The 144,179-nt window shown below is 45.5% G+C and overlaps 1 protein-coding gene across 6 annotated transcripts; it reads right to left on the reverse strand.

Moving 5' to 3' along the window:
- Nucleotides 1–3,291: 3,291 nt before the first annotated feature.
- Nucleotides 3,292–67,775, reverse strand: LOC140724442 (NACHT, LRR and PYD domains-containing protein 12-like). Of its 6 annotated transcripts, XM_073038890.1 has the most exons (18): nucleotides 67,691–67,775; nucleotides 60,225–60,318; nucleotides 51,079–51,239; nucleotides 49,830–49,895; nucleotides 45,381–45,548; nucleotides 41,965–42,061; nucleotides 37,196–37,555; nucleotides 36,455–36,621; nucleotides 32,970–33,141; nucleotides 32,797–32,862; nucleotides 24,998–26,735; nucleotides 13,612–13,698; nucleotides 8,770–8,940; nucleotides 5,175–5,345; nucleotides 4,849–5,019; nucleotides 4,523–4,693; nucleotides 4,200–4,367; nucleotides 3,292–4,034 (listed from the first exon to the last, which is right to left on the reverse strand). In XM_073038890.1, exons 6-18 carry the CDS (start codon nucleotides 41,972–41,974, stop codon nucleotides 3,947–3,949), a joined length of 3,540 nt encoding a protein of 1,179 aa, XP_072894991.1. In that variant the 5' UTR covers nucleotides 41,975–42,061; nucleotides 45,381–45,548; nucleotides 49,830–49,895; nucleotides 51,079–51,239; nucleotides 60,225–60,318; nucleotides 67,691–67,775; the 3' UTR covers nucleotides 3,292–3,946. The 6 variants fall into 6 exon arrangements, with proteins under 6 accessions (XP_072894991.1, XP_072894994.1, XP_072894993.1 ...); XM_073038893.1 differs by lacking the exon at nucleotides 49,830–49,895 and having other exon boundaries at nucleotides 45,381–45,544; XM_073038892.1 differs by lacking the exon at nucleotides 49,830–49,895.
- Nucleotides 67,776–144,179: the final 76,404 nt, after the last annotated feature.

Below are 144,179 nucleotides of genomic sequence, written 5' to 3' on the forward strand. Positions count from 1 at the left end.
ATCACTGTTGAGGTGAGTTTAACGGGTGTCATTCGTTCATTAGCATAGCTAACGCTATTTAAACTAGCTGGCTGGCCGCTAAGGAGCTACTCTATTGCAGACATCCCACCTCTCCCCGGAGTTCTTGGAGTCTCCCGCAAATTGATGGTGCTACCTCCCTGAAATGAGATTTTGCAGGGTGAGATTAATTCAATTCAACGTGTCCTTCACTCCTTCTCTGCCGCTCACTTTAACCAAGGCGTCGCTCCCTCCTTGGTCCCGTTTCAACCCGGCCGAACGAGGTTTCCTTCAGTCACCACATCTCTCCCTTTTCCTCAACAAAATTAACGATGGTGACGGCCGTTTTCAATCGCCGTCTCAACCCCTCCCTTCCCGGCGCTCACTTTAACCAAGGTATCACAAATCCTAAACTGTCCCGTCAGACAGTTTAAGCAAGTAGCGGCCATTTTATGTCAGAGTAATAGATCATTTTACATCGACCCCGTCTCTCTTCTCTATGTGCCACTGACTGCATTTCGGCCACTTTACCCGGTGCGTCTCTCCCTCTCTGTTGTCTGCCCATCTCTCTCTCCATGCCGACCATTGTAACAAAGGAATCAGGGATTATTTCAGATCGGGCCGCCTCTCCCTCTGATTTGTCATCTCCTGGCGTCCATTTTCTCTCAGTGCATCCCTTCCTTCCTCCCTGGAAACCATTTTCAAAGCGCGCGTCACCCCTTCCCTTTTGACAATGTTATATTGGCGCGATACACTCTCCCTGGTATTAATTCTATATTCTGGTTTTAATCCAGAATCCAATAGTTAATCAGCACATAACCTTCCCCGCCCCCGGTGATAATTTTCAGTCAGTACACAAGCCTCACTCTGTCGGCCATTATTACTCAGCCCATCACTTTCTCCCTGGAGACAATTTTCAGTCAACCTTTCACTCCCTCCCTTGTGACCATTCCAAATCCTTCTGTCGTTCCCTCCCTCGTCACCATTTTCAATCCGGAGCCCCTCGCAGGACAGACACTCTCGACCACCCTCCACTCGATTGCGCAGACTGTTTATCACAAATAATAAATATATCGCAAACAATAGAGACCGATCCGACATCCTCATCTCCGGATCCTGTGCGTCATCACTCCGAGTGTCGTGGAGAGAGGAGGATACAGACACCAGGAAACGTGTGCGGTAATATTCCCGGTGTCGATACAGAGACCCGACACCGTGCGCGGTAAAACTCTCGGTGTGGAGACAGAGATCGGGAACCGTGCCTGGCAAAATTCCCAGTTTGGAATATGGAGACCGGGAACTGTGCCTTGTATAATTTCCTGTGTGCTATGTGGACACCGGGAACCGGGCGCAATGAATCACCCGGCGTGGAGACACGGAAACCATAAACCTCTCTCACATCTTCAGGAAGGCGTGTCGAAGGTCCTTCCATCCGATCGTATCCACCGTCTCCGCCAGGAGATGAGCATCTTCAGTGTTACAAAGCTGACAACATCCACACCACCCTCGACTGTCCGTGTGACTAATAAACCCAACGGCGTTCTCATCAAATTTCGTAAACCCCGCTCCGAGTTCTGTCAAATACAGAATTCAGGCGTCCCCGCCAATTGCCAGCATCCCACTCCTGTCGGAAATGAACTGAAAGAGGTCCCAATGGGAGGCAGATGGTGGGAAGGGACAGATCCCACTGGGTGATCGGACGACAGGAGTGAATAGGAAGCGGTGAAGACGGTGGGGGTAAATGAGAAGGGGCGGGCCCACTGGGAGGCAAATAGTGGGAGTGAATGGGAAGGGGAGGTCCCACTGGAAGTTTGGAAGATGCAAGCGAATGGGTAGAGGTGTCTTTCGTTAGGAATGTGGATGGGTGGAGTGAATGGAAAGGGGTGGTGTCCACTGGAAGCTTGGACGATGCAAGCGAATGGGTCAGAGTGCGTCCCGTTAGGAATGCGGATAGTTGGACTGAATGGGAAGGGGCGGGGTCCACTGGGAGTGCGGATGGTGGGAATGAATGGGAAAGAATGACATTTGATTGGGATCACGGTCCGTGTGAGTGGGCGGGAAGCGACGGCGTCCTGTGGCGAGTGCGGACCTTGGGAGAGGGACGGAAATGGGTGGAGTTCCACTTTGCAAAATTATCCTCAACTTTGATTTCATCCTGGGCTACTTCTGGACCTAGAAGTCAAATGTGATTGTTAACCGCTATGGTTATGATTCCCGTCTGTACTCCCCTGCCCGTTTGTGCCCCCTCCCACCCTCTCCTGGTCTGTGTGTGTGTGTGTGTGTGTGTGTGTGTGTGTGTGTGTGTGTGTGTGTGTGTGTGTGTGTGTGTGTGTGTGTGTGTGCGTGCGTGCGTGCGTGCGTGCGTGTGGTTCCCTGTGCCACAGTTCCAAGATGAACACAATGAGAGTCTCCTCTGTAATCTGTTTCAACTCTAGAACTGCAGACCTTTTTGTTCCCGTGTCTGACCCCAGAAGAGTGTGATGGGACGGTGTGGAGGGAGATTCACTCTGTGTCTGACCCCGGGAGTGTGTGATGGGACGGTGTGGAGGGAGAATCTCTCTGTGTCTGAACCCGGGAGTGTGTGATGGGACAGTGTGGAGGGAGATACACTATGTGTCTGACCCCGGGATTGTGTGATGGGACAGTGTGGGGGGAGAATCACTCTGTCTCTGACCCCGGGATTCTGTGATGGTACGGTGTTGAGGGAGCTTCACTCTGTGTCTGACCCCGGGAGTGTGTGATGGGACGGTGTGGAGGGAGAATCTCTCTGTGTCTGACCCCGGGAGTGTGTGATGGGACAGTGTGGAGGTAGATACACTATGTGTCTGACCCCGGGAGTGTGTGATGGGACGGTGTTGAGGGAGCTTCACTCTGTGTCTGACCCCGGGAGTGTGTGATGGGACAGTGTGGGGGGAGAATCACTCTGGCTCTAACCCAGGGTGGGGTGATGGGTCGGTGTTGAGGGAGCTTCACTCTGTGTCTGACCCTGGAAGTCTGTGATGGAATGATGTGGCTCAACGCCGGTATGCCTTCCCCCATCCCTATCGTACTCAGGACCCAAGTGAAATCACGTCTGACATTGCAGTGGATTTTAACTGTCTGCGGGGACAATCAGCCACGATGGGGGTAGGGTGGATATGCGATCCTGGGCACCCAGACACTGAGACGCTGCTGCACCAGTGTGAGGAGCTCAGAACAATTATTGCAGTTCACCGGGGGCGGGGGGCGGGGGGACAGCAGTAACTCCAGGACACTGTTTCTCCTTTCATGAGACTCAAGTCCGACACCAAGACGGAAAGTTACAGCGGTTTATTGATTTCATCATGACAAATGTAAATTAAACAACGAGTGAGCTGCTGACGTGCGGGAATAAATAAGCTGCTCCCGACTCACTCACAGGTCACACACAATTAACTGACCGGCGACAACGAGTGACCGGTTGAATAATCAGTCCCGTTTCAGACCGTCACTCTGCATCGGGGAACCGATGATTATAAAATCACACTTCAGGGCCGTGTCCGAGATCGCTGCAGATCCAGGGTCACTGCCGAGGGATTTGTCCATTTAACATCATTATATCGGCCAGGCTGCCGAATGCACCGTCCTCAGCAAAGGGAGCAAAATGATTCTCTCCCGGGATAATCCCACCTCGGCACACCGGTGTCCCAGACTGAGCCCCGGACCCCGGGCTCTTCCTGTCTGGATAATTCCCAGGGGTGTCACGTGGGAGTCTCTAACACGCACATCCTGCGGAAGCTGCCCCGCCGGACAACAGGCGGAAATACGTCACTGCGGGACCGCTCCCAGCGACGCAGAGCGCGAGAGACCCGAGCCGGTTCGGTTAAAACCGTTGGGAATCACCCCCGGCGCGCGACCATTAAAGGTAAGGGCGGGAAATCGGCCAAAATGTCCCCATCCCGAGGGCGGGGATTTTCACACATTCAGATGTTCACACGGTCACTGTCAGTCCGGGTCTGGGTTCCTGCAGAGATCTCAGTTCCTTCTTCCCGGTCTCACTGAACCGATTCCCCACCAGCCTGAAACAGATGGGAGAACAAAGATGAAATAAACAGATTACACAACACTGTCAGTAACAGGGGACCGGTGTTAATGTTTCAACAACACTCACAGACAAATTATCACCAGAAAACACGCGGATCCGCTGATATTTTATCTCATTGAACATTAATACAAACACTCACCAGATCCACTCCAGACTCGGGAAGTTCAGTATGAGGCGGCGGAGAGCGGGGACAGATCGGTCTTTCAGCGAGTTTGATCCCAGGTTCAGCACCGTCAGCGATGGGTTTGTACTGAGAGCGGAGACGAGATCCTCGACACCAGAATCTGTGAGACCGACATCACTCAGCCTGGAGATGAGAGAGAATGAGGGTGAAGGACACAGAGAGACAGGAGACGGTACAAATCCCCAGTGTTTATCAGTAACACAATTACTGATCACATTAATGTTCAATGTCAGACACCCAGTGACTGTAAACACAATCTCCCACAGTCTGATACTTACTGAAGTTTCTGTATTTTACACTCCGGGTTCCTCAGAGCCGCAAACACCTGTTTCACTCCTGAATCTCCCAGTTCATTCAAACTCAGGTCCAGCTCGGTCAGTGATGGTTTTGTACTGAGAGCGGAGACGAGATCCTCAGCACCAGAATCTGTGAGACCGACACCCCTCAGCCTGGAGATGAGAGAGAGTGAGGGTGAAGGACACAGAGAGACAGGAGATGGTACAGATCCCCAGTGTTTATCAGTAACACAATTACTGATCACATTAATGTTCAGTGTCAGACACCCAGTGACTGTAAACACAATCTCCCACAGTCTGGTACTTACCCCAGTTTCTGTATTTTACACTCCGGGTTCCTCAGAGCCGCAGACACCAGTTTCACTCCTGAATCTCCCAGTTTATTATCACTCAGGTTCAGCTCTGTCAGTGATGGGTTTGTACTGAGAGCGGAGACGAGATCCTTGGCACCAGAATCTGTGAGATCGACATCCCTCAGCCTGGAGATGAGAGAGAGTGAGGGTGAAGGACACAGAGAGACAGGAGACGGTACAAATCCCCAGTGTTTATCAGTAACACAATTACTGATCACAATAATGTTCAGTGTCAGACACCCACTGACTGTAAACACAATCTCCCACAGTCTGGTACTTACCACAGTTTCTGTATTTTACACTCCGGGTTCCTCAGAGCCGCAGACACCAGTTTCACTCCTGAATCTCCCAGTTCATTATCACTCAGGTTCAGCTCCGTCAGTGATGGTTTTGTACTGAGAGCGGAGACGAGATCCTCGGCACCAGAATCTTTGAGATCGACATCCCTCAGCCTGGAGATGAGAGAGAGTGAGGGTGAAGGACACAGAGAGACAGGAGACGGTACAAATCCCCAGTGTTTATCAGTAACACAATTACTGATTTTTTTTCTTCAGCACGACTGTGCAAGTCGGCCAGTGGGAACAGCAAGAAGAGTTTAAAAGGAAGACAGATTTACAGAGCGAGCGTCAGAGGAGCAGGAGACAGAGTAGGAAGGCTTTGGCTCAACGGGGCTTCGGCGATAAAGGGTCGAGGCGAGGGAGGTTATCTGTTTACAATACAGACAGAGAGTATGTGTGTGAGGCTGGGTTTCTGTGCTCGGTGTCAGATGTGGGAGATCCTGGAGACTCCCAGCCTCCTGGACGGCAACATCTGCACCAGGTGTGTCGAGCTGCAGCTCCTTAGGGACCGAGTTAGGGAACTGGAGATGCAGCTCGATGACCTTCGTCTGGTCAGGGAGAGCGAGGAGGTGATAGAAAGGAGTTACAGGCAGGTGGTCACACCAGGGCTACGGGAGACTGAAGATGTGATTCACAGTCAGGAGAGGGAAGGGCAACAAGCAGGCACTAGTGAATACCCCTGTGGCTGTACCCCTTGACAATAGGTACTCCTGTTCAAGTACTGCCGGGGTGGGGTGGCGGCCTAAGGCGGGGGCGTGGGGGGAAGCAACAGTTGCCGTGCCTCTGACGCAGAGTCTGGCCCTGTGGTCCAGAAGGGCAGGGAATAGATGGCAGTAGAGATACGGGAATTTGTGGTTAGTGGGTCAGACAGGCGAATCTTTGGACGCAGGAATGAAACACGTGAATAATGGTAGTTTGTCTCCCAGGTGCCAGGGTCTGGGGTTTTCTGATCGCGTCCAAGATATCCTGCAGTAGGAGTGCGAATAGCCAGAGGTCGTGGTACATATTGGTACAAATGACATAGGTAGGAAAAGGGAAGAGGTCCTGAAAACAGGCTACAGGGCGTTAGGATGTAAGTTGAGAAACAGGAACGCACAGGTAGTAATCTCGGGATTACTGCCTGTGCAACAAGACAGTGAGAATAAGATTAGGATGAGGTGGAGGATAAACGTGTGGCTGAGAGATTGGAACAGGAGGGAGCGATTCAGATTTCTGGATCATTGGGACCTCTTTTGGAGCAGGTGTGACCTGCACAAAAAGAACAGGTTGCACTTGAATCCCAGGGGGACCAATATCCTGGCAGGAAGGTTTGCTAAGGCTGTTGCAGAGAGTTTAAATAGAATTGCTGGGGGTGGGAAATGAACTGATGTGACGGAGGAGAGGAAGGTTGGCTCAGAAATAGAGAACATTTGGAGAGAATGCGAAAAGGAGGATAGGCAGGAGATAGAGAAGGGACACATTCAGTCCGATGGTTTGAGATGTGTCTATTTTAATGCAAGGAGTATGATGAATAAAGCGGATGAGCTTCGAGTGTGGATCAGCTCTTGGAGCTATGATGTTGTGGTCATTAGAGAGACTTGGATGGCTCAGGGGCAGGAATGGCTACTTCAAGTGCTGGGTTTTAGATGTTTCAGAAAGGACAGGGAAGGAGGCAAAAGAGGTGGGGGCGTGGCACAGTTGATCAGAGATAGTGTCACGGCTGCAGAAAAGGAAGAAGTCATGGAGGGGTTGTCTACGGCGTCTCTGTGGGTGGAAGTTAGGAACAGGAAAGGGTCAATAACTCTACTGGGTGTTTTGTATAGACCACCCAACAGTAACAGGGACATCGAGGAGCAGATAGGGAGACAGATTCTGGAAAGGAGTAACAACAACAGGGTTGTTGAGGTGTGAGATTTTAACTTCCCAAATATTGATTGGCATCTCCCTTGAGTGAGGGGTTTTGACGGGGTGGAGTTTGTTAGGTGTGTTCAGGAAGGTTTCTTGACACAATATGTAGATAAGCCTACAAGAGGGGAGGCTGTACTTGATCTGCTATTTGGAAATGAACCTGGCCTGGTGTCAGTTCTCTCAGTGAGACAGCATTTTGGAGATAGTGATCACAATTCTATCTCTTTTACCATAGCATTAGAGAGGGATAGGAACAGGCAAGTTAGAGGAAGGGGAACTATGACGCTATCAGGCTGCAACTTGTAAGCATAAATTGGAAACAGATGTTCTCAGGGAAACGTACCGAAGAAATGTAGAAAATGTTCAAGGGATACTTCCATGGGGTTCTGAGTAGGTACGTTGCAATGAGACATGGAAAGGATGGTAGGGTACAAGATCCGTGGTGCACAAGGCCGTTGTAAATCTAGTTAAGAAGAAAAGAAGAGCTTACGAAAGGTTCAAAAAATGAGGTAATGATATGAATCTGGAAGATTATAAGGCTGGCAGGAAGGAGCTTAAGAATGAAATCAGGAGAGCTAGAAGGGGCCATGAGAAGGCCTTGACGGACAGGATTAAGGAAAACCCCCAAGGCATTCTACAAGTATGTGAAGGGCAAGAGGATAAGATCTGAGAGGATAGGACCAAACATGTGTGACAATGGAAAAGTGCGTATAGAACCGGAGGAAATAGAGGAAGTATTTAATGAATCATTCACTTCAGTATTCACGACGGAAAAGGATCTTGGCGATTGTAGGGATGACTTGCAGTGGACTGCAAAGCTTGAGAATGTAGATATTAAGAAAGAGGATATGCTGGAGCTTTTGGAAAGCATCAAGTTGGAAAAGTCACCGGGAGATGGCGGGATGTACCCCAGGCTACTGTGGGAAGTGCGGGAGGAGATTGCTGAGACTCTGGAAATGATCTTTGTATCATCACTGAGGATGGGAGAGGTTCCTGAGGATTGTTGGGTTGCGGATGTTGTTCCCTTATTCAAGAAAGGGAGTAGGGATAGCCTAGGATATTACAGCCTAGAGAGTCTTACTTCAGTGGTTGGTAAGTTGATGGAGAAGATCCTGAGAGGTAGGATTTATGAACATCTGGAGAGGCAAAATATGACTAGGAATAGTCAGCATGGCTTTGTCAAAGGCAGATCGGGCCTTACGAGCCTGAAGGGCCAATATTGTGCTCTATATTTTCTATATTTCTTTGTTTCTACTGATCACAGTAATATTCAGTGTCAGACACCCAGTGACTGAAAGCACAATCTCGTACAGTCTGGTATTTATTCCAGTTTCTGTATTTCACACTCCGCATTTCTCAGAGCCGCAGACACCCGTTTAACTCCTGAATCTCCCAGTTTATTCTCACCCATGTTCAGATGGGTCAGTGATGGGTTTGTACTGAGAGCGGAGACGAGATTCTCGGCACCAGAATCTGTGAGTCCAACACCCCACAGCCTGGAGATGAGAGAGGGTGAGGGTGAAGGACACAGAGAGACAGGAGATGGTACAAATCCCCAGTGTTTATCAGTAACACAATTACTGATCACATTAATGTTCAGTGTCAGACACCCAGTGACTGTAAGCACAATTTCCCACAGTCTGGTACTTACCACAGTTTCTGTATTTTACACTCCGGGTTCCTCAGAGCCGCAGACAGCAGTTTCACTCCTGAATCTCTCAGTTTATTATCACTCAGGTCCAGCTCCGTCAGTGATGGGTTTGTACTAAGAGCGGAGACGAGATCCTCGACACCAGAATCTTTGAGACCGACATTGACCAACCTGGAGATGAGAGAGAGTGAGGGTGAAGGACACAGAGAGACAGGAGACGGTACAAATCCCCAGTGTTTATCAGTAACACCATTAGTGATTTTTTTCTTCAGCACGACTGCGCAAGTCGGCCAGTGAGAACAGCGAGAAGAGTTTAAAAGGAAGACAGATTTACAGAGCGAGCGTCAGGGGAGCGGGAGACAGAGTAGGAAGGCTTTGGCACAACGGGGCTTCGGTGATAAAGGGTCGAGGCGAGGTAGGTTATCTGTTTACGATACAGACAGAGAGTATGTGTGTGAGGCTGGTCTTCTGTGCTCGGTGTCAGATGTTTGAGATCCTGGAGACTCCCAGCCGCCTGGACGGCAAAATCTGCACCCGGTGTGTCGAGCTGCTGCTCCTTAGGGACCGAGTTAGGGAACTGGAGCTGCAGCTCGATGACCTTCGTCTGGTCAGGGAGAGCGAGGAGGTGATAGAGAGGAGTTACAGGCAGGTGGTCACACCGGGGCCAAGGGAGACTGAAGAAGTGGGTCACAGTCAGGAGAGGGAAGGGCAAGAAGCAGGTACTAGAGAGTAACCCTGTGGCTGTACCCCTCGACAATAAGTACTCCTGTTTGATTACCGCCGGAGGGGGCTGGCCTACGGGGTTGGGGAGCATCAGTGTCAATGCCTCTGGCACAGAATCTGGCCCTGTGGCTCAGGAGGGCAGGGAAAGGAAGAGGAAGGCAGCAGAGATAGGGGACTCTATAGTTTTGGGGTCAGACATACGATTCTGTGGACACAGGAAAGAAACCCGGATGGTAGTTTGCCACTCAGGTGCCAGGGTCCAGGATTTTCTGATCACGCCCAAGATATCCTGCAGTGGGAGGGAGAACAGCCAGAGGTATTGGTACATATTGGTACCAGTGACATAGGTAGGAAAAGGGAAGAGGTCCTGAAAACAGAGTACAGGGTGTTAGGAAGTAATTTGAGAAGCAGGACCTCAAAGGTAGTGATCTCGGGATTACTGCCTGTCCCACGTGACAGTGAGAATAAGATTAGGATGAGGTGGAGGATAAACGTGTGACTGAGGGATTGGAGCTGGAGGCAGGGATTCAGGTTTCTGGATCATTGGGACCTCTTTTGGAGCAGGTGTGACCTGTGCAAAAATGACGGGTTGCACTTGAATCCCAAGGGGACCAATATCCTGACAGGAAGGTTTGCTAAGGCTCCTGGGGAGAGTTTAAACTAGATTTGCCGGGGGGAGGGAACCAAATTGATGTGACGGAGGAGAGGGAGGTTGGTTCACAAGTAGAGAGAATTTGGAGACAGTGTGTAAGGGAGGATACGCAGGTGATAGAGAAGGAGGCACTCAGTCCGATGGTTTGAGAAGTGTCTATTTTAATGCAAGGAGTATGATGAATAAAACGGATGAGCTTAGAGCGTGGATCAGCTCTCGGAGATATGATGTGGTGGCCATTACAGAGACTAGGATGGTGCAGGGGCAGGAATGGTTACTTCGAGTGTCAGGATTTAATTGTTTCAGAAAGGACAGGGAGGGAGGCAAAAGAGGTGGGGACCTGGCACTGTTGATCAGAGATAGTGTCACGGCTACAGAAAAGGAGGACGTCATGGAGGGGTTGTCTACGGCGTCTCTGTGGGTGGAAGTTAGGAACAGGAAGGGGTCAATAACTCTACTGGGTGTTTTGTGTAGACCACCCAACAGTAACAGGGACATCGAGGAGCAGATAGGGAGACAGATTCTGGAAAAGAGTAACAATAACAGGGTTGTTGAAGTGTGAGATTTTAATTTCCTAAATGTTGATTGGCATCTCCCTAGAGTGAGGGGTTTAGATGGGGTGGAGTTTGTTACGTGTGTTCAGGAAGGTTTCTTGACGCAATATGTAGATAAGCCTACAAGAGGAGAGGCTGTACTTGATCTGGTATTGGGAAATGAACCTGGCCAGGTGTCAGATCTCTCAGTGGGAGAGCATTTTGGAGACAGTGATCACAATTCTATCTCTTTTACCATAGCATTAGAGAGGGATAAGAACAGGCAAGTTAGGGAAACATTTAATTGGAGTAAGGGGAACTATGAGGCTATCAGGCTGGAAGTTGTAGCATAAATTGGAAACAGATGTCCTGACGGAAACATACCGAAGAAATGTAGAACATGTTCAGGGGATATTTGCGTGGGGTTCTGAGTAGGTACGTTCCAATGAGACACGGAAAGGATGGTAGGGTACAAGATCCGTGGTGTACAAAGGCCGTTGTAAATCCGGTCAAGAAGGAAAGAAGAGCTTATGAAAGGTTCATAAAACTAGGTAATGATATGAATCTGGAAGATTATAAGGCTAGCAGGAAGGAGCTTAAAAATGAAATCAGGAGAGCTAGAACGGGCCATGAGAAGGCCTTGCTGGGCAGGATTAAGGAAAACCCCAAAGCATTCTGCAAGTATGTGAAGAGCAAGAGGATAAGATGTGAGAGAACGGGACCAAACAAGTGTGACAATGGAAAAGTGTGTATGGAACCAGAGGAAATAGCGGAGGTATTTAATAAAGCATTTGCTTCGGTATTCATAACGGAAAAGGATCTTGGCAATTGTAGGGATGAATTGCAGTGGACTGAAAAGCTTGAGAATGTAGATATTAAGAAAGAGGATGTGGTGGAGCTTTTGGAAAGCATCAAGTTGGATAAGTCACCGGAACATGACGGGCTGTACTGCAGGCTACTGTTGGAAGAAAGGGAGGAGACTGCTGAGCCTCTGGCGATGATCTTTGCATCATAAATGAGGACGTGAGAGGTTCCGGAGGATTGTAGGATTGCGAATGTTGTTCACTTATTCAAGAAAGGGAGTAGGGATAGCCCAGGAAATTATAGGCTAGTGAGTCTTACTTCAGTGATTGGTAAGTTGATGGAGAAGATCCTGTGAGGTAGGATTTATGAACATCTGGAGAGGCAAAATATAATTAGGAATAGTCAGCATGGCTTTGTCAAAGGCAGGTTGTGCCTTACGAGCCTGAACGATTTTTTTGAGGATGTGACTAAACACATTGATGAAGGTAGAGCAGTAGAGCAGTAGATGTAGTGTATATTGATTTCAGCAAGGCATTTGATAAGGTACCCCATGCAAGGCTTATTGAGAAAGTAAGGAGGCATGGGATCCAAGGGGACATTGCATTGTGGATCCAGAACTGGCTTGCCCACAGAAGACAATGAGTGGTTGTAGATGGGTGATATTCTGCATGGAGGTCGGTGACCAGTGGAGTGCCTCAGGGATCTATTCTGGGACCCTTACTCTTTGTGATTTTTATAAATGAACTGGATGAGGAAGTGGAGGGTAGTGTTAGTAAATTTGCTGATGACACAAAGGTTGGGGGTGTTGAGGATAGTGTGGAGGGCTGTCAGAGGTTACAATGGGACATTGATAGGATGCAAAACTGTGCTGAGAAGTGGCAAATGGAGTTCAACCCAAATAAGTGTGAAGTGGTTCATTTTGGTAGGTCAAATATGCTGGTAGAATATAGTACTAATGGTAAGACTTGGCAGTGTGGAGGATCAGAGGGATCTTGGGGTCCGAGTACACAGGACACTCAAAGCTGCTATGCAGGTTGACTCTGTAGTTAAGAAGGCGTACGGTGTATTGGCCTTCATCAGTCATGGGACTGAGTTTAAGAGTCGAGAGGTAATGTTTAAGAGTTGAGAGGTTATGAAGGGGATAGATCGAGTTGACGTGGATAGGCTTTTTCCATTGAGAGTAGGGGAGATTCAAACAAGAGGACATGATTTGAGAGTTACGGGGCAAAAGTTTAAGGGGAACACGAGGGGGAATTTCTTTACTCAGAGAGTGGTGGCTGTGTGGAATGAGCTTCCAGTAGAAGTGGTAGAGGCAGGTTCGGTATTGTCATTTAAAGTAAAATTGCATAGGAATATGGACAGGAAAGGAATGGGGGGTTATATGCTGAGTGCCGGTCACTGGGACTAGGTGAGAGTGAGCGTTCGGCATGGACGAGAAGGGCCGAGATGGCCTGTTTCCGTGCTAAAATTGTTATATGGTTATATGTTGCAGCTATATAGGACCCTGGTCAGACCCCACTTGGTGTGCTGTGCTCAATTCTGGTCGCCTCACTATAGGAAGGACATGGAAACGATAGAAAGTTTGCAGAGGAGATTTACAAGGATTTTGCCTGCATTGGGGAGCATGCCTTATGAGAATAGGTTGAGTGAACTCGGCCTTTTCTCCTTGGAGTGACGGAGGATGAGAGGTGATTTGATAGAGGTGTACAAGATAATGAGAGGCATTGATCATGTGAATAGTCAGAAGCTTTTCCCCAGGGCTGAAACTATTAGCACGAGAGGGCATAGTTTTAAGGTGCTTGGAAGTAAGTACAGAGGAGATGTCAGGGGTAAGTTTTTTTACACAGAGAGTGGTGAGTGCGTGGAATGGGCTGCTGGCGGCGATGGTGGAGGCGGAAACGATCGGGTCTTTTAACCCCAGGATGGCTACATGGAGCTTAGATATATAGAGGGCTTTGGGTAAAATCGAGGTAATTCTAAGGTAGTGACTGTTCGGCACAGCATTGTGGGCCGAAGGGCCTGTATTTTTCTGTAGGTTTTCTATGTTTCTTTGTTTCTACTGATCACATTAATGTTCAGTGTCAGACACCCAGCGACTGTAAACACAATCTCCCACAGTCTGGTACTTACCACATTGTCTGTATTTTACACTCCGGGTTCCTCAGAGCCGCAGACACCAGTTTCACTCCTGAATCTCCCAGTTCATTATTACTCAGTCTAAACACAAACAGACAGATTGATGAACAAAGTGATTCAAACCGTGGGTCTGGGGGAATTTCTCTCACTCGGATATTCCAGGAAACATTAAACTCTTCAGTAAATCACTGATTGGAGTTCCCATCACTCTTATTGCCCTCCCTGCCCAGCTCCACCGTATTCACCGAATGTCAGTAATTTAGTCTGTCGGTGTGACCCTGTATACTCCACATATTCTGTCCCATTCCCCGATGGAGAGGAAAGTGTTCCTGACCGAAATGCCGAAATGTCAATGGGACACAGTGAAATGGACCCACCCGAGCTAAAGGGATGGGGAAGAGAGATCCCACACGAACTAAAGGGATGGGGAAGAGAGATACCACAGGAGGAAGGGAGATGGGGAAGGGATATCCCACAGGAGGAAGGGGGATAGGGAAGAGAGATCCCAAAGGAAGAAGGGAGATGGGAGAGAGCGATACCACAGGAGGAAGGGGGATGGGGAAGTGAGATCCCACAGGATGAAGTGCAATCGGGTAAAGAGATGCTAGGGCAGGAAAGTGGATGTAAAGATATATCTAATAGCGGGAACGTAATGGGCAAGAGAGATCCCACAAGGAGGATTTGGAAGAGAGATCCCACAGGAGGATGTGGGATGAGTAGGAGAGATACCTCATGAGTAATGGGGATGGGAAAGAGAGATCCCACAGGAGGAAGGGGGATGGGGAAGAGAGATCCCACAAGAGGATGGGGAATGGGGAAGAGAGATGTACAGGAGGAAGGGAAATGGGGAAGCAACATCCAATAGGAAGTGGAGGGATGGAAACAGAGCCCCCACGGGGGTCAGGTGGATGGGGAAGAGAGATCCCACAGTAGGAAATGGGATAGGGAGGAGATATCCCACAGGAAGAAAGGGGTGGGGAGTTTAAATCCCACAGGGGAAAGGGGGATGGGGAAGAGATCCAACAGATGGAAGTGGGATGGGAACAGAGGCCACAGAGTGTGAAAGGGGATGCGAAAGAGAGATCCCACAGGAGCATGGGGGGTGGAGAAGAGAGATCCCACGGCAGGAAGGGGGATGGGGATGAGAGATCCCACAGGAGGAAGCTGGATGGGGATGAGAGGTCCCATAGGAGGAAGGGTGATGGGGAAGAGAAATCCCACGGCAGGAAGGGGGATGGGGATGAGAGATCCCACAGGAGGAAGGTGAATGCTGAGGAGAGATCCAACAGTTGGAAGGAAGGGGGAGAGGGAACAAAGAGGCCAGAGGATGAAAGGGGGATTGGAAAGCGAGATCTCACAGGTGGATTGCTACCCGTGCCACGTGCTAGTGAGGCTAGAAATAGGAAGATAATGCAGCTAAATACGTGGCTGAGGGGATGGTGCATGAGCGAGGGGTTCATGTTTCTGGACAATTGTGCTTTCTTCCAGGGGAGGTGAGACCAGTTCGATTTGGGTAGTTTGCACCTGAACTGGAGGGGGACTAACATCCTTGCCGGTAGGTTAGCAAGTTCTGCTCCGGGGGTTTTAAACTAGATTGCAGGGGGAGGGGGCAGAGTGTTAGAACAGATAGTGAAGTGGAGGAGGATAAGGATCATGCGAGCACTGCTTGTATAGACAGATATCTAAGGTTTTTACGTGATAGAAATGTTCTCAGGTGCATCTATTTCCATACGAGGAATATTGTAGGTAAGGCAGATGAGTTTAGGGTTTGGATTGACACATGATGATTTCGACATTATAGCTATCATTAAGACTTGATTTTCAGGAGGGGCAGGACTGGCAGCTTCATGTTCCGGGTTTCCATTGTTTCAGACGTGATAGGGGGTAGGGATAAAAGGGGGAGGAGTGGCATTACCAGTCAGGGAGAATATCACAGCTGTCCGTAGACAGGACAGCCCGGAGGGTTCGTCTACAGAGGCCATATGGGTGGAGCTGAGGACGGGAAAAGTGTGACCACATAATAGGGTTGTATTATATACCGTCCAATAGGCAGAAAGAATTGGAGGAGCAAATCTGTAGAGAGGAAGCACAGCAATGTAAGAAACAGAAAATTGTAATCGTAGAGGATTTTAAATTTCCACATATTGACGGGGACACCCACTCTGAGAAAGGGTTAGATGGCGTGGAGTTTGTCAAATGTGTTCAGGAAAGTTTTCTAAATCAATATATTGAGGTACCAACGAGAGAGGGTGCAGTACCTGATCTCCTATTAGGGAACCAGACAGGTCAGGTGACAGAAGTATGTGTTGGTGAACATTTTGGGTCCAGTGACCATAATGTCATTAGTTTCAAGATAATTATGGATAAGGATAGGACTGGTCCACCAGTTAAGGTTCTGAATTGGAGAAGGGCCAATTTTGTGGAAATGAGAAAGGATCTGGGAAGAGTGGATTGGGATAAGATGTTTTCTGGCAAGGATGTGTTCAGTAAGTGGAACGCCTTCAAGGGTGAAATTTTGAGAGTGCAGAGTTTGCATGTTCCTGCCAGGATTAAAGGCAAAGTTAACAGGCATAGGGAACCTTGGTTTTCAAGGGATATTGGCGATCTGGTTAAGAAGGTGTTTAGCAGGTATAGGCAACAAGGAACAAATGAGGTACTTGAAGAGTATAGAAAATGTAAGGGAATAATAAAGAAGGAAATCAGGAAGGCAAAAAGAAGACATGAGGTTGCTTTGGCAGAAAATGTGAAGGTAAACCCGAAGGGTTTCTACAAATATATTAAGAGTAAAAGGAAAGTAAAGGACAAAATTGGCCACCTAGAAGATCAGAGTGGTCGTCTATGTGTGGAGCCTCACGAGATGGGGGAGATCTTAAACAGTTTTTTTGCGTCAGTGTTTACTCAGGAAACTGGCATAGCGGATATGGAATTAAGGGAAACAGACAGTGTCATGGAACATATAGAGATTAAAGAGGAGGAGCTGCTTCCTCCCTTACAGTGAATAAAGGTAGATAAATCACCGAGCCTGACATGATATTTCCTCGGACCTTGAGAGAGACTAGTGTAGAAATTGCAGGGGCCCTGGCAGAAATATTTAAAATGTCCTCAGCCACGGGTGCGGTGCCGGAGGATTGGAGGGTAGTTCATGTAGTTCCGTTGTTTGAAAAAGGCTCCTAAAGTACACCAGGTAATTACAGGCCAGTGAGCCTGACGTCAGTAGTAGGTAAATTATCAGAAGGTGTTCTGAGAGATCGGATATACAAGGATTTGGACAGCCAAGGGCTGATTAAAGATAGTCAGCATGGCTTTGTATGTGGTAGATTGTGTTTAATGAATCCTGTAGTGTTTTTCGAGGAGGTTACCAAGAATGCATATGAAGGAAAGGCTGTGGATGTTGTCTACATGAACTTTAGTAAGGCCTTTGACAAGGTCCCACGTAATAAGTTAGTTCAAAAGGTTCAGACACTAGGTATCCATGGAGAGGTTGTTAACTGGATTCGAAATTGACTGAGTCGGAGAAGACAGAGAGTGGTATTGGATGATTGCTTCTCAGACTGGAGGCCTGTGAATAGTGGTGGGACTCAGGGATCTGTGCTGGGACCATTGTTGTTTGTTGTCTATATCAATGATCTAGATAATATTGTGATAAATTGGATCAGCAGGTTTGCTGATGACACTACGGTGGAGGCATTGTGGACAGCGAGGAAAGCTTTCAGAGGGATCTGGACCAATTGGAAAAATGGGCCAGAATATGGCAGATGGAATTTATGACGTATGACATATAACCATATAACAATTACAGCACGGAAACAGGCCATCTCGGTCTTTCTAGTCTGTGCCGAATGCTTACTCTCACCTACTCCCACCTACCTGCACTCAGCCCATAACCCCCCATTCCATTCCTTTCCTGTCCATATACCTATCCAATTTTTTAAAAATGACAAAATCGAATCCGCCTCTACCACTTCTACTGGAAGATCGTTCCACACAGCTACCACTCTCTGAGTAAAGGAGTTCTCCCTTGTGTTAACCCTAAACTTTTGCCCTTTCACTCTCAACTCATTCCCTCTTGTTCGAATCTCCCCTACTCTGAATGGAAAAAAAGACTATCCACGTCAACTCCATCTATCCCCCTCATAATTGTAAATACCTCTATCAAGTCCCCCCTCAACCTTCTACGCTCCAAAGAATAAAGACCTAACTTGTTCATTAGGTGCTGAAACCCAGGTAACATTCCAGTAAATCTCCTCTGTACTCTCTCTATTTTGTTGACATCTTTCCTATAATTCGGTGACCAGAACTGTACACAATACTCCAAATTTGGCCTTAACAATGCCTTGTACAATTTTAACATTACATCCTAACTCCTATACTCAATGCTCTGATTTATCAAGGCCAGCATACCAAAAGCTTTCTTCAGCACCCTATCCACATGAGATTCCACCTTCAGGGAACTATGCACCATTATTCCTTTATCACTCTGTTCTTCTGCATTCCTCAGTACCCTACCATTTACCATATATGTCCTTTTTGGATTATTCCTACCAAAATGTATCACCTCACACATATCAACATTAAACTCCATCTGCCATCTTTCAGTCCACTCTTCTAACTGGCCTAAATTTTTGAACAACAAGCTTTGAAAACCTTCATTATCCAAAACGTCACCTATCTTAGTATTATCTGCATACTTACTAATCCAATTTACCATTCCATCATCCAGATCATTAATATATATGACAAACAACATTGGACCCAGTACAGATCCCTGAGGCACACCACTAGTCACCACTTTAATGCAGACATGTGTGTGCTGCTGCATTTTGGAAGGACCAATCAAGGTAGGACATACACAGTAAATGGTAGGGCACTGAGGAGTGCGGAGAAACAAAGGGATCTGGGAGTTCAGATGCATAAGTCCCTGAAAGCGGCGTCACAGGTAGACAGGGTTGTAAAGAAGGCTTTTGGCATCCTGGCATTCATAAATCAAAGTACTGAGTATAGGAGTTGGAATATTACGGTGAGATTGTATAGGACATTGGTGAGGTTAAATCTGGAGTATTGTGTGCAGTTCTGGTCACTGAACTATAGGAAGGATATCAGTAAATTTGAAACATTGCAGAGAAGATTTACTAGGATGTTGCTGGGTCTTCAGGAGTTGAGTTACAGGGAAAGATTGAACAGGTTAGGACTTTATTTCTTGGAGCGCAGAAGAATGCGGAGAGATTTCAAAGAGGTTTACAAAACTCTGAGGGGTATAGACAGGGTAAATGCGAATAGGCTCTTTCTGCATACATTAGGAGAGATAAATTACAGGAGGACTTGGCTTCAGGGTGAAAGGGGAAATGTTTAGGGGGAAATTCTTCACTCAGATGCTGGTGAGAGTGTGGAACGAGCTGCCATCTGATGTAGAAAATGCGGACTCACTCTTAAGCTTTAAGAGTAAACTGGATAGATGCATGGATGGGAGAGGTCTGGAGAGTTATGGACGGGGTACAGGTCAATGGGACAAGCGGAATAAAGTTTCGGCACAGAGCAGAAGGGCCGAATGGCTTGTTTTCTGTGCGCTGGTGTTTTATGATTTTATGATTCTATGAAGGGGTGTGGGGAGGAGATTTCACTCAGGCGGGAAGATGGGGAAGGGATATCCCACAGGAGGATGTGGGAAGGGGAAGAGAGATCCCACAGGACGAAAGGGGAGGGGGAAAAGCGATCCCACCGGAGGAAGGGGGATGGGGAAGAGAGACCCCATAGGAGGAAGGGGGATGGGGAAGAGAGATCCCACAGGAGGAAGGGGGATGTGGAACAGAGATACCACAGAAGGAAGGGGGATGGGGAATAGAGATCCCATAGGAGGAAGGGGGATGGGGAAGAGAGATCCCACAGGAGGAAGGGGGATGTGGAACAGAGATCCCACAGAAGGAAGGGGGATGGGGAATAGATATCCCATAGGACGATGGGGCATGGGGACGAGAGATGAGACAGGAGGAAGTGGGTGGGGAAGCGAGATCATACAGGAGGTTGGGGGATGAGTAGGAGAGATCCCATAGGAGGAAGAGGGATGGGGAAAATAAATGCCACAGGAGGAAGTGGGATGGGGAAGTGTGATCCCACCGGAGGAAGGGGGATGGGGAAGAGAGATCCCACTGGAGGATGGGGAATGGGGAAGAGAGATCCCACAGGAGGATGGGGAATGGGGAAGAGAGATGTACAGGAGGAAGGGAAATGGGGAAACAAGATCCCATAGGAAGTGGAGGGATGGAAACAGAGCCCCCACAGGGTTCAGGAGGATGGGGAAGAGAGATCCCACAGTAGGAAATGGGATAGGGAAGAGAGATCCCACAGGAAGAAAGGGGTGGGGAGTTTAAATCCCACAGGTGCAAGGGGAATGGGGAAGAGAGATCCCACAGGAAGAAGGGGTGGGGAGATTAAATGCCACAGGATGAAGTGGGATGCGGAAGAGAGATCCAACAGCAGGAAGTTGATGGGGAAGTGAGATCCCACAGATGGAAGTGGGATGGGAACAGAGGCCCCAGAGGGTGAATGGAGATGCGGAAGAGAGATCTCACAGGAGCATGGGGGGTGGAGAAGGGAGATTCCACTGTAGGAATGGGGATGGGGAAGAGAGATACCACAGGAGGAAGGGGTATGGGGAAGAGAGATCCCACAGGAGGAAGGGGGATCGGAGTGAGAGATCCCACAGGAGGAAGGGGTATGGTGAAGAGAGATCCCACGGCAGGAAGGGGGACGGGGATGAGAGATCCCATAGGATGATGGGGCATGGGGATGAGAGATGAGACAGGAGGAAGTGGGTGGGGAAGCGAGATCATACAGGAGGTTGGGGGATGAGTAGGAGAGAAGGTGGATGCTGAGGAGAGATCCAACAGTTGGAAGGAAGGGAGTGTGAGAACAGAGAGCCCAGAGGATGAAAGGGGGATGGGGAAGGGAGATCTCACAGGTGGCTTGCTACCCATGCCACGTGCTAGTGAGGCTAGAAATAGGAAGATAATGCAGCTAAATACGTGGCTGAGGGGATGGTGCATGAGGGAGGGGTTCATGTTTCTGGTCAATTGGGCTTTCTTCCAGGGGAGGTGGGACCAGTTCGAATTTCACAGTTTGCACCTGAACTGGAGAGGGACTAACATCCTTGCCGGTAGGTTAGCAAGTTCTGCTCCGGGGGTTTTAAACTAGATTGCAGGGGGAGGGGAACCAGAGTGTTAGAGCAGATAGTGAGGTGGAGGAGGATAAGGGTCATACGAGGACTGCTTGAATAGACAGATATCAAAGGATTGTACGTGATAGAAATGTTCTCAGGTGCATCTATTTCCATGCAAGGAGTATTGTAGGTAAGGCAGATGAGTTTACGGCGTGGATTGGCACATGATGATATCGACATTATAGCTATCAGTAAGACTTGGTTGCAGTAGGGGTAGGACTGGCAGCTTCATGTTCCGCGTTTCCATTGTTTCAGACGTGATAGGGGGTAGGGATGAAAGGGGGAGGAGTGGCATTACCAGTCAGGGTGAATATCACAGCTGTGCGTAGACGGGACAGCCCGGAGGGCTCGTCTACAGAGGCCATATGGGTGGAGCTGAGGAACGGGAAAAGTGCGACCACACGAATAGGGTTGTATTATAGTCCGTCCAATAGGCAGAGAGAATTGGAGGAGCAAATCTGTAGAGAGGTAGCAGACCGATGTAAGAAACAGAAAGTTGTAATAGTAGGGGATTTTAACTTTCCACATATTGACGGGGACTCCAACTCTGAGAAAGGGTTAGATGGCGTAGACTTTGTCAAATGTGTTCAGGAAAGTTTTCTAAATCAATATATTGAGGTACCAACGAGAGAGGGTGCAGTACCTGATCTCCTATTAGGGAACCAGACAGGTCAGGTGACAGAAGTATGTGTAGGTGAACATTTTGGGTCCAGTGACCATAATGTCATTAGTTTCAAGATAATTATGGATAAGGATAGGACTGGTCCACCAGTTAAGGTTCTGAATCGGAGAAGGGCCAATTTTGTTGAAATGAGAAAGGATCTGGGAAGAGTGGATTGGGATAAGTTGTTTTCTGGCAAGGATGTGTTCAGTAAGTGGAACGCCTTCAAGGGTGAAATTTTGAGAGTGCAGAGTTTGCATGTTCCTGCCAGGATTAAAGGCAAAGTTAACAGGCATAGGGAACCTTGGTTTTCAAGGGATATTGCTGATCTGGTTAAGTAGGTGTTTAGCAGGTATAGGCAACAGGGAAGAAATGAGATACTTAAAAAGTATAGCAAATGTAAGGGAATACTAAAGAAGGAAATCAGGAAGGCAAAGAGAAGACATGAGGTTGTTTTGGCAGACCATGTGAAGGTACACCCGAAGGGTTTCTACAAGTATATTGAGAGTAAAAGGATAGTAAAGGACAAAATTGATCCCCGAGAAGATCAGAGTGGTCGTCTATGTGTGGAGCCTCACGAGATGGGGGAGATCTTAAACAGTTTTTTTGCGTCAGTGTTTACTCAGGAAACTGGCATAGCGGATATGGAATTAAGGGAAACAAACAGTGTCATGGAACATATAGAGATTATAGAGGAGAAGCTGCTTTCTGCCTTACAGCAAATAAAGGTAGATATATTCCCCCGGGCCTGACATGATATTTCCTTGGACCTTGAGAGAGACTAGTGTAGAAATTGCAGGGGCCCTGGCAGAAATATTTAAAATGCCGGAGGATTGGAGGGTAGCTCATGTTGTTCCGTTGTTTGAAAAAGGCTCCAAAAGTACACCAGGTAATTATAGGCCAGTAAGCCTGACATCAGTAGTAGGTAAATTATCGGAAGGTGTTCTGAGAGATCGGATATACAAGGATTTGGACAGCCAAGGGCTGATTAAAAATAGTCAGCATGGCTTTGTGTGTGGTAGATCATGTTTAATGAATCTTGTAGTGTTTTCCGAGGGGGTTACCAAGAATGCATATGAAGGAAAGGCTGTGGATGTTGTCTACATGGACTTTTGTAAGGGCTTTGACAAGGTCCCACATAAGAGGTTAGTTCTAAAGGTCCAGACACTAGGTATCCATGGAGAGGTTGTAAACTGGATTCGAATTGGCTGTGTGGGAGAAGACAGAGAGTTGTGGTGGATGATTGCTTCTCAGACTGGAGGCCTGTGAGTAGTGGTGTGTCTCAGGGATCTGTTCTGGGACCATTGTTGTTTGTTGTCTGTATCAATGATCTAGATGATAATGTGATAAATTGGATCAGCAGGTTTGCTGATGACACTAAGATAGAGGCGTTGTGGACAGCGAGGAGGGCTTTCAAAGCTTGCAGAGGAATCTGGACCAACTGGAAGAATGGGCCAGAAAATGGCAGATGGAATTTAATGCAGACAAGTGTGAAGTGTTCCGTTTTGGAGGACAAATCAAGGTCCGACATACACAATAAACAGTAGAGCACTGAGGAGTGTGGAGGAACAAAGGGATCTGGGGGTTTAGATACGTAAGTCCCTGAAAGTGGCGTCACAGGTAGACAGGGTTGTAAAGAAGGCTTTTGGCATCCTGGCATTCATAAATCAAAGTTGAGTTTAGGATTTGGAATATTATGGTAAGGTTGTAAAAGACATTGGTGAAGCCAAATATGGAGCATTGTGTGCAGTTTTGGTCACTGAACTATAGGAAGGATATCAGTAAGGTTGAAAAAGTGCAGAGAAGATTTACTAGGATGTTGCCGTGTCTTCAGGAGTTGAGTTACAGGGAAAGATTGAACAGGTTAGGACTTTATTCCTTGGAACGCAGAAGAATGGGGGGAGATTTCAAAGAGGTTTACAAAACTCTGAGGGGTATAGACAGGGTAAATGCGAATAGGCTCTTTCCACATAGATTAGGAGAAATAAATTACAGGAGGACTTGGCTTCAGGGTGAAAGGGGAAAGGTTTAGCGGGAAATTCTTCACTGAGAGAGTGGTGAGAGTGTGGAACGAGCTGCCATCTGATGTGAAAAATGTGGACTCACTCTTAAGCTTTAAGAATAAATTGGATAGATACATGGACGGGAGAGGACTGGAGGGTTATGGACTGGGTGCAGGTCATTGGGACTAGCAGAATAAGGTTTTGGTACAGACTAGAAGGACCGAATGGCTTGTTTTCTGTGCTGTAGTGTTCTATGATTTTATGATTCTATGGGGAGGAGAGTTCCCACAGGCGAAAGGGGGATGGGGATGGGCAAGAGAGAACCCACAGGAGGAAGGGGGATGGGGAAGAGAGCACCCACAGGAGGAAGGAATCCCACAGGAAGAAGGGGATTGGGATGGGAGATCCCACAGGAGGAAGCGGGATGGGGAAGCGAGATCCCACAGGAGGAAGGGGGATGGGGGAAGAGAGATCCCACAGGAGGAAGGGAAATGGGGAAGAGGGAACCCACAGGAGGAAGGTATCCCACAGGAAGAAGGGGATGGGGAAGGGAGATCCCACAGGTGGCATGGGAGTGTGGAAGAGAAATCCCACAGCAGGATGAGGCATGGGGAAAACAGATCCCACAGGAGCAAGGGGGAACGGGTTGAGAGATCGGCCAGGAGGAGGAGGGATGTGGAAGAGAGTTCCCACAGGAGGATGTGGAATTGGGATGAGAAATCTCACAGGAGGAAGGGGGTTGGCGAAGAGCAATCTCACAGGATGAAAGGGAGATGGTGAAGAGAGATCTCACAGGAGGGGGGGGGGGTGTGTGGAAAAGACATCTCACAGGAGGATGAGGAAAGAGTAGTAGAGATCCCACAGGAGGAATGGGGATGGGGGCGAGATTCCAAAGAATGGAAGGGGGATTGGGATGAGAGGTCCAACAGGAGGATCCCAAGGGTAAACGATAATCCTACAAGACGAGAGGATGCAGAAATTTTTTGTACGTGTGTGTTGGGTCTGAACAGAGGCCCAGAGGAAATGCGCACTTGCTCTCTGTGTATCTGGAAGTGAGCAAAGTCACACACGGGGAAGGGCAGTGGGAGGACAATCTCTCAATGGTATTTCTTTCCTTCTCACTGGTACCGTCTGCTGACGGTCTCTTGTCCCTCACCGGGAAGGGGTTGTGAATCTCTGACCCACCTGCTGCAGTCAGTGTCGGTAACAGTGAGAAGAAACATTGTCAATGGACCTGTCACAGGCAGCGAGAAACACGGTCATTCCTGTGATTTACTACCATTAAACCAATGGCCGTTGTTCACTGATCTGATGAAGTTTCCAACATCCCTTCACAAGAAAGCACAGAACCCTCCCGTCCTTGGGGAATTACTGACTGATCCCCTGGGCATTTGTCACAATTCTTCACAATCTGATTTACTACAAATTTACCGAAATTCCTTTATATTGAAACAACACAATGGAACAGTTTCACAGTTCAGAGTGAGAGAAAAATCACGTTACCCCAACTTCTGACACTTGTGCAGCACGGGTCCCAGCCGCTGGATTCCTTCACACTGAATGTGGCAGTTCCCCAGGTCGAGGTGTTTTATTGTATCACAGAGTCCGATGACATGAGACAGGACCGCACAGTCAATCGGAGTCATTGTCATTCCACTGAATGAAAGTATTTCCACAGATCCCAGTGCGGCCTGAGCCAGTCCAGGATTCTGAGACTCAAACAGGTAGTGCAATGTGTTCAGGAGGCTCCTTTTATCAGCTTCACTCTCTGTGTTTCCACTCTGGCGTTTAACCTCCTCCTTCACCCAGTCAATCACCCGGCAGGTTGTTTCATGAGGGAATCGACCCAGAAGCTCCTCCAGGCCCCGAGCTGTCATTGGGGAGGAGAGACCAGCAACAAAACGGAGAAATACCTCAAATCGCCCATCTGCCGTGTTGTGGGCTTTAGTGAGGAATTTCAGGATATCCCCAGGGTGTGGATTCAGGAATTGTGCGACTGCAGCTACAAACTCTTGGATGGTGAGGTGTGGGAATGTGTACACCACACTCTGGGCAGAATCCTCTCTCTCCAAAAGCTCCATCAGGAACCCGGACAGGAACTGGGAAGGCTGCAGATTGTAGTTGATCAAATCTCCATCTTTAAACACAATCTTCTTCTCGAACACTCCTCTGAAGGCCATCTGACCAACCCTGAGTAACACATCACGGGGGTTCTCAATCTCACGGCCGTGGTTTTTCAGGATGTTGTAAATATAGTAGCAGTACAGTTGAGTGATGGTCTTGGGAACTCGCTGTGGGTCCCTGACTCTTTGTGTGAAGAAGGGGCCCAGTGTCAGAGCGAGGATCCAGCAGTAGGAGGGGTTGTAGCTCATGGTGTACAGGATTTTGTTCTCCTTCACATAATTGAAAACAGCTTCCGCCACCTTCTGATCTTCAAAATGTCTGATGAAATATTCCTTCCGTTCCTCACCAACAAATCCCAGGATTTCCACCCAGACACTGATTTCTGCCTTTTCCAATAAATGTAACGCAGTGGGGCGGGTGGTCACCAGCACTGAACACCCTGGGAGCAGCTTGCCCTGGATTAAACTGTACACAACGTCAGACACCTTGCACTTGAATTCAGGATCTTTGCATGTGTACTGAGGTTCTGTGTCTCCCCGACTGTCAGCAAAATCAATTTCGTCATTGAATTCGTCCAAACCATCGAATATAAACAACAATCCCTCTGGGTTCTTCCAGACCTCTCTCAGGATATTCCCAAAGTAAGGATATTGATGCAGAATCAGTTCCTTCAGGTTTATTCTGCAGTTAATGGAGTTTAAATCCCGGAATTTGAAGCTGAAGACAAACTGGAACTGTTGGTATATTTTCCCCGTGGCCCAGTCATAAACAATCTTTTGTACCATTGTTGTTTTCCCGATCCCCGGGACTCCGGCCACTGCTGCTGAATTCCTAGATTTGGATTTACTCTGGGAAAAGCAGCTCTGGAACAACTGCTCAGTCTGGATTTTTTCCAGCTCTCGGCGGAGATGTTTCCCTCTCCACTCCTCGTGGTCTCTGCCTCTTGCCAGCAGCTCATGTTCCACCAGTCTCCGATCTCGAACAGTAGAAATGACCGTGAGCTCAGCGTATCGATCAACCAGCTGGAAAACCTTCTCCTTCTCCCTCATCAGGATCGTGTTCACTCTCAGTGTTTCAGTTTGTGCCCGCAGAGTCTCCTTGTGTTTCTGTTGAACATCTTCCATGGGAACAGAGAACATGGTCACCAAGTTAAATTGCTCAACTGACAAAGAACTTTATAATTGCATTTCAACATTCAGTGTTTGAGATTACATGAATTAATTCAATGTTTCCATGGATACTAAGACAGAAAGTAAAAATGTGTTCACAGACACCAGAATTGACAGCGATAGATGTCCCAGAAAATGTCCAATACTCATATCCTGTTATTAATTAATTTTGAAGAGAATTTTCCCGATATCCAATTGCAATCCTGACTGCACTTCCGTTAGGACAACATATGAGTATATTTGAAGCATTGTTTCCATCATTAGCAGACGATGAACACAAAGGAACTGCAGAGACCGATACAGCTTGGCACCAGAAGTGTCACAGGAGTTGCCAGACTGCGTTGAATGCAACCTAAGACGGCCTTAGGGGCTCCAGCTGCAGTAGAAGTGGTAGAGGCAGGTTCGGTATACTCATGTAAAGCAAAATTGGATAGGTATATGGACAGGAGAGGAATGGAGGCTTATGGGCTGAGTGCAGGTCAGTGGGACTAGGTGAGAGTAACCGTTCGGCACGGACTAGAAGGGCCGAGATGGCCTGTTTCCGTGCTGTAATTGTTATATGGTTATACTTTTCCCACTGGGTTTACTCCCAAAGTAACAGCGTGAGATCACTGTTTTCCTTCTTCTGGATGAGCTGCCAGTCACGAACGATGAGCCCCATCTGCCCTAAGCGACTGGTTGTCAGGTGGCAGTAAACCGCATTTGCCCTTTCTCCTATCGGAAAAAATGCCTCTGCCAAGCATAGTAGCTAATTCACACGTGAAGGCCAGGAGCTGGACCTGATTGTCAGAGGCTGTTTGAGTCGCACGCCACTGGGAGCATTTAATAGGTCGTGGGAGTGTTTCCCCACTACCACCCCTGGGTATAACAATCTTAAGCAACCAAGCAGCTCTGTGTTATTGACAACAATAACTTGGCAAATTGGGTTATTATAGTCACATGTACCAAGGTACAATGAAAACTCTTATGCACGCGATCCAAATAGGTCATTACATCACATCGGTGCAATAAGGTCCTACAAGGAAAAACGGAACAGAATAGTGCAGGGAAACAGTGTTTCAGTTGCTGAGAAAATACAGTGCAGACAGACTATAAGGTACAAGGCCAAAGGATCATTGGCAGGTCAGATTTTTTTTTAGTTTTTGAACTATTCTCCTAAACTGTAGAATTCAACACTTAAAAAATGGTACAGTACTGCACAAAATTCTGAGGCAGATATATATAACTAGGGAGACCAAGACTTCTGCAAGTACTGTGTAAGGGATGTAGACTCCCTTAGTCACTTTTAAGCACCGGCGTAAAACTTTTTTTTTTAAAGAATTTGAACCTTGCTTGTAATTGAAATTATTTTGTCTTTTAATTTCTAGTTTGAACTTTATCCCATTGTAATGCAGTTTGAACGACATCATCCCGATGAAAAGTGCTTTATAAATAACTTATTTTTAAATTTTTTCTAACCCAAACTGGCAAATCCTGAGGTACGGGCATATCCAAGCACACTCATTTTAAATTGATAGCGAATTTCAGAATACTCTCGTGGCGTATACTATTGTGGCGTTCGGAAGATTTACATGAACATTGCTGTGTGGAGCTAATTCTTTATTACTATCGTGTAGTGCTTTTTGGATTATACCAGTTGTCGATATTATTATCGGGACGATGTGTATCGTGTTCATGTTCCACAGTCTTTCAATTTCCTCTTTTAATTCAGCATATTTCTAAAGTTTTTTATTAATTGATATCTGTAATTTATGTGTGTTTGGAATGGCAATATCTATTTAAAAAGTTGTTTTTGCAAGTTTGTCCGGTACAATTATAGCCGGACAGTTATTATGAATTTTCCTATCTCTAATAATGCATCGGTTACGGTAGATTTGTCGGACTCCAACTCTAAATGTGGAGCAGACTTGTATTTATAGTGAGGGATGGTGTTTTTTGTCAGTTGTAGTTTGAGCAAGATGTTGGTGAAAGTTGTCTACCACTTGATTGTCAGTGCTCAGATTGAGTAAAACTACTGCAGGATCCTGTAATGTGTTCAATTGTTTCTGGCTTCTCTTGTGATTTTCATTTATCATCTTGAACCTGTTGGCCTTTATTCCTTATTCTTGATAACTAGATCTGTTAACCACCTGGTCCTGTATGTTCCCTTCTGTTTCTGGGAAGAGATCTCCAACTCTGAGCCAGGCAGTCAACGCTTCCTTGTCGACATCTAATGCGCTCAGATCGTGGGGATGTCTTCCGTGGGGAGTCAGACTCTTCCACTCTTCCAAGGTTAACGTTCTTCTATTATGATCGTTTCTTCATTTTTATGGGTTATGCTTTCATTTATGGGTTATGCGTTCAGTGATGTGTACTCCTTATCAGAATTGCATATGCTTGTACGGAGTGCTGAGTCCTGCTTGCGTTGATAAAAATATATCATTAGAGCTAATTGTGGATTTCAGAAAGGGTAAGATGAGGGAACAGAACACACCAATCCTCACAGAGGGATCTGAAATGGAGAGTGTGGGCAATTTCAAATTCTTGGCTGTCAATATCTTCGAGTATCTGACCTGGACACAAAATATGGATGCAGCCACAAAGAAACTACTACACTGGCTAGATTTCATCAGGAGTTTCCAACATCACTCGTATGTTTCTACAGGTGTAACTTGGAGAGCATTGTAACTGGCTGCATCACCATCTGCTTCATGGGGACATCTGTACAGGATCGGAGTAAAGCGCACACTCAACGGTTCAGAAACTTCTCCTCTGCCATCTAGTTTCTGAATGGACAAACAACCCATCGATAGTGACTCACTAATCTCTTTTTTATTTCTATTTCTGCACATTTACGGAATCACACAGACGTGCATAGCTATACTGTATATGCTTTCTTTGGAAATTAGTTCCATTATTTGAATTAATCGTTTTAGCTCCACTGATGCAAGAGCAAATAATTTCCAATCATCCCTGTATAGTTGTGTCAAGGTATAATTCTTTTTTTTTCTGATTTGATACCTGATTTTTGTCTTTTTCAGGAAATTAAAGAGTGGGTTTAACGCCAGATAAAGCCATAGTGAGCTTAATGTGTCACTCTGGAAAATGTCTCCATTTATTTTGTTAACAGTGATTGTTCCGTTGTTCTTGTTAATAGGGCGTTTATTGTACTTCATTAAATGTTGTAGAAATTTCACAAGTATTGGATGCATCTTATATAATATTGAAACCTCTTAACCATGTGAGACAGAATCAAATCGTTTTTGATAGACAATATAACACTGAGAGATTTCTACACTCCCCAGTGCTCGATAGATACATAATCTATTATCAGTTGCTCCTTAAATCTGTTCATACACGGAGTGTATTCTTTCTGCTCTTCTGTAAGTATATTGTGGTTATCTAAGTGAGTAGTTATTAGTTACGATCTGCACAATGTTACAATTATATATATAAAATTGTCTTCGTTTTAATAAGAGCCAATAATAACATAGAAGGTAATCATTTAGTAGTCTTATAAATGCAGAATTAAAGCTGTCCTTGAGGCTGGTGGTACATACCTTCAGCCTTTTATATCTTCTGTCCCTTGCGAATATGAAAGAGAGCCTGTTTGAGCTGCTTTGGGGTACAGCAGCAAGGCTTTGGGCGGGGTTAGCGTCTTGCCAACTTGATGGAGTTCTTCCAGGAGGTGACAAAGGTGATGGATGAAATTACACATGGAGATCTTTTACTTGGATATCAGTCGGGTGTTTGACAAGGTCCCACATGGAATCCTTATGCAGAAAATTAACATGCTTGAGTACTGTGTGAATTGTCCTGGCTGGAGGTGACCCACACTGGGAGAAATTTATTTCACTGGTTGGTGGTGAATCCGTGAAATTATTGTCATAGACAGCTGAAGACGACAAGTCACTGGGTATATTTAAAATGCAGGTCGATAGGTTCTTGATTTGGAAAAGCATCAGCTTTTACTGGGAGAAGGCAGAATAATGGGTTTGAGAGGATTTGCGGAGCAAATTCACTGAGCCGATTGGCTTAATTTTACTCCTGGATCATATGGTTTTAGGGTGCATCTGGAGTATTGTATTCACTTCTGATTTCCAGCTTTTTGAAGGATTGGAGAGGGTGCAGAACAGGTTCATCAGGGTGTTCCCTGGATTCGGTGACAAGGAAGGGTTTGATAAACTTGGTTTGTTTACTCTGCAGTTAGAATAGAGATCTGACTGATGTGTACAAGTTTGATAGATAAGAGTTTGGATCAACAGCCTGCATTTTGTATGTTTGGCAGGTGGTGACTAGTGGGGTGCCACGGGGCTCGGTATTGGGACCACAGCTGTTTACGATTTACATCAACGATTTAGATGAAGGCATTGAGAATAACATCAGCAAGTTTGCTGATGGTACTAAGCTGGGTGGCAGTGTGACATGTGATGAGGATGTTAGGAGAATTCAGGGTGACTTGGATAGGCTGAGTGAGTGGGCAGATACTTGGCAGATGACGTTTAATGTGAATAAGTGTGAGGTTATCCACTTTGGGAGTAAGAACAGGAAGGCAGATTATTATCTGAATGGTGTAAAGTTAAGTGAGGGAAAAATACAAAGAGATCTAGGAGTACTTGTTCATCAGTCACTGAAGGTGAATGAGCAAGTGCAGCAGGCAGTGAAGAAGGCTAATTGAATGTTGGCCTTTATTACAAAGGGAATTGAGTACAAGAGCAAGGAAATCCTTTTACATTTGTACAGGGCCCTGGTGAGACCACACCTGGAGTATTGTGTACAGTTTTGGTCTCCAGGGTTAAGGAAGGACATCCTGGCAGTAGAGGAAGTGCAGCGTAGATTCACGAGGTTAATTCCTGGGATGTCTGGACTGTCTTACGCAGAGAGGTTAGAGAGACTGGGATCGTACACGCTGGAATTGAGGAGATTGAGAGGGGATCTGATTGAAACATATAAGATTATTAAGGGATTGGACAAGATAGAGGCAGGAAATATGTTCCAGATGCTGGGAGAGTCCAGTACCAGAGGGCATGGTTTGAGAACAAGGGGTAGGTCATTTAGGACAGAGTTAAGGAAAAACTTCTTCTCCCAGAGAGTTGTGGGAGTCTGGAATGCACTGCCTCGGAAGGTAGTGGAGGCCAACTCTCTGGATGCTTTCAAGAAGGAGCTAGATAGGTATCTTATGGATACGGGAATCAAGGGATATGGGGACAAGGCAGGAACCGGGTATTGATAGTAGATGATCAGCCATGATCTCAGAATGGCGGTGCAGGCTCGAACGGCCGAATGGTCTACTTCTGCCCCTATTGTCTATTGTTATTTTTTTTTTAAATAAGACTGATGTCTAATACCAGAGGGCATTTGGTTAAGGTGAGATGGCGTAAATTTACAGCAATTGTGGTAAGTTTCTTCACAGAGTTGTGGGTGCATGGAAGTTACTGTCCAGGTCATGTCGGTGGCAAATATGTTATAGATGCTGCTAGATACACATGAATGTGCAGGAATTGCAAGGATATGGTCAATTATATAAGAAAGGATTTCAAAGTATCCAAAGTATTTTTTTTTCTTTCCCAGATGACCGCTGGAAAATGATGTTGTAGTTGCAGTAACAGGCGAAAAGGAAATGCCAGACAAACTCTGTGGAAGTCACTAGCAGAATTACAAAAGGTAAAGATCATCAGCTAACAGAATTGCGTGTTGTGCTATTACAAAGGAAAAGGGGCTTGGAATATGAAACGTCTGAAGATAAAAATGTCACCAGGACTGGGTCATATAGTGTATCAGGAGCCTGACTCGGGTGTGTGGGAATTCCCAGAGTGTGAGGACCTGGAGTGAAGACTTCAGCAGTACCAACAGCTGGATTAAGACAAAAATACAATGTAGCATATTCAGGCTGCAAAGAGAGATTCTCTGAATTGTAACCTGAATCCAGAGATTGGCGAATGCTTAATGGCGAATTTTGATTCTGAGGTTTTGCCAAGTCACAGACTAACATTTCAGATTTGATTTTGAACTGTGCATTTCATCACTCACCTATCAGTTGAGTGGGTAACTCAGATAACCCTTTTCCGATGTTCATGTATTCCTGTGGATCAGGACCTGTGTAAACATAAAACAAAATCCATGGAAACAGAGCTAAAAAAATTAAAATAATTTAAATGTTTATTTCAATGTGCCTTTGTGTTCAGTGCGTGGTTTTAACATACCGTGTTCCTGTATTTCCCTCAGTATTCTGTCCAACTTCGGTAACTCAGTCCTCCACATCAGAAAGGATTCCCACATCGCCCTCCGGGCCCGGGAGCCTTTGCCCATCACCAAACTGAGGAAGAGTCTGGAACTCTCTGTCCGGTTTCCTTTCTCTGTCAGTTCAGTGACTTTCTATAAAAGGAAACAATGAATTTATTGTGGAGCAGACAGACAGACATGGAGAATGTGCAGGAAAATATCTGTTCATGGTCTCGGTAGCTTCAGAACAGATGCAGTCACTGGGCTGCTGCCTCATCCTCTCTGGGTTCAGTCATTAACAGAGAAACAGTAACTGAAGGAAATTCTAAATCAATATTGTGTAAGAATAAGGATTTATTGTCACCCTAGAGTATATTAAACTTAATTAACTTATTTGTCCATCAATGTGCAACATTACATCAAAAAGATGTGACAACAAGAACGGAAGAGAGGGGAGAGTGAGAGAGCAAAAATGGATGGCAGGCATCGTTGAAAGAAGATCAGATTTGAGTGCTTATCCCCAAGGATAAATAGTTAATGGAAAGGATAGGCGGGTAGGTGAAAGGGTTTGGTTGACTCCGTTCTCATAGAAAGATAAATGTCCTTATAAAGAGGTGGTAGCTGAATGGACGATTTAGATGTTAAGAAACTGCATAGGAAAAATTACCCTGATGGAACAGTAACCAGGATGTGGGCTACAAATTCCAGTGGGAGAGAGAAGAGGCATGTAAAGAGCTCAGTGTTAAAATAGTCATGGGGAATTTCAATACGCAGGGAGCTTTGGAAAATCAGGTCAGTGCTGAATCCCAAGTGAGGGAATTTATAGAATGTCTATGAGATGGCTTTTGAGATGGCCCACTCTAGGAAAGGCGGATCTGGATTCGGTGTTGTGTATTGCACCAGATTTGATTGGGGAGCTTCAGCTAAATAAACCCGTAAGAGGCAATGATCATAAAATAGCAGAACCCACACTACAGTTTGAGAGGGAGAAGGTTTAAGTTAGATGTATCCGTATTACAGTGGAATAAAGGAATTACACGAGAAAGGAGCTGGAAAAATAAATTTGAAGAGGACATTAGCAGAGGCAACAGCAAAGCAGGAATAGATGAGGATTCTGGGAGTGATTCGGAAGGCGCAGATAGAGCTAGGTAATCCCAAAGATGAAAAATTATACCAGAGGGAGGATGATCAACTGTGACTGATGAGGAAGTCAATGCCAGCACAAACGCAAAGGAGAGGACACAGAATATAGAAAAATATATATAGGAAAGCGTTTACTAAACAGCCGAAAGCAACTAAAAAGCCGTAAGTAGAGAAAATATGAAATATGAAGTAGGTTAGCTACTAATGTAAAATAGCTCACCAAAAGGTTTGTCTGATATATATGCTCTTTTCAGACAACCCATTGATTTCTGGGGTCATAAGACATCAGTGGTAGTTCATGTCTAACCAATTTTAAAGTATTTCCAGGGAGTTACGGGAAAGTTGATGAATCGAAGGAAATGGGTGTTGTCGAAGGAATGCACGACATTTGACAAGGTACAGCACAGGAGGGTGGGCAAGAAAGTTCAGTTGCTCAGCATACAAGTTAAAGTGGTAAATTGGATTTGACATTGGATTTTTGGAAGAAGACAGAGAGGTTATAGACTGTTGAATCTCTGACTGGGAGTTTGTAATTCCTGCTGTGCCACAGGGATCGGTGCTGGGTCCGTTGTTGTTTGTCATCTATATCAACGACCTGGATGAAAATGTGGTCAATTGGAGCAGCAAATTTGCAGATGACACCAAGAGTGGGGACGTGTAGTGGAGAGAGAGGAAGACGACCAAAGCTTGCAGTGGTGTCTAAACCAGCTGAGAAATGGGCTGAAAAATGACCGATGCAATTTAATGCAGACAAGTGCGAGGTATTGCACTTTGGAAGGACTAAGCAGGGTCAACCTTATACAGTGACCGGTAGGGCACTGAGGATTGTGGTAGAACAAAGTGAACTTTGAATACAGGTCCATAATTCATTAAAAGTGGCAGCAAATGTAGATACACACACAAAATGCTGGTGGAACGCAGCAGGCCAGGCAGCATCTATAAGGAGAAGCGCTGTCGACGTTTTGGGCCGAGACCCTTCGTCAGGACTAACTGAAAGGAAAGATAGTAAGAGATTTGAAAGTAGGAGGGGGAGTGAAAACGTGAAATGATAGGAGAAGACCGGAGGGTGTGGGGTGAAGCTGAGAGCCGGAAAGGTGATTGGCGAAAGGGATACAGAGCTGAAGAAGGGAAAGGATCATCGGACGGGAGGCCTAGGGAGAAAGAAAGGAGGAAGGAAGCACCAGATCGAGATGTAGAACATGCAGTATGATGAGCAGAAAGAGAGAAAGAAAAGAAGGGGGGGAAACTAAATCTATCAGAGATGGGGTAAGAAGAGGAGGAGGGGCATTAACGGAAGTTAGAGAAGTCAATGTTCATACCATCAAGTTGGACTCATATATAAGGTGTTTTTCCTCCAAACTGAGTTTGGATTCATTTTGGCAGTAGAAGAGGACATGGATAGACATATGAGAATGGGAATGGGACATGAAATGTGTAGCCACTGGGAGATACTGCTTTCTCTGGCGGACCGAGCGTAGACGTTCAGTGGAACGGTGTCCCAGTCTGCGTCGGGTCTCACCAATATATAAAAGGCCACACCGGGAGCACCGGACGCAGTATACCACACCAGCCGACTCACAGGTGAAGTGTCGCCTCACCTGGAAGGACTGTCTGTGGCCCTGAATGATGGTGAGGGAGGAAGTGTAAGGGGAGGTGTAGCACTTGTTCCGTTTACAAGGATAAGTCCTAGGAGGGAGATCGGTGGGAAGGGATGGGGGGGGGGGACGAGTGGACAAGGAAGTCGTGCAGGGAGCGATCCCTGCGAAAAGCAGAAAGGGGGGGGAGGGAAAGATGTGCTTGTTAGTTGGATCCCGTTGGAGGTGGCAGAAGTTACTTTCCCTCCCCCCTGTAAGCGAGCCCCTGGCCCGCCCAGGAGGCTAGCTCTAAGAACCCAAGACTCTAGCCTCGAGCTAACCAAGCCGCCAAGCACTCCTAGACAACCCAAGAATCTAGCCTCGAGCTATCCAAGCCTCCAAGCACTCCATCCCTAGACAACCCCAGACTCTAGCCTCGAGCTATCCAAGCCTCCAAGCACTCTAAGACTCTAGCCTCGAGCTACCCAAGCCTCCAAGTACTCCAAGCCTCCAAGTACTCCAAGAACTCACGTACCCAAGAACTCCAGGAACCCAAGTATCCAAGATTCCCAAGAACCCAGGACTGTAGCCTCATTCTACCCAAGCCTCCAGGATCTCCACGAACTCCAAGATCTCCACGAACGTCACGAACTGCGGCCTGTCTCGTCCCTTAGCTTTGTTCCACCCTGTTCCTAGTACTTTGTGTCAACATTTGGGTCCTGTCTTAACGCTCCCCTTATGACACTTACCTCATTATCTTCTCTACTGAAATGTCCCTCCTTTGTCAACATCCAACCAAGTCTTTCAACCTTTTCTTCAATCGCTTGTTTGAGTCTGTCCCTGTAGAACTTTGTCAGTTGGTACAGTTGATACTCGCCCCCCTCTGCCAGGAGGTCAGAGAGTGTAAACTCTGGCTCTGTGAATATAAAAAGAGAATGTCGTCACAAACTCAAATATCGCTTGTCTCCACCGCTCTCACCCAGATCAATAAACCAGTCATGTCTTGAATCTCAGTGTTCACCTGCTTTCAGCTGGAAACAGTATTTTGCCCTAATCTCCAAAATTGGCCTTAAAACCGACACATCAATGCGCTGGGCATTACGTTACCAGAAGGACCACATTCACTAGAAACCTGCCTCACCCACCGTCCCATCCACTTACAGATTTCAGGTTAAGATGGGTAATAAATGTTGGGACTGTCAATGACAGTTGCTTCCCAGAGATATTCTCTCCATCCTGGCGAATACATTTCCCATAACTCATATCCTGGAAATACTCTCTTATTCGTTTAGCTGCATTTCCTCCGATACACATCCTGGAAATCATCAGAGCAGGTAATACAGTTCCTGTAGTAGGGTAACGGGTGCCCACTACACCACATGCAATACACTCACACATTTCCCCTCTCTGACCAACCATCCAACAAAGAAACACATTTACCCGCCTTCCTACCTCATTCTGTGAACAAATCATCCTCACATTTCACTCACCCGCTCCTTGTTGGGGACTTGATAATTCCGTGTTCAATGAGCTTCCGAGCTGACAGGCAGTCGCCTCACTTGTGCTGGTTCCAGGGACCTGATCAGTGTCTCTGACGTCACTGTCTCTGGGCTGACAGGCACTCACTTCACTTGTGCTGGTTCCACGGTCCTGCTCAGTGTCTCTGACGTCACTGTCTCTGGGCTGAATTTGCTCCACTTCCGCTGTGGCCGGACTACATTCCATTGGGACATTGCTCTCAATCCGACCCTGCTTTGGTACCTTGCTTCCCGTGTCCCGGTCATCTTCCCTCGATGATCCGCCTGGTAAAAGCCTTTTGAGTATTTTCTGTACCCGATTTAATTTCCCACCTTAAGTAAATGATGAATAGCAGGTTTATAGTGATTTAGACTCGAACAAGGATTCACAATGGGTGTCTGCAATGGAGCCGAGACTCCGGTTTACCAGATATGGAGTGGGACTTTGCTGGTGAACGTGAACCACACCTCCTGCCAGGTGACCATCCCGATAAGCCAGTGTCTGGACACATCCAGTCCCAGAAAAAGAACTGGATATACACAGCAATACTGATCACCGACTACGCATTAGTTGAACAGACTGATAACCAGCGGTTATTAATGGAACGGCATCAGGTGATATCGGGAATTATAACTGGGATTATCTTCTACAGACAAAAATCTCTATGGATCAGAAACTGTCCAGTCACCTGTGTCACTCACAGACAAGCCATTGGATTACTCATGGTCCGATCCTCCAGATCACATGCTCTCCATTTGCTTTGTCACACACTGTCTTGTCCCCTGGGTCACAGGCTGACCATTGCCTTGATACAAACAATGTCCAGTCCCCAGGGTTACAGACTGATCATAACCTTGAAGCCCATGATGCCTAGTCCCCTGGCTCCCATCCCGTCTCCTGGACGATGATTGTCAGGTAACAACTGTACAAGTCATTGGCAAAGGGAGAGACTTGCGTGCATTTCTGGCAGCTAAACTTAGTCTCGCTTTTGCAGTTGCTAATCTATAGGATGGATGTGATTCAGACGGAAAGAGTGTCGGGGAGATTGACAAGTACGTTACTGGATGGGGCTGTTTGGTTTTTGTGTTAAATGGTTTGGCTGGGACAGTTTGCCCTGGATCATGGGAGCTTGAATGGTAACCTTACACATTTAATGAAAAAATATAAAAATGCATGATTTAAAATGAATGGCAGTGATGTAAATAAATGATACTCGGAATTTTGTTAAAAGATTATGACATTTTTTATGTGATGATTGACGCCAAATATGTTTTCTGTATAAGTAAGAGGGGAAGGCATAATAAGCTGTAGCTCCAGCTGACACCCTTTTGGTCAGTTTTAAAGAATATCTACATTTTCTTGTTTTTTTATTATTTAATTTTGTCTTATCAATCATCTTTGAAAATGATGTTTTTGTTATGTTTTTACTGACCGAAATAAAATGTCATTCATTTATTCATTCAAAAGGGGCATTTTTTCATGTAGTGATTGATGGGTATAAATTACATGAAGCAACAGGAGGCTGTAACACAAATAAAATTACAAAGTTGAGAAGTTGTGCGAGGAAAAAGGATCGAAGAAGTCTGCAAGGGAAATTTGGGAAAAGCTGCTGGGAAATCGGGCAAGCTCAGAGACAGTTAGAACAGTATGAATTCGTCCAGGCTGTAACCTCTCTTTCATTCCACCTGGAATCACAGAGTTGAGCGCAATCACAATGCCTACAGGAGACAGAGACAGTTGGTCACTGGTTATACCGGGTCTCCCATCAGAGATACTGGGAATTTAAATTCAGGTAGCAGGTCATCTCAAGAGGGAAATATTGAGAACTCACGTTCACCTTTTGGCCACAGACCGGACATGGATTGGGGGATGAAAAAAAAGAATCAGGTTTATTATCACCGGCATGTGACGTGAAATTTGTTAACTTAGCAGCAGTTCAATGCAACACATAATCTAGCAGAGAAAAATAATAAATAATAATAATAATAATAATAATAATAATAATAATAATAATAATAATAATAATAATAATAATAGAAAACAAACAAGTAAACCAATTACGTATATTGAATAGATTTTTTAAAGCGTGCAAAAACAGACAGACTGTATATTAAAAATGTGAGGTAGTGTCCAAAGATTGGATGTCCATTTAGGGATCAGATGACAGAGGGGACGAATTTGTTCCTGAATCGCTGAGTGTGTACCTTCAGGCTTCTGTACCTACTTTCTGATGGTAACAGTGAGAAGAGGGCACGCCCTGGGTGCTGGGGGTCCTTAATAATGGACGCTAACTTTCTGAGACACTGCTCCCTGAAGATGTCCTGGGTACTTTGTCGGCTACTGCCCAAGATGGAGCTGACTAGATTTACAACCTTCTGCAGCTTCTCTCGGTCCTGTGCAGTTACCCCTCTATACCAGACAGTGATGCACCGAAGCAGACCACAAGATAATCCAAAATGAAGTGTCTCCTGATCCTCAGCCATTTCGAAGGCTGGCAATATTCTCGGCTCGGCTACAGAAAACAGAGTTCGGAAAATTCTCCTCATCAACTTTGCGCATCAAGGGGGGAGTTGATAGCTGCCCTGCCAAAACGTCAAATGTTGTATTATCAAACAATCTCTGAAATCCCGGAAAAGCTCCAATCACCTGTGTCTGAATTTTATAAATGGAAGTTGGAGATGTCTTTCACCTCTAAACAGGCCCTGATGTGCAACAAACCCTGGACCTGGACTTTTACATAACAAACAACACCGCAGTCACATTTCTGTTTGTGTTTCCCTCTCAACTTGCTGATTCAGGGTCTCCGGCTACTCTCACTCAGGTGAAGCTTTGCCTGGTGAGCGGAGTCATTCGACCATTACCGGTGTCAGGTCCCTGCGCTGGAACTGTTGGATTGATCGACTACACAAAGTCGCTTTACCAGTGGGATCAATGACACTGCTTGATGAAACTTTTCTCTGCCCTGTTAGCGCCTGTGTAAGTTTCTTCATCTTCAACTGAGGAGGATCTGTACCAGCAAGGCGGCGGGACCGGATGGAGTTTCCCCACGATCACTGAGGGCCTGTGCGACTGAGCTGGGAGAACCACTACAGCGCATCTTCAACATGAGCCTGGAGCAGAGAAGAGTACCCAGACAGTGGAAAACATCCTGTATTGTCCCGGTACCGAGGAAACCACAACCAAAGGAGTTGAATGACTTCAGACCTGTTGCCTTGACGTCGCACGTGATGAAGACCATGGAGCGGCTGATAATACAGAATCTGAGGCCACAAACCAAGCACGCCCGGGATCCTCTTCAGTTTGCGTATAAGGAGAAGGTGGGAGTGGAGGATACTATCACGTATTTGCTGCACAAATCCCTCTCTCACCTAGCTGGGGTCAGTGATGCTGTGAGGATTACATTCCTGGACTTCTCTAGTGCCTTTAACACCATCCAGCCCAAGATCTTAAGGCACAAACTAACGGAGATGGGAGTAGACTCTCACATGGTGGATTGGATAGTGGACTACTTGACAGATAGACCTCAGTATGTGCGGTTGGGAGACTGTAGGTCTGACACGGTGGTCAGCAGCACAGGAGCGCCGCAGGGGACCGTGCTCTCTCCGGTCCTGTTCACCCTGTACACATCAGACTTCCAAAATAACTCGGAGTCCTGCCATGTGCAGAAGTTCGCTGATGACACGGCCATAGTGGGGTGTGTCAGGAATGGACAGGAGGAGGAGTATAGGAAACTGATACAGGACTTTTTGATATGGTGCAACTCAAACTACCTGCGTCTCAATATCACCAAGACCAAGGAGATGGTGGTGGACTTTAGGAGATCTAGGCCTCATATGGAGCCAGTGATCATTAATGGAGAATGCGTGGAGCAGGTTAAGACCTACAAGTATCTGGGAGTACAGTTAGACGAGAAGCTAGACTGGACTGCCAACACAGATGCCTTGTGCAGGAAGGCACAGAGTCGACTGTACTTCCTTAGAAGTTTGGCGTCATTCAATGTCTGTAGTGAGATGCTGAAGATGTTCTATAGGTCAGTTGTGGAGAGCGCCCTCTTCTTTGTGGTGGCGTGTTGGGGAGGCAGCATTAAGAAGAGGGACGCCTCACGTCTTAATAAGCTGGTAAGGAAGGCGGGCTCTGTCGTGGGCAAAGTACTGGAGAGTATAACATCGGTAGCTGAGCGAAGGGCGCTGAGTAGGCTACGGTCAATTACGGAAAACCCTGAACATCCTCTACATAGCACCATCCAGAGACAGAGAAGCAGTTTCAGCGACAGGTTGCTATCGATGCAATGCTCCTCAGACAGGATGAAGAGGTCAATACTCCCCAATGCCATTAGGCTTTACAATTCAACCGCCAGGAGTAAGATATGTTAAAGTGCCGGGGTTGATTGTATTTACTGTATTTCAGTAAACTACTTAAGAACTTTTTAAAAGCTATTATTAATGCTTTTTGCGAGAGTGATTTAGATGCATATCATATTTTTACTGAGTTAAGTACTGTATGTAATTAGTTTTGCTACAACAAGTGTATGGGACATTGGAAAAAATGTTGAATTTCCCCATGGGGATGAATAAAGTATCTATCTATCTATCTATCTATCTATCAATCTATCTATCTATCTATCTATCTATCTATCTATCTATCTATCTATCTATCTATCTATCTATCTATCTATCTATCTATCTATCTATTGTGCACCAACAGGGCATAAGTTTAATTATAAAGATCCCAGTGAACATACCTGTAGCCATTCTGATTCTGAATGACGATTGTTGATTGTCGGCGTCTTGTTTACACTTTGGTCGCGATGCACGACAGCCTCACCTGCTGGTGATGCCCTGAATTACACAAAACAGGCAGACAGTGAGTCAGAGAGAGTAGGATTACTTTGCAAATGTGACAGTACTGTCATCCTCTGTATCACAGCAGCAGTGTGCTTAGGGACCAAACATCAACTCCCACACCATGTCTGTATGTCGGTCCGGTGATACCTGGCGCATCCTACTGATAGAGTCACAGAGCAACAGAGCGCAGATACAGACCCTTCAGCCCATCGAGACAATGCTGACCACAGTGTACACTTAGATGGTGCTAATTTCCTGTGTTGGACCCATTTCCCTCCTTGCCTCTTTATTCCATATTCACACCCCAACTGCTTCTGGAATTATACAATCGTTCCTGCCTCACTCACTTCCTCTGGCTGCTCCCCTCCACATCATCACCAAACTCTGCATGAAACCGTTGCTGCTCGTGTTGGTTTTGCAATCTCTATACCACTCCTCTGCCCATTTAGATCCCGTATAAGCTACGACAGTCTTCACCGTGAGTACCATCTACTAATTTTGTGTCAACCACGAACTGACCAGTCAAGCCTTGTGCACCTGCATTCACTTCATTGCTATCAACTAACAAATATCAAATGTTACTTGTAGCTTTGCGATACAGCACTACTTACGCGCCTCCATTCTGAGGAGAAACCTTCAACCATCACTCTTTGCTTGCTACCTTTAAGGAAATTTTTGAATCCATCTAACTTTCTCTCTCTGTACCGCATGGGACCTTATCTTCCAGACCAAGCTGTCATGAGGCACCTTGCCAAAGGCTTTACTGGAGTTCAATGTACACCATCCACTCCCCCACCCTCATTGATAATCATCTTCAAAAACCTTAAAAAGTATTGTTGAACACAACTTTCCATGCACCATGCCATGGTGATTCCTGATCAGTCTCTGTCGATACAAATGTTAGTAGATATTCTGTGTGTGACTGGTCCATACTGTGGAAAATTATGTCCCGCACCTGCCCTTCCATTTTCTCCACTCACCATCAAAAAGCCAAAATGGCAACCCGTAGTAAGATTATGCTTCTCCAGATGCTCAAATTTCCTATCCCTAAGTATCCGCTCCAAGGATTTGCCCACCCCCGATGTAATACTCACTGGTCTATCATCCCTAGGATTTAAACCCATTGGGTTTATTGAATTACATACAAACATTTGACAGCCTCCAATCATGTGTTACTACCCCTGTGGCCAGAGAGGATGCAATGTTCATTGTCAATGCCCCGTAATCACCCCTCACTTTCTGTAGTAACATGGTGTTTATTGGTAGATTGAACAACATCAATTTCTTAGCAGAATGGCAATATTATGCTATCATCACAATCACTGTCCATCTCATTGGTAACTCAGAATCAAAGCATTCATTAAGCACCTCACCTATCACTGCATCGTCCAGGCATGTTTCCATCTTTGCTCCTGAGTATCCTACCCTCAAGCTATTCCTCCTCCACTTCTTCACCCACATGAAGAACGCCTTGGGCTTTCCTTTATCCTACTTCCCAAGGACTTCTCAAGTTCCCTTTGACTTCTAAGTCGCTTCTTAAGTTCCTTCCAGGATACCATGTAATTCTCTAGAGCCTCGCTTGAATGTTGCTTACTGTACCTAAATAATGCTTCCTTTTCCCTCTTGCTTAAATGTTCTCATCCCTTGTGAACCACGGTTACTTTATATAAACATTCTTTCACTGTGTGTGGAACAAATCTACGCCGAACCGCATTCAAGTGTTACTGAAACAAACTTCACAGTTCCATCTTGCATTTCCCTTTGAGAATGTTATCCTAATTTACACCCCCAAGATGCTTCGAATACCATTGTAACTATCCATCCACTAATTAAATACTGCCTCGTATCGTCTGCTACTGTCCTTGTCCATGACCATGATAAAAGTTGGGGTGTTATGGTCTCTATCTCATAAAGGTCACCCATCGTGACATCTGTCACCTAACCGGCATCAACTGCCTCAAACTAGATACAGTATGGCAAATCCTCCCGTTAGCCCATCAACATACTACGTCAAGAACCCCTCTTGGAAGCACAATGCATTCTGCCCCATTGACTCATTTTGGAACAAGGAGGTGGGATGAACATCAGGAAAGTTGATATCAATAATGATAATGACCTTGTTGTTTTTGCACCTTTCCCAAAACTGCCAAGTTATCTGCTCTCATTATCCTGGTGGCTTTGGGGGAGGCCTATAGAATACTTCCAGAATGATAGCCCCCTTCCCTTTTCTGATTTCCACCCACATTGATGTCTTCTGTTTATGTAACTGTCATACGATTCCTAATTAGTAACGTCAATTCTCTGACTTTCACCCCCCCCCCCCCCCCCACCCCCGTATGTATTATGAAACAACTAAAACCTGGAGCATCAAACACTAATCCTGCCCTTGTAACAGTCCGGTCCGTGTAATGGTGATAACATGTACCATTCATGTTCTAAGTTACTCGTTTTCTTAATACATATTGTATTGAATTAAAGACATTTCCAACTGACTACATGATGCCCTGTCCACAACCGATCCTTCCACAGTCTCTGTGAACTTCGCATCTACCTTTATATCAACTCTTCTATTATTTGACCAAACATTTTGGTTCCCATCCCGCAACGACTGAGTTTAAACTAACCCCGGCAGCTCCAGCAGTCCTGGCTGCAGGGACATCTATTCATCTCAAGTACAGATATAACCCATGCCTTTGGTACAGGGCCAGATGGGAACATAAATTCATTATAAAACCTAAATATGCTTAATCACAGGTTCCTAGGTTCTGACAATTTATTAGCAGAAAAGTACTTGATGGCGACAGGGTATACAAATGTAAATTATTGGTTGGCATTTGCTAGTTAAGACTGAAATGTGGTGCTGGGACATTTGGCTTCAAGAGGGTTTGCGGAGGCTTCTGGGACAATATACTCGAGGGCAAGTATATCGTTGCAGATTACAATAGACAGAGGAGTCAATGACATGTTGCTGTAGTTCACGGTAACTCCACATTTCTGCAATCACTAGATCAGGAGAAAACTGCGGCCTCTTATAAAGGGAGGAAATTCTCAACGCATTTTGAGATTATTGTGACGTAACACAGCCAAGCAAGGAAACAAGCAGAACTGATAAGAGTTTGAAATGAGTAAACAATATGAGGGAATGTGCGTGGCTTCCCAGAGTAATTAGCAAATCTGCAGTTAGTGCAACTGGGTCTGACAGACGCATACTGGTATTCCGAGGCTGATTCAGTCCCACTCCAGCTATTTCCGACCTTCCTTGATACAGAAATGTAATGTCTAAAAGACCAGTGTTTGGGTAAATAAGACTCACCAAACTCTCTCCTGACTGAATCAATGGAGACGCCAAGTCAGATGGGTTATCTCCAGTTGGTGCTCTCCGTCTTCGGGCTGGTTCATTGTTGCTTTTCCCTCGTCTTCAGTTGTGATTTTCTTACTGTCGTGGGCTTTTCTTCCAATAAATCTCGCAGGTCAGGTCTACCTTTAACCAGAGAGATAATGAAGCATGTTACTCATGCAAAGTAGAACAAAGAATTAAACTTATTGGAACTTAAATCTTGAACTCATATATAATGATGCGAGTGAAGAAATCTGTAACTGCCCCTCACACTTTCCAAAGCCTGACATGGGATACAAAGAAACACACACAACATTGCTGCAGGAACTCATCACACCAGGCAGCATCTGTACGTCGACTCCACTCTCTTCCATAGATGCTGCCTGGCCTGCTGAATTCCTCCAGCATTTTGAGTGTGTTGCTTGGCAGCATCTGAAGATTTTTTCTTGTTTGTGATGGGACACAAAGAAGTCATTACTCAGTCATGGTATAAGATACAAATCATAATGCATAGGAGTAGAATTAGGTGATTCGGACATTCTAGTCTGCTCCAAAATCAATCATGGAGGATTTTTTTTCCAACACCGTATTCTTGCTTCACTGCTATAGCACGCAACCTATTTAGCAATCCAGAACATGAATATACCCAACGACAGTCTCCACCACTCTCTGTGGCATCAAATTCCACAGATCAACCAACATTTGGCTAAAGTAATTGCTCTCATCCCAGTTTTAAAGTGAAGATTCTTTATTCTGAGGCGGCACTCTCAGATCCCAGACTCTCCGTCTAATCAAGACACCCTCTCCATTCTCACTGCAACCAAACCTCTTGTCATTCAGTCGGTGTAAATAATCACCCCTGTCCTAACCCGCCAACCATCTGAACCCCACTGAACACACGCCTAGGGCCATCAAATGCTCCACATGCATAATGCTTATCATTCCTCGTATTATTCTTTGAACCTTGTTATCAACAACTGTACTGAATGCATTTCCGGGGTAAAAATACAGGACAATTGGTACCAGGATAATGTACTGGGAAAAGCTGTGTGGTTTCTTCGCTCTTCTATCAACTGACACAAAACGAGCGCTGGTGCGCTGATCCATTCGCAGGAGATTTAAAATGTTCCAGGTGAATGTAATAAAGAGAAACGGGAGTCACAAGAAACGCTCAGCAGGTAAGGAGCAGCTGTGGGGAGAGGAAAAAAGTTAACGATTTGGTTTCCTAATCTTTCGTCAGAATGGATTCATCCAGGTTTTAGTGGAAAATCTCGGGTTGTTCTCCATGGAGCGGTAGGGACCGAGGGAAGATCTGATAGAGGTTTATAAGATTACGAAAGACGTAGGTAGAGTAGACAGGGAGTATCGTTTCGCTATTTTGAAATGTCTAATACCAGAGGACATGCAATGAAGGTGTGAGGGAGTAGATGCAAAGGAAATGTGAGGGTAAGTTGTTCTACTCAGAGAGGTGTGGATGCCTGGAATGCGCTGTCTGTTATGGTGGTGGAAGCAAACCTACATTCACCCTATTTATACCATCATAGATTTCGATATCTCTAGGGGGGTTCCCAACCTGGGGTCTATGGACCCTTTCTTTAATTGTAGGGGCAAATGGCATAGAAAAGTTCAATGAGGTAAACGGTGAAATAGAACACATTAGAATACAAGATAGATCAGAAGAAAGATTGCTAATACTTATTATTGAGGTATCCTAAAACGAAAAAGCGAGAACAAACAATAAGAAATTTGGCACATGGCCTTTGCTCCTTACCAAACCTTATCAATGCGTCATGGAATGTATCCGATCGGGATATTTCCCACCTTCGTACAGCTACTTCTCAGCCCATGACTACATGAAACAGCAGAGAACCGTGGACACAGTTGAGTCAAACATACCAGGTTCCCCTCCTGTTATGGGAACATTTTCTCCCTCATTGGCAGGATTCTGCAGAGAGTGGTGCAGACAGCCCAGCGCATATGTAGTTGTGAACTTCCCATGATTCAGGACACTTACAAGGACAGACGTGTAAAAAGGGCCTGGCGGATCATCGTGGACCAGAGTCACGCCAGCCACAGTCTATTCCAGCTGCTACCATCCGAGAAACGGTTCCGTAGCATAAAAGCCAGGACCAACAGGCTCCGGGACAGCTTCTTCCACAAGGCCATCAGATGAAATAACCCACGTTGATTTAAATGCACTCTATATTCTATGGACTGTTCAATTTATTAGAGATTATTACAAATTACTTTGATTGTACTTTGGACATTTATACCTTGGACATTTATTTTACGTAATGTAAAGATTGTTACTCATATTGTGATGGATGTAAGAAATCAATTCAATTTAATTCAATTCAATTCAATTCAAACTTGCTAATCGCGCCTTGTGGATCCCCATACAAATCAATGGCACGAACAATGAACTACAGAGGTCTCGATATTGACACAGGTCACAGGCCTCCATTCGCAAAAAAAAAAAAACATCTTCGATCATCTCCCTCTGCGTCTTTTTCTCGAGCCCGGTGTGAATCCACTTCGCCAGCTCCCTGTGAATCCCACGTGACCGAACCTTCCCGATCAGCTGACATGCGGGATCTTGTTACAGACTTTACCAAAGTTCAGATGAACAACATCACTGCCCAACTTCACCCAACTCCCCAGTTAACTCTTAAATAATCTCCAAAATACTTGACTGATATGATGTCCTAGTGGGCAGTTTAGACGGTGATCTTTCGATAACCAATGTCCAACATCCCGGGATTTCAGCTTCACTGCAGACTGAGAAAGTTCCGATCCCAGCTGTGGAATTACCAACCTGGACTGAAGACCGTATACTGCCAGTTCCATATCCTCAGATTCACCGGCCCAATATCATCACCCATACAAAGATGCTTTGATGCCGGCGATTTGCCGTGTTGTTCCTGCCATTTCCGATTCACAAACTAAGGTGGAATTGGAAGCTAATGACCCTCTGCCGGGGCCGGTGCTCAGGCTGGTTCCCCGATCTGTATAGAGGATGCGGATACACTTCAGCCTGACCCCAGCAGCTAAACCGAGCACATTTGATCACAATCTTCCTGCTGTGTGGGATCTTGCCAGCAGAGCTGGCCGCCATGTTTTCTGCAGTGTAGCCGGAACAAAATGTAAAATTATAAAGTAGAAAATGCCGGGAACTCAGTACATCAGACTACATCTCTGAAAGGAGAAATGGTGGAAGACCCAGTTCCAGAATCAAGACTGTCCAAGATGCTGCCGATCTGCTGAGCGTTTCCAGTATTTTCTCCTCCTCACTTTAAATTTTCCTGCAACTGTAGTATTTTCTCCCTCTTCATTTTAATGCACAGATAGTAACTGATTGCCACCATAAACTGTAAATGCCACCCCCACCTCAACTAATTTGTTAGTTCTGAGTTCATTCTGACCCTGGTGTAACACATTCCATACAGTCAATGCTCACAGCATCCTTTCCTCCCACTATCACTCTGTTACATTTGCTCCCGAGGCCACTGTCTCTACACTGAGAGGCGGTGACCACAGAGCGATAAAAACTGCAACACTTGCTGCAGCTCTGACGGGCCGTTACCCTGGAAACAGAGCAACTGGCTCACCGAAAATAAACAGAAAATGAAATAACAAACTCAACTTCAGATGCTGTGGGTTCCATTATGGCAAAGATTAACACTGCAGCCATTTTGTTACGGTGAAACTAAAATTGAATTGGCTGCTTTTACTCTGCCACGTGCTGTGTTCAATTAAACCTCTGGTAGTCCTAGCTGTCAAAAAAACTATTCTGGACAAGATGCAAAGCAAAACTTCACAATGAGGACAAAGTTTGAAAGAGAGATTGCTGAAATATATCATTGCAGCAATGGGAACAGTCTGGGCATAGGTTGAACGAGATGGTTGATATATATCATTGGGGTGGCGGGATACAGGCTGGACAGAGATTGAACAAGATGGTTGATATATATCATTGAAGTAGTGGGATACAGACTGGACAGAGGTTGAACAAGATGGTTGATATATATCATTGAAGTAGTGGGATACAGACTGAACAGAGGTTGAACAAGAAGGTTGATATATATCATTGAGGTGATGGGATACAGGCTGGACAGAGATTGAACAAGATGGTTGATATATATCATTGAGGTGATGGGATAAAGACTGGACAGAGGTTGAACAAGTTGGTTGATATATATCATTGAGGAGGTGGGATACAGGCTGGACAGAGGTTGAACCAGATCGGCAGGGGATGAGCAGATGGAGCCAGATGGGAGAATGGGATGAAGGGCGATCTCTGATGTTCCTTCCGCAATCCACAGACCCTGAAATAATAGTTCGCACGAGTAGATAACAGATTCCAATATAACAAAACCAGAACAAACAATAAGAATTTTGGTATATGTCATTTTCTACTCGACTTACTTTATCAATTCACCGCAGAAAGTATCCCATCCGAAACTTCACATCTTCATATAGCTACTGCTCGTCCTTTAATTGAATGAAATAGTGGAGAACAGTGATAGAGCTGAGTACGTAATAGAAACCAACCTCCCCTCCATGGACTCTGTCTATTCTTCCCACTGCCTCAGTAAAACAGCCAACATAATGAAAGATCCCCATAACCCTGAACATTCTCACTTCTAATGCTCCATCGGGGCGAAGATAAAATAGAACAGAAACCTGCCACCGGGCTCAAGGACGGTGTCCATTCTGCTGTTAGAAGCGAACAGCGTGATGAGTGGATTCCTGCCCTCACAGTCTAAATCGATGTGACCTTGCACCACATATCTACGTGCACTTCACTTTCTCTGTAACCAGAATGATTTATTTTACCTCAATGTACCACTGCAATGTATTGATTTGTATGGATGATACCAAAGCCATGATTTTTACTTTACCTCTGTACATGGAAAACATTCCCCATTTCAATCGTGTGGGAATATTAGACAGCCTGGGTTGCTCCTTTGGAAATTCCGGAGGGAGTGTACACATTTCCGAGAAACCCAGATGAATGAACAAGACTTAATTCTCTCATTAATAGGGCCAGATATCGGGAAACACTGTCAGCATTTCGGCAAGTCGTAGTAATGGAAAGAAGATGGAAATAAATTTCCCAGTCCCCCGAGAGGACGTGAGAGATCTGGATCTCACTGTCCTGTCTGAACGGGGAAAGATGGAACTACTCATACACGTGGAGCAGTGTCCCGAGGGTGCGATTACGCTGTTTAACCCTCTCTGTCTGCAAGAACAAAACAGGCCAAATAACCGCTTCCAGTGTGCTGGAAATATGTAAAATAATCATCGACCCCAGGCATCGATCCAGGTGAAATTTGGATCCGATACCGGGCAGGGTGATGGAGGTAAATTTCACCAGGTACATCTTAATGGATGGGTTCAGTCTCGGCATCACCACCTCATCCCGCTCCTGGGACCAGAACACCAGGGGCTGAGCGGCGGCTCATCTCAGGCGGTTCGGTGTGAAGGTCCCATAACCCGGACCGACCACGACAGGTTGTCTCCAGGAAGCGGGACGGGACCACCGGTTCGAGGATGTTAACGGGACTCCCTGCCCATCATCAGATGCCCCCCTTCCCCCTGGATCGGCTTCAGTACTCAACGATGGGAAAATGTCGGTAGCGTTCACCCCTAGTGACGGGTTATCAATACTCACCGATGAGAACTTGATCAATTGTTCCAGCAGACAGCGATCGGTCCTCCGGTTCCCAGCCGACGACCCGGTTCTACAGAGAACGGAACGAAAACCACCGCCATTCCGGAGACTGTGTGAGCGGGGGCGGGGCCTCGGAAGCGAAAACCTCAGATGCTGCAGATCTGCGTTTGAAATGGGAGCGAGAACATGGATCACGTGACGGGTGGAGGGTTTCCCACCTGAACCGGTGACTCTGCTCCTCGCCCCTCACACACTGCCCGACCTACGAACCGCATTTTACATACTATTTCATATTTAGCCAGCTACATTTTTAATCTCTCCCTCTGCATCTTCCCCGTCCCCATCGCTCCACCACCCGGTTCTCAGAGTTACTGGATCAATTCTCATCCCGGTCCGACACTGAATTCCCACCCGAAGAAGAATTGTGCAGGTTTCATTGAAATCACTTCTACGTTTATAAACACTAATTTCTATTCACATTCCTCCGGAGCCTCACTGGACAGGAACACTGAAACATCAAGTGAAAAACAGGAGGAGGTGGCCATTCAGCCCCTCAAACCATCAACAAGATGGCGACTGCTCTCCCATCTCAGTCACATGTTTCTCCACGATCCTCATTTCCTCGATCCCTTCGGTCTCCACACATCTGCCGGCCTCTGTTTTATGTGAAGACAATCCCTGATCTTCATCGTCCTCCAGGAATCAGTCTGGTGAATCTCTAAAACAAACTCTCTCTTACTTGTTAGATAATCCTCCATAGAATTGAATTCCATTTCTGCAGTCCCGTGTTGTCCCAATCACTCACCTCCCACCCCGTCGCTATTTCCACCTCCCCCCTCACCTGGATCCACCTCTCACTCCCCAGCTCTTGCCCCATCCCCACCCCTCACCTCTTTTCTCTGACTATTTCCCGTCCACACTCAGTCCAGAGGGAGGGTCTCGGCCAGAAATGTTGACGGTCCATTTCCCTCCACAGATGCTGCCCGACCCACTGAGTTCCTCCGGCAGTCTGTTCTTTGGTCTGTATAACCCGTGTTAGTATGGGGAGCGGGATTTTACACCATATTCCAGGCACAATCTCAGCAAAGCCCAAATAATTGTTGCGGTAATCGCCACACTTAAACACGAGAAAGCTTGCAAATGCTGGAAACCTAAAGCAACAGATAGAAAATTCTGGAGGAAATCAGCACAACAGGCAGTATGTATGGAAAAGAGTGAACAGTCGACAGTTTGGACCACGAGCCTTTTTCATTCCTGAGGAGGAGGGGGAAGATATGTGAATAAATATGTCGGCGAGGATAAAGAGGGGAGGTGGAAGGTGATTGGTGAAGTCAAGTGATGGACAGGTGAAGGGCTGGAGAATAAAGAATCTGAGAGTTGTCAATAGGAGAAAGGGGAAGAGGAGACCCGGGGGAAGTAATAGGCTGGTGAGCGGAAATGAAAGTTCAGAGTGGAGAAGAGTGAAGTAGGGGGCGATTTGTTTACTGGAAGGAGAATTCAACATTCATACAATCAGGTTGGAGGGTACCCAGATGATGTTGTTCCTCCACCCTGAGGGCGGTCTCATCTTGACACAAGAGGAGGCCATTGATCGAGATCTTTGAATGGGAATCAGAATTAAATAATTAGGCCACTAGGAAGTCTCCCTTGTGGCAGATGGTAAAGAGATTCTCGACAAAACGGTTTTCCAATTTATGGTGGGTCTCACCAATGTAAAGGAGGCCGCATTGGGAGCAGGGAATACAATATGCGACCTCAGCAAATACACAGATGAAGTGTTGCCTCACCTGGAAGGACTGTTTTGTGTCTGAATGGAGGAGAGGGAGGAGGTGCACGGGTAGGTGCAGCGCTTAGGCCGCTTGCAGGGATAAGTGGCTGGAGGGAGATCGGTGAGGAGGGATGAATGAACAAGGGAATTGTTGAGAGAGTGATCCCTGTTGAAAGAAGAAGGCGGGGTGCGAGCGAGGAGGGTAAAGATATGTTTAGTTGTAATATCTCTCAGGAGAAGACTGCCAGTTCCGTAATCCTGGAGTCCCATCGCAGGATTATAGCCCAAGCACTAACACTCCCAGGACTCTTTCCATTCAGTAATATTCAGCAGTGTCCGGTCTAATCCCAGTTCTAAAATTAACACTCCGCTCCATCCCATAATAGAACTAGAACTTGATGACGCTGTAACTGGGCGGGGAACCCGGGCCATGGGTCGCAAGTGGGTGGCATTATATTGTAACTTGTCTTCAGCAGGTAATTTGAGCTCTACTGTTTATTATCGTATTGCGGAGCGGGACCTGGATCAGTGCAATTCGCCGCCACTTCTCCCAAAGTGAAACTACAAGAAAATGCTTTTAATATAAAATTGAAAATAAACCACTGGAAACCCAGTACAGGATTTTGTCTTTTTGATGCACAGATATTGGATAACTGCAAGATGTTTGTGGCATCCTGAAGAGATTTGCATAAATAAATACATACATTCATTCGTTATCTCTTTATTCCAACATAAACATCATATATTCCATATAGTAAATGCTCAAGACATCCTGGCATCCACATCGGCTCCTGAGGCCACTGAGGGTCAGTGACCAGAGAGCGATAAAAATGTTCAACACTCTGCAGCTCTGGTGGGCTGTTACCCTGGTGATGGAGGAAGTGGCTCAGCAGAACTAACTGAAAATAGGAAATAAGGAACAACCTCACATGCTCTGAGTTTCATCATGACAAAGATGAACATTGAGCTCTCAGCCGTTTTGTAATGGGGAAGCTAAAATTCCAGTTGCTGTTTGAACCCTGTCCCGAGGTCAATCCAGTAAATCTGTTGGTATTTCCATCTCTACAGAACTTCCAGCAGTGCAGAAGCTGGTCAAAAATCAAAACACGTTGTTAGATAAGGCCTATCTGCTTCAAATGGCAACTATGGGATACTTAAAAAGATTGTAGTGATAAACATAAAGTTTACTTCTTTGTTCAATTAAGTGGTTAAAATTCCATCATGTTCTTGTGGCTGCCAATAGCTTATATCTATGATCAACCCCAGGCATTGATACAGGTTCAATTCAGATCCTGTTACTGGACAGAATGATGGAAGAGCAGGTCCCCAGATACAATTGAATAGATTGAGCTTGTAACCTCAGTTAATAGACTCCCCTACTGTTGAATACCTCTTGTCCCTATCCACTCTATCCAGACCTCAGGATTTCATTGAGGTTCCTGGTCCCGGAGTCACCACTCCTCCATTGAGAACAGTCCCAGAAACACCAAATGCTCCTCATACATAACACTTTTCATTCCAGAATCACTCTTGTGAACTTTGTAAACAACAACAGTAATGAGTACATTCCCTCGGATACAGACAATTTGGTGGCGGAATAATTTATTGAGACAAATATTCTACTTCGCACTGCCCAATTAACTGTCAAAAATGATCAGCGTCCTATCTAGTCAAGGCACTGAAAGGGATGGGGTAGTTCTTCAATAATTTTTGTTTGCCTGTATTTATTTGGCAGACAGATACAGAGACTATAGAAATCGGGAAAAGTTCGTCTTGTTATAGATTGTATGCAGATTACAGAACAGGTGCTTGATGAATTAGAATGGACAAACACCCCGGGCCTGACAAGGTGTTCCTTCGGACCCTGTGGAAGGCCAGTGCACAAACTGCTGAACACTGTCAGAGACATATGAAATGCACAGAGCTACAGGTGATATGCCAGAGGATAGGATAGCTGGTTTTGCTCATTTGTGTTAGAAAGGCTAGAAAAATAAGAAGGGATACTATAGGCACGTGATCCTGACATCAGTCTTGGGTATGTCCTTGGGAGGTATTTTAAGAAATGGAATTGATAGTTTTCGAAATACTGGGCTTGATGAGGGATAGTCAAACTGGCAGGTCATCTCCAATCAAATTATTCTGCATAGGAGGCTGGTCCAAAAGGGAAAGGTACATAAGATTCAGATGGAAGCAAGTGGAGAACCCGGAGAGTGCTGGCAGATGGTGGCCTCTCTGAATGGAGGCATGAGACTCGCGAGGTGCTGCAAGGACAGCGACTGGCTGCTTGGTAGTAACGTTAATGATTGAGATAACAGATGACAATATGGCAAACTAAAGCAGTAAATTTGTGCAAAATACTGAGATGGGACGTAGCAGGCAGTGAGAAAGACTACCAAAGGTGCATTGTGCTCTGGGCCAGCTGGGAAGTCAGGTTACAAACCAGCAGAGGGAATTCAATGTAAACAACAGCGAGCTGTTGCTATTTTGCAAGATAAACCGGGGTATGACTCGCAGAGGTAATGGTATGGTCTGCGGTATGTGACAGAGTGAACTTACATGGGAATACAGATCTAGAATTGCTTAAAATTGACCCAACAGTTAGCTGCATTAACAAGCTACAAATGCAAGGCACACTCCAGAGAGAAGGAACCGAAAGGGTAAATAACAACTGAGCTGTTGGGATACAGGCTGGACAGAGGTTGAACAAGATAGTTGATATATATCATTGAGTTGGTGGGATACAGACTGGACAGAGGTTGAACAAGATGGTTGATATATATCATTGAGTTGGTGGGATACAGACTGGACAGAGGTTGAACAAGATGGTTGATATATATCATTGAGGTGGTGGGATACAGACTGGACAGAGGTTGAACAAGATGTTTATATCATTGAGGTGGTGGGATACAGACTGGACAGAGGTTGAACAAGATGGTTGATATATATCATTGAGGTGGTGGGATACAGACTGGACAGAGGTTGAACAAGATGTTTATATCATTGATGTGGTGGGATACAGACTGGACAGAGATTAAACAAGATGGTTGATATATATCATTGAGCTGGTGGGATACAGACTGGACAGAGGTTGAACAAGATGTTTATATCATTGAGGTGGTGGGATACAGACTGGACAGAGGTTGAACAAGATGGTTGATATATATCATTGAGGTGGAGGGAACCAGACTGGACAGAGGTTGAACAAGATGGTTGATATATATCTTTGAGGTGGTGGGATACAGGCTGGACAGAGGTTGAAGAAGATATTTTATATATATCTTTGAGGTGGTGGGATACAGTCTGGACAGCGGTTGAACAAGATATTTGATATATATCATTGAGGTGGAGGGAAGCAGACTGTACAGAGGTTGAACAAGATTGTTCATCTATATCCTCGAGGTGGAGGGATGCGGATTGGAGAGAGGTTGAACAAGATGGTTGATATATATATCAATGAGTTGGTGGGATACAGGCTAGAAAGATATTGAACAAATTCGTCATGGAGTAAGCTGATGGAACTACGTGGGAGAAAGGATCAATGACAATCACAGATTGTCCTCCAGCAATACGCGGATATAAATTAATTATGAATAAAACGATTCTCAAATGATAAAGATGGAGCAAACAACAGGAACTTTGAATTATGACCTCTGTCCCTCACTATTTTTCATCAATCTACCATAGAGAGTGTCCCATCAGGGTACTGCACACGTTCGTACGGCTACTGCTTTGCTCATGACTGCAAGGAACTGCAGAGAGCTGTGGACAGCTGAGGACATCACTGAAACCTGTCTGCCCACCATGGACTGTGCCTGTACTTCCTGTGTGATCGGTAAAGCAGGCATAGAATTACCTTACAACGCTGGACAGTCTGGAATCCTACTTGGGTAGAATATAGAAAAGAAATGGAAAACGCTACAAACAGGCTTAAGGACGGCTTCCATTCTGCTGTTATAAGCAAAGTGAACGGTCCCCAGCAAGATAAGGTGGACTTTAACCTCACAATATAACTTGTTATGTCCTTGCGCCATTTGTCTACCTGCCCTGCTGTTTCTGTGAAACAATAATGCATTGCTACTCTCTGTTATTGTTTATCTGATATCACCTCAATGTGCTGTTCTGTTCTATTGATCTGTATGGATGGCATGCTCAACGGGATTTTCATTGCACCCAGTTACAGGAGAATAATAAGCAGATTTTTATTGTGTGGAGATAATGGACAAATTGGGCCAAAAAATATTTGAAACGGGTGCAAAGAGACTTGGGAGTGCTTGTGTAGTTTTCCTGCAGGTTAGTGTTCAGGATAATTCGGTGGTGAAGAAGGCAAATGCGATCTTTAGATTCATTTCAAGAGGACTGTAATATGAAAGAAAGGATGTACTGTTGAGAATTTAGAAAGTCCTGATGAGGCAACACTTAGAGCATTCTTAGCAGGTTTGGGCCCCTAACATATGAAAAGATGCGTTAACAATGGAAAGGATTAAAAGGCGGCTCAGGAAAATTATTCCAGGTTTGATCCTAAAGAGCGTGTTCCTATGATGTTCCAGTTCTATGTTCTAAGTTCTATGTTATGTTCCAGCTCCACTCGACCATACGATATAGGAGCAGAATTAGGCCATTTGACCCACCGAGTCTAGTCCACAATTTCATCATGTCTGATCCAAGTTTGCTCTCATTCCCAGTCTCCTGCCTTTTCACCATATCCTTTCATGCTCTGACCAATCAGGAATCTATCAACCTCTCTCTTAAATATACACAAAGATTTGGCCACCACAGCTGCCTGTGGCAAAAGATAAACTTCCACAGATTCAACATTCCATGGTAAAATAAATTCCTGCTCACCCCATTCTAATAGAGCGCCCCTCTATTCTGAGGTACGGTCATCTGCTTGAAGATTATCCAACCATCATCTCCATAGCAACTCTATCAAAGTTATCTTCACCATTCGTCAGGCTTCAATAAGGTCACCCCTCATGCTTCTGAATTCTAGTGAATACTGGCCCGGAGGCATCAAACGCCGGTCATATGACAAACCATTCAATCATTGAATCACTTCCGTGAACAACCGTTGAATCCTATATAGGTAAAACACATTCCTTTCGAAGTTAAGAGGCCCAAACCTGCTCAAAACACTCCAAGTGCGGCCTCAGCAGTGCTTTATGAAGTTTCAACATTAAATCCTGCTATTATATTCTATTCCTCTTGAGATGAATGCTAACATCGCATTTGACTTCCCCACCACAGACTTAATCTGCAAATTAAACTTTAGAGAATCCTGCACAAGGATCCCCAAGTGCCTTTGTCCCTCAGTTTTGTTTTCTATCTTGAAAAAAATTAACACTTGCATTTTGTCTACCAAAGTGCATGACCATACACTTCTCGACACTGTATTCCATTTCATTGCCCAGTTTCCTAATTATTCTATGTCCTTCTTTAGCCTTTCTAAATCCTCAAAACCACAGGCTCCTCGAACTATCTTCAAATATTGCAACAAAGTCATTCATACCATTCTCCAAATCATTAACATATGACGTAAGAGAATCGGTCCCAAAGCAGACTCCTGTGGAGTATCACTAGTTACTGGAAGTGGTTTCCAATCAAACACTGCTTTATCCATTTCAGAATCTGTCTGGTAACGCCATGATCTCGTAGCTTGTTAAGCAACCTTATGTGTGGCAGCGTAACAAAGACCTTCTGAAAATCCAAATGTGCAGCATCAGCAGATTCTCCTTTGTCTATCATGCTTGTTATATCTTCAAATAATGCCCCATTAGATTTATCAGGCAAGACTACGGCCTATTTTCTGACGGATCTCAAAGTACCCGGAGACCACATCCTTAATAATCAACTTCTATATCGTCCTAAATACTGAGGTCAAACAAACTGACATATGGGCTCCCTTCTGCCCCATTCCTTTCTTGAAGAGTGAAGTGACATTTGCAATTTTTAAGACTTCCGGAACCATTACAGAAGCGAGTGATTCTTGAAAGAACATTATTAATGTCTCACGATCTATTCAGCCACCGCTTTTAGAATTCTGGGGTACACGCCATCTAGTCCAGGTGACATATCTAACTTCAGACCTTTCAGTTTCCCAAGAAATCTCTCTCTCTGAATGTGCTAACTTCACACACTTCATGCCCCCTGACACCCGGAACTTCCAATACACTGCTAGTGTCTTCCTCTATGAAGACTGGTGTAAAATGTATCTTCAGTTCTGCCATTACTGCCCACCCTTTACTACCTCTCCAGTGTCGTTTTCCAGCGTTCTGATATCCAGTCGAGCCTCTCATTTACACTTCATATATCTGAATAAATGTTTAGTAACTTCTTTAATATTATTGGCTCGTTTTCTGTAGTATTTCACCTTTACCTTTCTTATGACTTTTTGTTGTCTTCTGTTTGTTTTTACAACTTTACCAATGGAACTACTTCCCAAAAATTGCTGCTCTGCTGCCATCCCAACATTTCCAATCAATTCCGGCCAATTCCCCTCTCCTGCCTCTGCAATTCCCGGTACACCACTGTAATGATGGTATCTCTGTAATATCGTTGCGCCTGCCTTTAGCTTCTCCTTCTGGAGCTTCTATTTGACTCCCACTAGCTGAGAGACAGGGAACAGTGAGAGGGACTTTCCAAACAAGGATTGAACACTAAACCCCGGTCCGTGTTCACTGGCAAACACGGAGCAGCCCATTAACTCACAGCCTCTCACTGTGAGAGAAGGAAAGACAGCTCCTTTTCTTCACTGATTCCAAAGGACCTCCAGAAGGAGGAATGGCCAGTCCCATCTGTTGAAGCAATGAGCTCGGGCGAAGCCCAAACACTGCAAATACTATATTCCTGGTCTCCCCATCCTAGCCTTATAACTCATGGCCCAGGACTTTTTACTGCCCAGTAACGTGCTGCAGTGTCTCAGCTATTCCCAGTTCAAATCTAACACTCCCGAACCAACCCATGACAGAATAGTAACATAGAGGAAGCTTTGTCTGGACGGGGATCGGGGTTGAATTCCAGGCCTTGGGTCACAACGCGGACGCGGATACATTTCAGCTAATCTAAACTGAGCATACTTAGTGATTATTTTATTGTTGAGTGAGACCTCGACCAGGTTAGTTAGCCGCCTTATTTCCATATAGTAAGTGCTCAAAGCATCCTGGAATCCACACTGGTTGCTAAGGCCACTCTGTCTCCACAGTGACTACAGTTGGTTAAAATCTTCCCTTCTTGATGTTCTGGTGCTCTGTTACCCTGGTGACTGAGGAAGAGGCCCAGCAGAAGTAAAGGAAAAAGGAAGCAACCTCACATGCTGTGAGTTTCTTTATGACCCAATGAAAACTGAACACTCAGCAATGTTTTAATGTTGAAACTGAAATACCAGTAAATCTGCTGTCAGCTCCTTCTGCACAGCACTTTCAGCAGTGTTGAAGCTGGTCATTAAAGACGGTCAGTCTGCTTCAAAAGTCGGATATCTGTAATTTACAAAATATATTACTCAACACATTGTGATGATATTCATGAAGTTTCCTTTTTTGCTTAGTTAAGCGATTAAAAATTCTAACAAATTTTTGTAGTTTCGAATAACGTAAAAGTAGAGTTGACAGTACAGGCAACATTCTGACCCCACTGCTGGATAGAATTATGGAGGAGAAGATTTGTAGATACAACTCAGTGATTTGTGAGGTTTTGTTATCTGTTCCAAGACATCTCTCCTGATGAAAACATCTTCATCCGTCCACTCTATGGAGTCATCAGTATTTGCTACGTTTCAATGAATTTCCCCCTCCTAGCGTGCCCCATCATCCCTTTGAGAACAGGCCCAGGGACAGTAAATGCTTCACATACATTAAGCTTTTCATTCCAGAAATCATTTTTATAAACAACTACTGTAATGAGCACATTTCCACGAGTAACAAACTATTTGGTGGCAGTATATTTATTTGAGAAAACCTGTTGTTTCCTTACAGCCCCATTAACTGGACAAACGAACTTCTGAAGATCAGCCTGCTCATGTATGCATGGAGCCAACAGAAACGGGGGAGATCTTCAATGATTTATCTGGGTGTGCATGTATTTGGGAGACAGCTATAGAGATGATAGAAATGAGGAAATGTTCGCCAGTTGTTGGATTGTATCCAGTTTACAGAACAGGTGCTTGCTCTGTTGAGCTGAATTGGGATGGATAAATCTCAGGACTTGACAACATATTCCCTGGAAGCATTTGGGACTCTAGTGTTGAAACTGCGCGAATGCTGCCAGAGGCATATAAAATGGTCATGGCTATAGATGATGTGCCAGCCGACCAGAGGAGAGCCACAATGTTCACATTTGTGTTGGGAAGGTTCGGTACATATGAAGGGTAACTGACATCAGGCCTGGGTAAGTTATTGGAAGGGGTCACAAGGAATGGGATGTGAAAGATAGAAAAGGATAGTCAACCTGGCAGGCCCTATCTAATCTAATTATGGACGTTTTTTGAGGAAATTATCAAGAAGCTTGATGAAGTGAATGTGGGGGTCTTTGCCTATATTGACGTTAACAAGGAGTTTGATAACATTCTGCATGGGAGGCTGGTCCACAACGGTGAGGTGCGTAGAATTCAGGATGAATCACGGGTAGAAGCCAGAGAATGCTTGCAGATTATTGTCTCTCTGGGCTGAATAGAGACATGTGACCTGCGGGGTGTTGCAGGGAAAGGGACAGGTTCCTTGGTATTAATATTAATGATTTAGATGAAAGAGGAAATGTACCAAGCTGGACCGGTAAATCTATGGATTATACCGAGATGGGGATGTAGGAGACAGTGAGAAACGCTACCGAAGTTGCTCAGTGCTCCGGACCAGCTGGGAAGTTGGGTTAAAACTAGCAGAGGGCATTTAATGAGGATAACAGTGGGCTGTTGCAATTTGGCAGAAGAAACCAGGACATGCCTTACACAGTGAATGGGAAATGTCTGCGCTGTGTGACAAAATAAGTTGACATGGGAATACAGATCCAGAATCCCCTGAAAGTGGCACTAGAGTTCGATGGCGTTTTAAAGAGAGCTCCGGGAATATTAGCCTTAATAAATCGGCATGGTCAGAGGAATTGGGTTGTTAACGCTACAGTTGTAGAAGACACTGTGAATCCAGATTTGCAGAATTGTGTGGAGTTCTCATCAGCTACTTGAACGAAAGATCTCAATAATCGTGTAAAAATCCAAAGGAAATGACACGGATGTTGCCGGTATTTAAGGAAATTATGGCAGGGGTAGGATGAACAGATTTGAACTTGAGTAACTGGTGCATAGGAAAGTCAGCGCAGATCCCAGCTGGGGTTCCTACGCTTTTTAATATCATGCACCCTCTGATTAACCGAGGGGTGTATTGAACCATCTCCCAGCAGAGGTGGTAGTTGCAGGTTGAATTGCAGCATTTAAGTGCCGTTGTTTATATGTACAGTACCTGGATGAAAGAGTTATGGAAGAGAATATTCTAGGTGCAGGTGGATGGGGCCAATCAAGGAATGGCACGGATTAGATGGGCTGAAAGGACTGCTTCTGTGCTATAGGAGAATGAATCTAAATTGAGCGTTCCATGCAAGTCCATTTCCAGAAGAATGAAATCATTTCAGGGTAATGTCTTGAGAAGCCACAAATGAAAAAAAAAATAAAAAGTAGAAGAACTGAAAATAAACGAAAAGGGAAATATCAAACTCAAATCACAGCTGTGAGTTTCATTGTGACAAGGATCAGCACTACAGCCAATTTATAACTGTGAGACAAAAATTGTAATGGCTAATTTAGCCCTGCTTCGAGCTGCATGCAGTTAACCTTCTGGTAGTTCTAGAGAGAGAAAAAAAAACAAAACAAAACAAAAAATTCTTGGAAGACTCCGTGAGGGAAAAGGAGGAAGAAAGTAATTCACAGCGAAAACAAATATTAGAATAAATATTACAGATATATCAGTGAGTTCATGGGATACGACTGGACAGAGGGTGAACATGATTGTTGTTATATAGCACTGAGGGATTAGATAGAGGTTGGGCAGAGTTTGAACAGGATTGTCGATATATATCCTCAAGGTGGGGGATACAGACTGGACAGAGGTTGAACAAGATGGTTGATATATATCATTGAGGTGATGGGATACAGACTGGACAGAGGTTGAACAAGATGGTTGATATATATCACTGAGGTTGTGGGATACAGACTGGACAGAGGTTAAACAAGATGGTTGATATATATCATTGAGGTGGTTCGATACAGACTGGACAGAGGTTGAACAAAGTGGTTGATATATATCATTGAGGTGGTGGGATACAGGCTGGATATAGGGTGAATATAGGTTGAAGGAGGAATGGGTAGGAAAATTGAAGCTGGAGTTTAATGGTGACAGGTGTGTGGTGTTGCACTTCAGAAGGTCAAACCAAGGTAGAACATACAAGGTAAATGGTAGGACACTGAGGAGTGCAGAAGAATAGAGGGATCTGGGAGTGCAGATACATAATTCCCTAAAAGTGGTGTCACAAGTAGATAGGGTTGTAAAGAGAGCTTTTGGTACATTGGCCTTTATAAATCAAAGTATAGAGTAAAAGAGTTGGAATGTAGTGGTGAGGTTGTATAAGACATTCGTGAGACCGAATTTGGAGTATTGCGTGCAGTTTTGGTCGCCTAATTACAATAAGGATATTAATGTTTGTAACAGTGCAGAGAGGGTTTACAAGGATGTTGCCAGGACTTGAGAAACTGAGTTATAGAGAAAGGTTGAATAGGTTAGGACTTTATTCCCTGGAGCGTAGGAGAATGAGGGGTGATTTAATAGAGGTGTATGAAATTATTAACGGTATAGATAGAATGAATGCAAGCAGGCTTTGTCCATTGAGGCAGCGGAGAAAAAAACCCGAGGTCATGGCTTAAGGGTGAAGGGGGAAAAGTTTAAAGGGATCATTAAGGGGGGCTTCTTCACGCAGAGAGGAGTGGTAATGTGGAATGAAATGCCAGATGAAGTGGTGAATGCGGGCTCACTTTTGACATTTAAGAAAAACTTGGACAGGTATATGGATGAGAGGGGTTTGGAAGGGTATGGCCCAGCTGCAGGTCAGTGGGACTAGGCAGAAAAATGGTTCGGCACAGCCAGGAAGGGCCAAAAGGCTTGTTTCTGTGCTGTAATGTTCTATGGTTCTATGGTTCTTTGCAATGCATTTAGGTATTTGCCCCTTAGTTTTGGTAAGGTGACAATTTAGGTAATTTAGGGTGACAAGTGAAATATTTAAGGGGAATCAGAGCGGGAACTACATCACTCGGAGGGAAGGGCGAATGTGGAAGCAGCTCCCAGCGGACCTGGGTGATGCGGGTTCAATTGCAGTGTCTAAGAGAAGTTTGCGTGGGTACATCGTTGAGAGAAGTATTGAGGCTGTGGTTTGCGTGCAGGTGGATGAGACAAGGCAGAGAATGTGACGGACTAGATGGGCTGAAAGGACTGATTCTGCGCTGTAGGGGAATAAATCTTTACTGAGCATTCTACGTAAGTCCATTTCCCAGAAAACACATATCATCCCAAGCTAATGTTTTAAAAACCTACAAAATCAAGAAGCATTTTTAAGCTAATAAACCTAAAATAACCTAAAAAAGAAATAACAAGCAACATCACATGCCGTGAGCTTCATTGTGACAAATATTAATGCTGCAGCCATTTTGTACCGGTGAAACTAAAAACTGTAATGGCTGCTTTCACCCTTTAAGGCCATAGATATAGGAGGAGAATTAGGCCATTTAGGCCATTGAGTCTGCTCCGCCATTTTATCGTGACTGATGCATTTTTCTTCGGCTCCAATCTTCTGCCTTTCCCTAAACTTCTGCCTTCCTCCCGATACCTCCACCTTAAATCTACACACAAACGGCCTCCGCAGCTGCCTGCGGCAAGGAAATCCACAGATTCACCACTCTGATTAAAGAGATTCCGGCTCATCTCCATTCTAAAAGGGTGCCCCTCTTTACTGAAGCTGTGACCTCTGGTCTTAGACTCTTCCACCAGAGGAAGCACCCTTTCCACATCCACTCTATCAAGGCTTTTCACCATTTGATATGATCCATTAGGGCACCCCTCAGTCTTCTGAATTCCAGTGATTAATTGACCCAGAGTCATCAAACACTCTTTATCTGACAAGCCGCTGAAGCCTGGAACCATTTTCGTGAACTTCCTTTGAACCATCGCCTGTTGCAGCACATCCAATCAAAAATAAGCCGTTCAGAGCTGTTCACAGCATTCCATGTGAGTCCTCACCGGTGCTTTATGAATTCTCAACATTACATTCTTGCTTTTATATTCTAGTCCTCTTGAAATGAATGTTAACATTGCATTTGCCTTCCTCACCACTGAACCAATCTGCAAATTAACCTTTATGGAATCCTGTGCAATATCTCCCAAGTCACTTTGCAGCACAGTTGTTTGTGTTTTCTCTCCATTGAAAAGCAAGTAAACCACTTCATTTCTTCAACCGAAGTAAATGACCATACCCTTCCCGACACTCTATTGCATTTGCCAGATCTTTGTGCGTCCTCCTAAACTGTCCTAAGTCCTTCTCCAAAAAATTATGTGTCCCTTCACCTCTCTTCATATACTCTGCGAACATTGCAACAACCATCAATTTCATCATCCAAATCATTGACATATAAGGTAAAAAGAATCGGTCCCGTCATAGATTCCTGTGGAACACCGCTAGTCACCGGCAGCCGAACAGTAATGGCTCGCTTTATTCCCACTCCTTCTCTCCTGCCTACCAACGACTGTTCCATACATGCTATAATCTTTCCTGCCACACCCTAGGATCGTAGGTTATAACTCTTACCTCACCAGGTGTTACATTCAATTCAACCTCTGGTAGTTCTAACTAACAAAAAAAGATTCCTGAAAAACTCAGTGAGATAAAAGGTGCAATGCAACATTTCACAATTAAGAGAAAGGTTAGAGGAAACATTGCTGATGTACTGTACATCATTGAGGTGGGTACACACGGGCTGAAGAAAGGTTGCGCAAGATGTGAGTGAATGAGGAGATGGAACCATGTGGGTGAGGGATCAAGGACAGTTACTGGTGGTCATTCAGTAATACACGGGCACTGAATAATACCATAGAAAAAGATCCTAAATGACAAACCTAGATCAAGCAACAATAACTTTGGCCTGGGCACATTGCCCCTCCCCAAACCTTATCAAAGCGCCACTGAAAGTATCCCATCCGGATACATAACGCCTTCATAAGGCTAGCGCTCTACCCTTGACTGCAAGGAACTGCAGAAAACTGCGGGCACAGCTGAGGACATGACAGAAACCAGACTCCCCTCCCTGGACTGTGACTGCACTTCCCATTGCATCAGTAAAGCAGGCAGCATCAAAGATCCTCATAACCCTCGCTCTTCTCTCTTCTCAGCCGAGTCGAAGATTTAAAGTAACATTGAGAACACAGAGCACCAGGCTCCAGGAAAACTTCCAGGCTGCTGTTGTGAGCACATTGAATGTTCCCCGGTGATAAGTTGGACTCTTGATCTCACAATCTAGCTCGATGTACACTGTACACCTTTGAGAAGGCCAGGTACCCGGAAAAGGCTTATTTGTCGCATTTAATGGGCTAATAAAACCGGAAACATTGGCTGCGCTTCGGCAAGTCGGAATAGTGCAGGAAGGCACAGAGTCGACTGTACTTCCTTAGAAGGTTGGCGTCATTCAATGTCTGCAGTGAGATGCTGAAGATGTTCTATAGGTCAGTTGTTGAGAGCGCCCTCTTCTTTGTGGTGGCGTGTTGGGGAGGAAGCATTAAGAAGAAGGACGCCTCACGTCTTAATAAGCTGGTAAGGAGGGCGGGCTCTGTCGTGGGCAAAGTACTGGAGAGTTTAACATCGGTAGCTGAGCGAAGGGCGCTGAGTAGGCTACGGTCAATTATGGAAAACCCTGAACATCCTCTACATAGCACCATCCAGAGACAGAGAAGCAGTTTCAGTGACAGGTTACTGTCGATGCAATGCTCCTCAGACAGGATGAAGAGGTCAATACTCCCCAATGCCATTAGGCTTTACAATTCAACTGCCAGGACTTAAGAACTTTTTTTTTAAAGCTATTATTAATGCTTTTTTTGAGTTAGTGATTTAGATGCATATCATATTATTACTGAGTTAAGTATTGTATGTAATGAGTTTTTGCTACAACAAGTGTATGGGACATTGGAAAAAATGTTGAATTTCCCCATGGGGATGAATAAAGTATCTATCTATCTATCTATCTATCTATCTATCTATCTATCTATCTATCTATCTATCTATCTATCTATCTAGTGGCATGGATTCAACAAAAATAAACACAACGATGGCCACCCAAAACGAGAGGCCGTGAGAGATCTGGATCTCACTGCCTTGTCTGAACGGGTGAAAGATGGATCTACTCAGACAGATGGAGCAGTGTCCCGAAGGTGCGATTACTCGGTTTAACCTTCTCTGTCTGCAAGAACACAACAGGTGGAAGGGCCGCTTCCCGCGCCCTGGAATAATGTAAAACAATTGTAGACACCTGCTATCGATCCAGGTGAAGCTTGGACATGATGCGGGGCTTGGTGAGGAAGGTAAAGTTCTCAGGATAAAACTCAATGGATGAGTGCAGTCTCGGTGTCACCACCCCATCACGCTCACAGGACCAGGGCAAGAGGGGCTGAGCGGCGGCTCATCTCAGTCGGTATGTTGTGAAGGTCCCACAACACAGACCGACCCCGGCAGGTTCTGTCCAGCAAGCGCAGAGAGGCCGCCAGATCGGGGAAGTTAACTGGGTGCATTACCTTACATCAGACGTCCACACTCGGGACCAGCCTCAGTACTCACCGATGAGAACTTGTTTTCACGCCCGGACAATGAACCCTCCCCCGGATTCCCGACTCTGGGGGTGATGGTCGTCTCCTAATCCGGATCCTACAGATGATCCACCGCCGCCGCCGACCGACTTCAACACAGAACTGAAGGAAAGTCCGGACTGTAATTTATGTCATCAGAGCTGGGGGCGGTGCCTCGGAAACAAGGCAGATCTGCGGTAAAATGGGAGGGGGAAAAGGCTCACGTGACTTACACATACATGTACGTCTATGAAATTTTGCATGATTTTGCAATTTTCGCCGTCAGCTGAGATTCTAACAATAAAACTTTCTTAAAAATATGCGAATATATCACAGATCTTGTAGCTATGTATAGATTGTGACGAGATCTGAAAGATTATTCTAAAGTGGACTGTTCCTTTAAACGAGAGGGGGGGAGCGAACAGCTTGTGTGCTAAATCAGCAGCAGGGAGACAGAAAGTCTGTGAATTGCCTTGGAAACTGAAAGGCGGAGCTATGTGATGGACAGCTCGTGTTCAGCACTTGGAGATATATACAAGGTCGTTGACTTTTTAATCAGACACACACCAGAGACACACAAGACACACCACAGGAGACACACGACTCCAGAAGCAAGGGGGACACTGGTGAGCTTTGTGTGCCCACGACAAGGGTGGGGTTTTTGCTCGCAGTGTGAACAGAGGGGTGACGATTCGGGAGCTATCAGTGTGTTTAACCCTGGTCTGGGGTTGATAAATTCACCACAGAAGACGGCATCCCCTTCTTGCGGTCACAGTCGGTGACTGTAAGCTTCGGGAGCAGGGGGAGGACGTGAGGATCGACATCGGCATTGGAAGACAAACCAACACTCTAACTCTCTCTCTCCAACTCTACTCAAACCAAATTCCAGAACTGAACTGATTACTTACCATCCCACAGTGAGACTGTATCACCCAATCACCTGAGCTGGGGAAGCTTATTTACTCACCTATATATGTGCATAAACTCTGCTAACCTGTTTACTTTATCTCGTTTTATATCACTTTATTCACGTAGTTACTAATAAAATAGAGTTTATAACGGCACACTCAGACTCCGTGTGGGCCCATTTCTGCTTGCACTTTAAACCGTTAGGGGGTACGTAACAGGCGTCCAAACCCAAAGGCAGTATTCCAAGTTCGGGCTCACCGACCTCTTCAATACCTGCTGCCTCCCGTCTGAGGTGTCTGACTTTGTCTGACTCGGTGGAAAAGGAATGCAGTCTTTTTCAGCCGGATGGACTTAGTTCGGTGAATAAAGGGTTAACCTAGGTGCCACTGGAAATTGAGGATTCTCAGTTATTTGTGTTGGACGGTGTTCTAAAAGTTGGTGATGAGTTGCAAGTTGGTGATGTGAACTTTATTGGAAATATGGAGAAAGGGGCTGGTTCTGGATTTTTGAATAAAGAAATTGGGAGGTTTGAACCGGTTTCGCGACCTTTGACCCTGCTTGCAGGACAATGGCCTGTAAATATGTGAAACTCTGTTGAATTTTGTTTTCGCAATAGGAAGTAAACACCTTCAAGGTTGTGGAGTTGTTTTTCACCATTGCAATTTGGAGAGAAAGGATTGTTTTGGTTTTGAGAGACCACCTGACTGGGTTACTATAGAGACGAGTCAAGCTAAATGTCGAAAAAACAGAATGGATGGGTTGTTTGGGAATGTTCATAATGTAAACATGGTCTTCGTAAGCTTAGTAATGGTACTGAGTTTGGTAAATATTAGGTTGGCACCTATCCAGGGTGAAGTTTATTCAACAATTCAGCTAACAAGCCAGCTTGTGGCTGACGACACACGCACAGATACTGATGTGAACCGCACATGCGCAGTGACCGGAAGCATCTCTCTAAAGGCTGGTAACGCAGTTAGACAAGACAGGGGTTTAATTTATCAGAATTTGTCAGAGACTTTTCTGCCTTCAATGTTGCATCAGGATTTGCGTAGTAAGGGCGGTAAGAAAGGTTTGTCCTTGTCCGGGGATGAATTTATAGCGGAACAAAGTCGAAATTCTGAAATTGCTGCGTTGAAGGAGACAGCTCTCACAGAAGAGGAGGTTCAGAGAGAGTCAGTAGGATATTATCTTAAGGACGGGGTGTTACTGAGGAAGTGGAGATCACCTACTGTACCTGCAAATGCGGATTGTGCCATTGAACATGAACCTGTGTTCCTGAAAGTTTACAGGGCTGAGATTTTAAACATGGCTCACAGAATGCCTTTAGCTGGGCACTTTGGAGTGAGGAATACAGTAAATAGAATTATAAAGGAATTCTACCGGCCTAATTTAAGGAAGGATGTTGTTATACCTGTCAGGTTGCGGGAAAACCTAATCAGGTGATCCCAGCAGCACCACTTAGACCAATACCTGCTTTTGGTGAACCTTTTTCTAGGGTCATAGTGGATTGTGTTGGCCCATTGCCAAGGACTGCAGCTGGTTATCAGTGTTTGTTAACCATCATATGTGCAATATCTAGGTTCCATGAAGCGGTGCTTCTCTGGAACATCAAGGACATGACTGTGGTAAAAGCACATCAAATTTTTCACACTGGTATGTCTACCTAAAGAAATCCAATCTGAAGTAACTTTACTTTGAAGACATTCCAGGGGATAGTTAAAGAATTGAGAGCTAAGCACATTCTGCCACCTTTGACCCTACTCGGAGAGCAATGGTCAGATCTGAATGAGAGTAGGAGCGTGCTTAGTTATGTCTACAATTACGTCATGCACCACAGCCGTGCACAGTCTTGGAATGTCAGGGAATAAATCTTTATATTTGTTAATTAAACTCTTCAGTTGTTTTCGTGGCTTTGACTGCAAATGCTGAGTCTTTCCTTCTTTTCAAAACATCAGAATTTCTGAGTCTTGTGGAAACTACATGGTGCTCTGATATCCCAGTACCAGACACCACCATCTCCTCCGTTGTCATAACAGTACTCACTGGTGCAGGGTCGGGGTCATGATAACGTTTGATCATATTTCCGTGGACGAGCTGGGTAGCCTTTCACCGCTCAGGAGTCCTAATAACATAATTTAAAGAATAAAGTTTCTTAATTATTTCATATGGTCCACTAAATCTCGCTTGAAGGGGGTTGGTAAGGAGAGGGAACAGCATCAGGACCCTTTCTCCAGCACGATATCTCTGCTCCCTCGCTCTTCTGTCATACCCCTGTTTCATGTTTATCTGAGCGTGCTGTGAATTCTGCTTCGCAAGGTCACAAGCCGTGTTAAGTCTCTCTCTGAATTCCAAAACGAAGTTGATCCAATCAAGCAGCACCCTTACAGAATGAAACAAGATAAAAGTAAAATGATTGAAGAAGAAATTGAATACATGAAAACAGCCAGCATAATTACGTCAACCTTTTCAGACTGGGCGTCACCGTTCGTGATTGTATGAGATTCTGTACGGATTACAGGAAAGTTAATGCAGTAACTAAGGCAGATGCTTATCCCATCCCAAGAGTGGATGACTGTATTAACAGAATGGGGAATGCTAAATACCTTACAAAGACTGACCTATTGAAAGGTTACTGGTTTGTTCCTTTAACAGAAAGGGCTAAAGAAATATCTGTCTTTGTGACACCATCTACATTGTATGCGTATAATGTTTTACCCTTTGGGATGAAAATTGCTCCAGGGATGGTCCAAAGGATGATGAATTCAGTACCTCAGGGTTTAAAGAATACAGTGGCTTATTGATGACTTGGTTGTATGAAATAACACCTGGGAGGAGCATATCTTTAGCAGTAGAGAAACTGTTTGAAAGGCCGTCCAAGGGAAATCTCACTGTAAACCTCGCTAAAAGTGAATTTGGCGCTCCACTGTCACGTATCTCGGCTATGTAGTAGGCCAGGGACAACTGGCACCTGTGCAGGCCGAGGTTCAGCCTGTTACTGAGGTTCCTGTTCCGACGGGCAAGAAAGCGTTACGAAGGTTTTTGGGAATATAACCGTACAACCATATAACAATTACAGCACGGAAAAAGGCCATCTCGGCCCTTCTAGTCCGTGTCGAATGCTTACTCTCACCTACTCCCACCGACCCGCACTCAGCCCATAACCCTCCACTCCTTTCCTGTCCATATACCTATCCAATTTTGCTTTAAATGACAATACCGAACCTGCCTCTACCACTTCTACTGGAAGCTCATTCCACACAGCCACCACTCTGAGTAAAGAAATTCGCCCTCTTGTTACCCTTAAACTTTTGCCCCCTGTCTCAACTCATGTCCCCTTGTTTGAATGTCCCCTACTGTCAATGGAGAAAGCCGATCCACGTCAACTCTAGCTATTCCCTTCATGATTTTAAATACCTCTATCAAGTCCCCTCTCAACCTTCTACGCTCCAAAGAATAAAGACCTATAGTGTTCAATCTTTCCCTGTAACTTAAGTACTGAAACCTAGGTAAAATTCTAGTAAATCTTCTCTGTACACTCTCTATTTTGTTGACATCTTTCCTATAATTCGGTGACCAGAACTGTACACAATTCTCCAAGTTCGGCCTTACCAATGCTTTGTACAATTTTAACATTACATCCCAATTCCGATACTCAATGCTCTGATTTATAAAGGCCACCATACCAAAAGCTTTCTTCACCACCCTATCCACACGAGATTCCACCTTCAGGGAACTATGCACCATTATTCCTCGCTCACTCTGCTCTACTGTATTCTTCAATGCCCTACCTTTTACCATGTATGTCCTAAATGGAATGGTTCTGTATTACCGTAAGTTTTGTAAGAACTTCGCAAACAACGCTCTCCTCCTAACGAAACTCCTAGGGAAGAGTGAAAGATTTGTGTACCTTTACCAGGAGGCATTTGACCGCCTGAAAGCCATTCTGTGTTATCACCCTGTGCTCAAAGCACCTGATTTCAATAAACCATTTTCAATCGCGGTAGACGCTCGTGGTGAAGCTGCTGGGGCGGTATTGTTGCAAAAGGATGATGATGAAATTGAACATCCGGTAGCTTATTTCTCAAAGAAATTTAATGTGCATCAAGAAAATTACTCCACTGTTGAAAAAGAGCTCCTAGCATTGCAATACTTCTATGTCTACATATGTCCTGCGCAGAAACCACATGTGGTTTACACGGACCATAATCCATTAGTGTTTCTGGGTAAAATGAAGGATAAGAATAGAAGGTTGCTAAACTGGAGTCTGGTCTTGCATGAGAATGACATGGAAATAAAACACGTGATAGGTAGCAGATTGTTTCTGTAGATGTTAAGTTTAAGTTTGTAATGCTTTGCTATGTTACTGATAATTACACATGTATTGTTTTAAGCTGTATAATCGTTACCTAAGACAAATATTTTGCTGTTTCATGAAAATTTTTCCTAAAAGGAGAGAGGTGTGACGAGATTTGAATGATCATTCTAAAGTAGACTGTTCCTTTAACAAGAGAGAGAAGAAGCAAACAGTTTGAGTGCTAATTCAGCAGAGAGAGAAAAAGTCTGTGAGTTGCCTTGGAAACTGAAAGGCGTTGCTATATGATGGACAACTCGTCTTCAGCACTTGAAGATATATGCAAGGTCAGTCGACTTTTTAATCAGACACACGGGACACACAGGAGACACAGGACGCCAGAGCCAAGGAGGGCACTGGTGAGCTTTGTGTGCCCACGACGAGAGTGGGGTTTTTGCTCACAGTGTGGACAAAGGAGTGTCCGGTGGAACGCTATCCGTGTGTTTTACCCTGGCCAGGGTTGATAGCGTTAACGTGGAAACGGTCGCCTTTCTGTGGCCACAAGTTGGTGACTTTAAATAAGTTTCGGGAGCAAAGAGGACGACGTGGAGCATCGGCATCGGCACTGGAAGACAAACCAACACTCTAACTCTCTCCCTCCAACTCTACTCAAACCAAATTCCAGAACTGAACTGATTGCTTACCATCCCACCGTGAGACTGTATCACCCAATCACCTGAGCTGGGGAAGCTTATTTACTCACCTATATATGCATATACGTCGCTAACCTGTTTAACTTATCTTGTTTTATATTACTTTACTCACGTGGTTACTGATAAAATAGAGTTTATAACAGAAGACTCAGACTCCAGGTGTGTCCATTTCTGCTGGTTCTTTTTAACCCGTTAGAAGTTCTTTTCAACAGCTCTATCTCGCCATTTCCTTCTCTAATCCGTCTCCGCGAAGACCCTCACTTCCTGTCCCGCCCACCCTCTTCTGCCTGACGCCCTCCCTCCCCTCCTCCAACCTGACCCTCACTATCTCTGCGACCCTCCACTGAAATAGACTTCCGTTCCCTATTTGGCGCCCCTTGTCCTTCCCGATCGGTACCGTGCCTGCATGCCGGTGACAGGTGCAATGCCCCCGGGGGGGTGGGGAGGGCGACGCTGATGGGATACAACCAGCCCTCTTACCAGTCTGCAGTCGGATTTAGAGTCGCAGTCGGAGTTCAGTGCAGACTAGAGCCGGACCGGACTGGAAGTGGGTAGGGAGAATCTGGCTCGTGTCGCCGTCGCCTGTACCTTCCGTTCCCCCTCCACCCACCAGGTCCCTTCTACTTCTATTCAATACGGTGATTCACCGGTGCCTGTCCTCATCCGGACGCAAAACGCTCCCGACCTCCTGCCTCTGTCCCAGGCGGTAAGTGCTGCGGGCGCGGGAGCATCCCGAGTGTGTCTGCAGAGGGGCCTCGCTTGAGAGGCGTTTCGGGTCGATAGGTCCTGAGGCCGAAGAGCCGGTAGGAAATTGAGGGAAAGTTGGAGATTTACCTCACGTCTGTGATCCATTGGGGAGAACCGGCCCGGCAGGTGGGTGATCAGAAGTCCAGGCACTCGTGTGTTTGGCGGTGCTCCTGGGCTCGGGGATTCCGTAGCATGGAGATCTGAGGAAGGATAGAGTGAGAGAATGGGAATGCGGGATTGGGCCGTTAGGGGGAGCTACTGGGTGGAGGGAGGGCTTGGGGGAGATCGATTTGCATTTCAATTATTTATGGAACAACACAAGTCCAAGTCTTGTGAAAAATACAGTAAAATTCATATTTTAGTGTGCTTCCCTCTGGACTAGCTCCCACCTTTCGTACACGGGACACAAACTAATCCCAGAAACCCGTACCGGTCATAAATAATGCCACCATCCCGCTGTGTCTGCACATCCTCGCGTCACCGCAAACTCACCCCACTGCCACGTTGTCCCAGCTTATTCCCCAGATCCCTATGCCAGTCCCTGAACTAATCTCGCTGCCCGGCTTTCTTCCCACAGCCCTGCATCAGTCACCAAATTAATCCCACTGCCCTGCTATCTCCCCAAACTCTCGTGTCAGTCCCCAAACGAATCCCCTTACCGCGATCTCTCCCGTCGGACCTATATCAGTCCTCGAACTAAGCACATTGTTGTGCTCTATTCCGACAGGCCCGTATCCGTTCCCAGAGTAATTAATTGGCTAAATGGAATTATGATGCTATTAGGCCGGAATCTCCGAGCTAAAAGGGAACGTGTGCGCTCTGGAAAATGCACAACGGAAATAAGATGTTATTTTAGACAGCACTTGCATAGGGTTCTGGATAGGTGGAGGAGCCATGTTTGACATAGATGTGGATCATCTGGTCAAGAGAAAGATAGAAGCTGACCAGGTTTAGAAAGCTAGGATCGGACGTGGCTGTAGAGTTACAAGGCCGCCAGGGACGAGCTGAAGAATGGAATGAGGAGAACTTGAAACCTCCACAGAAGGCCTAAAGTAGGATTAACAAACGCCCATGAGACTCTAGATGTATGTGAAGAAGAGGATGACTAGACTGACAGTAGGACCGGTCGGGGATAGAGATGAAACACACGGCTGGAGTTGGTGGAGGTGGGACAGGTCCTTAATGAGGACTTCATTTGAATTTTCACCAGTAAGAGAGATACTGACGTTTGGGAGGACAGTTTTAAACGGGCTTATGTGCAACGACTGGACGAGGATAAAAAAAAGTGGATGCACAGGAACTTTTGAAAAAAACATTCGGATAGATAAGTCCTCTTGTGAGGTTGCGAGAAACCCCAGGTTACTGTGGGAAGCGGAGGACGAGATTGCTGCGCCCTTGGCGATTACCTTTGCGTTATCACTGCCGCACTTGTAGTATCAGGGGATTGGAAATGGAAATATTATCCCTTTGCTCAGGAAAGGGAGTAAAGATACCCTTGTAATTTATAGCCCAGTGAATCCTACTTCAGTGACGGGCAAATTATTGGAGAACATTCTGCGAAATCGAATTTACGAGTTTCGGGAGACCCTGATTTGGAAGAGTCAGAATGGTTTTGAGAGAGGCAGGTCATGCCTGTACACATCAGACTTCCAATATAACTCGGAGTCCTGCCATGTGCAGAAGTTCGCTGATGACACGGCCATAGTGGGGTGTGTCAGGAATGGACAGGAGGAGGTGTATAGGAAACTGATACAGGACTTTGTGATATGGTGCAACTCAAACTCCCTGCGTCTCAATATCACCAAGACCAAGGAGATGGTGGTGGACTTTAGGAGATCTAGGCCTCATATGGAGCCAGTGATCATTAATGGAGAATGTGTGGAGCAGGTTAAGACCTACAAGTACCTGGGAGTACAGTTAGACGAGAAGCTAGACTGGACTGCCAACACAGATGCTTTGTGCAGGAAGGCACAGAGTCGAATGTACTTCCTTAGAAGGTTGGCGTCATTCAATGTCTGCAGTGAGATGCTGAAGATGTTCTATAGGTCAGTTGTTGAGAGCGCCCTCTTCTTTGTGGTGGCGTGTTGGGGAGGAAGCATTAAGCAGAAGGACGCCTCACGTCTTAATAAGCTGGTAAGGAAGGCGGGCTCTGTCGTGGGCAAAGTACTGGAGAGTTTAACATCGGTAGCTGAGCGAAGGGCGCTGAGTAGGCTACGGTCAATTATGGAAAACCCTGAACATCCTCTACATAGCACCATCCAGAGACAGAGAAGCAGTTTCAGCGACAGGTTACTGTCGATGCAATGCTCCTCAGACAGGATGAAGAGGTCAATACTCCCCAATGCCATTAGGCTTTACAATTCAACTGCCAGGACTTAAGAACTTTTTTTAAAGCTATTATTAATGCTTTTTGAGTTAGTGATTTAGATGCATATCATATTATTACTGAGTTAAGTATTGTATGTAATGAGTTTTTGCTACAACAAGTGTATGGGACATTGGAAAAAATGTTGAATTTCCCCAAGGGGATGAATAAAGTATCTATCTATCTATCTATCTATCTATGCCTCACGTGCCTGGTTCAGTTCTGTGAAGATGTGACAAAGCACATTGGTAAAGGCAGAGAAGTTGATCTGGTATAAATAGATTTTAATAAGGCATTTGATACGGTTAACTATGGTAGGACCGTTCATAGCGTCAGAAGGTTTGGCATCCAGGGAGAGTTGGCTGGTGGATTCCAGGACTGATGCCCACAGAAGGCAGACTGTAGTTGTGGATGGAGCGTTTTCTCCCTGGATGTCGGTGACCAGTGGTGTCCTGCAATGGTCAGTCTGAGACTCCCGGCTTTTGTGTTTTTATGAACGATTTGGATGAGGAGGTGGAAGGGTGGATTATTGTATTTGCAATGATGTGGCCGTTGGTGGAATTATGGACAGTATAGGAGGTTTTCATAGATTACAACAGGACAGTCACAGGACGCAGAGCAGCGCTGAGAAGTTACAGATGGAGTTCAACCCAGAAAGGTACGAAGTAATTCACTTTGGGAGAATGGAATTGAAGGCAGAGGTATTACTTGCTCGAGTCAACCGAGGGCCGCACATTAGTACAAGTTCCACAATGGAAACAGAGTGATGAGATTCTCTCCAATAAGCCGAGGTCCGCTCATCGGTACGAGAACCACAATCGGCACGGAGCGGTGCACTGCAGGAGCAGAAGGAAGTGTGATTGACAGGTGAGCTTGACCACATCTGCTGTTCAGCACAGACTCATAGTGACGATTGTCTTATGAAAGCAGTTGAGTGAACTCGGCCTTTTTTCCTCGGAGCGACGGAGGATGAGAGGTGACCTGAGAGATGTGTTTAAGATGATGAGAGGCATTGATCGTGTGGATAGTCAGAGGCTGTTTCCCAGGGCAGAAATGGTTGCCACAAGAGGACACAGGATTAAGGTGCTGGGGAGCAGGTACAGAGGAGATGTCAGGGGTGGTTTGTTTACGCAGAGAATGGTGAGTGCATGGAATGGGCTGCCAGCAACGGTGGTGGAGGCGGATACGATAGGGTCTTTTAAGAGACATTTGGATAGGTACATGGAGCTCAGAAAAATAGAAGGCTATGGGTAATCCGAAAAATTTCTAACGTAGGGAAATGTTCGGCACAGTTTTGTGGGCCGAAGGACTTGTATTATGCTGTAAGTTTTCTATGTTTCTATGTTTGTATGAAAGACAATATACCGGAAAGCAGATCAGGAGAGAAACAGACAACTTCGTGGCAAATAATAGAACAGCCTGTCAACCTGCGGAATGTTCACTGATTTTACTTGTTACTTTTGTTCAAACAGAGAATGGATGGCGAAATACTGGGAAAATTGTGGCTGGTTTGAGAATATCTTTAAAGTAAAATCGACTGCATCGCAGGGCACGGGTGCGGGGTGGTCAAGTCATTCACTGGCAGAGGTCAGGTTCCTGCCAAACGGCCCATGTGTGCGCTGGAAAACATTGTTCTTCAAACTTTCCACAGCCCTCGCTAATCTCCCGAGGACACGTTCCCTTTTTGATCACAGATCTCTGGAATATCGCTGTGGATCTTTTAAATTGTGCCGTGGAATACATGTGCAGTGTATTTTATTGTAACACGTGTCAGCTCTCACTGTGATTTCCAACACACAAACCGCCCGGAATGACCGGAACCAACAAAAGAAAAGAATGAACCGATATTCCCCTTTAATAAAGAAGCGTTCTCCATTTCACCCGCCAGAACAAACTCCTTCCCTCAATTTTAGAAGCAAATGTGCTCTGTTGAATGCTACAAAATAAGTCGACTTCATTATGAACGCCTCCATAAACACTGATGCAATAATGTCCTGTTTAAATAGCTGAGGTCAGTTGTCATGGAATTTAAATTGGCAAATTCACATTATACTTTGTTTTAAAGTAAGTAGATTGCAATGTCCCTTGAGGAGTCAAATTCGTGACACGGTGACAGAGTGAGTAAAATTAGTTTAACGTAAGTGTTTGTGCAGTTGGTTGTCACTAATATCCCTGAGGTGATCGCCACGCTAATTGCCTCAGTGGAATTGCTCTCTCCTCGATAAAAGTCTGCTAAACCGCTCCCCAGTCCATCTGAGCAGCTGAAACGCTCCGTGCAACTGAACGCTGCTTCTGACGGAATATGGGATATCCGGCGATTTACTACATCGCGGCCATTTTCTATCCCACACTTGTAGCGGTTGGTGTCCCCGGTAAGATGCCGGAGCTGGTTACTTTATGTATGGTGCCGTCGTTACTCTGCTGCGGTATCCGCACTGTTACTAAGCACAGATGCTACCTTCGGCTGAAACGTGTTTCCGGAATGGAGGATTCAGGCATCTGATTGTTTTATTTTCATTATCCGTACTTTGATAGCAGTGTTTTCTTTCTTTTGTCAATTAAGTTGATGCCGATATTGTCGTTGTTTCACAATTTCACATCGGTAAGCTTTCTGAAGTGATGCGGGTCTCTGCTTTTCCAAGCCCGAGTCTCTATCAGTGCAGACAGTTCGACCTTATAACAACGTGTCAACTTATTTAACTGACACGTAGGTCTGTTCTTCTGTAAGTCAGTAAATGAGAACTCGTGCTTTATATCTAATTTACTCCACTTTGTCACCGCTACAAACAATCCCTTCAGCTATTTCACCTCTAATAATGGAAATGGTGTTGTTTACAGGAGTGATCGACTGCTCACCGGTCCGTGAGTAGTGGAACTCGGATGCCTCGCTCTAAATTGTGGAAAGGTCGCCAATCCACTGACAGTCACATCCGTCATTGTCCTCCAGCCGGAGTGCAGCGACGGAGACTGCACACACAGTATTCCCGCTTTCCACTTCCAAACAGACCAAACCCTGTACAGCATCGGAAGAATGGGGGCATTCACGGAGATGCTGCTAACAATATTTCTATTTTATTTCCAATTATCTTGTAGTTAATTTAACAGCGACTGTGATCCTCTCTCGGGGAAAATGCGGACTCTCCAAATGCATCACCCATACCTGGTTGGAATGGCTTTAGCGGATCTGATGGTGGTTATCGATGTTACTTTAGTGGAACAGACCAACTTTATCTACATTTAGTCTAATTATATTTCTTTTTGTTTTTTCAATTTCTTGCAGTTAATTTAACGGCGATTGTGATCCTATCTCGGGGAAAATGCGGACTCTCCAAATGCATCACCCGTTACCTGGTTGGAATGGCGACAGCGGATCTGATGGTTGTTATCGTTGCTGCTTTAGTGGAACAGACCAACAATATCTACATTTATTCCAGTTCCTTGCTCATCACTCCTGTATGCGCTCTGACAATTGTATTTGTGACTGTAACGACAGACTGTTCTGTTTGGTTGACGGTCAGTTTTACCTTCGATCGCTTCATTGCAATATGTTGTCGTAAGCTTCGGGAGCGATACTGCACCAAGAGAACAGCAACGGTGGTTATCGTGACCGTGGTTATAGTGAGCTGCGGGAGATGTGCCCCGGCTTACTTTGCCCTTGAACCTTACGTCATCATTGACAACACGCCGTGGCGGTGCACCCTCACATATGAATTCGCTACTTCACCCGTGTGGAGAGGATACGCAATACTGGACTGTATTTTAACACCATTGCTACCAATCGGCTTAATCCTGGTGTTTAACGGGTTAACCGTAAGGCATGTCGTTGTGGCAAATAGAGTCCGCAGAAGGCTTCGAGACAGCAGCGACGATCAGAAAGATGCCGAGGTGGAAAAACGCAGAAAATCGATGATTTTATTGTTTTCTATATCAGCTAATTTCATATTATTTTGGATGCCCTATGTAGCCCATTCCCTGAAATGGCAATTGGAAAACTATTTTTTCGAGGACAGATATTTCAGTTCCCCGGTATACATCCTACAGCAATTTGGGTTCATGTTGCAAATGCTCAGCGTGTGCACCAATACTTGTATCTATACACTGACACAGAGGAAATTCAGAGAAGAGCTGAGGAATGGAATGAAGTATGTGTTTACATTAAATGGCCATCTGTGTAGATAACGCCCGTGTCTAATGTTAATTCAGCGGGGTTTTCAATTAAAGCCGTTTTACAATAAAAAGGTTTGGCAAATATGTAATTAATTCAAACAATCATATTCCGGAAATTTGCAGAATTGGCGGAAGATTGATTACTTCATACAGTTCTGAAAGGTAGCAATGCAAACGTTCAGTGCTGCTGGCGTTAGTGTTACATTGGATCAAGTCATCACAGTCACTCGATTGTCACAAGGGCAGGGATGGCTTCAGGACTTTCCTGGTTTAAGATATTTCAAAATGGACAGGGTCGGGTAACAGGTTCAGGTATGGCATAATTTCCTAGTTGTGTCCAGGATGGATTCATGCCACTATAAGAAGAAAGGCGGACTCGCAAACAGTCGATACCGGATCTACTATTAGAAAAGCAAACCTGGTCCGGTGACAGATCTCTCTGCGGGTCAGCCTTTCAAAACGATAGGGAGAACTCCCCGACATTTACATTGCACAGTGATAGGAGAAAGGAGCCTGGAATTTGGGGTCTGCAATGTATGGTGTTACCTGGCAGGAACTTGGAAACGTACTTTGGGAAATGATGCACTCTGGGTAATGCGCAACAGATATGTGGAGATTGTTTAGGGAGCACTGACATCGGGTTTAGTATAGGTTTGTCTCGTTGACTCAGGGAAAGGATGATAACGTAAAGTAACCCTGGGTGACAAGAAAGTTGCAACAACTCGTCAAGAGGAAGAAAGAACGAAACTTAAAGATTAGGAAGAAAGGATCAGTTAGGGTTATGGCGAGTCAGAATGTAAATAGGAAATAATTTAACAATGGACTTAGAAGATTTAGAAAGGGACTTGAGAAGGCCTTGACGAGTAGCACTGTGAAGAACAGGAAGAGACTGGAGTGAGTGTGGGCAGATCAGAGGAAAACTCGTCTCGGGAGTCCAAGGAGGCAGTGAAACTCCTTACTGAATACATTGATCAATGTGAACACAGCGTAAAAAGAACGATATGACAGAACATGCCGCCGCTCTGAAAGAGGATGCGATGGAAACTTGGAAAACATTGTGATAGATGATTTTCCGATACCTGAATTTGGGATACCAGGTAATTTGGGAAAGCGAGCGAAGATATTGCTGCGCTTTTGGACATTATATGTGTGTCTTCGCTGGCCACGAAAGTAGAACTAGAAGATTGAAGGGAGGAAAATGTTATTCATTTGTTGACGAAAGATAATAGGGATATTTCTTGGAATTATAGAACAAACTCTTGTCAAACTCTTCAACTATCTCTTTCTGAACCCTGGGGTGTACATCATCTTGTCCATGAGTCTTATCTACCTCCAGGCGTTCCAGCTTCCAAAGCATATTTTCTCATTAGTAATGGCATCTACACTAACTTCTGTCCTTGAATTTTTGGCTTCTTTAGTAAAAGAAGATGACAAGTCAGAATAAAAAGTGTTGTGGGCAGGGGAGGAAAAGTAACAAGGAGGTGAATTCATCGGTGAAACTGGGAGAAGGGGAGGGGTGGTAATTTAAAAGGAAACCTCTTCAGGATGTTTTTCTTAACGAAAGCAGAATTGAGCACTGCATGCCGGCATGTGTAAAACTAATACAAAATACACACCACTAAACTTAAATGAGAGCATAATCCAGAAACATGAAGAAATGGTCACTGTGGAAGATCAAGTGAACCACTCATGTCCATCCATAGAAGACATCCCAGCGATCTGAGCACACAATTTCTTACCAACTGAGAAATTAGAAAAATCTTCGCGATGGTTCTACCTCAAGTTATAACACCTTGAGCTAAAAACAATTAAACCATAATAATTAGTATTATAGGTTGACAAACCCTGTATAGGCAGTCGATCGCTCCTTCATCATCAAAGATTGAAGAATTAATTAAATAATTGGCAGAACTATATTCTAAAGATATACGCAAGAACTTTAGACAGGACAAGTGTAGGCCACTTCGTTATATTTTGAGATTAGTGCAATCAATATAGTATCATCGGCAAATTTACTTAACAGACTTGAGCTGTGGGTGGCGATACAGGCATTGGTATATAGAGAGTAAGGAAGGTACTCAGTACATGGCACGGAGGTCTCCTGTGATGAAAGTCAGAGGTGTGGAGGTGAGGGAGCCCACTCTTACAACCTACTGGCGATCTGAGAGGCGGAGTCAAGGACGAGATCACTGAGCTTCCTGTCCAGCCTGGGGGGAATTATGATATTGAATATTGAACTGTAGTCCAAGAACAGCATTCTCATATAAGCATCCTTCTTCTCCAGATGTGTAAGGACGGTGTGTAGAGCAGTGGCCATTGCGCCGTCCGGAGATCGGTTGTGTCGGTAGACAAATCATAAGGGGTCCAGCACCCTCCTTTCGTAAAAGGGTTACATACACTAATCACACAGGCCCGGGTCAGTCACCAAGTAATCTCAATGCCCCGCTGTGATCCCACAACCTCGTGTCATTCCCCATACCCATCCCATTGCCCCACTCTCTACCTACTGCCCCGTGTCAGGGTCCAAATTAATCACACTGCCCTCTCCCGTCCCACAGCCCCATGTCAGTTCCAAAAGTTATTAACAGAGTAATTGGAATTATAATGATATTAGGTTGGAACATCAAAGCATAAATCAGGAACGGATATTTCCTGGGAAATACACAACGGAACTGTGAATATAATTTAGGCTGCATTTACATGGGGTTCTGCATTGGTTTGCTCCATTCCCGCAGGGAAGGGACGGTAGGGTGAAGGAGCCATGGTCGACAAACGATGTGAAACATCTGATCAAGAGGAAGAAAGAAGCTTTAGGAAGCTGACTTCAGAGGATTAGAACGCAAGGATCAGAGATTACTGTAGATTTACAAAGTAGCCGGGGACAGTGGTTTTAAGGAAACCCCCAAGCCATTCGAGATGTATGTGAAGAAAAAGTTGACTGGAATGATTGTCGGACCGGTCGGGGATAGAAGATAAAACAAGCCGCTGAGGTCGGGGAAAGAAGTACAAGTCCTGAATGAAGACTTTAGTTCAGTATTCACCAGTGAGAGGGACATTTGTGAGGAGAGCGTTAAACAGGCCGATATGCGACAGCATACCGAAGTTAAGAGAGAGGATGTACTGGAACCTTTGAAAAAAACATGCAGTAGGTTAAATACGTTTTCTTGTGTGGTCGGGAGAAAACCTGAGTGACTGCGGGAAGCGGTGAGTCCTACTTCAGTGATGGGAAAATTATCAGAGAACTTTCTTAGAAAAAGGATTTACGAGAATTTGGAGAAACATTACCTAATTTGGCAGAGTCAGTATGGCTTTGTGAGGAGCAGATCATGTCTCACGAGCCTGGTTCAAATCTTTGAGGATGTGACGGTTATACTTACGGTTAACCATGGTAGGACCTTTCAGAAGGCTTGGTATCCTGGGAAAGTTGGCTTGTGGATTCAGGACTGACGCCCCAGGAGGCAGAGGATAGTTGTGGATGCAGAGTTTTCTCCCCGGATGCTGGTGCCAGTGGTGTCCTGCAGAGATCTGTTCTGAGACCCCAAGATATTTGTGCTTTAAAAATAACGTGAGTAGGGAAGTGGAACGGTGAGTTATTGTATCTGCAATGATGTGGAAGTTGGAGGAATTATGTATAGTATAGAAGGTAATCAGAGTTTACAAGAGGACAGTGACAGGACGCAGAGCAGCGCTGAGAAGTTACAGATGGAGTTCAACCCGGAACGTTACGGAGTGATTCACTTTGGAAGGATGAATCTGAAGGCAGTGGTGATACTTTCTCGAGTCAACCGAGGGCCGCACATTAGTACGAGTTCCACAACGGAAACAGAGTGATTAGACTTTCTCCAATAAGTCGAGGCCCGCTCATCGCTACGAGTACCACAATAGGCACGGAGCGGTGCACTGCAGAAGCAGGTAGAAATGTTATTAACAGGTGAGCTTGAACACTTCCGCTGTTCTGCACACACTCAATATACCTGACAGTAAATCAGGAGAAAGAAAATAGAACTTCCTGGCAAATAATAGAAAAGTTCGGGAACCTGCGGATAGTTCACAGATTTCACTTGCTACTTTTGTTCAAAGACCGAATGAATGGATAAATAGTGGTAGAATTGTGGCAGGTTTGAGAATATCTTTAAAGATAAACAGACTACATCGCAGGTCACGTGTATGGGGTGGTCAGGTCATTCACTGGCAGTCGTCAGGTTCCTGCCAAACGACCCATGTGTGCGCTGGAAAACATTGTTCTTCAAACTTTCCACAGCCCTCGCTAATCTCCCGAGGACACGTTCCCTTTTTGATCACAGGTCTCTGGAATATCGCTGTGAATCTTTTACAGTGTTTGGAGGAACATATGCAGTGTATTTTATTGTAAAACATGTCAGCTGTCACAGAGATTTCCAACACTCAATCCCCCGAAATGACTGGAACGAACGAAAGAAAAGAATGAACGAATGTTCCCCTTTAATAAAGAAGTGTTCTCCGTTCCTCCTGCCAGAACAAACCCCTTCCCTCAATTTCAGAAGCGAATGTACTCCGTCAAATGTTACAAAATAAATCGACTTCAAGATGAATGCCTGATTTAAAAGCAACAATGAGAAAATATATCTTCCTTCAAATATCTGAAGTCAGGTGTCATGGAAAATAACATGGAAAAAAAGCGCATCAAATTTTGTTTTAAAGTAATTACATTGCAAAATCCCTTTAGGAGTCAAATTCATGACACGGGTGTCCCTGGATCCAGACCATACTGAGGGGAAACCGCATTTCTTTGTAGATTTCTTTCACAGCAGGCGTGACAGTGAAAATTGTTGAAAATGCTGGAAATATCGATTCCGGAATGCTTGTGGAAAGAGAAGCACAGTGAAAGTTTCAGTTTGGAAAATGGGAACAGTCGTGACCGCTGCCAATACAACTGTGGAATGTTGTAAATGAAGCCACTCATTGCTCACTTACTGGTCTCATTGCACATTTTGTTCGAATTACACAGAGGGATCTGAATGTGGTGATTCCAATGGTATTGACGTGTTAATGTTACATCCCCACAGAATTTACACCAGAGACACTGCTGGTGATGTAATTTGTTTGTTTAATAACAAGGGTAAGAGCTGGGACCTTGTCAATGGAGATCGATCCCCTGTATAAATCAGAGCCTGTTGCAGTATGTCAGCCCAGAGTGTCTTGCCGAGTTGTGGAATTCAGAGCAATCGCGTTCACTACGTCACTCAAATGGGATATCCAGTAATCTGGCGGATAGAAAACATTTACTACCCTGTTATTTCAGCCGTTGGAATTCCCGGTAAGCCGCTGTCATACCTGCAAACGGCAGAAACAGAGATAATTCCGATGTTCTGAAGTGTTTCTCTCGCTGCTTGTTTCCACAGCCACCTGTCCAGTCCCCGCATTTCAGTCATGGGCGGAAGGCGCTGACAAAATTAATCCCATTGTTTTCGCAGCAGACAGCGCTCTATATTGGAGCCGAGAAGCTGCCTTTGACTGAAATCCTCTCCGCTGTCTCGATATCATGTAATAACTGTGAATCGAAATGTCTGCACAGGAGGACACCGGACTACACTGCATCCGTGGGAGCCAGCCGACCTTCTGTTCTGTCCGTATGAATCGACTGTGAATTGCCTGACTGGGTGATGGAACAACGCGAATGGCTCATTTATGTTAGAAATATGAGCAGAGGGAACCGCCGATGTGGATTTCATTTCATTCCTGTGCGGCTCAGAGCCAGTGACGTTGGTATATCAGACCCATTCCTTACTGCGGTCAGGAAGCGTTTAACCAGCTGTCATCTGGTCGGTTTGGGAATTCACCCAGATTGAAACCATTTACAAAAGTTGCGGAGAGTTCTCTGTCACACCGATATTGCACACTGTCAGCGGGTTCATATGTTCTGGGTCCAGTTTCCACCATTTGTAGCAGAAAAAAAACACAAGATGAAGTCTAATAATAATAATTTTGCTCTATTGCCCTGACAGGTCAGTAATTACTCTGCTCCTTTCCCTCCCACTGGCAGTTAACCTGGTGGCGATTGTTATCCTGTCCCGAGGAAAGTGCGGTCTCTCCAAATGCATCACTCTCTACCTGCTGGGAATGGCAGCGGCCGATCTCCTGGTCGTTTTCTCTGACCCTCTGTTGAACTGGACTGTTCTCATATACTTTAGGTCTTCCTTCCTCTATTGGACTCCCGTTTGCAGGGTTGTTCGTTGCCTGCTCATAGGAAGCACCGGGGTCTCTGTCTGGCTGACAGTCGCGTTCACCTGTGACAGATTTGTGGCCATTTGTTGTCAAAAGCAGAAAACGAAATATTGCACCGAAAGAACGGCGGCTGTGGTTATCGGGACAGTGAGTGTTCTGGGCTGTTCAGAAAGTGTCACCTTCTACTTTACATTGGAGCCTTTGATGATAATTAATGGAGTTTACTATGGCTGTGACACCAAAGAGAACTTCTATACGTCTCGCTCTTGGGCCGCACTTATTATGATTCATCGCGTTTTCATGCCTTGTCTCCCGTTTATTCTGATTTTATTGTTCAATGCTCTGACAGTTAGACGGATTTTGTCCGCTAATAAAGTCCGGATGGGGCTCCGGGGCGGCAGCAACGGAAAGAATGACAAGGACCCGGAGATGGAGAACCGAATGAAATCGATCGTTTTACTATTCAGTGTAACCGGTAGTTTTATATTTCTGTGGTTAACTCTGCTGGTTTTTGATATTTACGTACTGATTGGAAACATCCCTCGTTACTCGGACACTGATCCGATTTATATCGCAGACTCCACGGCGGCGATGCTGCAGATCCTCAGCTCCTGCACCAACACATGTATTTACGCCGTGACTCAGAGCAAGTTCAGAGAGGAGCTGAAGAACGCGGTGAAATACCCGCTAAAGCTGTTAACCAAATGCCTTAAAACATAGAGCGATTTTTTGGTTTCTGCCGGAGATTTAAGACAAACGCCATGTTTCCTCCATAATCTATCTACTTGCCGATATGTAGAACCACGGGTAACAACTGAGCGCTGTGAAATACGCATGCGTTTTGTGATGATATATTCACTCGCTGTTTACCCCGTACGGGTGAAATGTGTCCTTCATCAAATATGTAATATGTAGCGGTCACCTCAGCTGTAATTCACCCCGATGGAGGGTCTATAGTCAGTCCCGCCCGTTTTATTTTAATAATCTCCATTACATCTGACAGCGTTTTACTCTGGGTTGGTCCAGTTAGGAAGAATCCTCTCCCTTTTCTCCATTCTCTCCGTTGTTTCTGATTCATCCTTTTCAGTGATGCTCACGGTGTTATTAATGCGTAGAACTTTGGTCTTCTCCTGACTGATCTTACGGCCCACTCGCTGTGAGGTCTCTCCCAAGGAATCTACTTTCTTCTGCATATCTAGAAGCCGGTGTGAGAGAAGAGCGAGATCATCTGCAAATGCCAGGTCTTCCAATTTCCCTGTTAACGACTACTAGATGCCTCTCTCTGAACCAGCATAGGCTGTTCTTTTAGCCCAGTCGAGTACCACTAGAAAAAGTAGAGGCGACAGCAGGCATCCTTGTCTGACTCCAGTAGTGACCAGGAACTCTTCGGACAGTCTCCCATCGTGGATGACCCTGCATGAGAAGCCATCATAAAGCTGCTTGATGATATTCACCATCTCTTCAGGTACACCATAGTGTCGTAAGATGCTCCACATTGACTTTCTGTCCAGGCTGTCAAATGCCTTCTCAAAATCAATAAAAAATACATATAGTGGAGTTTGCCATTCTATTGTCTGCTCCACAATGACTCTAAGTGTAGCTATCTGGACAATGCATGATCTCTCTTTCCTGAACCCTGCCTGCTCATCTCTAAGTCTCTGATCAATGGCGTCTTTCATCCGCTCCAAGATGACTCTGGTGAGAACTTCGCTAGGAATGGACAACAAGGTGATCTCCCTCCACTTGCCACACTGTGAAAGATCTCCAGGTTTTGGCAGCTTCTCAAGGAGGCCCTTCTTCCAATCTGATGGGATCTCTCCTGTTCTCCATATCAAATTCAGCAGTATATGCAAATGGTCCACAATAACCTCTCCACCCTCTTTCAATGCTTCTGCAGGAATGCTGTCTTATTCAGCAGCCTGGCCGTTCTTCAGGCTTTTCAGGGCTTTTCGAATTTCTTGCTTGGTGATTTCACCTATATTGATGTTGAGTGGGGCTCCAGGCTCCAGGTCAGGTTGGTTCTGTGGTGGTGGTCTATTCAATACTTCCTGGAAGTGTTCCTTCCAACTCGCCAGCTGATCTTCAACCGAAGTGAGCAGATGGCCTGTCTTGTCTCTAACAGGTCTGTTGAAATTGCTTTTCTTCCCTCTCAAAAGTTTAGTTGTCGTGTAGAGTGCCTTGAGGTCCCCTTTACTGGCCGCTGTTTCTGCTTGCTCTGCTATTTCATTGAAGTATGACCTCTTGTCCTTTCTGAGCTGTTTCTTCACCTCCTTGGCAATCACGCTGTACCTGTTGGCGGCGATTTGTTTCTGTTGCCGGGTTCTGGCCTGATTCAACTCCTGTTTGAGCTTTTTCCTCTCCTTCACCTTCTGCCATGTCTCGTCCCTGATCCAAGGTTTACTGTTGACTGGTGGTCTTCCCAGTACTTCATCGCAGTCTCCTACAGTGGCCTGCTTGAATGTAATCCAGGCGTGTTCTGCTGTTCTCTCATCTTGTTCCTCTATTTGAAGAGCCCCAAAGCGGTTTTGCAAGGCGATGTGGGAATCTTTCTTGTTCTCTTCCGTCTGTAGTTTTCTAACATCAAACTTTATTCGCGTGTTCTGTTTCTTCTTCTTGGCTGACAGCTTCATCTTCAGCTTTGCAACAACCAAATGGTGGTCAGATCCAATATCTGCTCCTCTTTTGGCTCTCACATCTTGCAATGAACTTCTCCAGCGCTGGCTGACTATGACATGATCAATCTGGTTCTCTGTTTGACGGTCAGGCGAGACCTAGGTTATCTTGTGGCAGCGGCGGTGGGGAAAGAGGGTACCTCCAATGGTCAGTTCGTTGAAGGTATAGAAGTCGGTAAGGAGTTCTCCATTTTCATTCATCTTCCCCAAAGCATTCTGGCCCATCTCTCTGTCCCTGCCAGTGTTATCGCTGCCTACTTTGGCATTCAGATCGCCCATGACGATCAACATATCGTGCTTAGGTACCTTTCCAACTACTGCTTGAAGCTGGGTGTAGAAGAGATCTTTTTCTTCTTCCTCTGCGTTGTTAGTTGCGGCGTAGCACAGGATAATGGATACCTTCTGGAATCCGGACTCGAACCTGGCTGTGATGATGCGGTCGGGCACTGGTTCCCATTCTATCAAACTTCTGGCTGCTTCTTTGGACAACATCAGGGCCACACCAGCCTCATGCGGGTCTTCCTCTTTCTCTTTGCCGGAATAGAGCAGAGTTTATCCCGTCTGCAGTTTGGTCTCACCAAAGGTATTCCACCTTGCTTCGCACATGCCCAGGAGTGTGAGGTGGTATCGGTTCATTTCCTTCACTGCCTGTGCGCACCTACCTGTCTCCCAAAGCGATCTCACATTCCATGTTCCGATTAGGATAGATTTCTTCTGTGAGAGCAGCTTTGGAGCCTCCGTTATGGTTTTCCTCGGGTGAAGGAGGGTTGTCAGCCCTGCAGCTTCCTGACGGGTTTGGTTGCAGCGCGTCATCAGCCTCCTGAATGGGGCCCTGCTTTTCCCGAGATCTGGGTTAGTGGTTGACAATCTGTTGACGGTTTCTGTAACAATTGCTTGTTTCACGTGAACGGGTCGTTAGCCCATTGCACAACCCCCCAACCTGGAGGACCAGGGGTTTACTGTCGGGGTCACCTTCCCCGAGGCGATGGCATTTCCATGCTAACGAGCTCCACCTGCCCGGGTTTGAAATCAGAGTTTACCCTCTCCTAGATAGGCTGCCATCCAAGGCTAACGTGTCCTATCTACCCCAGTTTGGAATCGGAGTTCCTTCTCCTAGGCTACGTTGGTTCGCGGCACCTTCTTCGATATTATCCGGTGCACCCCTCACAAGAGGGATCCCCCATCCACCACCCAGGGGATGCGCCTCAACGCCGTATAGCCCCAGCGCGAGGGAGGGATGAAGCTAAGAGCTTAAAAATTGATTAGCAAAAGAGATACAGAGGTGGAGGATCATGGGACGGGAGGCCTAGTGAGAAAGACAGGAGGAGGGGAGCGGCAGAGGAAGAAGGAGAGCAGGCAAGGAGTGATTGCGAGAGGGACAGAGAGAGTAAAAAACGAGAGTAAAAGAAAAGGGTTGGCGGAATAATCAATGTTAATCAATCAATAAATAAATAGATAAATACATAAATAAGGGATGGGGTAAGAAGGGGAGGAGGGACATTAATGGAAGTTAGAGAAATCAATGTTCATACCATCAGGTTGGAGGCTACCCAGACGGAATATAAGGTGTTGTTCCTCCAACCTGAGTGGCTTCATCTTACCTACCATCTGTGCGCCGGAGAAAGCAGGATCTCCCAGTGGCCACACATTTTAGTTCCACGTCCCATTCCCATTCTGATACGTCAGTTCATGGGCTCTTCTACTGTCAAGATGAGGCACACATGCACACCGACAGACGAGACAATGTTTCTACGACCCAGGATGTAAAGCACAACAGCACACACAACAGTCACAACACGGAACTATCTCTGAAAGCAAGGACAAAATCCACAGGTGGACCAGGCACTAATCAACTATGTACAGCGCATAATTGCAAACACTTTATTAAATCACACGTAGGTTCTGCGTCTCCGTTACCACTTTCTTGTTTAAATTATTTAATTGTCTTTATCTCTAAAGACCCCAATTGGCCACCGTCTTTCTGTCCAATCTCGCAAGCGAATAGTGAAAGGAATCACATGTCTAGTATATCCACTTTCCAACCAGACCTCATCAGCGGGGAGACTGGCGGCAGCAGCGGATCTCCCCGGGATTTCTTTACTCGTTCAATCTGCTGTGCTTCTTTCTTCAATCTACTTTCCTGGTCCTCAAAAGGAAAGAGCCTTAAAGTCTTATTTATATCTGTCGGTTTTATTTACTAATCTTAGAACATCTTGTGTGCGGCTAGAATCCGGATCCTGACTTCCTTACTTCAGACAATACTTCCCATAATGCTGCGGTCTTTCCTACTTGCTCTTGCCGATCCCATCCTCTCTACCCGATCAAGGGCCAGGGTCGGGGAGGATCTAAGCTGATCAGGCAACGGGTGGCTAACTAGAAGTTGCCTTTGCGACCCTCAGTTACTCCATTGTTCGACCCCGATTTGTCGGGATCTTGCCCGACTGCCCCAATTTGCCAGAGATTGTTTTAAATGAAGTTTGTATCAGACTTCAGTTAGCGGATCTTTTATTTTAGCCTGATATCCTGGAGCGTCCGCAGATGTGGAAATCTGAGGTACAAGTAAAAAGCTTGTCTCAATACTTAGCAGCAGAGAAGTGTGTGAAACATTAGCGGAGGAAAGGAATTAGTTCATAATGTCGTTTTCCTGATCTGTGGCTCATCTCGTTTGTACATCTTTGTTATCGTTCTAAGGATTAGTAGTGCTGAACACGATATTCCTTAGTAGAAAACACGGAAGTCCTCAATGTCACGAAGCTAAATCAACATACAGTTCTGTAAGCTGTATGTTCGGAAATTACAGCCATAGATATGACGTTTGAGGTCAATGAGAGAGACAGAGGGAGGATGATGGTCTCTAAGAATGTTTGGAGTGAGGTAGGACGTGGATGCAGGATGGAAGCAGTGCTGTCAATGGGAGGAGTCACGGAGACGGAAAGGGTTGGGTGATTTGGCAACACTTTATAATGGTGGATCTGCATTCCTAGAATGCTATGTGCGATTGAAAGCACTCTAGCCCTTCGGTGCAAGAAGACTGCGAGTGGAACGACTAAGGATGTCCGGAGCGAAGGCATTTTAATACTCGGGGATAAAAGGGAGTCAAGACTGCGCAGGCGCGTGACGTCAGTGAGTAGAGCAGGAAATTTTTAAAAAGAAGTCCGCCATATCCAGCGGGCAGGGGAGTGAGAGGTAGCAGAGTGAGAGGACTTGGGTTCAACGGACTTAGACGGTAACGAGGCGAGGCAGGTTAGCGGGAAGGAAGTAGTATATGTGTGCGAGACAGTTTTCTGTAATCGGTGTCAGATGTGGGAGATCCTGGAGTTTCCCAGCCTCCCGGACGGCCATATCTACATCTAGTATGTCGAGCTGCAGCTAGTAAGGGATCGCGTTAGGGCACTGGAGATGCAGCTCGATTACCTTCGTCTGGTCAGGGCGAGCGAGAAGGTGATAGAAAAAAGTTATGGCAGGTGGTCACACCAGGGCTACGGTGACAGGGAGGTGGGTAAGGGACTGGACCCCTTGACAATAAGTACTCCTGTTTGAGTACTGTTGGGGGGGGGGGCAGCCTACCTGGGGGAAGCGTCAGTGGCTGTGCTTCTGGCACAGAGTCCGGCCATGTGGCTCAGAAGGGTAGGAAAAGGATGAGGAATGCAGTAGTGGTAGGGGACTCTATAGTTAAAGGGTCAGACAGGCGATTCTGTGGACACAAGAAAGAAATTCGGATGATAGTTTGCCTCCCAGGTGCCAGGGTCCGGGATGTTTCAGATTTCGTCCAAGATATCCAGCAGTGGGAGGGAGAGCAGCCAGAGGTCGTGGTGCATATTGGTACCAATGACAGAGGTAGGAAAAGGGAAGCGGTCCCGAAGAAAGACGACAGGGAGTTAGGAAGGAAGTTGAGAAGCAGGACCTCAAAGGTAGTAATCTCGATATTACTGCCTGCTGCACGCGACAGTGAGTATAGGAATACAATGTGGAGGATAAATGCGTCGCTGAGGGATTGGAGAAGGGAGCACGGATTCAGATTTCTGGATTATCGGGACCTCTGTTGAGGCAGGTGTGACCTGTACAAAAAGGATGGGTTGCAGTTGAATCCCAGGGCGACCATTATCTCCCAAGGCGAGGACGTTTGCTAAGGCTATAGGGGAGAGTTTAAACTAAAACTGTTGGGGTGTGGGAGCAGAAATGTAGAGACTGGGGAAGACGCGGTTGGCTCACAAATAGAGAAAAATTGCAGACAGTGTGTGAGGGAGGATAGACAAGTGATAGAGAAGGGACGCGCTCAGACGGACGTTTTGAGATGTGTCTATTTTAATACAAGGGGTATTGTGAACAAAGACGATGAGGTTAGAGCGTGGATCAGTACTTGGAGCTATGATGTGGTGGCCATTACAGAGACTTAGATGGCTCAGGGACAGCAATGGTTATTTCAAGTGCCGGCTTCTAGATGTTCCAAGCAGGACAGGGAGGGAGGCAAAAGAGGTGCCGGCGTGGCACTGTTGATCAGAGATAGTGTCTCGGCTGCAGAAAAGTTGGTCGCTGTTGAGGGATTCTCTACGGCGTCTCTGTGGGTGGAGGTTAGGAACAGGAAGTGGTTAATAACTTAACTGGGTGTTTTTTATAGGCTGCCCATTAGTAACCGGTATATCGAGGAACAGATAGGGAAACAGATCCTTGGAAAGGTGTAACAGTAACAAAGTTGTCCTGATGGGAGTTTTGAATTTCCCAAATATAAATTGGCATCTCCCTAGAGCAAGGGGTTTAGATGCTGTGGAGTTTGTTATGTAGTTTCAGGAAGGTTTCTTGACACAATACGTAGATAATCCTACAAGAGGAGAGACTGTACTTGGTTTGGTATTGAGAAATGAACCTGGTCGGTTGTCAGGTCTCTCAGTGGGAGAGCATTTTGGAGAAAATTATCATAATTCTATCTCCTTTGCAATAGCATTGGAGAGAGATAAGAACAGGCAAGTTAGAAAAGCGTTTAATTGTAGTAAAGGGAATTATGAGGCTATATAGACAGGAAATTGGAAGCTTAAACTGGGAACAGATGTTATCAGGGAAAAGTACGGAAGAAATGTGGCAAATGTTCAGGGGATATTTGTGTGGAGTTCTGCATAGGTGCGTTCCAATGAGACAGGAAAGCTATGTTACGGTACAGGAACAGTGGTGCACAAAGGCTGTAATATATCCAGTGAATGAGAAAAGAAAAGCTCACGAAAGCTTCAGAGAGCTCGGTAATGTTAGAGATCTACAAGAGTATAGGGCTAATAGGAAGGAGTTTAAAAAAGAAATTAGGAGAGCCAGAAGGAAACATGAAAGGGCCTTGGCGGGCAGGATTAAGCACAACCCCAAGGCATTCTACAAATATGTGAAGAGCAAGAGTGTAGACGTGAAACAACGGGACCTATCAAGTGTGACAGTGCGAAAGTGTGTATTGGACCGGAGAAAATAGCAGAGGAACTGAATGAATACTTTAATTCAGTATGTACTATGTAAATGGATCTTGGTGATTGTAGTGATGACTTGCAGCAGACCGAAAAGCTTGAGCATGTCGATTTTCAGAATGAGGATGTGGTAGAGCTTTTGGAAAGTATCAAGTTGGATAAGTCGCCGGGACCGGAGGAGATGTACCCCAGGCTACAGTGGGAGGCGAGGGAGATGAATGCTGAGCCTCTGGCAATGATCTTTTCATCATCAATGACAGGAGAGGTTCCGGAGGATTGGAGAGTTGCGGATGTTGTTCCTTTATTCAAGAAGAGATAGCCCAGGAAATTATAGACCAATGAGTCTTACTTCAGTGAGGGTTGATAAGTTGATGGAGAATGTTACGTGTGCTGAACAAACCAGATGGAAATGGTGTCCAGAGCTGTCCCGCACCACCTTCCCTCCACCCACCCCCCCCCCCCCCCCGCACCCCACCCGGGAACTATGCTGCTAATGAGAGAGAGAGAAAGAGATGAAGAACAGAGGTAGAGGCATCTGCTACAGATAAGTGAGTGAGAGAGAGAGAGAGAGACGGATAATTTAGTATTATGGCTTCTTCACCGATGGAAAGGTAAACAATCTTTTGCTACAAGGTCCCTTATTTGCTCGTTAACGTTCTTGCTGAGACAGCAGGGAGCGGCCCAGTTTGATGGACATGGACATGCTGAGTTGATGGATGGCTGATACCCCGTCAGTGGGGATAAAAGACGGGTCTGGGAAGACACCCTCAGGTACACCAGTGGACACTGACAGAGTATTGTGCACCCACAGGAAGGTGGGGGCCTGGAGGATCGGTTCAGGAGAATCGGTCTGGAGCACGGTGGATGAAGGCAGACCGGTGGGGACGTGTGTATCCGCCGTTGCCTGGGTGACGAGTCCATCACTGAAGAACGGTCTGGCCTGGAACGGAAGGGTCATAACCGATTACCCCAACGGCACAGCTGAACAAGAAGACGACGGAAGGTTTGCCTGCTGCGGCTGTTCTTCTCTTGCTCTCTCTCTCTCTCTCTCTCTCTCTCTCTCTCTCTCTCTCTCTCTCTCTCTCTCTCTCTCTCTCTCTCTCTCTCTCTCTCTCTCTCTCTCTCTCTCTCTCTCTCTCTCCAACATTGCAACACAACAACAGCATGAACTGAACTGAACTCTATATTCTCTTATGACAACTCATTTACCCCTAGACTTTGATAGAGCTTGGTTTTGATTAATATTCCTACACTTCTGTATTTATCAGTGCTAACCTGTTTTATATGTATATTGGCATTTTTGATACTTTATCGCTTAGCTTACTAATGAACCTTCAGTTACAGTACCACCAGACTCCAACGTATCCTTCCATTTCTGCTGGTCTGTTAACCCAGTTACGGGGTGCGTAACAAGAAAATCCTGAGATGCAGGTTTTATGAACATTTCGAGAGGTATAATATGATTATACATAGTTAGCATGGCTTCGTCAAGGGCAGTTCGTGCCTTACAAGCCTGATTGAATTTCTTTCAGAATTTTTTTTCTAAACACATTGATGAAGGAAGAACAGTACATATGGTTTGCAGCAAGGTATTTGATAAGATACCCCATCGCAGGCTTATTGAAAAACGAAGGAGCCATTAGATCCAAGGGGACATTGCTTTGTGGATACAGAACTGGCTTGCCCACAGAAGGCAAAGAGTTGTTGTAGACGGATCATATTCTGCATGGAGGTTGGTGACCAGTTGAGTGCCTCAGGGATCTGCTGTGAGACCCTTATAATTCGGTGTTTTTATAAATGACCTAGATGAGTAAGTGGAGGGATGGGTTAGTAGGATTGCTGATGGCAGGAAGGTATGAGGTTTTATGTATAGTGTGGAGGGATGACAGAGGTTACAGCGGAACATTGATAGGATGCAAAACTGGGCAGAGAAGTAACAGATGGAGTTCAACCCAGATAAATGTGAAGCGGTTCATTTTGGTAGGTAAAGTATCATGGCGGAATGTATTATTAATGTAAGACTCTTGGCAGTGTGGAGGATCAGAGGGATATTGGGGTCCGAGTCCATAGGACACTCAAAGCAGCTGCGCAGGTTGACTCTATGGTTAAGAAGGCAGACGGTGTATTGGCCTTCATCAGTCGTAGAATTAAATTTATGAGCCGAGAGGTAATTTTACAGGTTTCGGACCCTGATCAGACCCCACCTGGAGTACTGTGCCCAGTTCTGGTCGCCTCACTACAGGAAGGATGTGGAAGCCAGAGAAAGGGTGCAGAGGAGATTTACAAGGTTGTTGCCTGGATTGGGAAGCATGCCTTATGAGAACAGGTTCAGTGAACTCGGCCTTTTGAACTTGGATAACAATTACTGAGGTAAGAGAGGGACTGAGCCGTAAGAGGCAGATTGTGGAAAGAGAAACTGGGCTAGGGAAAACGGGGAGAGTATACTGCTGCTATACCGCTAGTACTCCAGCGATATCTCTATTCGTCACAATATCTCACAACAAAAATATTAAACGCAACACAAACTGCTAGAGGAACTCCGCTGGTTAGGCAACATCTTTGGGAATGAATAAACAGCCGAATTGACGGGCCGAGGCCCTTCTCCAGGACCGGAAGCGAAGTGTAAAGCACACACAACACACACAACACACAAACACTTCTGAAAGCAACGACAGGATTCTCCGATGAGACGCGCCCAAATAAACAGAGTAAAGAGCATAAATCAAAGCACGTTATCGTATTATCATAGTCACGTTGGATCTCCGATTCTGCCGCCGGTACCTTAGTTAAAAATAATCTTTTCTTTATCTCAATAAATCCTCATAAGGCCATCGTCTTTGTGTCCAATCACACAAGCAGCCAGTAAAAGGAATCGCATATCTAGTATATCCACTTTTCTACCAGACCTCATCAGCAGGGGGGACTGGCGGCACCAGCGGATCTACCAGGGATTCCTTCACTCGTTCAACCTTCTGGGGCTTCGTTCTCGTTTTATTCTTTACCTTTACAGAGAAAACTCTCCCCGCATTTCACTCATCAATATTACTATCGTTACTCACCATCTTCCTTTAATCTACTTACCTGGTTTTCATCTTTATCTTTACAGTGAACTCTCTCCCTCGTGTTCCTGATCAATTTTACTGTGACTACTTCCCGTTCTATTTCAATCTACGAGGGGTGATTGACAAGTTCGTGGCCCAGAGTAGAACGAGTCAGTTTTAGAAAAATTAGCACATTTAATTTTCAATATAGTCTCCTCCTACATTTACACACAGTCCAGCGGTCGTGGAACATACGGTTCTTGGACCTTCAGAAAATGTCCACAACATGGGTGAATGATGAGTTCTCGGCCTGAGGTAGAAGCAGACGTGTTATACAGCTCCCGTTACAGGTACATACAGGTCTGATTATGCAGTACGTTTGAAGTTAATAACTCATCGGGGTGATTGATAAGTTCGTGGCCTAAAGTAGGAAATGAGTTATTAACTTTAAAATTTCTGCATAATCACTCAAAGAGTTGACCTGCATGTCCAACATCCGTACGCTCAATGCCGCTGTGTAAATGTAGGAGGGGACTATGTTGAAAAATAAATGTGTTAGGTTTTATAAAAATGATTCCTTCTACCTTAGGCCACGAACCTATCAATCACCCCTCGTACTTACCAGGTCCTGGAATGAAAATTGAGAGCTTGAAGTCTTATTTATATCTATTGGTTTTATTTACTAATCGGAGAACCCTTTGGGTGCGGCTAGGATCCTGATCCTGACTCCCGTACTTCACATAACGCTGCGGTCTTTCCTACCTGGTCTTGACGATCCCGTCCTCTCTACCCGGTCATGGGACAGGATAGGGGAGGCTGAAAGCTGATCTTGCAACGGGGCACTAACTCTAGTTGCCTTTGGGACCCTCAGTTACTCCATCGTTTGACCCCGTTTTGTCGGGATGTTGCTCGACTACGCCAACTTTTCTAAATGAAGTTCAGTAGCAGACTTCAACTGGCGATCTTTTATTTTGACACTGTATCATGGACAGTCCACATGTCCGGTACTCTGAGGTACAAGGTAACAGCTTGTCTTTATATCTAGTAGCAGAGAAGAGTGCGGGACCTTAGCAGAACAGGCGAAATCATTCATAATATTGTCTACTTGATTTGTGGCTCATCCGTTTACACTCATCTCGGTTGTGCAGATGTGTCGGCACAACATGGAGGGCAGAAGGGCCTGTACTGTGCTGTAATGTTCTATGGTTCTATGGTCCCTTTCTCCCACAAGATATTCTGACCCCCGGTCTCTTTTTCCACAATCTGTCTCGATCTCTACTCCTCAGTTCCTCTCTCATCGCAGTACCTGCTTAACACCCTATCTCTCTTATTCACCAGTCCCTCCCCTGTCACTCTCTCCCTGTCTCTCTCCTCAGGTCTCCCTCTCCCTCCGGTGTCACTAACTCTCCCGGTCCTTCTACCCAGTCCTTTTCGCACAAACTCTTACTCTTCCAGTCTCTCTCTCTCACGGTGAATCTCTACCCCAGTCCCTCATTGACAGTTCGGTGTCTCTGTCTGCCCTGTCTTTCTCCCCCATCCCCCAGTATTTGTCTCATACAGGCTCTCTTTCTCCAACCCCACTCACTCTCTTACTCCCGTCTCTCTCGGCCTCAGTCCCACTTTCGCTTATCCCCCACTATTCTTCGTTCCCAGTCACTTTCGAGTTAGTCTACTTCTCATCTATTTCTCTGTCTCCCTAGTCCCGTAGTTTCTCATTACAGCAGGTCTCTGTCACCTCAGCTTAACTCCTGACCCTAGTATCCCTTTCTCCATCAGCCTCTCGCTACCACATCTCCCTCTCAGCTATCTCTCTTTGTCTCTTTCCCATTATTTCTCCACGACTCTCTTTCTCCACGTCCCTCTCTGCCCGTCTCCTTCATTCCGTTTCCTTCACTCACGTCTGTATCAGTGTCCATCCGTCTCCCTCCGCCCTTTTCGCCCCACACAGTCTCCCATTCCATCGATTCACCTGACTCGCTCTCAGCCCCAGTCTCCCGCTTTCCCCCAGTTTCTCTCTCCCTCCCAATTCTCTCCCCTCCGCCCTCTTTCGCCCCACACAGTCTCCCATTCCATTGCTCCACCTGACTCGCTCTCAACCCCAGTCTCCCGCTTTCCCCCAGTTTCTCTCTCCCTCCCAATTCTCACACCTCCGCCCTCTTTCGCCCCACACAGTCTCCCATTCCATTGCGCCACCTGACTCGCTCGCAACCCCAGTCTCCCGCTTTCCCGCAGTTTCTCTCTCCCTCCCAATTCTCTCCCCTCCGCCCTCTTTCGCCCCACACACTCTCCCATTCCATTGCTCCACCTGACTCGCTCTCAGCCCCAGTCTCCCGCTTTCCCCCAGTTTCTCTCTCCCTCCCAGTTCTCTCCCCTCCGCCCTCTTTCGCCCCACAGACTCTCCCATTCCATTGCGCCACCTGACTCGCTCTCAACCCCAGTCTCCCGCTTTCCCCCAGTTTCTCTCTCCCTCCCAATTCTCTCCCCTCCGCCCTCTTTCGCCCCACACACTCTCCCATTCCATTGCTCCACCTGACTCGCTCTCAACACCAGTCTCCCGCTTTCCCCCAGTTTCTCTCTCCCTCCCAATTCTCTCCCCTCCGCCCTCTTTCGCCCCACACACTCTCCCATTCCATTGCTCCACCTGACTCGCTCTCAACCCCAGTCTCCCGTATTCCCCCAGTTTCTCTCTCCCAATTCTCTCCCCTCCGCCCTCTTTCGCTCCACACACTCTCCCATTCCATTGCGCCACCTGACTCGCTCTCAGCCCCAGTCTCCCGCTTTCCCCCAGTTTCTCTCTCCCTCCCAGTTCTCTCCCCTCCGCCCTCTTTCGCCCCACACACTCTCCCATTCCATTGCTCCACCTGACTCGCTCTCAGCCCCAGTCTCCCGCTTTCCCACAGTTTCTCTCTCCCTCCCAATTCTCTCCCCTCCGCCCTCTTTCGCCCCACACACTCTCCCATTCCATTGCTCCACCTGACTCGCTCTCAGCCCCAGTTTCCCGCTTTCCCCCAGTTTCTCTCTCCCTCCAGATTCTCCCCCCATCTTTCTCTATGTTTGTTTCTGTACCATCCCCAGACTTTCTCTATGACCGCGCCTACACACCCCATCTCTAAGAGAAATCTGGAAGGCATTTCAAGAGGACGAGACGATAAAAGCAAGGATGGTTTTATAAAGCATCGCGGAGGCCTCGCTTGGAGTATTAGGAACAGTTTTGGGTCTTTTATCTACGGAAGGATATGCTAACATTGGAAAGGTTCAAAGAGGGGTTCACGAAAGCGATTCCCGGCTTGTCATATGAGGAGCAATTGATGCCTCTGGGCCTCCACGCACTGGAATTGGCAACAATGAGAGGTGACCGAACTGAAACCTATCGAATGGCGAGACGCCTCGGTAGAGTTGATGTGATGTGCAGAGGATGCTTCCGGCGGTGGGGCAGTATGAGAGCTGAATACACACTCAGAATAGAGGGATGCCCTTTTAGAACGGGGATAGGGAGGAATTTATTTAGACAATAGACAATAGGTGCAGAAGTAGACCATTCGGCCCTTCGAGCCTGCACCACCATTCTGAGATCATGGCTGATCATTTACTATCAATACCCTGTTCCTGCCTTGTCCCCATATCCCTTGATTCCCGTATCCATAAGATACCTATCCAGCTCCTTCTTGAAAGCATCCAGAGAATTGGTCTCCACAGCCTTCTGAGGCAGTGCATTCCACACCCCCACAACTCTCTGAAGTTTTTCCTTAACTCAGTCCTTAATGACCTACCCCTTATTCTCAAACCATGCTCTCTGGTACTGGACTCTCCCAGCATCTGGAACATATTTCCTGCCTCTATCTTGTCCAATCCCTTAATAATCTTATATGTTGCAATCAGATCCCCTCTCAATCTCCCTAATTCCAGCGTGTACAAGCCCAGTCTCTCTAACCTCTCTGCGTAAGACAGTCCGGACATCCCAGGAATTAACCTTGTGAATCTATGCTGCACTTCCTCTACAGCCAGGATGTCCTTCCTTAACCCTGGAGACCAAAACTGTACACAATACTCCAGGTGTGGTCTCACCAGGGCCCTGTACAAATGCAAAACGATTTCCTTGCTCTTGGACTCAATTCCCTTTGTAATAAAGGCAAACATTCCATTAGCCTTCCTCACTGCCTGCTGCACTTGCTCATTCACCTTCAGTGACTGATGAACAAGGACTCCTAGATCTCTTTGTATTTCTCCCTTATCTAACTCTACACCGTTCAGATAATAATCTGCCTTCCTGTTCTTACTCCCACAGTGAATACCCTCACACTTATTCACATTAAACGTCATCTGCCAAGTATCTGCCCACTCACCCAGCCTATCCAAGTCACCCTGAATTCTCCTAACATCCTCATCACATGTCACACTGCCACCCAGCTTAGTATCATCCGCAAAATTGCTGCTGTTATTCTCAAGGCCTTCATGTAAATCGTTGATGTCAATCCTAAACAGCTGTGGTCCCAATACCGAGCCCTGTGGCACCCCACTGGTCACCACCTGCCATTCCGAGAAACACCCATTCACCGCTACCCTTTACTTTCCATCTACCAACCAGTTTTCTATCCATGTCAATATCTTCCCCCTAATGCCATGAGCTCTGATTTTACCCAATAATCTCCTATGTGGGACCTTATCAAATGCCTTCTGAAAATCGAGGTACACTACATCCACTGGATCTCCCTTGTCTAACTTCCTGGTTACATCGTCGAAAAACTGCAGTAGATAATTCAAGCATGATTTGTCCTTGGTAAATCCATGCTGGTTCGGCCCAATCCTATCACTACTCTCTAGATAGGCCACTATTTCATCTTTAATAATGGACTCTAGCATCTTCCCCACTACTGATGTTAGGCTGACAGGATGATAGTTCTCTGCTTTCTCCCTCCCTCCTTTCTTAAAAAGTGGGATAACATTAGCCATTCTCCAATCCTCAGGAACTGATCCTGAATCTAAGGAACATTGGAAAAAGTTTACCAATGCATCCACAATTTCCAGAGCCACCTCCTTTAGTACCCTAGGATGCAGACCATCTGGACCTGGGGATTTGCCAGCCTTCAGTCTCATCACTCTACCCATCACCGTTTCCTTGCTAATGTCAATCTGTTTCATTTCCTCTGTTACCCTATGTCCTAGGTCCATCCATACATCTGGGAGATTGCTTGTGTCTTCCCTAGTGAAGACAGATCTAAAGTACTTCTTAAATTCTTCTGCCATTTCTCTGTTTCCCATAACAATTTCACCCAATTCATTCTTCAAGGGCCCAACATTTTTCTTAACTATCTTCTTTCTCTTCACATACCTAAAAAAGCTTTTGCTATCCTCCTTTCTATTCCCGGCTAGCTTGCGTTCGTACCTCATTTTTTTCTCCCCGTATTGCCTTTTTAGTTAAGTTCTGTTGTTCCTTAAAAATTTCCCAATCATCTGTCTTCCCACTCACCTTAGCTCCGTCATCCTTTTTTATAATGCTATGCAATCTCTGACTTCCTTTGTCAACCACTGTGGCCCCTTCCCCCCCCCCCCTTTGAATCCTTCCTTCTCCGGGGGATGAACTGATTTTGCTCCTTGTGCATTATTCCCAAGAATAGCTGCCATTGCTGTTCCACTGTCTTTTCTGCTGGGATATCCGTCCATTTAACTTTGGCCAGCTCCTCCCTCATGGCTCCATAGTCTCCTTTGTTCAACTGCAACACTGACACATCCGATCTGCCCTTATCCTTCTCAAATTGCAGATAAAAACTTATCATATTATGGTCACTACCTCCTAATGGCTCCTTTACTTCAAGTTCGCTTATCAAATCCTGTTCATTACACAACAGGATTTAGCCAAAGTATGGTGGATCTTGGGAATTCCTTGCCACTGGCGGCTGGAAATGCCAGGTCATTGCATATTTTTAAAGCAGACCTGTACAGATGCTTGATTAGTTAGACCATGAAGTGATACGGGGAGAGGGCCTGAGACTGGAGCTGACTTTGTAATCTTTACCGCGTGTCTCCAAGTGCTACGAAACCCTATTCTTAATAATAGACTTTTCAAACCACTGAAGTCAGGTTAACTGGCCTATAATTTCATTTTTTTAGATGCTCCCCTTTCTGAAAGAGTGGAGTGATGTTTACAAAGAAAGGAGGCTGCCATTTTGAGAAACTACTCTGCATCCTCCATTATGTGAACTAGTGTTTCTCGGCTCAGTCGACGCAATGGTGCTCCAGGTAATGTGCTGGACTGGAGATAATTTCTAAGCAAGAACTTATCTCTGAGGTGTTCTTTGTAATGAAATAACATGCAGGTTTCTGAATGATGGGGTCTGTGTATTCCCTGAGTGATTAAAGCTGGTTACGTGTTTGCGAACTGATTTAGAACATGGAGCCATAAGTTAGCAATGACACTTGGAGAAGAGGGCAATTAATGGATACTAGCTTGGACCAGGGCTAATGAGAAGGTGACGCAGATCCGTGAGATGAAGTCAAGGGATGAAATTGAACCGGAATGTTTGAATTGATAAGTACTGTTCGAAGGAGTTTCAAAGAAAAACTGCGACGTCTCCTCGTACACGAAACATCGCTGAGCATTGAAGGAAATTATCCCAAGTTGTACCCGTGGAAATGAGATTGGGGACACTTGGCCAGCACAGGACCCTATCCGGCTATCATTGTTTCTATTCCTTGATTGCTTCCGTAGGTTCAGGGAAATTTACTCGGCGTTCACACCGGTATTTAGTTGTGTAAACTCCGGTGCTCTTTTCCTTGAGACAATGGATACACTTGTCCGTAAATACAAATTCTCTCAACGACAGGATAAATAATAAACACATACACACACACACACACACACACACACACACACACACACACACACACACACACACACACACACACACACAGACGCAGACACGCAGACACACACACACACACACACACACAGACGCAGACACGCGCACACACACACACACACACACACACACACACACACACACACACACACACACACACACACACACACACACACACACACTCACTCAGATACTATAGATGTGGAGAGGACAGTTGAAGAGATGAAGAGATCCGTGGACCGCTCTGGACATGAAGGTATCGGAAGTAAACATTTAACTGGGGAAGCTGATCAAAATGACGTAAACATCGATGTCGTCCAGGGCCGATGGAGAACCGGACAGAATGTCTGTGTACACAGCGGGGATGTTTTATATCTGGTGGCACGTAACGGGATGGGATAGGGTGGGGTTTGTGCCTGAGCGGCCAGAGTGGTGCTGCTGAATTAAGAAAAAGTGGACGATATTAAACTGAAGTCTGCAGGAGGAGACTGGAAGGGGTATTCATGTGGCCTTGAATCCAGAGAACACTGCAGGGAAACCAGATCTATTTGTAGATGAAACAGATGTGACAACGAAAATGGTTGAAAAAGCTGGAAACGTCGATTCCGGAGTGCTTGTGGACCACAGTGAAAGTTTCAGGTTGGAAAATTGGAACAGTCGTGACCGCTGTAAATACAACTGTGTAAATGTTGTAAATAGAGCCGCTCATTGCTCACTTACAGGTCTCATTACACAATTTGCTCTAATTAGACAAAGGAATAGAAATGTGGTCATTGATGTGTTCGTATTACATGCCCACAATAATTGCACCTGAGACACTGCCGGTGACGTAATTTGTTCAAAAACAATGGTGGGAGGTGGGACCTTGTCACTGGAGATCGATCCCCTGTATAAATCAGAGCCTGTTGCAGTACGTCAGCCCAGAGTGTCTTGCCGAGCTGTGGAATTGAGAGCAATTGCGTTCACTGCGTCACTCAAATGGGATATCCAGTAATCTTCCGGATAGAAGACATTTACTACCCTGTTATTGCAGCCGTTGGAATTCCCAGTAAGCCGCTGTCACTGCTGCAAACGGCAGAAACTGAGAGTTAGTTCTGATGTTCTGAAGTGTTTCTGTCGCTACTTGTTTCCACAGCCACATGCCCAGTCCCCGCATTTCAGTCATGGGCGGAAGGCGCTGACAATATTAATCCCATTGCTTTCGTAGCAGGCAGCGCTCCATATTGGAGTCGAGATGCTACCTTTGACTGTAATCTTCTCCGCTGCCTCGATGTTATGGAATTATTATGAATAGCACAGGAGGACACCGGGCTACACTGCCCCCGTGGAAACCAGCCGAACTTCTGCTTTGTCCGTATAAATCGACTGTGAATTGCCTGACTAGGTGATTGAACAACGGGAATGGGTCATTTGTTTTAGAAATGTGATCAGAGGGAATTGAAGATATGGATTCAATTTCATTCCTGTGCTGCCCAGAGCCAGTGATTCTGATATCTGTTGTCCATCCCTTACTGCGGACGAGGGGCATTTGGACAACTGTCATCTCGTCGGTTTGGGAATTCACGCAGATTTAACCCATTTACAAAACTAGCAACAAGTTCTCTGTCACGCACATATTGCACATTATCAGTGGCTTCATATGTCCTTGTTCCGGTTTCCACCATTTGAAGCAGGAAAAAAAAACACAAGATCAAGTCTAATAATAATAATTTTGCTCTATTGCCCTGACAAGTCAGTAATTTCTCTGCTTCTTTCCCTCTCTCTTGCAGTTAACTTGGTGGCGATTGTTATCCTGTCCCGAGGAAAGTGCGGTCTCTCCAAATGTATCACTCGCTACCTGCTGGGAATGGCAGCGGCCGATCTCCTGGTCGTTATTTCTGACCCTCTGCTGAACTGGACTGTTCTCATATACTTTAGGTCTTCCTTCCTCTATTGGACTCCCATTTGTCGGGTTGTTAGTTGCCTGCTTATAGCAAGCACCGGGGTCTCTGTCTGGCTGACAGTCGCGTTCACCTGTGACAGATTTGTGGCCATTTGTTGTGAAAAGCTGAAAACAAAATATTGCACCGAAAGAACGGCAGCTGTGGTTGTCGGGACAGTGAGTGTTCTGGGCTGTTCAGAAAGTGTCCCTTTCTACTTTACATTCGAGACTTTGGTGACAATTGATGGAGTTTCCTATGGCTGTGTCACCAAAGAGGGCTTCTATACATCTCCCTCGTGGGCCGCACTTCGTATGATTCATCGCCTTTTCATGCCTTTTCTCCCGTTTGCTCTGATTTTGTTGTTCAATACTCTGACAGTTAGACGGATTTTTTCCGCCAATAAAGTCCGGATGGGGCTCCGGGGCCGCAGTATCGGAAAGAATGAGAAAGACCCGGAGATGCAGAACCGAAAGAAATCGGTGGTTTTACTATTCAGTATAACCGGTAGTTTTATATTTCTGTGGTTAACATTGCTGGTTTTTGATATCTACGTACTGATTGCAAACATCGCTCATTACCCGGGCACGGATCCCATTTATATTGCAGAATCCACTGCGACGATGCTGCAAATCCTCAGCTCCTGCACCAACACATGTATTTACGCCGTGACTCAGAGCAAGTTCAGAGAGGAGCTGAAGAACGCGGTGAAATACCCTCTGAAACGGTTAACCAAATGCCTTACAACATAGAGCGACTTGTTGGTTTCTGCCGGAGGATTAATTCAAATACTATGGTTCCTCCAAAATCTATCCACTTGCCGATATGTAGAACCACGGGTAACAACTGAGCGCTGTGAAATACGCATGCGTTTTGTGATGATATATTTCACTCGCTGTTTACCCCGTACGGGCGAAATGAGTCCTTCATCAAATATGTAATATGTAGCGGTTACCTCAGCTATAATTCACCCCGATGGAGGGTCTATAGTCAGATCCCGCCCGTTTGATTTTAATAAACTCCCTTACATCTGACAGCGTTTTACTCTGGGTTGGTCCAGTTAGGAAGAATCCTCTCCCTTTTCTCCATTCTCTCCGTTGTTTCTGATTCATCCTTTTCAGTGACTCTCACGGTGTTTTACTCCCAATATCTCTCACGTTGTCCTCGCTCACTCCTTCCCCCACCCCGGTAAGGGGAACGTGATCAGACTGAGAGATAGCGGAGTGTGTGTGTGTGTGTGTGTGTGTGTGTGTGTGTGTGTGTGTGTGTGTGTGTGTGTGTGTGTGTGTGTGTGTGTGTGTGTGTGTGTGTGTGTGTGTGTGTGTGTGTGTGTGTTCTGAACAAAATCTAATCTCATTGCAGACGAGTGAGTTTCACCGTGAGGGAGACATGATCCGGCTGCAACATAGCGTGTGCGGGTTCTTTTCCTTCTTTTTCAACTTTATCTCTATCTCCGACCTGATCCCTCGTTGTCCCCGCATCTCTCCGGCTTTTTCTCTGTTCACATCCCGAGGCTCCGTCACAGTCTGTTTCTTTCCTTCTGCTTCTCTCTGTTCTGTGTTTCTCTCTGACCACACCTTCCGTCCGGTCGCGTACTGAGCAAAGTAAATCTCATTGCAGGAACATATACTTATATTGATCATCAATGTACGCGGAAATTTTATCAACTTCCAGAGCCGCGGGAAAAAAAGTTATTTGCTTATTTATTTCTCTCTCGAACTAACTGAGCTCTACCTGTAAGTTTTATCGATGTATGAAAAATAAATGAACGATACTGGAAATCCGAATTAAAATTACTTTAAGAGATGTTGTACCGCTTTCTGACGGAACATTACTCACTCTGTTGCATTTCCAGTTCCTTCTCACTGTTGTCTGTCCTGCCACCGATCAGCGTTATACAACACCGGTGATTCTCCTCGCCCGGGGTTGACGGAAGCAAGAGTCGACACAACAGATATCTTTTCGAGCGCAGAATAGATTTATGCATCTCGCGCCAGTTAATACTAACTCAACGCTTTATCATAAATAATGTTTCCAGTGATAGGTAAGGATTATGTCCAATCTCCGGCCACCGTGAACACAAAAGCAGCGTGAATCCCAAGCGACGTCATTCTAGTCTTGGCCAATTTAACTCCCAATCAGATTGAGTGTCTTAAAGACTACGACATAAATGCCTGGCAAGATTAACTGACAAGAGCATCGCATTCCGGAGTTGGTAATGACCTCGGGTTAATTTGCCTCGTGTAGGCAGCGCAGTTTCCAATGTTGTTGACTGTTGTCCCAGTCTAATCGCAAACTGGAGAACATCTGCAGACGCTGGAAATCGAAGTAATACCCACACAATCCTAAGGAGCTCAGCAAGCCGGGCAGAATCTATGCAAAAGAGTAAACAGTCAATGTTCCGGGCCGACACACTTCATCAGGGAGATACCATTTAATAGGAGCGGACGTTTCTAGCATAATTATATGTATAAGATGATGAGCGGCACTGATCATGTGGATAACCCGAGGCAAAATGGCTAATACGCGGGGTATACTTTTAATGTGCTTGGAAATAGGTACCGAGGGAATGTCAGAGTTCAGTTTTCACACAGAGAGTGTTGGGTGCGTGGAAAACACTGCCGGCGGCGGTGATGGAAGCGAATACAATAGGGTCTTTAAGAGCCTCTCGGACAGGTACATGGAACTTTGAAAAGTAGAGGTCTATGCACTGGGGAAATTCAAGGCAGTTTCTAGAGTGGGTTTCATGGTAGGCACAACATTGTGGGCCGAAGGGTCTGTAATGGGCTGTAGGTTTCTATGTTCTATGTTTTTTAATTGTAGTGTCGGCGACAGATGTCAGATACCCAGGCATGCCTCTTACAACTGCTGGTAATTGTGCAGAGCACTATGCACTGGGTTGTCTGCGGCCCCGTGTCGTTCTGCTAAATTGTCATTAGTAAACTCTTGACATGCCATCCTGCTAATCGCCCTTAAGTATTGCAAAAAAAAGTCTCTCATTATCACAACCTGGTTTCGGAAATGGTAAAATAAGAGAATTCCAGGGACTACAGGTTGGTACAAACCCTTCCTGATCGAAAAGTGCTTTATGACAGGTTTCATTCTTTACATTGTCGCCAGTGACAAATCATATTGTCGTATAGAGAGTAGAATAGCATAGGTCTTCCCGTGGTGGGGCAGAATGGATAGGTCCTTCGAGATTTTTGTTTATCGCCCACCGAGAGGGAGGTGCCTGCGAAAGCAACAAGACTACGACATACTCAGGCAAAACGTGGGAAGCAAACAGGTCAATCTTTGTTTTAACGATGTAGAAGGAAATATTATACACCCACCCTGAGTGGAATGAAGTTGTCGAGTCGCGTTAGTATTAGGCAGAGTTATACACTGTGTGCGGTTCAACTCCTGTAAAGTCTGAAGCTCGGATCCAAGTAGTTCAGGAGTTGCAGGGGGTTTGATGGATGTGGTGACATGAGGGGTTAGGTTTTGGCAGTTTAAATCGCTCATTCTGATATTCACTCAAAAACCCTTCTGCCACTTTGTCCTTTGCACCATAATAGATGTGTTCATTTACAGAAAGTGTTTCTGCTCTGTTAGTCACGGAAAGGAGCTTCTGGTGATCGCTCGGCTGAGATGTTTCGGTGTATCGGACGCACCGTCCGAAATGTATCAGAGGTCGGCCTGTCAGGACAAACTGTCGTTGGTTAACATCTTAGTCCAAGTGTTTTTTTCAATTCTGTGTTTGGCAGCGCAGAGTTGTTCTGCAAGTCCACCATGTGTACGGGAAACGGGAAATGACGTCAGTTATATTGTCTCCTGATATTTGCCTGCACATGGTTCCCTCTCCAAAATCACTATGCTGACGGATTGCCCCACACGGGCAGCCGAGCACGTTCCCCTTTAACTACGTCCCCATGGTAACGGAATATCCATCATTATCGTTTCCCCCTCCATTCCTCTGGGGAATTCAAACGCGCTTTGTACTTCAGGCCAAGTGGGTTCCACGCATCACTTTTCAGAACATCTCAACATTTCCAGGCACGGAGTTATAAATTTCACAAATTTGTCCCATTGCCCGAACTTCATAGTCCAATTACGGCGCTGGTGCCAATCATAATTTTTGGGATAAGATGTAACAGGATCGACTTCTGAATTCTCTTCTTCCTTATTTCTCCCCGTTTCCTGTTCCAATACGCAAATTATAGACATGTCCTTTTTTTTGAGATCCCTCGACAGTTCAGAAGCGACCTTAAAACTGGGCTCATCTTTCCTTGCATAGTTTTTTTGTCTTGCCATTTGTCCCCCTCCTGCTCCTCTGCTTCTTTTGACTGAGCTGTATCAGGCGGTATCGGGGTGTTTGATTCTGTCGTATCGCTTCTGCTGACATGAAAACTTTGTCCAGACCTGATTCCGGCCTGGTCACAGGCTGTCTAGGTGAGGATATAAACATTGAGACGCCTCCACTTTCTTTTGTTTGGACACTGTTTGGTCAGTCAGTCTATTTTTTTGTTGTTGTTTCGGAGTTTGGTGTCTCTTAGATGCCTTCAGCGCTTATTCAACTCAAGTCCAGTTTACTGTCATTTAACTACGCACACGCACACCGACAAACGAGACAACGTTTCTCCGACCCAGGGTGTGAAGCACAGCAGCGCACACAGAACATACACAACACACAACCACTTATCAAAGCAAGGACAACATCCTCCGATGAGCCAGGCACCAATAAACAAAGTTAAGTGCATAAGTCAAAGCACGTTTTTATATAATCATAATCCCACCTAGGTTCTCCATCTCCGCTACCAGTTTCTTGTTGAAAATATTTGATATACTTTAACTAAAAAAATCCCCATAGAGCCACCGTCCTTTCGTCCAACCAGACAAGCCACTAGTAAAAGGAATCACATGGCTAGTGTACCCACTTTCCAACTAGACGTCATCAGCCGGGAGACACCAGCGGATCTCCCAGTGGTTACTTTATTCGTTCAACATTCGGATGCTTCTTTCTCGTTTTCTTCTTTACCTTTACAGATAAAACTCTCCCCGCATTTCACTCATCAACTTTACTATCATTACTTATCATCTTCCTTCAATCTACTTACCTTGTTTCATCTTTATCTTTACAAGGAATTCTCTCCACTCCTCCGCATTCCTGATCAACGTTACTGTACTACTTCCCAACCTACTTCAATCTACTTACCTGGTCCTGCAAAGGAAAGACAGTCAGTCGCAGGCACAAGCGCGAAAGAAATTTCGTTACATTCCTCTCTTCAAATCTTATTTATATCTATTGGTTTTATTTCCTAATTGGAGAACATCTTGGGTGGGACTAGGATCCGGTTCCGGATCTCCTTATCTCACACAACACTTCACATAATACTGCAGTCTTTCCTACTTGGTTCCGCCGATCCCGTCCTTTCTACCCGTTCATGGGCCAGGATCAGGGAGGCTCAAAGCTGAACACCCAACGGGGGGCGAACTCGAAATTGCCTCTGCGACTCTCAGTTACTCCATTGTTCCACCCCGTTTTGTCGGGATCCTGCTGGACTACAGCAATTTGTCGAGATATTTCAAAATGAAATTCGGCACCAGATTTCAATAGGAGAATATTTTATTTTAGCAAGATATCATGGAGGATAAGCAGGACAACCAGGGGTGAGGAAGATAAGCAGGACAACCAGGGGTGAGCAGGATAGGCAGGACAACCAGGGGTGAGCAGGATAGGCAAGACAACCTCCCAACTCCACTCAGTCCCAGAGGCCCATTTATACACCACCAGCCGATGGGCATCAGGAGCGCCACCTTGAGCCCCAATAAGCCAAGTTGATCCACAGGTGTGACTAATTAGGCTCAAGGGTGAAAGGCGGACGGCTACAAGACCCGGAGTCCGCTGCCCGGACCAAGAACCAGAACGCCGGCTCCAGACCGTTAGCATAACACATCAATGTTCTGGAGGAACAAGACAGGGACCATTTCTGGCGAAGGCTTGGAATAGGGACGTAGCCAATGGTCAACACACGAGCTTGGATAATGCGGACGGAGCCAAAGGAAACATTGTTGAGGGTGAGGGCCAATTCTATCAGACAGAGGTAAGTGTTAGTAGATCGGGGGTAGAAGTGTATTGGGAATGATCATTCATGGTGTTAATGAGGTAATCGTGGCCAGGGAGTTGAACGTTAGAGAGAAGATCGTGAGCATGAGAAGTTTCACCGATACAGATTGGAAGGGACAGACCGAGGAAGACAGAATCGAGTCGAGCTATGAGCATAAAAGTGCAGTGGGTCAGGAGCAGGCAGAGATAATATGCCTACCCAGCACAGTCGGGATTGTGGACCCATTACACTTCTAATGGAAGCTCCCTGCGGGTTAACTCTGCCGTTCTCTCTCATTCTGCTGACAAGAAAGGCGAACACTGAGAGCAAATGACATTTCAAACATTACTGCAGATAATCTTGTGTGGACATTTCTGTGGGATGTAATCTTCGCGAGTAGTCGTTTGTTTTTGCTGAGAAGCTGCAAGACTTCAATAGATCTCGGGACTTTCCTTGCGGGCTTCTACCGTCGCGATTTATTAAGAACTTCAGGAAGGACATTAAATAAAATAAAGTTAGGTTTAAACGGAGGAGCCACTGTGGGAGCGGCCGGTTTTGGTGTAGAGAGCGTCAGAGATGCTTGGCTCAGTGTTTGACACCAGAGTCTTGAGCGAGAAGGGGCAGAGGTTCCAGGCAAGTTTCTGGAAGGCTTCGTTCTTTCTTTGACTATTACTGCAGATATAGTGCAATGTGAATGCGTCCAGAGTCAATGGTGTATTCCTCGTGTTCTTCATGAGACCTCCAGCCTCCCTGATAATAAAGTTTTCACGTACAGCACCCAGGTACAGCTCACTGCGAGCCGTGTTGGGAGAGCGAACGGCAAATCGTTTCGGGGAAGGGGGAGGGGGTTGTGACTCTGCTGGCAAAGGAAATGAAAGCAAAACCTTTGACTAGACTAGGATTGGAAGATGTAGAAGCCATCTGGATATATTTATGAAATAGCAAGTATTAAATTACCTTATCGATTTTACATACATGCCTCCGGTCAGTGGCAAGGATATGACAACGACAGATTGAAAAGCCGTGTTAAACGATCAATTTTACAATAATGACGGGAGATTTCAATACACAGATTGACTCGGGAAAACAGGCTGGTGATGGGACGCCAGAGAAAGAATTTGTGGAATGCCGGCGAGATGGATGTTAGAGCAGCTTGTGGTTGAGCAGGCTAAAGAAGAGGCTGCTGTGGGTTGGATATTGCGTAATGAACCAGATTTGATCAGGGATGTTGAGGTTACTTCCTGAGGAGGCAGTGATCATAATAGCAATTCGCCCTACATATTGAGAGGGAAAGCCTGACATTAGATATTATCAGCTTTTCAATGGTTTAAACGGAACTACAGACACATGAGAGAGAGTTGTCCAAAGTTAATTGCAAGGAGGGACGTGCGAGAATGACGGCAGAGCGACGATGCCTGGTGTTTCTGGGAGGAATTCTGAAGGTGCGGGGCAGATAAAGCCCAAGGGAGAGATATTCTAAAGCAACCAGAGCTGACAGGGGATGTCAACGACAGAGTGAAAGCAAAAGAGAATTCACAGAATGTCACAAAAAGTAGTGGGAATCTAGACGATCGGGGAGACATTAAAACCCAAAGTGGTGGCATCCGTCAGTCTTGTGGGACCATGGATCTGCGCCTGGAAAGTCTTGCTTCAGTCGTGCCGTCGCGGTGAAGCGACGCTGGAGTGTCCTCTCCAGGGCGCAGGGCTGGGCAAGGTTGAATGGAAGACCGTCAGTTGCCCAAGCTGCAGGTCTCCCCTCTCCACGCCACCGGTGTTGTCCAAGGGAAGGGCAAAGGACGATGCAGCATGGCACCGGTATCGTCACTGGAGTTGCCAGAACGAGGCTGAAGGCAACGTCGGATTGCCTTAGGTTCTCCAGCTCCGGATTTGTCCTCAAGTTTACCCTCGAAGCCTTTCCCATGAGCGGGTATGTCCGCAAGACAGCGGAGGTTTGAAATAAGTGTTTTCCCTCTCTTAGATGGGCTGCCTTCCCAGGCTGACGAGCTCCATCTACCTGTGAACCAAAAGAAGGCTACTAAAAATGCAATAAGGAGAGGAAAATAAGATCAAATAAGAAGATACGCGAGTGATAATATAAAAAGTATGCATTTTTCAGAAATATAAATATTACAGTAGATGGAACAATGCACATCGGAACGCTGGAGAATGACTGGAGAGGTAGCAATGAGGGATTAAGAAATGGTAGACAAGCTTCAGTATCAGGGTTGTTCCTCACTTTGGTAGACACCGGCAAATGTAAGAGTCCTGAACGGTTGGAGGAAGTGGGGATAGTAAATGTTGTTAGTGAGGTGAAAAACCTTGGGAGGCGGATTGGTCTGTAGATGAGTAAGTCACATACCAGGTAGACTACATCCCATGGTTCGAAAGAGCTACTTGAAGCGATTGTAGCGATCCTTATGCAGATTGTAAGATTCTGAAATGTTTCCGGAGAACCGGAAAATCACAACTGTCATTCCACTCTTCAAGAAGGGATGGATCAAAAGACGGGAGATCTGTACATTATTTGGCGGCCGAAATGCAAATACTTGTTTGACAAATCTTTTGGAATTTTGTAGGAAATAACAGTGAAGACAGAAAAAGTATAGTCAATGGATGTTGTTCCCCTTTGGATTTTCACAAGGCCTTTGACAGGGTGCTGCATATGAGACTGCTAAACCAGAATCGAAATGTGGTCTTATAAGAAAGGTGATATGCTGAACGGCAGGGCACAAAGAGTGGGAATAAATGGGAGTTTTCTTCTGATTGGTTACCAGTAACTAGGAGTTATTCTGCACGGGATAGTGCAGGAAATATTTATTTTCATGTTGTAAGGCGATAAGACCATAAGATATAACAGCATAAGTAGGCCAATCGACCCATTAAGTCTGCTCCGCCATTCAATCTTAGGCAAACATACTTCTTCCAGACATCTCCACTCCCGTGCCTTCTCCCCATACCCTATGATGCCTTGTATAATTAAGAAGCGATCAATCTCTGCCTTAAATACACCCAATGACTTGGCCTCCACACACGGACGGGGCAACGAATTCCACAGATCTACCATTCTCTGACTAAAGTAATTTCTCCGCATCTCTGTTCTCAATGGACGTCCTTCAACCCTTAAGTCGTGCACTCGTCTTACCCTCCCCTACCATGGGAAATAACGTTGCAATATCTAATCTGGTCAGACCTTTTAACATTGGGAACGTTTCTATCAGATATCCCCCTTGTTTTCCTGAGCTCCGGGGAATACAGACCAAGAGCTGCCAGACGTCCCTCATACCTGGAATCATTCTCCTGAATCTTCTCTGAAACCTCTCGAATGTCAATATAGCCTTTCTAAAATAATGACCCCAAAACTGCACACAATACCCCAAGTATGGTCTCACGAGTGAGACCATAAATCCGCAACATCACGTCTCTGCTATTATATTCTACACCTCTAGAAATTCTATACCGTCATCTTCAAAACCGACTCAACCTGGAGCTTAACTCTCAGGGCATCCTGCAGAAGGACTCCAAAGTCCCGTTGAATCTCTGCGTTTTAAATGTTCTCCCCATCTGAATAATAGTCTGCGTATTTATCTCTTCCACCAAAGTGCAGGACCATACAATTACCAACGTTGTACTTCATTTGCCATTTTTCTGCCCATTCCCCTAAACTATCTAAGTCTCTCAGCAGGCTCTCTGTTCCTTCAACACTACTCGCTGCTTTACTAATCTTTCTTTCATTTGCAAATTTAAACACAAATCCATTAACCCATAGTCCAATACATTGACATACATCGTCAAAAGCAGTGGTCCCAGCACTGACCTCTGTGGTTCTCCACTAGTAACCGGCAGCCAGTCAGAATAGGATCCTTTTATTCCCACTCTCTGTATTCTGCTGATCAGCCAATGCTCCACCCATGCAGAAAACTTCCCTGTAATTCCATCGGCTCGTACCGTGCTAAGCAGCCTCGTGTGCGCACCTTGTCAAAGGCCTTCTGAAAATCCAAGTACACCACATTTACTAAGTCTCCTTTGTCTACCGTGCTTGTCACTTTCTCAAAAGTTTGCGGTTTGTACATTAGACAGGATTTTCCCTTCAAGAAGCTCTGCTGGCTTTGCCCTGTCTTGTCATGTGCCTCCAGGTACTCCTGTAAGGTCATCCCTACCATGAGTTTCCAACCACTTCTCAACAACTGATGACAGGCTAACAGGTCTTTAGTTTCCTTTCTGCTGCCCCCACCCTTCTTAAATAGCGGAGTAACATTTGCAATTTTCTGGTCATCTGGTACAGTGCCGGAATCTATTGATTCTTGAAAAATCATCGTTAATGCCCCCGCAATCTCTCCACATGAAAGTATATTCCATCAAGTCCAGGAGATTTATCCGCCCTCAAATCAATAAGGTTCCTGTGCACCTTCTCCGACATAATTTTCCCTGCACGTACATCACTTCCCTGACACTCTTTAATATCCGGTCTACTGTAGATGTCTTCTACTGAGAAGACTGATGCAAAATGAGCATTAAGTTGCTTTGACATCTCAGCGTCTCCCATTGCATTATCTCCAACGTCATTTTCTATTTGTCCAATATCTACCCACGAATCTCGTTTACCTTTAAAAAATCTTAAAATCTTACTTTAAAAAATCTTTTAGAATCTTCTTGTATAATAATCCCAGCTTCGATTCATAATTCATCTTTCTTTCGTAAAGATCCTCTTAGGTTCTCTCTGCAAGTTTTTAAAATCTCCCCAATCCTCTATCTTCCCAATAGCTCTGGCTTCTTTCTATGCCTTCTTTTGCTTTTAATTTAGCTCTGACTTTACTGGTCATCCACGATAGTGCCCTTCTTCTATACGGAAATGTCTTCTTATTTGGAATAAATCTGCTTTGCACTTCCGTCAACATTCGCAGGAACTCCAGCCATTGTTGCTCTATTGTCCTTCCTGCTAGTGACACGATTTCTGTATCTCCTGCTGTAATTTGAAATCCACATTCCCGTTGCTGTTTAGAGGCCTGTATGCAACTGCCATTAGGGTCTTTTTACCCTTTCCATTTCTTACCTCAACCCATACAGTTTCCAATCCGACGTCATCCCTTTCAGATGCTTTAATATTATTTCTTATACACAATGTCACACCACCCCTTTACCTACTAACCTAACCTTCCGATGCATCGTATATCCCTGGACGTTCAGCTCCCAATGGCGGCCACCCTTTTGCCAAATTTCAGGAATGGACACTGCGTCATACTTGCCAATCTGCAGCTGAATTTCAAGATCGTCCATTTAATTTCTTATGTTGCGTGCATTCCAATGTAACATTTTCAGTCCCGTATTGTTGCTTTCTGTTTTAAATGCCACGCCTCTATTGCCCTGTAACTCACAGTGCCAGCTGTTATTATACCTCATCTCCTGCCTGTCCTATCTATCTTCTCTTTTACACGATTTCTTTGATTTATTTCTGCTTTCCCCTTCCTCGGCCTATCACTCTCGTTCCCATTCCCCTGCCGAATTAGTTTAAACCATCCCGAACAGTTCTATTAAATCTGCCTGCAAGGATGTTGGACCCCTTTGGGGTCAGGTGTAGCCCCTCCTTTACCTCCCCCAAAAGAACACACAGTGATCCAGGAAACCGAAGCCCTACCCCCTACATCACTTTCTGAGCCACGCATTAATTTGCCTAAACATGCTATACTTGCGCTCGTTAGCAATCCTGAGGTTATTTATGAATGGGACCGCTGGAATGAATTGATACAGATGCACATGGTGGAAGGGATATCAATACAAACATAAAAGTGCAGAGATACACGGTGAAGGTAGCGACACAGAATTGCTGAGAGGAATGTATTCATGTAAATGCTGCTGGAACATAAACGCGCTGTTTCTGAGTTTTATTTCAATCAGATTATGAATTTACGCAGTTATTCATTTACATTAATCAATTTTATTATTTTTTAAAATTTTCATTCAACATTTAAGCAGTTCTGTTGCCAAGCCACAGAAAGTTACAGATCAGGTGCTTCTCAATTGTCTCTTTGTGGTTGAGCAACGAATAGTGCAGAATGTAGTCGGGCCGAACGGTCTGTTTGCCATATCACTCTATTACGAAGAATGTACTGCTCCATACAACCGTCATCATTCATCAGTGCACTGTCCATCTCAAAAAATTAATATAAACAAACTGCAGACGACTCTTGTTCTAATAATACATCAGGAATACAAAAAACTGTTTTAAGAATATTTACTAGATTTGAGTAACAGAGGGAAAAATATAGAAAACAATATACACGGTCACAATGAATCAGAGTTTCACAGGTAAAGGACTGATACGATACACTGAACGCACGATCAGAGACTGCTGATACAGAATGAACCCCACACTCTCACACTGAAACAGAGAGTCACACCGACAGAAGCCCATACTCTCAGTCTGTATCAGGGACTGATTTCTACAAAAAGAACACCACAACCTCATATTTAACTCTCATTCAATGTCTGTAGTGAGATGCTGAAGATGTTCTATAGGTCAGTTGTGGAGAGCGCCCTCTTCTTTGTGGTGGCGTGTTGGGGAGGAAGCATTAAGAAGAGGGACGCCTCACGTCTTAATAAGCTGGTAAGGAAGGCGGGCTCTGTCGTGGGCAAAGTACTGGAGAGTTTAACATCGGTAGCTGAGCGAAGGGCGCTGAGTAGGCTACGGTCAATTATGGAAAACCCTGAACATCCTCTACATAGCACCATCCAAAGACAGAGAAGCAGTTTCAGCGACAGGTTACTATCGATGCAATGCTCCGCAGACAGGATGAAGAGGTCAATACTCCCCAGTGCCATTAGGCTTTACAATTCAACCGCCAGGACTTAAGAACTTTTTTTTAAAGCTATTATTAATGCTTTTTGAGATAGTGATTTAGATGCATATCATATTTTTACTGAGTTAAGTATTGTATGTGATTAGTTTTTGCTACAACAAGTGTATGGGACATTGGAAAAAAGGTTGAATATCCCCATGGGGATGAATAAAGTATCTATCTATCTATCTATCTATCTATCTATCTATCTATTGCACCCGAGACTTGTGAATAAAGATGAAAACGACTGGCAGATACAGAATGAAACCCATATTCTCACTCTGTAACAGAGACTGACAGACAAAGAATGAAACCCACTCTCTCACACTGTAACAGAGACCGACAGATACCGAATTAAACCCACACTCTCACACTGTAGCCGAGCCTGACAGGCACAGAATGAAACCCACACTCTCACACTGTAGCAGAGACGGACAGATACAGAATGAAATCCACACTCTCACACTGTAACTGAGACTGACAGATACAGAATGAAACCCACACTCTCACACTGTAACAGAGACTGACAGATACAGAATGAAACCCACACTCCCACACTGTATCAGAGACTTACATATAGAATGAAGACCACACTCTCACTCTGTAACAGAGACGGACAGATACAGAATGACTCCCACACTCTCACACTAGCAGAGACTAACAGATACAGAATGAAAACCACAGTCGTACAGTTTGTGTATCTGTGTGTCTGACAGAGTGAGTGTTTCTGTGTTTGCATGTTTGTGTGCGAAAGGGTGCATCTGTGTGCGCGTGCGTGTATGTATGTGTTTATGTGAGGGAGAGTGTATCTTTGCGTGTGTGTGTGTGTGTGTGTGTGTGTGTGTGTGTGTGTGTGTGTGTGTGTGTGTGTGTGTGTGAGTGTGTGTGTCTGTGTGTGTGTGTGTGTGCCTGCGTGTGTGCGTGCGCGCGCGCGCGCGTGTGTGTGTGTGTGTGTGTGTGTGTGTGTGTGTGAGTGTGTGTGTGTGTGTGTGTGTGTGTGTGTGCCGATAATACTTTTTTAATATGGCTTATTTTGATGACGTGGCTTGATTTGACGGTCATGCGAAAGGCACTCCAAATGATATGCCAAAGCTTCGGAAATGTTATGTTATGAATGGAATCCGTACAGGGCAGAATATATTTTATTAAATCATGCCGGCATTTGCGCCATGGAGAAACCTGTTGATGGTTGTGCTTGTAGCCCACAGGACAGTGAATGGTAGCATTATCAGCCCATTATATTCCTACAGCTAACTGAACGCCACAGTATTTCAGTATCTAACTGTTCATCAGACGGATTCAACAGCGGCTTTGTCCGTCACTTCACCGTGTCATAATCCACAGCACGAATAAGATTTTTTTATGCATATACATTATAAGATATACAGGAGTTACACACAGAGATACACATGCGCACACATAGATTAGAAACAAACACAAACACACACACACACACACACGCACGCAGGCACACACACACACACACGCGCACGCACGCATGCAGGCACACACACACACACACACACACACACACACACACACACACACACGCAGGCACACACACACACACACGCGCACGCACGCACGCAGGCACACACACACACACACACACACACACACACACACACACGCACGCAGGCACACACACACACACGCGCACGCACGCACGCAGGCACACACACACACACACACACACACACACACACACGCACACACACACTACAGATGTGGAGAAGGTGGTTTAAGAGATGGAGGGAACCGTGGACAGCTTTGAACATCGAAGGTGTCGAAAATAATCATTATACTGGGAAGGTGATCAAAATGACGTAAACATAGATGTCGTCCAGGGCTGAAGGAGAACTGGACAAAGTGTCTGTGTACACAACAAGTATGTTTTCTATTTGGTGATACATTGTCGGACGGGGTGGGATGGGTTTGGTGTCTGAGCGGCCAAAGTGGAACCCCTGAAACAAGAAAAAGTGAAAGATATTAAATGAAAGTCTGCAGGAGGAGACTGAGAGGAGTTTTCATGTGTCCCTGGATCCAGAGCACACTGAGGGGAAACCGGATCTATTTGTAGATGAAACCGCAGGCGTGACAGGGAAAAAGTGCAGAAAATGCTGGAAACAACGATTCCTGATTGCTTGCGTAAAGAGAACCACAGTGAAAGTTTCAGTTTGGAAAATGGGAACAGTCGTAACCGCTGCCAACACAACTGTGGAATGTTGTAAATGAAGCTGCACATTGATGACTAACTGGTCTCATTGCACATTTTGGTCAAATTACACACAGGGATCTGACTGAGGTAATGTCAATGGTATTGACGTGTTGATGTTACATCCCCACAGCACTTGCAGCTGAGACACTGCTGGTGATGTAATTTGTTTGTTCAATAACAATGGTGAGAGGTGGGACCTTGTCACTGGAGATCGATCCCCTGTATAAATCAGAGCCTGTTGCAGTACGTCAGCCCAGAGTGTCTTGCCGAGCTGTGGAATTCAGAGCAATCGCGTTCACTGCGTCACTCAAATGGGATATCCAGTAATCTGGCGGATAGAAGACATTTACTACCCTGTTATTTCAGCCGTTGGAATTCCCGGTAAGCCCCTGTCACTCCTGTAAACGGCAGAAACAGAGTTAATTCCGATATTCTAAAGAGTTTCTCTCGCTACTTGTTTCCACAGCCACCTGTCCAGTCCCGCATTTCAGTCATGGGCGGAAGGCGCTGACAATATTAATCCAATTGCTTTCGCAGCAGACAGCGCTCCATATTGGCGCCGAGATGCTGACTTTGACTGAAATCCTCTCCGATGTCTCGATATCATGTAATAACTATGAATCGAAATGTCTGCACAGGAGGACACCGGGCTACACTGCATCCGTGGGAGCCAGACGACCATCTGTTCTGTCCGTATGAATCGACTATGAATTGCCTGACTGGGTGATGGAACAACGCGAATGGCTCATTTATGTAAGAAATAGGAGCAGAGGGAACCGCCGATGTGGATTTCATTTCATTCCTGTGCGGCTCAGACCAGTGACGTTGGTATATCATACCCATTCCTTACTGCGGTCAGGAAGCGTTTAACCAGCTGTCATCTGGTCGGTTTGGGAATTCACCCAGATTGAACCCATTTACAAAACACGCGGAGAGTTCTCTATCACACCGATATTGCACACTGTCAGCGAGTTCATATGTTCTGGGTCCAGGTTCCACCATTTGAAGCAGAAAATAAAAACACACGATGAAATCTAATAATAATAATTTTGCTCTATTGCCCTGACAGGTCAGTAATTTCTCTGCTCCTTTCCCTCTCTCTTGCAGTTAACCTGGTGGCGATTGTTATCCTGTCCCGAGGAAAGTGCGGTCTCTCCAAATGTATCACTCGCTACCTGCTGGGAATGGCAGCGGCCGATCTCCTGGTCGTTATCTCTGACCCTTTGCTGAGGTGGACTGTTTTCATATACTTTAGGTCTTCCTTCCTCTATAGAACTCCCGTTTGCAGGGTTGTTCGTTGCCTGCTCGTAGGAAGCACCGGGGTCTCTGTCTGGCTGACAGTCGCGTTCACCTGTGACAGATTTGTGGCCATTTGTTGTGAAAAGCTGAAAACAAAATATTGTACCGAAAGAACGACGGCTGTGGTTATCGGGACAGTGAGTGTTCTGGGCTGTTCAGAAAGTGTCACTTTCTACTTTATATTTGAGCCATTGGTTGTAATTGATGGAGTTTTCTATGGCTGTGTCACCAAAGAGAACTTCTATACGTCCCCCTCGTGGGCCGCACTTCGGATGTTTCATCGCATTTTCATGCCTTGTCTTCCGTTTGTTCTGATTTTATTGTTCAATGCTCTGACAGTCAGACGGATTTTTTCCGCTAATAAAGTTCGGATGGGGCTCCGGAGCCGCAGCAACGGAAAGAATGACAAGGACCCGGAGATGGAGAACCGAATGAAATCCGTCGTTTTACTATTCAGTGTAACCAGTTGTTTTATATTTCTGTGGTTAACACTAGTGGTTTTTGATATCTACGTACTGATTGCAAATATCCCTCGTTACTTGGAGACTGATCCGATTTATATCGCAGAATCCACGGCGACGATGCTGCAGATCCTCAGCTCCTGCACCAACACATGTATTTACGCCGTGACTCAGAGCAAGTTCAGAGAGGAGCTGAAGAACGCGGTGACATTCCCGCTGAAACGGTTAACCAAATTCCTTAAATCATAGAGCGACTCGTTGGTTTCTGCCTGACATTTAAGACAAACACCATGTTTCCCCCGTAATCTATCCACTTGCCGATATGTAGAACCACGGGTAACAACTGAGCGCTGTGAAATACGCATGCGTTTTGTGATGATATATTCCACTCGCTGTTTACCCCGTACGGGTGAAAAGTGTCCTTCATCAAATATGTAATATGTAGCGGTCACCTCAGCTGTAATTCACCCCGATGGAGTGTCTATAGTCAGGTCCCGTCCGTTTTACTTTAATAATCCCCATCACATCTGACAGCGTTTTACTCTGGGTTGGTCCAGTTAGGAAGAATTCTTTCCCTTTTCTCGATTCTCTCCGTTGTTTCTGATTCTTCCTTTTCAGTGACGCTCACGGTGTTTTACTCCCAATATCTCTCACCTTGTCCTTGCTCACTCCTTCCCCCACCCCGGCAAGGGGAATGTAATCAGACTGAGAGATAGCGGAGTGTGTGTGTGTGTGTGTGTGTGTGTGTGTGTGTGTGTGTGTGTGTGTGTGTGTGTGTGTGTGTTCCTTTCCCTTTCCAACTCCTTTTCCACCTCCGGACTGCGTCCGGTCCCGTTCTCAACAAAATTTAATCTCATTGCAGACTAATGATTTTCACCGTGACGGAAAGGTGATCGGGCTGGAAGAGAGCATGTGCGCGTTATTTTCCTTCTTTGTGAACTCCATCTCCATCTCCGGCCTGCTCCCTCGTTGTCCCCGCATCTCTCCGGCTTTATCTCTGTTCACATCCTGAGGCCCCGTCACAGTCTGTTTCTTTCCCTCTGTGTCCCTCTGTTCTCTGTTTCTCTCTGACCGCACCTTCCGTCCGGTCGCGTACTGAGTAAAGTAAATCTCATTGCAGGAACATATATTTATATTGAACATCAATGTACGCTGAAATTTAATCAACTTCCAGAGCCACGGGAAAAAGTTATTTGTTTATTTTTTCTCTCTCGAACTAACTGAGCTCTACCTGGAAGTTTTATCGATGCACGAAAAATAAAAGAACGATACTGGAAATCCGAATTAAAATTACTTTTAAAGATGTTGTACCTCTTTCTGACGGAACATTAGTCACTCTGTTACATTTTCAGTTCCGTCTCACTGTTGTCTGTCCTGCCGCCGATCAGCGTTACACAACACCGGTGATACTCCTCTCCCGGGGTTGACGGATGTAAGAGTCGACACGACAGATATCTTTTCGAGCGCTGAATAGATTTATGCACCTCGCGCCAGTTATTACAAACTCAACGTTTTATCATAAATAATGTTTCCAGTGACGCGTAAGGATTATGTCAAATCTCCGGCCACCGTGAGCTCAAAAGCAGCGTGAATCCCAAGCGACGTCATTCTAGTCTTGGCCAATTTAACTCCCAATCAGATTGAGTGGCTTAAGAACTACAATAAAATTGCCTGGCAAGATTAAATGACAAGGCCATCGCATTCCGGACTTGGTAATGAGCTGAGGTTAATTTTGTCTCGTGTCTGCAGTGCAGCTTCTTATGCTGTTGACTGTTGTCCCAGTCTAATCGCAAACTGGAGAACATCTGCAGACGCTGGAAATCAAAGTAATACCCACACAATCCTAAGGAGCTCCGCAAGCCGGGCAGAATCTATGCAAAAGAGTAAACAGTCAATGTTCCGGGCCGACACACTTCATCAGGGAAATCCAATTTAATAGGATCGGACGTTTCTACCAGAATTATATGAATAAGGTGATGAGCGGCATTGATCGTGTGGATAACCCGAGGCTTTTTTCCAGGGGCAAAATGACTAACACGCGGGGTATACTTTTAAGGTGCTTGGAAATAGGTACTGAGGGAATGTCAGAGTCAAGTTTTCACACAGAGAGTGTTGTGTGCGTGGAATACACTGCCGGCGGCGGTAATGGAAGCGAATACAATAGGGTAGTTAAGGGCCTCTTAGACAGGTACATGGAACTTTGAAAAGTAGAGGTTTGTGCACTAGGGAAATACAAGCAGTTACTAGAGTGAGTTTCATGGTGGGCACAACAGTGTGGGCCGAAGGGCCTGTAATGGGCTGTAGGTTTCTGTGTTCTATGTTTTTTAATTGTAGTGTCGGTGACAGATGTTAGACACCCTGGCATGCCTCTTACAACTGCCGGTAATTGTGCAGATCACTATGCACTGGGTTGTCTGCGGCCCCATGTCGTTCTGCTAAATTGGTAATCGTAAATTTAACTTGCTATCTTTCTAATCTTGCTACTCGTATTGCAAAAAAAGTCACTCATTGTCACGACCTGGTTTTGGAACTGGTAAACTAAGAGAATTACCGGGACTGCAGGTTGATACAAGCCCTTCCTGATCGAATAGTGCTTTATGACAGGTTTCATGCTTTACATTGCCTCCAGTGACAAATCATGTAGCCGTATACATGATCTGTCGTGTATATAAAAGCCATAGACCTTTTAGGACCGAGATGAGGAAAAACCTGTTCACACAGAGAGTGGTGAATCTGTGGAATTCTCGGCCACAGGAAACAGTTCAGGCCGGTTCATTGGCTATATTTAAGAGGAAGTTAGATATGGCCCTTGTGTCTACAGGGATCAGGGGGTATGGAGAGAAAGCAGGTACGGGGTTCTGAGTTGGATGATCAGCCATGATCAGACTGAATGGCGGTGCAGGCTCGCCGGGCCGAATGGCCTACTCCTGCACCTATTTTCTATGTTTCTATGTATAGAGTCTTCGTGTGGTGGGGCGGAATGTACAAGTCCCTCGTGATGTTTGTTTATCGCCCACCGAGAGGGAGCTGCCTGCGAAAGCCACGCGTGTACGACATGTTCAAGCTAAGCAGTGGGAGGAAAGATGACAAACGTTGTTTTAACGATGAAGAAGGAAATATTATACATCCAACCTGAGCGGAATGAATTTGTAGAGCAGCGTTAGTATTAGGCAGAGTTACACGCTGTGTCCGGTTTAACTCCTGTAAAGTCTGAAGCACGGTTTCGAGTACTTGAGAAGTTGCAGTCTTTTCTGACTATAGTGACATAAGGGATTGAGTTTGGCAATTTAAGTCGTTGATTCTGTTGTTCACTGAAAAACCCTTCTGTCGCTTTGTTCTTTGGACCATAATAGATGTGTTCAGTTAAAAAAAAGAGTTTCTGCTCTGTCAGTCACGGAAAGGAGCTTCTGGAGATTGCTCGGCTGAGATGTGTCAGTGTATCGGGCGGTGCGATGGAAATGCATCAGAGGCTGACATGTCAGAATAAACTGTGGTAGATAATACGCGTCGCTGGGCAGTTTAAGAGTGTCCGTACCGTCAGTACGGTAGCGCAGATTTGTCCTGCAAGACTATTCCAGCAGAAAATTCCCATCTGTCAGCGAATACATAGAAAACCTACAGCACAGTACAGGCCATTACTCCAAGCGGGGTCTGACAAGGGTCCTATATAGCTGCAACATCACCTCTCGGCTTTCACACTCAATCCCAGTGTTGATGAAGGCCAATGCACCGTACGCCTTATTAACCACAGAGTCAACCTGCGCGGCAGCTTTGAGCGTCCTATCGACTCGGCCCCAAGGCCCCTCTGATCCTTCACAATGCCAAGAAACAATGCCAAGAAATCTTATCATTAATGCAGTCAGAAACGAGAAATACAGCCGGTTATGTTTCCTCCTGATTTTTACCTGCACCTGGTAACCTCTCGAAAATAACTATGCTGATGTGATGCCTTACAGGGTCCCCTTTAATCACTTTCCATTGATAACGTTGTCTCCGTCATTATCGTTTCTCATTCTATTCCTCTGGGGACGTTCCTTGCACTGTAGGTCACGTGGGTTCCGCTCACCACTTTCAATAACATGTGAACATATACAGCCGAGGGGTTATAAATTTCACAAATTTGTCCCACAGCCCGAACTTCGGACGGGGTCCACGGCCGGATTACAGCGGAGGTGCCAATCATAATTTTTTTGGATATTGCGTAACAGGATCGACTTCTGAATTTGCTTCTTTTTATTTCCCCCCCGGTCCCTGTTCTAATACGCAAATTATAGTCATGTCTCATTTTTCAGTCCCCTCGACCGGTGTAGAAGCGACCCTAAAAATGGGCTCATCTTTTCTTCGATAGTTCTTTATCTTGCTGTTTGTCTCCACCCTCCCCCCCACTCCGCACCTCTGTTTCGTTTAACTGTGCGTTTCCAGGCGGGGTCAGGTGTTTGATTCTGTCGTATAGCTTCTGCTAGCATTAAAACTTTGTCCAGTCCTCATTCCGACCTGGGCTCAGGCTGTCTAAGTGAGGATATAAACACTCAGACGCCTCCCCTTTCTTTCAGTCCTCATTCCGACCTGGGCTCAGGCTGTCCAAGTGAGGATGAGACGCCTCCCCTTTCTTTTGTTTGGACGTGGTTGTGTCAGTCAGTCTATTTTTATTTACTACGAGGTTGATATCGCTTAGCAACCTCCAGCACTTATTCAGGTCCAGTCAAGTTTATGATCATTTAACTGCACACACGCACACCAACAAACGCGACCCAGGTTGTATTTAGTTGTCTATGACTCAGAAGATCCCCGTAGAGCCTCCGTCCTTGTGTCCAACCTCAGAAGCCACCAGTGAAAGGAATCACATGTCCACTGTATTCACTTTTGAACCAGACCTCATCAGCAGGGAGATTGGCGGCACCCGCGGCTCTCCCCGGGATTCCGTTACTCGTTCAACCTTCTGGTTCTTTTTTCTCGTTTTCTTCTTTACCATTACAGATAACACTCTCTCCCCCTCCCCGCATTTCACTCATCAACATGACTATCATTACTTGCCATCTTCCTTCAATCTATTTACCTGGTTCTTATCTTTATCTTTACAGGAAACTCTCTCCCCCGCATTCCTGATCAACGTTACTGTTACTACTTCCTATCCGCCTTCAATTAACTTACCTGGTCCTGCAAAGGAAAGACGGTCAGTCGCAGGCAGAAGCGTGAACGAAATGTCGTTACATTCGTATCTTCAAATCTTATTTATATCTACTGGTTTTATTTAGTAATCGGAGAACACCTTGGGTGTGACTACGATCCGTATCCGGACTTCCTTATTCCACACATTTCACATAATGCTGCCGTCTTTCCTACTTAGTTCCGCCGATCCCATCCTTTCTACCCACTCATTGACCAGGATCAGGGAGGCTTAAAGCGGATCACCCAACGGGTGGCGAACTCGAAATTGCCTCTGCGACTCTCAGTTACTCCATCGTTCCACCCCGTTTTGTCGGGATCCTGCGAGACTACACACAATTTGTCAGAGATATTTCAAAATGAAGTTCGGCACCAGATTTCAATTGGAGAATCTTTTATTTGAGCAAGATATCACGGAGAGTCCACATGTGTGGAACTCTGAGGTACAAGTAAAAGGCTTGCCTTTAGATCTGGTAGCAGGGAAGCGTGCGAAACCGTAGAACAATAGAATCCGGTCATAATGTTGTTTTCTTGATTTGTGGTTCATCTGTTTGCACCCATCTGACTTGTGCAGCCGCGTTAGCGTTCCGAGGAGTATTGGTGAGGAGAGGATATTCTTGAGTGGAAAACGCAGAAGTCTTCAATTTCACAAACTAAAGCAACATCAGGTAAAACATCGGGATAATGAACGATACAAAGTCCTGCACCGCTTGATTGAAAGACAATGTAAAGAGGCGAAAGAGAATTGGATGAATGAACAGTGCGGTGAAATTGAGCAGTATGAACGAAGTCATGATTATAGAGGCCTTCACCAACAGGCAAAGGATATGAGGAAATGAAGGAGGACTGTGCCATCAGCTGGGTGTATGGAAGACGGTAGTGGTAATCCATGCCATGATAAAGAAGAAATCACGGACAGATGATTTGAGTACATCTCGGTAATATTTGAAGATAGGAGGATAGAGGATTTACCGCAATCAAATCAAATGACTAATCAGCATAAACAAATACTGATCTCAGAAATGGCACGTGCGATTCGGAGTCTAAACGTCAGAAAGGCGGCCGGTTAAGATAAGATTTCCATTCAAATTCTGAAATCACTTGGCCCGAAGGGAAAATCGAATGTTTCAGCGATACTAAACAACAGTTAGATGACAGGAAATTTTCCGGAGGACTTTCTCAAATCGGTATTTAACGTCTTACCAAAAAAGCCGAGGACGATAAAATGTAACGAACACAGGACGATAAGCATAATGTCTCATTGCGTCAAGTTACTGTTGAAAATAGTGTTCGGCAGAATGAAAGGTACAATCAGCGGTGAAACTGAGGAAACACAGTTTGGTTTTCATAAAGGCTCAGGAAGAAGGGAAGGAATATTTGCGATGGGAATCTTCATGGACAGATGCACTGAGGCACAAAAGACCATCTACTTATGCTTTATTGACTATGAAAATGCTTGTGATAAAGAAAAACATGGGAAAGTAACAGAGACGCTGAAAAAGTACGATCTGGGATGGGAGAATAAGGAAATTGTATCGGAAACAGAAAGCGGCGGTCAGGGCAGAAAATGGGCTATCACCATGGGCATGTATTAAACCAGGCATAAGGCTCTCCGGATTTGTTCAACCTCTATGGAGAATGGATTTTTCAGGAATGCGACCATCAGGAGACAGGTATTCCAATAGGAGGCCGGAAGGTGGAAAACATCAGGTATGTGGACGACACCGCGTTGTCAGCTGACAGAACTGCAAACCATGCTGAATAAAGTGAATGAGAAAGGCCTTGAATACGGACTAAAAATCAACCGCAAGAAAACAAAATCGATGGTGGTAAGCAAAACAAACACTAAAGGCTCATTCATGATGGTATCATTGCAAGTCAATGGACAAGACATTGAACAGGTGCGAAAGTTTGATTATCTTGGCAGTTTTCTGACAGATAACGGGAGATGTGAAGTTCAGATCAGAAGGAGAATAGTTATGGCTAAGACCCAGTTCATGAAGTTAAATGATCTACTATGCAATCGGAAGGTAGACATCCAAAAGTAGAATCCGCTTCGTCGAGTGTTACGTGTGGTCAGTGCTGAGGTGAGGATCAGAAACATGGATCCTGAGGAATGATGACATGAAACGAATTGATGCTTTTGAAATGTGCTGCTGTCGACGAATGTTGAAGATCAGCTGGCTGGAGAAAGTTTCAAATGAGAGGGTTTTGTCCGAAGTTGGTAGACCACGGATATTGCTGGAGAAGATCATGAAGGTAAAAGTTGCTCATTGTGGACACGTTAAGTGGAGCGATAACATCTTGTCGGACATGCTATAAGGAAAGGTGGAGGGAAAGAAAGGAAGAGGAAGGCAAAGAACAACGTGGCAGGATAACATCAAGGATTGGACCAAGCTAGATAAGTCTAGGGATGTTGTGGACAGCGCGACATGCGGGAAATCGTCCACCAACTGGAAATTCCAGAGGCAAACTAACGACGACGACGAAACAACATACAGCACAGGAAACGGTATATTCGGAAATGTCGTCATAAGGACGGAGGTTGGAGATCAGAGAGAGAGAGGGAGGTGGCGGAGAAGGTTAAGAGGGAGAGAGAACGCCGATGCAGGTTGGAAGGAGTCGGGTCAACGGAAGGAGTTCACCGAGACGGGTTGGATGATTCGGCAGCACTGTACAATGGTGGCACTGCAGTCCCAGAATGCTATGCGATGCGTGACAGAACGCTCTCTAGACCCTCACGCTGCATTTTTCTCGGTTCTGACTCACTCTTCCCCAGACACCCTCATCCAAGACTTATACGTCCGCACACTCTCTCACTTCTCTCTGCCCAGGCATGGTCTCTTTCTCGCCCGAGTGTCTTCCTGTATCTTGCCCAGTCCTGTGCTGGGATTCCCTCGTCCTGTGCTGGGGTTCCCTTGTCCTATCCATGAGTCTGACGTCCAGTCCTGTTGCCTCTCCTCGTCCTGTTGCCTCGTCTTGTCCTCGCCTGGTTCTGGAGTCCGAGACCGAGTCAAGACCCAGGTTCTGGGTCCTTGTCCAGTCTCTGGCTCGGAGTCCAAGCCCAGGCTCCTAGTTCCGAGTTCCATGTCCTGGTTCTGCTATCCTCGTTATTCCTAGCCCAAAGTAGCAGAGTGTGTAGGAAGTGAAACCCCGTTAACCCTAACCCACGGGATTGGGTCAGGGGTGCAAGTGTGACAATTTTCAACGTGGAGATGACAGAGCGGTGAAAGATCAATTAGACCATGGAACTTTATGAGAAATACTGGCCGTTATTTAGGATTATATGGTACCGGGGCAGGAAGGGGTCATGGGCATCATCGGAGTAACAACGAAAGATAATTCAGCCGGAATAAGAGAAAAACAGCAGTGTGTTCACTATCGTTGTGAGGTGTCCAGCTGGAAGATGAGATGCTGTTCTCCTCATTTATGTTATGACTAAATTGGCAGTGTACAACGTCCCAGACAGAAGAAAGAAGTCCGAATATCAGTGGATTAAGCATTAAATTGGGATGAGCTCAGGATCAACCATGCTCGCTGTCCGAGCAAATCCACGTTGTGTTTTATTTTCCAATGTAGTGGAGACATCATTGTGAACCCTGAAAGTGCAGTAGGCTCGGTCGGCACGGCACAGCCCTAACAAGCTAATTAAGGTCTGAGACCGACCTTGGACAAAGTTATCTCAGAGCTCAAATCTCTTGCGGTGCCCAAACTTTTGAATGGTGCACCTTCCCTATTTTTCACTGTAAAATTGTACAAAACAAAAATAATATACTAAAGTTGCTTAAAATAACCATATATAACCATATAACAATCACAGCACGGAAACAGGCCATTCCGGCCCTCCTAGTCCGTGCCGAACTCTTAATCTCACCTAGTCCCACCTACCCGCACTCAGCCCATAACCCTCCACTCATTTTAATCTTGCTTAAAATGATGAAAAGAAGTTTCATCTTTAACTTTATGACTTCTGGAAATCATTTCAACTTCTCTTCACTTAAATATTCACAGTAACATACATTTTGACCAGTGGTGCCCCAGACTTTTGCAAGCCACTGTATGTCGCTAATAATAGTTTAGCTTCTGGTCCTCTGGTCCTCCGCTTCAAGGAGAGGATGACAGATTCTCCGCTGATATCTGAAATGTTCTACGTTCGGCAATTTCCTGGTGAAACACTTGAGCAGCGGCTCCACAGCAATCACGTCCATCACTCGCGGGGAGCAGAAAATCAGACTACTATTATATATTATTGCATCATGACTTTTCCCGTCCGTGACGGCATCTGTTCAGAACGTATTGGATGCCCCATTGTAAATCTGCTTCCATACCTTTATTGATGTTTGGACTTCCATTTTTTTCTTCCTGTCCACATCAGCACTCCCGAGAACTCCGTCACTCTTCGTGAATATCCCAGCCATACTCACCCATGGAAGGGAACCTCGTACCTCAATATTGACCCCTGTCTGCCCTTCGTTGATGAGCTGACAAAATGACCAATTTAATCCCACAACCGACGACCCATTGAGCGAAGGGCTCTTCTCATGAGCCATTCTGTTCAGACCATTCAATACATAAGTAAATCGAAGTGGCATATTAGGAACATTAAAACAATGTTGTGTTTAAAATGGAAGTGTCAAATAGGCAAATACCATTGTCTACAACACTATCAACAACGCTAGCAATTTAGCGCATCTGCCAAACAATTCTTGTTACAAATGCAATGAATGCAGATGCTATGTCGGTTTAAACATATACACAAATTCGAGGGTCGTGTGTACGGCGGTTGAATTACTTTGCTTCATTCCGGTGCGAGTATTGGTGGCCGCTGGTTTACTACACGAAGGACTGCATGTATATCAATTGTATTCACATATAAAACGCTGGGGGTATCTCCGCTGGTCAGGCAGCATCTATGGAAATGAACAAACAGAAGTCGTTTCGGGCCAAGACCGTTCATTAGGGGGCAGAAAGGAAGGAGGAAGATGGCAGAATAAGAACCTTTTGGGAAGAGGGAAGTACAAGCTAGAAGGGAATGGGTGTTGCCAGGTTGGCGAAATAACAGTCTGGGTGATGACAGGTGAACAAGGCAAAGGGCTGCAGAAGAAGGAAGCTGATAGGAGAGGAGAGTGGATCCAAGGAAAAGGGAAGGAAGAGGGGCGTCATGGGAAGGCGATAGGCAGATCAGGCGGAGAGATAAGAGGCCGAAGTGGGGAAAGGAAGGAGGGGAAAATACCGGAACTCAACGGAAATCGATGTTCTTGCCATGAGATTGCAGGCTACCTGGACGGAATTTGAGGTGTAGCACATCCGGCCTGAGAGTAGCCTCAGTGTGGCACGAGAGGAAGCCACGGGTCGACATATCGGACCGTGAACGGGGATCGGAAAGAAAATGGTTTGCCACTGGGAAATCCTGCTTCTGTTGAAGGAGGTGAGGTGCGACGAAGTGTTAATTAATTTGAAGAAAGTTCTTGGCCAGAAAGGCCGACAGATTAATCATTTCCAAAGATGCTGCCTAACCTTTTGAGTTCAACCAGCATTTTGTGCGTGTTGCAGTAAATCTGATTAAACGTTTACATGCATTCAATATCTCCGTGAGCCTGAATATGATATTAGTTTAAGGTTCTTCACTACGTTACAGGAACATACAAACATGTTATTCTTTATTTTATATTTCTATTGCAAGATCTATAACCGAGACAATTACCAGAGTGAAACAGAACAGCCCATTGACAGTATAATATTGGTCTATGGTGACAAAGTCCATGGATCCTCGGAATGGACAAGATCAACAATAACAATCATGAAACCGAGAGATGAGCTTGAGATTGTCTCACAACAACATTCACTGACTTCTCCAATCGTCATTTCTTCATCTTCCAGATTTTGCAATTTCGTGTCAAGCTATTCATATCTCATCACAACTGGGAGTTTACTTGAATGACATCATGTTTATTTTAACCCCAGCTGTTCGAAAACACGTCAGCCTTGTGTGATATTAAATAGTCCGTGTGATGGACCGAGTATAAATGAGTGAGCGTGGAGATTCGTCAGCTCAGAGTTTCTCCAGCGAGATCGCGGACAGCTGGAAGAGAGGGTGAATCTCAGACAGCATGCTTGCAACCTTTTACCGTGTGAGGAAGATATGGTACTTGGTCATTGCCGTGATCGGTGTTCCTGGTAAGAACACATGCAAATTAACATTTTAAGTTTTGTGTGCGCGGTCCGTGGACTCGTTCAGTGACCGACAGCGCTGTGATGTCAGAGTGTCAGAGAGTGCGGTGTTCACATTGCGACCAATCTCTGTGTTCGATCAGAAGTTCCCTTCTTTTTAAATTCATGGCTTCTGCTGGAAGTAAACAGGCAGCTGAAGCGGCCGCAGAGAGGAAGATCGGGTAGATGGATTCATTTTGTAGATTCACAGCAGGCAGTTGTGATTTATCAATGCAAAGCCGCTGTCAAATAAACCCCGATAATCCAGCGCGCTCGCCACCTTTACGGCTATTTGGTTTAATACCGTTTCATTAGAGCAACGTGCTTTAAATTCAAAATTCAAGGTATTGCGCTCTGATTAAAGAAATACCTGCAAATTTGAAGGGAACGCGGGAAGCGAATGGACATTGAGATTCAGGGGAGAGTGGTCGATTGCATTTGTAAGTCAGACTCCGAATATAAGTCAAGTAAGGGCCTGTGTGCGTGTTTTGTACCAGGATTTATTACCACGCCCTGTTATCCGTGAAGTGAAGCAGGAGTTAATAGCAAGCCCAGCGGTGTCCGTTAGGGGTCAGATGGGGTAAGGTGCACGCGATACTCCGCTCTTGTACAATATGCTTCGAAACATTTAGAATAATGCTGAAGTAATTCGGTGCTGCCCCAAACGAGGCTGATCTTTTGGAGTACCTACACTGTCTATGATGATATAAGCACTAGCGTGCTAAATACTTTAAAGTTCAGCAGGTCAAGCATAAACCTCAAAAACGAAAATTGAGACTTTCTGATCGGATTCGTTGAGAGCGTGTGAAGGAACCCCGGACAAGGGTAGTTGCGGAATTTAAAAGAAGCCATCCAAGCGGAGGTGCGGGGTGGAGGGGGGGGGGGGGGGCGGAGGTGTCTCCGGGTGATAAACGGGGAGTCAAGAAGGAGACGCAGGCATTGGAACGGTGGAAATGAATTTGCTTTGAACTTTGTAGATGGACAGAGGTGGAGGGAGCGGGACTTCGCTGCACAGTGAGATTCCCGGGACATAGGTGACAGGAACGCGGTAATCAGCATCGCTGAGAAAGTTGCCGAGGTACCCAGGTTTTACACATCAGTCCAAAACCTGACGGGGGGAGATTTATATTGATTTCTCTCAAGCGGTCTCGGCAATCCGTTGAAAACGCCTCCTTCCCAAACCCTGTTCCTTTTCCAGTATCGAGTACCTTCTCCGTTCACCCCGCATGCATTCGTGAGAGGGATCTGAGATTCCCGCATTACTCCTTTTAAACCCACAGAAATGAGTTGTCTGCACAGTCTGATTGTTCTCAAATTCCAGCTTGTCTCTGCCCTGAGACCCACTGATCGGTGAGACAGTAATTCACTCATTCTGTTTGCTGTTCCCCCAGTGAATTTAGTGGCGATTACGATCCTGTCCCGGGGAAAGTGCGGCCTCTCCACCTGCACCACTCGCTATCTGGTGGCCATGGCAACGGCGGATCTACTAACCATCATCTTTCAGGTCATATTGTGGCGGATCAGTTATTATTACTTCCCCGGGACGTTCCTGGACATCACCCCCGTGTGCAGTGTGATCTCTGCACTGGCAGAGACAGCCACTGACTGTTCTGTCTGGTTCACCGTCATGTTTACATTTGATCGGTTTGTCGCCATCTGTTGTCAGAAGCGGAAAGAGAAGTATTGCACCGGGAAAACTGCGGCTGTGGTTCTGACAACAACCGGCGTTGTGCTCTGTTTTAAAAATGTGCCCATCCTCTTTACATTTCATCCTGTGAACGTGATTGACAATATACCCTGGGACTGTATTACGAAGCCAGGCTACTATACGGATCCCGGGTGGGTGGGATATGACTGGTTTTCTACCGTTCTAACGCCATTACTCCCATTCGTGTTAATACTACTGCTCAACGCTCTGACAGTCAGACACATTTTAGTGACCAGTCGCGTCCGTAAGGGGCTGAGAGGTCAGAACAAGGCGGAGAACCGCAGTGACCCGGAGATGGAGAGCAGGAGGAGGTCTGTGATCTTACTTCTCTCCATCTCCGGGAGCTTCATCATCCTGTGGTCGGTGTATGTTGCCGAATTCCTTTATTACATCATCGCCGGACTGGATCAGAATAATTACAATGAATCGGAATCTATACTTCAACAATCGGGAGGCATGTTGCTGATATTAAGTTCCTGCACAAACACGTTTATTTATGGGGTAACTCAGTCCAAGTTCAGAGAGCAGTTCATCAGCGCAGCGAAATATCCCTTCACGTCAATTATTCAACTAATTAATGAACAGAATATCTAAGATCTTCACAGAGGCCGTCGCCGTGTTTTCATCTTGTTACTATGGAACTGACGGTCACCGGAGAACGAGGCAGAGGTGAGAAATAAACTGTTTTATAGCCCGGGATAGACACAGCACGGGAACAGACTCTTCGGCATCCGCAGCCCGCGACCTCCACCTCCTAACAATTACTCAACTCATTCCAGCATTTTCTTCACCATACTCCCCCTCCCGTTACAGCCACACCCCTTTAGACAATGATTGGGCTGTTCAGGATCTGAGGACATTTAAGACCAAATCGGCAGATATGTAAGCCATTCGTTACTTTTGCACAAGAATAAAACGATAAAGAAAGTCAACAGTCCGCACGAACTTACAGTAAACCTTACACTTGTCTTTCGCGTTAGAAAACCCTGTTGTGGAGAAATATTTAACACCGCAGAAATCATGCGTTCTGCTTATAATTGTACAAATTCCTATGGAAAACCCAGATGCCCACTCTGCTCCAGGGAAAGATTGTCATCTCACCTGACGATTTCGATTAAATTTCCACCCGAGGAAAATAAATGTCGAATCTCCTCTGCATTCACTCCAGTACAGTCGCAAGTTCATTATCACGGTATTTATACTAATGTATGGTACTTTCAGTATCAGGCGTTTGTATTGTAAAGCACGGTTTTGGTGAATGACTCTTACCACTGCTTTCTGCCTGTGTAAGAAATCAGACTGAATTAAACTGTTGTATGACTCTGTAATGCGTTGGATAGCTTCTGTGCTTTCCTCGGCATTTTCTACTTTTAACGTCTTGAATTTTTTGGACTTTTGTTGTGTAATTTTGATATTTTTGTGCTAACCACCAGACACCCTTTTACCACAAGCAACCACTCCGTTTCTGAAAGGAGGTCTCCAACATTGAAACAGGTGTTGGACGCTTCCTGTCGACATCTACTCTGCTCCGATTGAGGGGATGTCGATAGAAGCTCATGTTCATCCATTGGTTAATCATTTCATCCATGGCGACGCTGTAGAAGTAGATTCACTGTTTTTGACATGTCGAGAGTGTGATGGGACAGTGTGGAGTGAGCTGTACTCTGTATCTGAGCACGGGTGTATGTGATGGGACGGTGTGGAGGGAGCTTCACTCTCTGTCTGACCCCGGAAGTGTGTGATTGGACGGTGTGGAGGGAGCTTCACTCTGTGTCTGACCCCTGGAGTGTGCGATGAGACGGTGGGGAGTGAGCTTCACTCTGTGTCTGAGCCCTGGAGTGTGTGATGGGACGGTGTGGAGGGAGCTTCACCCTCTGTCTGACCCCGGGATTGTTTGAAGCTAGGATGCGGAAAAAGCGTCACTTTGTGTTTGACCCCGGGGTGAGTGATTGGACGGTGTATACGGAATTTCACTCTGCGTTCGGAACCCGAGGAATGTGTGATGGATGATGCCGATGGAGCTACTCTCTGTTTCGGACACAAGGAGTGCGGGATGGGATGGTGCGGATGGAGCTACTCTCTGTTTCGGACACAAGGAGTGTGGGATGGGATGGTGCGGAGGGAGCTTCACTCTGTGGGTCGGGCGGGTTTGATAGGATGATCCGGACCGAGTTCCATTGTGTTTGTGATCCCCGGAATGCTTAATAGAACGTGCAGGGAGTTTCACTCAGTGTCTGAGGAAACGAGGCCGAATGAGCTTCACTGTGTGTCTGACCCCGGAAGTGATAAGAGGATGAGGAATGAGCCTCTCTGCGGGGCTGCATCAATGTCACAGCTGGAGCTGGGGTCCGATGGAATAGTTGGGAATGAAACCCTGAGCGCGGCCGTTAAAGGGGAGGATGGCTTTAAAGGGGGCGGCGGGGAAGCGGCCAAAATGTCCCAATCCCAAACCACGGTTCACACATTCGGATGTCACAATCTCACTCTCAGTCCGTGTCTGGGTTCCTGCAGAGATCTCAGTTCCTTCTTCCATTTTTGACTGAACTGATTGTACTGCAGATTAAAACAGATGGAAGGATATAGATGAAATAAACAGATTACACAACTGTGTCAGTAACAGGACAGTGGGTTAATGTTTCAATAACACTCATTGACAAATATTGCCAGAAAACCCACGGATCGGCTGAAATTTTATCACATTGGTAACACAAACACTCATCCGATCGGAAGGGTCAGTATGAGGCTGTGGAGAGCGGGGATAGATCAGTCTGTCAGTCAACTTGATAGCAGATCCAGCACCGTCAGTGATGGGTTTGTACTAAGAGCAGAGACGAGATCTTCGGCATCAGAATTTGTGAAGCAGATACTGGGCAGCCTGGAGATGAGAGAGAGTGAGGGTGAAGGACACAGAGAGACAGGAGACGGTACAAATTCCCAGTGTTTATCAGTAACACAATTACTGATCACATTAATATTCAGTGTCAAACACCCAGTGACTCTGAACGCGATCTCCCAAAGTCAGGTACTTAACACCAGGGTCTGTATTTTACACTCCGGGTTCCTCAGAGACGGAGACACCAGTTTCAATCCTGAATCTCCCAGTTTATTTCACTTAGGTTCAGCGTCGTCAATAACTCAGTGGGACGGGTGGTCACCAACACTGAACACCCTGGGAGCAGCATGCCCTGGAGTAAACTGTACACGATGTCAGATATCTTGCACCGGAATTCAGGATCTGTGCATGTGTATTGGGGTTCTCTGTCTCTCCGGCTGTCAGAAAAATAAATGTTGTCATTGAATTCATCAAAACCATCCAATATAAACAGCAACACCTCTGGGTTGTGTTCTATTTGAAGGCTACGGATGTGTTTATTAATTATGCGCCGACTCTGAGACGGGTATCAGTAATATCTGTCAACATATCGTCCCAACACCGTCAGGCTGTATAAACGTTAAAGTGACAGACTCAGTCCAGATTGCGTGTGCAAGGAAATGTGCAAAATCTTCATGAAGCTCGTCATTCCCCGTGACGCCGCTAGTTACTCCATTCTGTAGATACTGAACCGGGTCAAAAAATTTACTGGGTGTTTTTTATAGGCGGCCAAATAGTAACAGGGATATCGAGGAGCAGATAGGGAAAACGATCCTGGAAAGGTCTAAGAAGAACAGAGTTATTGTGATGGGAGATCTTAATGTCCCAAATATCGATTGGCATCTCCTTAGAGCTAGGGGTTTAGATGGAGTGGAGTTTGTTAGAAGATAGAGCATAGAATAGTACAGGACATTACAGGCCCTTCGGCCCACAATTTTGGGCCGACCCTCAAACCCTGCCTCCCATATAGCTCACCACCTTAAATTCCTCCATATACCTGTCTAGTAGTCTCTTAATCTTCACTAGTGTATTTGCCTCCACCACTGACGCAGGCAGTGCATTCCACGCACCAACCACTCTCTGAGTGAAAAGCCTTCCTCTAATATCCCCCTTAAACTTCCCTCCCATTACCTTAAAACCATGTCCTCTTGTACTGAGCAGTGGTGCCCTGGGGAAGAGGCGCTGGCTCTTCACTCTGTCTATTCCTCTTAATATCTTGTGCAGCTCTATCATATCTACTCTCATCCTCCTTCTCACCAAAGCGTAAAGCCCTAGCTCCCTTAATCTCTGATCATAATCTATACTCTTTAAACCAGGCAGCATTCTGGTAAATCTCTTCTGTACGCTTTCCAATGCTTCCACGTTAGGTGTGTTCAGAAAGGATTCTTGACACAATATGTAGAAAGCTTATGAAGAAATGTGGCAAAAATTCAATAAGATTTGTCGAACATGACCTTCCACGCACAAATCTATGTTGACTGTTCCTAATCAGACCCTGTCTATCTAAGAATACTTTCCATTAATTTACTAAGTCTGTGACGTCTGATGATGTCAAATACGTCCCCACCCCCGAGTGTTCGGACTTCCTTGATGTGTTTAGTAAATAGATGGCAACCACACTACTGCTCCATCGGTGCCATGACAATGCTATATAGTGAGGGTATCTCGATGACAGTTTGATCTTTTCTAACCGGTGTGAGGAACATATAACACGTGTAAGGCTGGTTATTCGGAGACTGTTAAAACTCGCCTGTATGTGAAATTAGACTGAGATCCGCGTCCCCGAGGTCTCTTCTTTTGGATTTGTCAACTTTGAAACTTTTGACTTTTCTAGGATGTGCTCTCACTTACGTTTAGTAGCGTACTCTTCTTATCAGAATTGCAATGCTCTCAAGGAGGGCCTATATTATTCTTATTATTTACTATGTTTGTATTTGCACATTTTGTTGTATTTTGCACTCGTTCGCTTAGCGTTGTTGGTGTGGACATTCATTGATTCGGTTATGGTTACTGGGTTTATTTGAGTATGTCCGCAAAAAATGCGGCTAGTCGTTTCCACCCATATGGTGACATGTGGCTACTTTCGCAATAAATTTACTTTGAACTCTGAATATGGTCATCCCTGTTTATATTGATCCGAGAGGACCAGCTTTTCGTCGCCTTCAAAGTGAAATCCTCCCTGTCAACTACTGTCATGTTCGCCGCAGTCGGTGGTACAACTCTCGTCCTCACTTAATTTCCTCTTTAGCAGCGCATTCGGACCCGGTCAGCCTGAGATGCCAATCGTACTCATACGTCAAACACATTTCCATAACCAAGTGTACATAATACTGTCATTCACAACCACCTGCAGATTTTACTGGAGTGACTAGTCTCAGAGATGAAGAAAATAGCATTACTAATTTAAATAAATCCGCTAAAGGTCTATAATTACTATAATTATATGATATTATAATATTATAATAAATATCAAAATAAATATAAATATAATATAAATATAATAGATTATAAATATCCCTAAATAATATTTAGGGAAGACAATTGCAAAACATCGCTTTGTCTTCCAGTAGACTGCACCATAAAGCACATCGTCATTAAAAAAGAAATTTATAATTGAAAGGTGTTGCTAATAATGTAAATATTGCATTTCAGTTTGACAAGGTGACTGACGTATTTTTAGACTCGGGGATACTTATTTACTCCTCATGAAGCTGCATCGGGGAAGAGCAACAGAATTTATATATCTTCTCCGATTAAAACTGAATCTTAGCAGCGTGTCTGTGCGTTAAGTCTTCGCGATTATGGACGCGATTAAAAAAACGTGCATTTGATGGCAAGATTAGCATATTATTGTTGGTGAATGTGTAAAAATGATTCAAGTCCAACAATTAAAAAGCTAAAAATGCATTAAATATCTACTACAGCGTGTGTGTGTGTGTGTGTGTGTGTGTGTGTGTGTGTGCGTGCGTGCGTGCGTGCGTGTGTGTGTGTGTGTGTGTGTGTGTGTGTGTGTGTGTGTGTGTGTGTGTGTGTGTGTGTGTGTTTGTGTATTAACAAGGATAATCATTGCTGGTGGAGACGGGATGTCGCAACGTGCAAAATTACGACCATATAGTTTCAGCTATCACATTAGATCTTGACCTCAGAATTTTACTGTGCCACGTATTCGACTTGCAGTAGTCTGTGTTTCTCACGGGCATTTTATTTCCCTCCAAAATTCAAAAGACTTTCGGGGAGCCATTCAAGGTTGCTTCGTTCGCGGCTACTAGTAGTTTGTTGATTAGGTTCCACTTGAAAGTCCTCCACTTCCCGGTCAAATTTTATATCGGTTGTGGGATTAACGACACAGCGATCTTGAGATTGGATGACACAGGAGCCGAATGATCTTGTGAACGTAACGAGAGAGGTTTGGATCAGGATGAACTCAAATCCAGAGTAAAGTCTGGAATCAGCTCAGACTCAGACTCAAAATTAACAAAACGATACAAACACAATCCGTTGGCGAAATCTCAAACAGTGATACGAAAAATGCAACTCTTCCGATTGAGCCCTGAGCGCTCAGTACGAGGACTTCATGCAGGGACTTTCCATGAATAAATATGACAGCAATAATAGGCAGTCTGATAAGGGAGAACGGCATTCTTTCTTTTACATTATTACGTTGTATGTCCAGACACCACAGCAGGGCTGAGAACTTGTATTTTCATTTGAGCTGATTGTCCACTCACTGTGCTTCATTTTCTCAGCCAGTTCACGTGAACCTTCACTTCATTGTTGTACTCCATGTCCAACAAACCATATATCATCAATACAGTTAAAACTGGGACAGCAAGTGAGGGATTACACTCTGCCATCTCGCTGTCTACTGGATCATGGAATTCAGTCGGCCTTTGTAAATACCCTTGAAGTGACAATTGAATGGTGAACTGACATCACTCCCATGTCACAGTGTATCTACCTTGTGGATATCAATCCGGTAAGACTGAGAAAAGAAGTATTTAAATATTCAAAACGGCTTCTCATTGTCCGCACTCTTGTGAAGTGCGCTTGATCAAAGTCACAATATCTGGGAAGAAGTAGATGAAAGATATATAGTTACACAGACAGACAGACAGAGAAACAGGCAGGCAGAGGACAGGCACACCGGCAGACGACCAGATAGTTAGAGAGATAGATGGATAGATAGGTAGATGTGCAGACACGCATATCGACAGACAAACATATATGTTGTCCAGAAAACTATAATCTGCAAATCAGTGAACAGAAACGAGGCAACGGCAATGGAAATAGACAAAGAAGATG

The sequence above is a fragment of the Hemitrygon akajei genome, unplaced genomic scaffold, assembly GCF_048418815.1.
Source record: "Hemitrygon akajei unplaced genomic scaffold, sHemAka1.3 Scf000219, whole genome shotgun sequence".
NCBI lineage: Eukaryota > Metazoa > Chordata > Chondrichthyes > Myliobatiformes > Dasyatidae > Hemitrygon > Hemitrygon akajei.

What these genes read in the sequence shown, in the direction of transcription:
- LOC140724442 (XM_073038893.1), bottom strand. An exon ending in TGTAAAATACAGAAACTGGG is followed by an intron (nt 4,694 to 4,848) that starts GTAAGTACCAGA and finishes TCTCATCTCCAG; the next exon opens with GCTGAGGGGTGTCGGTCTCA. An exon ending in CCGAGTCTGGAGTGGATCTG is followed by an intron (nt 4,035 to 4,199) that starts GTGAGTGTTTGT and finishes CATCTGTTTCAG; the next exon opens with GCTGGTGGGGAATCGGTTCA.